This window comes from Nerophis lumbriciformis, linkage group LG15 (assembly GCF_033978685.3).
Source record: "Nerophis lumbriciformis linkage group LG15, RoL_Nlum_v2.1, whole genome shotgun sequence".
NCBI classification, from domain to species: domain Eukaryota; kingdom Metazoa; phylum Chordata; class Actinopteri; order Syngnathiformes; family Syngnathidae; genus Nerophis; species Nerophis lumbriciformis.
This window is the reverse complement of record NC_084562.2, coordinates 28,505,675-28,649,853: the sequence shown is the minus strand read 5'-3', so window position 1 is coordinate 28,649,853 and position 144,179 is coordinate 28,505,675. Positions and strand designations below refer to the sequence as shown.

Sequence of the window (144,179 nt, the reverse complement as noted above, 5' to 3'; positions counted from 1 at the left end):
GTCATTAAGAAGATGTAACCCATACATGGGTCATTATAAACAAGTAACCCATACATGGGTCATTAAAAACCTGTAACCCATACGTGCAGCAATAAAACATGTAACCCATACGTGCAACAATAAAACGTGTAACCCATACACGCATCATCAAAAACAAGTAACCCATACATGGGTCATTAAAAAGTAGTAACCCATACATGGGTTATTAAAAACAAGTAACCCATACATGGGTCATTATAAACAAGTAACCCATACATGGGTCATTATAAACAAGTAACCCATACATGGGTCATTCAAAACAAGTAACCCATACATGGGTCATTAAAAACCTGTAACCCATACGTGCAGCAATAAAACATGTAACCCATACACGCATCATTAAAAACAAGTAACCCATACATGGGTCATTAAAAAGTAGTAACCCATACATGGGTTATTAAAAACAAGTAACCCATACATGAGTCATTATAAACAAGTAACCCATACATGGGTCATTCAAAACAGGTAACCCATACATGGGTCATTCAAAACAAGTAACCCATACATAGGTCATTAAAAACAAGTAACCCATACATGGGTCATTCAAAACAAGTAAACTATACATGGGTCATTCAAAACAAGTAACCCGTACATGGGTCATTAAGAAGATGTAACCCATACATGGGTCATTATAAACAAGTAACCCATACATGGGTCATTCAAAACAAGTAACCCATACATGGGTCATTAAAAACCTGTAACCCATACGTGCAGCAATAAAACATGTAACCCATACGTGCAACAATAAAACATGTAACCCATACACGCATCATTAAAAACAAGTAACCCATACATGGGTCATTAAAAAGTAGTAAGCCATACATGGGTTATTAAAAACAAGTAACCCATACATGGGTCATTATAAACAAGTAACCCATACATGGGTCATTCAAAACAGGCAACCCATACATGGGTCATTCAAAACAAGTAACCCATACATTGGTCATTAAAAACAAGTAACCCATACATGGGTCATTAAAAACAAGTAACCCATACATTGGTCATTAAAAACAAGTAACCCATACATGAGTCATTAAAAACAAGTAACCCATACATGGGCCATTAAAAACAAGTAACCCGTACATGGGTCATTAAAAAGTAGTAACCCATACATGGGTTATTAAAAACAAGTAACCCATACATGGGTCATTAAAAAGTAGTAACCCATACATGGGTTATTAAAAACAAGTAACCCATACATGGGTCATTATAAACAAGTAACCCATACATGGGTCATTCAAAACAAGTAACCCATACATTGGTCATTAAAAACAAGTAACCCATACATGGGTCATTCAAAACAAGTAACCCATACATTGGTCATTAAAAACAAGTAACCCATACATGGGTCATTAAAAACAAGTAACCCATACATGGGCCATTAAAAACAAGTAACCCGTACATGGGTCATTATAAACAAGTAACCCATACATGGGTCATTCAAAACAGGCAACCCATACATGGGTCATTAAAAACCTGTAACCCATACGTGCAGCAATAAAACATGTAACCCATACGTGCAACAATAAAACATGTAACCCATACACGCATCATTAAAAACAAGTAACCCATACATGGGTCATTAAAAAGTAGTAACCCATACATGGGTTATTAAAAACAAGTAACCCATACATGGGTTATTAAAAACAAGTAACCCATACATGGGTCATTATAAACAAGTAACCCATACATGGGTCATTCAAAACAGGTAACCCATACATGGGTCATTCAAAACAAGTAACCCATACATTGGTCATTAAAAACCTGTAACCCATACGTGCAGCAATAAAACATGTAACCCATACGTGCAACAATAAAACATGTAACCCATACACGCATCATTATAAACAAGTAACCCATACATGGGTCATTCAAAACAAGTAACCCATACATTGGTCATTAAAAACAAGCAACCCATACATGGGTTATTAAAAACATGTAACAACAATAAAACATGTAACCCGTACATGGGTCATTAAGAAGATGTAACCCATACATGGGTCATCACAAAGTAAGCATGGTGCGACTCACCAGGAAGTGAAAAGTGTGCTGATATTCTAGGTCAGACCAGCACTTCCTGCTCCTTTCTTGCAAACCAACATTTCCTGTAAACTTTGTTGTGAGTCTGGACTTCACTTCATCTGCTCTCGCTGCTACGTCCTCGCTGGCAGGGCTGCTCAGCTTTTAGGGAGCACAACAAAGCTTCTGCTGAAGCTGCTGCCAAGCCAATGAGAGATGGGAGGGGGGGTGGGTGGAGGGGGGTGGTGGGGTGGGGCCAGTGGGTGTGGCGAACGGGGGCCCAGGGGAGGGGGGTGGGGTTCTTTATTCCTGTTATCTGTGGGCCATATCCACAGTCTGCATCAGTCACCTGCCTAATGTCTGGGGGAGGGGGACTCCACACACACACACACACACACACACACACACACACACACACACACACACACACACACACACACACACACACACACAGCCGGGTCCCCCTGGCTGTAACCCGAGCCTCTCTAGACATTCCCAGCTGAAAGATGGCCCAGGGTCTTCATCACAAACACCTCCAATGCTGACTCATCAACATGGAGCATCATACGTCCCATGCAAGTTCCCTGCACATTTCCAGTGGAACTGCACGTCATTCCAAATCCTCATGCTGCCTTATGCGTTCTAAGTCGTAAAATACAGCAAGTAAGAGGTGGCTAAACCGCCAAAAAGTGCCAACAATACTCCAAAGTGACCTGAATATTAACAAGTATTAGCGGTATTGTTATTATAAGCGCTAACGCAGAGGAAGGCCTAATACCGTAGCATGGTGATGTGTTGGTACGCTAGACCCGAGGGTCCCTGGTTCAATCCCCACCTAGTACCAACCTCGTCATGTCTGTTGTGTCCTGAGCAAGACACTTCACCCTTGCTCCTGATGGGTGCTGGTTAGCGCCTTGCATGGCAGCTCCCTCCATCAGTGTGTGAATGTGTGTGTGAATGGGTAAATGTGGAAGTAGTGTCAAAGCGCTTTGAGTACCTTGAAGGTAGAAAAGCGCTATACAAGTACAACCCATCACTGATGGTGGAAACTTTACACGAGACTTCAGGCAACGTGGATCCTGTGCCTCTCCTGTCTTCCTCCAGACTCTGGGACCTCGATTTCCGAAGGAAATGCAAAATTTGCATGGTTGGGTGATGGTTTGGGGTGCCATGTCATCTGCTGGTGTCGGTCCACTCTGTTTCCTGAGATCCAGGGTCAACGCAGCCGTCTACCAGCAAGTTTTAGAGCACTTCATGCTTCCTGCTGCTGACCTGCTCTATGGAGATGGAGATTTCAAGTTCCAACAGGACTTGGCGCCTGCACACAGCGCAAAATCTACCCGTGCCTGGTTTACGGACCATGGTATTTCTGTTCTAAATTGGCCCGCCAACTCCCCTGACCTTAGCCCCATAGAAAATCTGTGGGGTATTGTGAAAAGGAAGATGCAGAATGCCAGACCCAAAAACGCAGAAGAGTTGAAGGCCACTATCAGAGCAACCTGGGCTCTCATAACACCTGAGCAGTGCCAGAAACTCATCGACTCCATGCCACGCCGCATTAACGCAGTAATTGAGGCAAAAGGAGCTCCAACCAAGTATTGAGTATTGTACATGCTCATATTTTTCATTTTCATACTTTTCAGTTGGCCAACATTTCTTTTTTGTATTAGCCTTAAGTAATATTCTAATTTTGTGACACACGGAATTTTGGATTTTCATTTGTTGCCACTTCAAATCATCAAAATTAAATGAAATAAACATTTGAATGCATCAGTCTGTGTGCAATGAATAAATATAATGTACAAGTTACACCTTTTGAATGCAATTACTGAAATAAATCAAGTTTTTCCAAAATATTCTAATTTACTGGCTTTTACCTGTGTATATATATATATATATATATATATATATATATATATATATATATATATATATATATATATATATATATATATATATGCAATACTTGACTTTCAGTGAATTCTAGCTATATATATATTTATTTATTTTATCATATATATAAATAAAATAAATACTTGAATTTGAGTGTTCATTTATTTACACATATACACACACACATAACACTCATCTACTCATTGTTGTACTTGAAAGTACAATGCAATACAATTCCGGGGCAATGGCACCTATCAAATACACAGTAATGAAAACACAGTTGTTCTACTAACTGTACTGTGTGTTATGAGAGTAGAGTATGTGTGTGTGTGACCCTTTAATAGGTGACAGCATGTGAGGTGAGTGACGTCAGTGAGTGTGTGGGCGAGAGAAGAGAGGGAGCGGGGTAGCGTGAGTGCGGGAGGGACTAGTTGGTTTTGTGTTGGATTGGCTGTGTGCAAGCAATCAATAAAGCAAGATTTGCAACTAATTGCTGGACTCATCATTCACCCTAAAGTCGTCCGCTGTGGAGACCCACTGCCGGGTAAGGTGAAGGGTGTTGCCCCGAGCATACATCGGCCTTGGAGAAGTGTCTCCCCTGCGCTCTTCGACTATGGTCTTGTTCTTCTGCTTCGTCTCCTTGTGTGCGCACACTGGACTCAGGTCCACATGGAGCTGGAGGGGGCATGGCCTCCAGCTCCGGCTGAATTCCGGGAGATTTTCGGGAGAACATTTCTTCCGGGAGGTTTTCGGGAGAGGCGCTGAATTTCGGGAGTCTCCCGGAAAATCCGGGAGGGTTGGCAAGTATGGTTATCAATGAATGTATGGGTCTGACAGACAGAGGACATGGATTTAGTCTATTCAGTTCCATGCAGGATGTGATCAAATTGACTGCAGTTCTTCATCAATATTCATCATGTGTGATGGTGACTTCCACACATGTGATCATAGCTACATGATCATTAGAGCAAGAGTTGAGATAATAACACACACACCATGTTGTGTCTCCACAGGAGGTCAAGGAAATATGGAGCACATCAACACAGAAAAGTCTTGGCTGCAGAAAACAACTTTTGAACTTGCAATGACTTCAAGTGGATGTTTCTTACAGCTGTCAATCTTGGGATTTGATTCATATTCAACTCTCTATTTCAAAATCAATACTTTTTGAATAACATTTGGTGCCGGTTCTGTGAGTAACTACATTCCTGCATCCAGCTCTGATCAATTACTGAAAAGAAAACTAGTTTTGTTGAATAAAATTCTTGGGGACGGCGTGGCGAAGTTGGGAGAGTGGCCGTGCCAGCAACCTGAGGGTTCCTGGTTCAATCCCCACCTTCTACCAACCTCGTCATGTCCGTTGTGTCCTTGAGCAAGACACTTCACCCTTGCTCCTGATGGGTGGTGGTTAGCGCCTTGCATGGCAGCTCCCTCCATCAGTGTGTGAATGTGTGTGTGAATGGGTGAATGTGGAAATAGTGTCAAAGCGCTTTGAGTACCTTGAAGGTAGAAAAGCGCTATACAAGTATAACCCATTTACCAAACATTTAACAAAGTCAAATACAAATAAGGCAACAGGAGAAGTATCCAACACTTCTCTTTTGTAAAGTCAATGTGTACAGTAGATATAGATCATCTACATAATGTAAAGTCAATGTGTACAGTAGATATAGATCATCAACATCAGGGGTGCTCACACTTTTTCTGCAGGCGAGCTACTTTTCAATTGATCAAGTCGTGGGGATCTACCTCATTCATATACCGTATTTTCCGCACTATTAGCCGCACCTAAAAACCACAAATTTACTCAAAAGCTGACAGTGCGGCTTATAACCCGGTGCGCTTTATATATGGATTAATATTAAGATTCATTTTCATAAAGTTTCGGTCTCGCAACTACGGTAAACAGCCGCCATCTTTTTTCCCCGTAGAAGAGGAAGTGCTTCTTCTTCTACGCAAGCAACCGCCAAGGTAAGCACCCGCCCCCGTAGAACAGGAAGCGCTTCTTCTTCTACTGTAAGCAACCACCCGCCCGCGTAGAAGCAGAAGAAGCGCGCGGATATTACGTTTCATTTCCTTTGTGTGTTTACATCTGTAAAGACCACAAAATGGCTCCTACTAAGCGACAGGTTTCCGGTTCATGAAAAGACGCAATCTCTCCATCCGCACACGGACTACTATTTCACAGCAACTGCCTAAAGACTTTCAAGAAAAGCTGGCTACTTTCCGTGCATATTGTAAAAACAAGATAGCTGAAAAAAAGATCCGGCCAGAGAACATTATCAACATGGACGAGGTTCCACTGACTTTTGATATTCCTGTGAACCGCACTGTGGATACAACGGGAGCACGTACGGTGAATATTCGCACCACAGGGAATGAGAAGTCATCCTTCACTGTGGTTCTAGCTTGCCATGCTAATGGCCAGAAACTTCCACCCATGGTGATATTCAAAAGGAAGACCTTGCCAAAAGAGACCTTTCCAGCCGGCGTCATCATAAAAGCTAACTCGAATGGATGGATGGATGAAGAAAAGATGAGCGAGTGGTTAAGGTAAGTTTAAGTTTACGCGAAGAGGCCGGGTGGCTTTTTTCACGCAGCTCCGTCCATGTTGATATACGACTCCATGCGCGCCCACATCACGCTGGTTTTTAATATATTATTAAAGTTTGACTGACCTATCCGACTGTTTTTTTGACATTCCTTTAGCGCAGTTAGATGCGGCTTATAACACGGGGCGGCTTATAGGTGGACAAAGTTTTGAAATATGCCGTTCATTGAAGGCGCGGCTTTTAACCCAGGGCGGCTTATGGTGCGGAAAATACGGTATATAATTTATAGTTACTTATTTATGAAACATATGTTTTTGTTAACAAGTTGAAGGTGTTTAGTGATAATACAAGCATTTTTAACACATATAGTTAATATTGTTAATAAATTAAAGGTGTTTAATGATAATACAAGAATGTTTAACACATAGTTAATATTGTTAACAAGTTAAAGGTGTTTAATGATAATACAAGCATGTTTAACACATATAGTTAATATTGTTAATAAGTTAAAGGTGTTTAAAGATAATGCAAGCATGTTTAACACATATAGTTAATATTGTTAATAAGTTAAAGGTGGTTAAAGATAATACAAGCATGTTTAACACATATAGTTAATATTGTTAACAAGTTAAGGTGTTTAAAGATAATACAAGCATGTTTAACACATATAGTTAATATTGTTAACAAGTTAAGGTGTTTAAAGATAATACAGGCATGTTCAACACATATAGTTAATATTGTTAACAAGTTAAAGGTGTTTAAAGATAATACAAGCATGTTTAACACATATAGATTCCTTTCTTTCATGAAGACAAGAATATAAGTTGGTGTATTACCTGATTCTGATGACTTGCATTGATAGGAATCAGACAGTGGTGCTGATAAGGTCCGTATTTTCGAATGGAGGAGAAAAAAAGTCCTCCTTTCTGTCCAACACCACATGAAAGTGGTTGGTTTTTGGCATCTTATTTGTCCAGCTTCCGTACTCCTTTGTATACACTTTACAAGAAATACATTGTCGGAAAACTTCGTAGCTTGCTAGCTTGTGCACGCCAGCTCTCTGAGACTCTTATTTTGGTAGCGCAGGCAGGATGAAGTAGTGCTTTTATTGTGCAACTGTGCAGTCGGTCTTTGGAGTTTTGACGACAGGTACGGCGCCAGAGTCTGTTGAAATAAAGTGTTTCTCGCCTTCCTGTCGGTAATTTTAATGAGCTGGCAGCAGCCAGCGTCATCTCAGAAGACCCTCGGGTGCCGTGAATGTCAATCAAGTGACGAAAGTGACGTCATTGTGAAGATTTATGATCGCTCATTTTTAGGACTATTTTTTTAATGCCTGGCTGGTGATCGACTGACACATCCTCCGAGATAGACCGGTAGCTCGCGATCGACGTAATCAGCACCCCTGATCTACATCTACATAATGTAAAGTCAATGTGTACAGCAGATATACGTAGATCATCTACTATATGATTTGTCTGATATATTTGTGTAATATAAAAATTAAGAAAAATCGATTTTAGCTTCTTTTTTTTATCAATTAAGAATCGTTTTAAATAAGAATCGCAATTAATCTGAAAAGCGATTTTTTTTGACACAACTAAAGTTCATCCCAGGTTTGAATGGCATTATTCCTGAATGATTTGAAGTACTGTACAAACAACTGTGTTCATATTCTCTACCGTGTTTTTCAGACCATAGGGCACACCGGATTATAAGGCGCATTAAAGGTGTCATATTATTATACATATTCTACATGTAAACACTTCCTTGTGGTCTACATAACATGTCATGCTGCTTCTTTGTCAACATGTTGCATAGATCAGTGTTTTTCAACCACTGTGCCGCGGCACACTAGTGTGCCGTGAGATACAGTCTGGTGTGCCGTGGGAGATTATCCAATTTCACCTATTTGGGTTAAAAATATTTTTTGCAAACCAGTGATTATAAATGATGTGTTGTTGTTGAGTGTCTGTGCTGTCTAGAGGTCGGCAGAGTAACCGTGTAATACTCTTCCATATCAGTAGGTGGCAGCCGGTAGCTAATTGCTTTGTAGATGTCGGAAACAGCGGGAGGCAGTGTGAAGGTAAAAAGGTGTCAAATGCTTAAATCAAACATAAACAAAGGGCGAGTGCCCCTAAGAAAAGGCATTGAAGCTTAGGGAAGGCTACGCAGAACGAGACTAAAACTGAACTGGCTACAAAGTAAACAAAAACAGAATGCTGGACAACAGCAAAGACTTACTGTGGAGCAAAGATGGCGTCCGCAATGTACACCCGAACATGACATGACAATCAACAATGTCCACACTAAGAAGGATAAAAACAACTGAAATATTCTTGATTGCTAAAGCAAAGTAGATGCGGGAAATATCACTCAAAGGAAGACATGAAACTGCTACAGGAAAATACCAAAAAAAAAGAGAAAAAGCCATTAAAATAGGAGTGCAAGACAAAAACTAAACCACTACACACAGGAAAACAACAAAAAAAAGTCCAAATAAGTCAGGGTGTGATGTGACAGGTGGTGACAGTACACCTACTTTGAGACAAGAGCTATAGTGATTAGAGATGCGCGGTTTGCGGGCACAACCGCGGAGTCCGCGGATTATCCGCGGATCGGGCGGATGAAATTAAAAAAAATTAGATTTTATCCGCGGGTCGGGTCGGGTCAGGTGATTGAAATAAAAAAAAATTAGATTTTAAATAGATTCAGGCGGGTGGCAGTTAAACCAATTGGTAAATATATATACATAGTTAAATGTTGTTACCCACATACGAAAAACGAGCAGGCACCTGCAGCATATGCCACAACAGAAGAAGAAAAAAAAAAGAGATGGACACTTTTACGGAGCGGAGAAGGGACGCCTCGCCGGGGTCCGGGACCGAGGCCCCTTCCCCCGAGAGGGCCCCACCGGGAGCCGTAGCTGAGGCGATCCGCGAGAAGGGCCCGACGCACGTCCAGGGTCACCACCGCGCCCACCGCACCGACACCCCGCCTCGTCCGCCTTCGCCGCGGCCGGCGTCACGCGCAGCAGGTAAGCAGCTTACCTGCCCGCCACCCCCGTGGCCGGGGGCTCGTAACAGGGGTCACTCCGCGCGCTCCGCCCGCGCAGCTTACCTGCTCGCCACCCCTGTTGCCGGGGGCGCGTAACAGGGGTCACTCCGCGCGCAGTGCGCTCACGAAAGGGGTGGGGCTCACCCTGGTGGATATAGACAGCAGGACGGTGGCCATGGAAGTCGGAACCCGCTAAGGAGTGTGTAACAACCCACCTGCCGAATCAACTAGCCCTGAAAATGGATGGCGCTGGAGCGTCGGGCCCATATACCCGGCCGTCGCCGGCAGCGAGACGCGCTTGGAGGTGCGCTCAGCGCGGCTCCCATATTATTGCGCACTGGTGTGCGTCTGGGTCGTGACAGCGTGGCACGCGAATGTCTGTGCTGCATTGGATCAGTCTCCTTTCTTTAACAGGCAAAAGCTTTATAACCTCACTAATGCCTTGCATCGTCTATATTAGATATATAACAACGGGCGGGTGCGGGCGGATGCGGTTCTGATCAAATGTTAGATCGGGTGGATTGCAGATGGTTGACGACTTTCTGATGCGGTTGCGGATGAAATAATTGCCTATCCGCGCATCTCTAATAGTGATGCATGCTTGCTTATGCTTTAAAGTCATATCCAACAATTGCGACAACGACTTTTTACTGTCAACTGAGTTTCGTTTTTTAATGATTTCTGCTGGCGGTGTGCTGGCAACACTGGCATAGATGATGTTTTGCACATCATCTTCAAGTAGCTTTTTTTTTGTGGGCGCTCTTATTTACGTGCCATGGTATTATATTGTATGTAGTTGTAAAAAAAAAATCCCATTCTGGATTTAAAAAAATGCTGATACTAATATACGTCAAAATGCCAAATATCAAATATCGGTGGATCCCTGGTTGAGATCAGGGTTCTTTGCAAGTTCTTCACAGCAGACTGTAATGGACCAAAACAAATGAAAACCTTCACTTACTATGTTATACCTTCTACACTATGAACTATGACAACCTTTTGTTGACCATTTCTGCACTCACATATGATATCTCCAGTTGTGTCTGCACAGACAGATTATCTGCCAAGGACGAGCTAACACGAGGACCGGACTAACCCAAACATCTGGCTGGACTTGACATTCTTATTGACCCACAACTTAGGGAGGAAACAACAGTGTTGATGACCTCAAACATGTCTATCCAGAAGTAGTCCTTGTTGACATGTTACACAAAGGTATACACAATACAACAGCGTTGATAACATCAAACATGTCTATGTAGAAGTAGTCCTTGTAGACACTTGACACTTATTAGTCCAGTAAACACATGACTAGCATTTGAAGGAGGAATGCACTGCTCTCTAGTGGTGAGAGGCGGTGATGTCTGAGAAGGTGATGTTGGTGTAGGACAGCGATGCATGAAGCTCGTCTAAAATAACTTCAAAAAAATCCATTTTGCTTCTAAATTGTACAACTTTTAAAAGCATCTTTGCCAAACTACCATGGAGCTTTTGTGCAAAAATGGCACCTGGATAAAAAAAAAAGACCACCAATCAAATATGTTCTGTCCCTGCTTCAAAAAAAAACCTCATTCAGTCAAATCAAATCAAATTAAATCAAATCAAATCAAATCAAATCTCGACAAACAAAATAAATATTGAACATCTAAGCCCTCGCAAAAATGACTAATGATCTACTGCTAACGATGGATTCTGATGCGTCATCTATGTTGCTGCTTCTTGATCTTAGCGCTGCTTTCGATACCGTCGATCATAATATTTTATTAGAGCGTATCAAAACACGTATTGGTATGTCAGACTTAGCTTTGTCGTGGTTTAACTCTTATCTTACTGACAGGATGCAATGCGTCTCCCATAATAATGTGACCTCGGACTATGTTAAGGTAACGTGCGGAGTTCCTCAGGGTTCGGTTCTTGGCCCTGCACTCTTTAGTACCGTATTTTCCGCACTATTAGCCGCACCTAAAAACCACAAATTTTCTCAAAAGCTGACAGTGCGGCTTATAACCCGGTGCGCTTTATATATGGATTAATATTAAGATTCATTTTCATAAAGTTTCGGTCTCGCAACTACGGTAAACAGCCGCCATCTTTTTTCCCCGTAGAAGAGGAAGTGCTTCTTCTTCTACGCAAGCAACCGCCAAGGTAAGCACCCGCCCCCATAGAACAGGAAGCGCTTCTTCTTCTACTGTAAGCAACCACCCGCCCGCGTAGAAGAAGAAGAAGCGCGCGGATATTACGTTTCATTTCCTTTGTGTGTTTACATCTGTAAAGACCACAAAATGGCTCCTACTAAGCGACAGGTTTCCAAGACGCAATCTCTCCATCCGCACACGGACTACTATTTCACAGCAACTGCCTAAAGACTTTCAAGAAAAGCTGGCTACTTTCCGTGCATATTGTAAAAACAAGATAGCTGAAAAAAAGATCCGGCCAGAGAACATTATCAACATGGACGAGGTTCCACTGACTTTTGATATTCCTGTGAACCGCACTGTGGATACAACGGGAGCACGTACAGTGAATATTCGCACCACAGGGAATGAGAAGTCATCCTTCACTGTGGTTCTAGCTTGCCATGCTAATGGCCAGAAACTTCCACCCATGGTGATATTCAAAAGGAAGACCTTGCCAAAAGAGACCTTTCCAGCCGGCGTCATCATAAAAGCTAACTCGAAGGGATGGATGGATGAAGAAAAGATGAGCGAGTGGTTAAGGTAAGTTTACGCGAAGAGGCCGGGTGGCTTTTTTCACGCAGCTCCGTCCATGTTGATATACGACTCCATGCGCGCCCACATCACGCTGGTTTTTAATATATTATTAAAGTTTGACTGACCTATCTGACTGTTTTTTTGACATTCCTTTAGCGCAGTTAGATGCGGCTTACAACACGGGGCGGCTTATAGGTGGACAAAGTTTTGAAATATGCCGTTCATTGAAGGCGCGGCTTATAACCCAGGGCGCCTTATGGTGCGGAAAATATGGTATTAACATGCTGCCGCTAGGCGACATCATACGCAAAAACGGTGTTAGCTTTCATTGTTATGCTGATGACAGCCAACTCTACATGCCCCTAAAGCTGACCAACACGCCGGATTGTAGTCAGCTGGAGGCGTGTCTTAATGAAATTAAACAATGGATGTCCGCTAACTTCTTGCAACTCAACGCCAAGAAAACGGAAATGCTGATTATCGGTCCTGCTAAACACCGACATTTATTTAATAATACCACCTTAACATTTGACAACCAAACAATTACACAAGGCGAATCAGTAAAGAATCTGGGTATTATCTTCCACCCAACTCTCTCCTTTGAATCACACATTAAGAGTGTTACTAAAACGGCCTTCTTTCATCTCCGCAATATCGCTAAAATTCGTTCTATTTTATCCACTAGCGACGCTGAGATCATTATTCATGCGTTCGTTACGTCTCATCTCGACTATTGTAACGTATTATTTTGGGGTCTCCCTATGTCTAGCATTAAAAGATTACAATTGGTACAAAATGCGGCTGCTAGACTTTTGACAAGAACAAGAAAGTTTGATCATATTACGCCTATACTGTATATACACCTTTATATACATATATACATATATATATACCTATACTGGCTCACCTGCACTGGCTTCCAGTGCACTTAAGATGTGACTTTAAGGTTTTACTACTTACGTATAAAATACTACACGGTCTAGCTCCGTCCTATCTTGTCGATTGCATTGTACCATATGTCCCGGCAAGAAATCTGCGTTCAAAGAACTCCGGCTTATTAGTGATTCCCAGAGCCCAAAAAAAGTCTGCGGGCTATAGAGCGTTTTCTATTGGGGCTCCAGTACTATGGAATGTTCTAGCAGTAACAGTTAGAGATGCTACCTCAGTAGAAGCATTTAAGTCCCATCTTAGAACTCATTTGTATACTCTAGCCTTTAAATAGCCCCCCTGTTAGACCAGTTGATCTGCCGTTTCTTTTCTTTTCTCCTCTGCTCCCCTATTCCTTGTGGAGGGGGGGGGGGGGGGGGGGGCACAGGTCCGGTGGCCATGGATGAAGTGCTGGCTGTCCAGAGTCGGGACCCGGGGTGGACCGCTCGCCTGTGCATCGGCTGGGAACATCTCTGCGCTGCTGACCCGTCTCCGCTCGGGATGGTGTCCTGCTGGCCTCTCTATGGACTGGACTCTTACTATTATGTTGGATCCACTATGGACTGGACTCTCACAATATTATGTCAGACCCGCTCGACATCCATTGCTTTCGGTCTCCCCTAGGGGGGGGGGTTACCCACATATGCGGTCCTCTCCAAGGTTTCTCATAGTCATTCACATCGACGTCCCACTGGGGTGAGTTTTTCCTTGCCCTTATGTGGGCTTTGTACCGAGGATGTCGTTGTGGCTTGTGCAGCCCTTTGAGACACTTGTGATTTAGGGCTATATAAATAAAGATTGATTGATGATTGATTGATTGATATCTAAGTTACATTTAAACCAGTGTGGGTGGCACTGGGAGCAGGTGGGTTAAGTATCTTGCCCAAGGACACAACGGCAGTGACTAGGATGGCGGAAGCGGGGATCGAACCTGCAACCCTCAAGTTGCTGGCACAGCCGCTCTACCAACCGAGCTATACCGCCCCACATCTTTGCTTACTTTCCACTGACAGTGGCTACAAGGTATGACGTCACACGGGAACAAAGAAAAAACATGGATTCCTTGGACTATAATTGGCAGCTAAATAACTTTCTTATCCAAAATAAATCAACCAACAAATCAAATGGATTCATTTCTGTAAGCAAAAATGTAACTTAAATAAATATTGAACATCTTTGCCTGTCCCACCTTCCCTTTATTTCGAAAATCCTCGAAAAAATTGTCGCACAGCAGCTAAATGAACACTTAGTGTCTAACAATCTCTGTGAACCTTTTCAATCCGGTTTCAGGGCAAATCACTCTACGGAGACAGCCCTCGCAAAAATGACTAATGATCTACTGCTAACCATGGATTCTGATGCGTCATCTATGTTGCTGCTTCTTGATCTTAGCGCTGCTTTCCATACCGTCGATCATAATATTTTATTAGAGCGTATCAAAACACATATTGGTATGTCAGACTTAGCTATGTCGTGGTTTAACTCTTATCTTACTGACAGGATGCAATGCGTCTCCCATAATAATGTGACCTCGGACTATGTTAAGGTAACGTGCGGAGTTCCTCAGGGTTCGGTTCTTGGCCCTGCACTCTTTAGTATTTACATGCTGCCGCTAGGCGACATCATACGCAAATACGGTGTTAGCTTTCATTGCTATGCTGATGACACCCAACTCTACATGCCCCTAAAGCTGACCAACACGCCGGATTGTAGTCAGCTGGAGGCGTGTCTTAATGAAATTAAACAATGGATGTCCTCTAACTTCTTGCAACTCAACGCCAAGAAAACGGAAATGCTGATTATCGGTCCTGCTAAACACCGACATTTATTTAATAATACCACCTTAACATTTGACAACCAAACAATTACACAAGGCAAATCAGTAAAGAATCTGGGTATTATCTTCCACCCAACTCTCTCCTTTGAGTCACACATTAAGAGTGTTACTAAAACAACTCTCTCCTTTGAGTCACACATTAAGAGTGTTACTAAAACGGCCTTCTTTCATCTCCGTAATATCGCTAAAATTCGTTCTATTTTATCCACTAGCGACGCTGAGATCATTATTCATGCGTTCGTTACGTCTCGTCTCGATTACTGTAACGTATTATTTTGGGGTCTCCCTATGTCTAGCATTAAAAGATTACAGTTTGTACAAAATGCGGCTGCTAGACTTTTGACAAGAACAAGAAAGTTTGATCATATTACGCCTATACTGTATATACACCTTTATATACATATATACATATATATATACCTATACTGGCTCACCTGCACTGGCTTCCTGTGCACTTAAGATGTGACTTTAAGGTTTTACTACTTACGTATAAAATACTACACGGTCTAGCTCCGTCCTATCTTGTTGATTGCATTGTACCATATGTCCCGGCAAGAAATCTGCGTTCAAAGAACTCCGGCTTATTAGTGATTCCCAGAGCCCAAAAAAAGTCTGCGGGCTATAGAGCGTTTTCTATTGGGGCTCCAGTACTATGGAATGCCCTCCCGGTAACAATTAGAGATGCTACCTCAGTAGAAGCATTTAAGTCCCATCTTAAAACTCATTTGTATACTCTAGCCTTTAAATAGCCCCTCTGTTAGACCAGTTGATCTGCCGTTTCTTTTCTTTTCTCCTCTGCTACCCTTTTCCTTGAGGGGGGGGGGGGCACAGGTCTGGTGGCCATGGATGAAGTGCTGGCTGTCCAGAGTCGGGACCCGGGGTGGACCGCTCGCCTGTGCATCGGCTGAGAACATCTCTGCGCTGCTGACCCGTCTCCGCTCGGGATGGTGTCCAGCTGACCCCACTATGGACTGGACTCTTACTATTATGTTGGATCCACTATGGACTGGACTCTTACTATTATGTTGGATCCACTATGGACTAGACTCTTACTATTATGTTGGATCCACTATGGACTGGACTCTTACTATTATGTTGGATCCACTATGGACTGGACTCTTACTATTATGTTGGATCCACTATGGACTGGACTCTTACTATTATGTTGGATCCACTATGGACTGGACTCTTACTATTATGTTGGATCCACTATGGACTGGACTCTTACTATTATGTTGGATCCACTATGGACTGGACTCTCACAATATTATGTCAGACCCACTCAACATCCATTGCTTTCGGTCTCCCCTAGGGGGGGGGGGGGTTACCCACATATGCGGTCCTCTCCAAGGTTTCTCATAGTCATTCACATCGACGTCCCACTGGGGTGAGTTTTTCCTTGCCCTTATGTGGGCTTTGTACCGAGGATGTCGTTGTGGCTTGTGCAGCCCTTTGAGACACTTGTGATTTAGGGCTATATAAATAAACATTGATTGATTGATTGATTGATGGGCTCATATTGCCCATCCTATTTGAAGCTGAAACATTCCCACATTCGGCTTCATATTCGGTGCAAGTAAAGAAAGGTGCACTCACAGAAGTTTCCGGGCGGTTGCAGACTGTGCTTGGTCAGGGCACACCAGCCCACGGGGAAGATGTCTCTGGAGTCGAAGGGGCACCAGTAGTCGAAGGCTCCTCGCCAGCCGTCAAACATGACAAAGATCTCCGGGCCTTTGACCTCGCCCACTGTGGCGGGACAAATCAGGTAGGGGTTCTTCCTGTCCACGGCTTCCAGCTTCATTCCAGCTTGAAAGTAGTTTTCCACGGGGCAAGCCGGTTCCTGCACAAAGCGTGTTTACCACACGTCACATTAAGAGTTGGAAGAAGGAGTACTCAAACCGTCAGTACCTTCTTAAAGGAAGAGGCTGGTGCCATTTCTGCTCCACTCAGCGTCCGCAGGAGGAACATCGGCCAGGATGAAGCGTTCATCCTGAAACCTGAACACAAGTTCACACTGCAGTGGAACCTCCGTTTACCAAACTTGCAAACTTCACCCACTTTTGGATCTCTGTGTGTGCGTCTGTAAGGAACTTTTCCAATAATTAACTGTGAGTGGATTGTACTTTTGAAAATGTTTATAATTGAAGCAACATGGTTGTTAAAGTTTGACATTTTTGTGACTTCTGATCATTTGTGAGAGCGCCAAAGGGCCCAGTTCAGATTGTTGTTGTAGTTGTTTTGTCTTGTTAATAAAGAGTTAGGTCATTAACCAGCTCCTTGATATGTATGTGTGATATACAGTACTGTATAGCAGTGGTCTCCAACCACCGGTCCAGGGACCAGTACCAGTACCAGTACCAGTTCATCACGCATTTGATACCAGGCCGCACAGAAACATGAATTAAATTATAAAACACCGCATTTTCTCCGACTTAACGTTGGTATGTCCCACTAAACTCACCAATAACTTGTTAATAGATGTATAGTACAACTACTTTGTTATAGTATATTAATAAACACACAGATTGTTAATATACATATTACAACTACTTTGTTATAGTACATTAATAAACACACCAATAAGATTGTTAATATATATATTACAACTACTTTGTTATAGTACATTAATAAACACACCAATAAGATTGTTAATATATATCTTACAACTACTTTGTTATAGTACATTAATAAACACATAGATTGTTAATAGTGTATATTACAACTGGGCCCTCCCCCAAAGTGAATTACAAGATGTCTTGGTAAGAGAAAGAAGGTTTTAGGACTAACTGGTGTCTGAACCAACCTCTGACAGAGCAGAGTAGTGTTTTCTTACCTAGTGTTGTCTCATCTAGTGTTGTCGCATATAGTGTTGTCTCTCCTAGTGTTGTCTCACCTAGTGTTGTCTCACCTAGTGTTGTCTCACCTAGTGTTGTCTTACCTAGTGTTGTCTCTCCTAGTGTTGTCTCACCTAGTGTTGTCTCTCCTAGTGTTGTCTCACCTAGTGTTGTCCCACCTAGTGTTGTCTCTCCTAGTGTTGTCTCTCCTAGTGTTGTCTCACCTAGTGTTGTCTCACCTAGTGTTGTCCCTCCTAGTGTTGTCTCACCTAGTGTTGTCTTACCTAGTGTTGTCTCTCCTAGTGTTGTCTCTCCTAGTGTTGTTTTACCTAGTGTTGTCTCACCTAGTGTTGTCTCACCTAGTGTTGTCTCTCCTAGTTTTGTCTCACCTAGTGTTGTCTCTCCTAGTGTTGTCTCATCTAGTGTTGTCTCTCCTAGTGTTGTCTCACCTAGTGTTGTCTCACCTTGTGTTGTCTCACCTAGTGTTGTTTTACCTAGTGTTGTCTCTCCTAGTGTTGTCTCACCTAGTGTTGTCTTACCTAGTGTTGTCTCTCCTAGTGTTGCCTCACCTAGTGTTGTCTCTCCTAATGTTGTCTCGACTAGTGTTGTCTTACCTAGTGTTGTCTCTCCTAGTGTTGTCTCTCCTAGTGTTGTCTCATCTAGTGTTGTCTCTCCTAGTGTTGTCTCACCTAGTGTTGTCTCACCTAGTGTTGTCTCTACTAGTGTTGTCTCACCTAGTGTTGTCTCACTTAGTGTTGTCTCACCTAGTGTTGTCTCACCTAGTGTTGTCTCTACTAGTGTTGTCTCACCTAGTGTTGTCTCACCTAGTGTTGTCTCACCTAGTGTTGTCTCACCTAGTGTTGTCTCTCCTAGTGTTGTCTCACTTAGTGTTGTCTCACCTAGTGTTGTCTTACCTAGTGTTGTCTCACCTAGTGTTGTCTCTCCTAGTGTTGTCTCACCTAGTGTTGTCTCTCCTAGTGTTGTCTCACCTAGTGTTGTCTTACCTAGTGTTGTCTCTCCTAGTGTTGCCTCACCTAGTGTTGTCTTACCTAGTGTTGTCTCTACTAGTGTTGTCTCTCCTAGTGTTGTCTCGACTAGTGTTGTCTTACCTAGTGTTGTCTCTCCTAGTGTTGTCTCTCTTAGTGTTGTCTCAACTAGTGTTGTCTTACCTAGTGTTGTCTTACCTAGCGGGGGCTGCAGCATGTCCCCGGTCCTCTCGCAGGTTCCTATGGGTTGGATGTCAGAGGAGTCCACCAGTCTCCAGAAGTCGTTGGTGTTGTCACTGCCATCCAGGCGCAGGCGCAGGCGAGTACCCACCATGCCCATCACCGTGGCGATGCACACAGAGTTGGCGTTGCGAGGGTCGCGAGCCTCAAGCTTCATGCCCGCCTTGAAGTCATTGGAGGGGGGGATTCTGGACTGCAGGGGACACCAAGAAGGTCATTTGTCAGCAGGGGGACACACCTGTCTATGGAGAACTATCACACCCGTCAATGGAGAACTATCACACCCGTCTATGGAGAACTATCATCACAGACCTGCTTGAAACACGTGGGTGAGGCAGCAACAGTGGAGGTTTCTTTCAGGTAGTCTTCCCAACTGAAGGGCTCTGGCGACACAAGGCAACAAGACAGTGTTCACAACCGTGTTACCAACACACACACAACACAAGGCAACAAGACAGTGTTCACAACCTTGTTACCAACACACACACAACACAAGGCAACAAGACAGTGTTCACAACCTTGTTACCAACACACACACAACACAAGGCAACAAGACAGTGTTCACAACCTTGTTACCAACACACACACAACACAAGGCAACAAGACAGTGTTCACAACCTTGTTACCAACACACACACAACACAAGGCAACAAGACAGTGTTCACAACCTTGTTACCAACACACACACAACACAAGGCAACAAGACAGTGTTCACAACCTTGTTACCAACACACACACAACACAAGGCAACAAGACAGTGTTCACAACCTTGTTACCAACACACACACAACACAAGGCAACAAGACAGTGTTCACAACCTTGTTACCAACACACACACACAACACAAGGCAACAAGACAGTGTTCACAGCCTTGTTACCAATGTCGTAATGTGTACAAAATAATAGTTGTATAAATGACACAATATGTTACTGCATAGACTAATTAGGAGTCTTTGTTTGTTTACTTACTACTAAAAGACAAGTTGTCTAGTATGTTCAACATTTTATTTAAGGAACAAGTACTCACATACATGTACAGGTACATAAACAATATATATACATGTACAAGAAGTACTCACATGCATGTACATAAACAACATACATGTACAAGAAGTACTCACATACATGTACAGGTACATAAACAATATACATACATGTACAAGAAGTACTCACATGCATGTAGATAAACAACATACATACATGTACAAGAAGTACTCACATACATGTACATAAACAACATACATGTACATAAACAACATACATGTAAATAAACAACATACATGTACATAAACAACATACTGTACATGTACATAAACAACATACATGTACATAAACAACATACATGTACAAGAAGTACTCATATACATGTACATAAACAACATACATGTACATAAACAACATACATGTATATAAACAACATACATGTACAAGAAGTACTCACATACATGTACATAAACAACATACATGTACAAGAAGTACTCACATACATGTACATAGACAACATACATGTACAAGAAGTACTCACATACATGTACAGGTACATAAACAATATACATACATGTACAAGAAGTACTCACATGCATGTATATAAACAACATACATACATGTACAAGAAGTACTCACATACATGTACATAAACAACATACATGTACAAGAAGTACTCACATACATGTACATAAACAACATACATGTACATAAACAACATACATGTACATAAACAACATACATGTAAATAAACAACATACATGTACATAAACAACATACTGTACATGTACATAAACAACATACATGTACATAAACAACATACATGTACATAAACAACATACATGTATACAAACAACATACATGTACAAGAAGTACTCACATACATGTACATAAACAACATACATGTATATAAACAACATACATGTACAAGAAGTACTCACATACATGTACATAAACAACATACATGTACAAGAAGTACTCATATACATGTACATAAACAACATACATGTACATAAACAACATACATGTACATAAACAACATACATGTATATAAACAACATATATGTACAAGAAGTACTCACATACATGTACATAAACAACATACATGTACATAAACAACATACATGTACAAGAAGTACTCACATACATGTACATAAACAACATACATGTACATAAACAACATACATGTACAAGAAGTAATCACATACATGTACATGAACAACATACATGTACATAAACAACATACATGTACAATAAGTACTCACATACATGTACATAAACAACATACATGTACATAAACAACATACATGTACAAGAAGTACTCACATACATGTACATAAAGAATATACATGTACATAAACAAACAACATACATACAAGTACAAGAAGTACTCACCATTAGATTTGTCCAGCACAGAAGTGCTGCTGATATTACTGGGCCTCTCCTTCTTTTCTTCTTTCTGGTCTGAAACCAAAAGACATTAGCGCCACGCATTAGCACAAGAAAATGTGCACTTGTAAACCGAGTACCGGTATGTTTTGGTACCGGTTCCTAATTGGATCAGTTCAAGAAAATTCCGGACTAATGAACGTCTATCAGTACTTTTTAATGGAGCTGATTTAGTTGTGACACAGTCCACTTCCCAGTACTAAGTACACGGAGGTAAGCATACTGTAGGACCTTCACACACACTGTAGGACCTTCACACTTACTGTAGGACCTTCACACATACTGTAGGACCTTCACACATACTGTAGGACCTTCACACACACTGTAGGACCTTCACACTTACTGTAGGACCTTCACACACACTGTAGGACCTTCACACACACTGTAGGACCTTCACACATACTGTAGGACCTTCACACATACTGTAGGACCTTCACACATACTGTAGGACCTTCACACTTACTGATGTACCTTCACACATACTGTAGGACCTTCACACTTACTGATGTACCTTCACACATACTGTAGGACCTTCACACACACTGTAGGACCTTCACACATACTGTAGGACCTTCACACATACTGTAGGACCTTCACACACACTGTAGGACCTTCACACTTACTGTAGGACCTTCACACTTACTGTAGGACCTTCACACTTACTGTAGGACCTTCACACATACTGTAGGACCTTCACACATACTGTAGGACCTTCACACATACTGTAGGACCTTCACACACACTGTAAGACCTTCACACATACTGTAGGACCTTCACACTTACTGTAGGACCTTCACACACACTGTAGGACCTTCACACACACTGTAGGACCTTCACACACACTGTAGGACCTTCACACACACTGTAGGACCTTCACACATACTGTAGGACCTTCACACATACTGTAGGACCTTCACACACACTGTAGGACCTTCACACTTACTGTAGGACCTTCACACATACTGTAGGACCTTCACACACACTGTAGGACCTTCACACACACTGTAGGACCTTCACACATACTGTAGGACCTTCACACACACTGTAGGACCTTCACACATACTGTAGGACCTTCACACATACTGTAGGACCTTCACACACACTGTAGGACCTTCACACTTACTGTAGGACCTTCACACACACTGTAGGACCTTCACACATACTGTAGGACCTTCACACACACTGTAGGACCTTCACACATACTGTAGGACCTTCACACATACTGTAGGACCTTCACACACACTGTAGGACCTTCACACATACTGTAGGACCTTCACACACACTGTAGGACCTTCACACATACTGTAGGACCTTCACACATACTGTAGGACCTTCACACACACTGTAGGACCTTCACACATACTGTAGGACCTTCACACATACTGTAGGACCTTCACACATACTGTAGGACCTTCACACATACTGTAGGACCTTCACACATACTGTAGGACCTTCACACATACTGATGTACCTTCACACATACTATAGGACCTTCACACACACTGTAGGACCTTCACACATACTGTAGGACCTTCACACATACTGTAGGACCTTCACACATACTGTAGGACCTTCACACATACTGATGTACCTTCACACATACTGTAGGACCTTCACACACACTGTAGGACCTTCACACGCGATTCCTGCCGGAATTGCAAATTGTAGTTGATTGTACGATTGACATGATTACAAGTACTGTAGATAAATATGACTTGAGGCTGAGTGTTATTGTCCATCCATCCATCTTCTTCCGCTTATCCGAGGTCGGGTCGCGGGGGCAGCAGCCTAAGCAGGGAAGCCCAGACTTCCCTCTCCCCAGCCACTTCGTCTAGCTCTTCCTGTGGGACCCCGAGGCGTTCCCAGGCCAGCCGGGAGACATAGTCTTCCCAACGTGTCCTGGGTCTTCCCCGCGGCCTCCTACCGGTCGGACGTGCCCTAAACACCTCCCTAGGGAGGCGTTCGGTTGGCATCCTGACCAGATGCCCGAACCACCTCATCTGGCTCCTCTCCATGTGGAGGAGCAGCGGCTTTACTTTGAGCTCCCCCCGGATGGCAGAGCTTCTCACCCTATCTCTAAGGGAGAGCCCCGCCACCCGGCGGAGGAAACTCATTTGGGCCGCTTGTACCCGTGATCTTGTCCTTTCGGTCATGACCCAAAGCTCATGACCATAGGTGAGGATGGGAACGTAGATCGACCGGTAAATTGAGAGCTTTGCCTTCCGGCTCAGCTCCTTCTTCACCACAACGGATCGATACAGCGTCCGCATTACTGAAGACGCCGCACCGATCCGCCTGTCGATCTCACCATCCACTCTTCCCTCACTCGTGAACAAGACTCCGAGGTACTTGAACTCCTCCACTTGGGGCAAGATCTCCTCCCCAACCCGGAGATGGCACTCCACCCTTTTCCGGGCGAGAACCATGGACTCGGACTTGGAGGTGCTGATTCTCATCCCAGTCGCTTCACACTCGGCTGCGAACCGATCCAGTGACAGCTGAAGATCCTGGCCAGAGGAAGCCATCAGGACCACATCATCTGCAAAAAGCAGAGACCTAATCCTGCAGCCACCAAACCAGATCCCCTAAACGCCTTGACTGCGCCTAGAAATTCTGTCCATAAAAGTTATGAACAGAATCGGTGACAAAGGGCAGCCTTGGCGGAGTCCAACCCTCACTGGAAACGTGTCCGACTTACTGCCGGCAATGCGGACCAAGCTCTGGCACTGATCATACAGGGAGCGGACTGCCACAATCAGACAGTCCGTTACCCCATACTCTCTGAGCACTCCCCACAGGACTTCCCGAGGGACACGGTCGAATGCCTTCTCCAAGTCCACAAAACACATGTAGACTGGTTGGGCAAACTCCCATGCACCCTCAAGGACCCTGCCGAGAGTATAGAGCTGGTCCACAGTTCCACGACCAGAACGAAAACCACACTGTTCCTCCTGAATCCGAGGTTCGATTATCCGGCGTAGCCTCCTCTCCAGTACACCTGAATAGACCTTACCGGGAAGGCTGAGGAGTGTGATCCCACGATAGTTAGAACACACCCTCCGGTTCCCCTTCTTAAAGAGAGGAACCACCACCCCGGTCTGCCAATCCAGAGGTACCGCCCCCGATGTCCACGCGATGCTGCAGAGTCTTATGTTAGTGTTATTATGTTATGTTGAGTGTTATTGTGACAAATAGAAACCCAGTGATGGACGTGTGTGCTGTTCAAAGATTGAACTGTGAATCTTCACCACAAAATATTTTGTGGTAGAAAAAAATATCGATGTAATCGTTGTAGTATCGACTAAATCCAGCTTGTGTACTCGGTATGGTATCGCTACAGTCAATGTATGTATTTGTTTACATTGAGGAGCGCTTGCTTGCTGTTAGCGGTGAGCTATTGTATCCTCCTACGGTGTGTAGTGAAGCATGTTTAGCTATTCCTCGTCCTGCAGTGATAATGATACTTGGAAGAAACATACTTTATTTGTCGCCATGGAGGCCAGGACGTAGCTAAAACACTGTGGAGGGATGTTAGCTGCTAGTTAGCTATGTTTTATTGCACCGCTTGCACTTCAATGTTCATAGCTTCACCTTTATGGTTAGGGTTAAACCCAAAACACGTCCATTCTTGCTCTTCTGTCTTATGTTGTTTCTGCTTATAAGTACTCTGTGTGTGTGTGTGTGTGTTAGAATAAAAAGTACTGGTATTTTCCAAAAGCAGTATCGTACCTTTTTTGATTGATTGATTAGTATGGCAGTACTAATTAGAGCTGGTACAACCCTAATTGACTAGATTACTGTGGTAAGCAAACACACTTTTGACTGTATAGTTATGAACATTCGTTATGAAGGTGAAGGCTGACCTTTGTGTGGCGTGCGGCCCATAGTGACCAGGATGTAGTCGTGCTGTGGCACAGGTGGTCAGACAGGCTCTTACCTATGAAAAAGAACACAAGTTACATAACAATACTAACATTTATGTTCTTATGTCCAACTAAAGTACCTTGACCATTGCTGAAAGTCACTTTTGAGTACAGAGAGAGTACATTTATTGTTGTACTTCAGTCACAATGTATCTAATATGTACTCAGACAAGTAAGATGCTTCACATTCACAAATTTGTAGATGGAAGCAAAACTATTCAATTCTGTGTTTCAGCTTCACATGCATGATCAGTGTTTCCCACAGGACAGGCATCTATTTGTGGTGGTGTGGTCGGGGGGTGGCGGCGGCAGCGGCGATGACCAAGAAGAACGCGGAGTTGGAATATAATTACAACACTTTATGTACATATTTATATACAGATTTGAACAATTAGTTATTCACTGAAATATATTTATTAATTGTGGTTCTTACAAAAATATATCTTATAAAATATAAAAGCTAAAATGTCTCTTAAAGCTCTGCCCCTTTAATTAGTGCATACATCATCTGTGTGAAGGAGTGAACATCCAACATTATAATGTATTACTAACGAGCAGAAGCGCTCTATGTACAGTGCCGTCTAACCTTAAGCGGCAGCAGCTCAACACATGCAGGGTTCAACGTTAAGGTTTTTTTCTACTTGCCCGACTTCTCAAATCTACTTGCCCCAATATTTTTACTTGTCCTGCCTAGGTTTTTTTCTGGCTGCGTAGTGCTCATGGCTTATATCTTACTAAAATCCTTCCCGTTGACTATTTACAACACTACAAAGTATTTATTATTATTATTATTATCTATAATTACATTTAAATGGCATTGCATACATGTAAAATGAAATGCTATTTCACATTATTTGACCAGTAGCAGTTACACTCATCTGAACAGATCAGCCACCTGTTTAAAGCCCGATCACAGTTGAAATCTTGAAATGAAGGGCCTTTAATGGCCAAAACATTAACCTGGAAAACATTTTAACAGCTGGTTGGCTCAGATTTTATTCTTTTCATTGCATTCACATGCTGCAGTGGACAGTGGACAATTTAGCTTGAGTATTAATGCAGTATCTGAAGCACCGTCTCCACGTGTGTTTATTGACAACAGGGTTATAACCTGGACACGTTAGCTCGTCGGTATGGTAACAGGTAGTGATGGGTTGATGAGGCTTCATGAAGCGTTTTTGACACATTGCAAAACTGTATTGATACTGTGTCGATACTGTGTCACTAAATACTGACATCTGCTGGACATTAAAAATCCCTACAGGCAACCTATGGACCGACTCAACTGACACTGATGTTATGACCTAGTATATACAATAATATAAACCAAGTCATTGTATTTCATTTAGAATTATTTCCTAACTTCATTTAAATAAAAATATATTTTTTTATCTGTTTTAGATACAGTCAATAAATAATGTGAACATGTATCATAACATGGAAATCTAAGAGAACGTGTTGTGAATGAGGATGCTTGTGGAGCTGGGAATTTTTTTTTTTTTTTTTTACACATTTTTATTACAAAAAAACCCCGTTTTTCCAACTTATTAGATTTTAGACGCTTTCTCTTCTTAGTTATTATTTCTCCGGCTGTAGAAAAGAGCCGCTCACAGGGCACAGAGGAGGCGTCAGTGCGACACGGTTCACGTATCGGTCACGTGACCAAAACAGCTCATGATCGGTCACGTGACTTTCTAAAAGCGGTACGCGCACCGACACAGGGTTTTGCTCTATGAGCTCGACGCATGCGCCGATGCATCGGTGTTGCCGGACACATCACTATTAACACGTGACTGTTACTACTTGCGTCTGCCCCGGCCACCACGGCAGGGGCGGTATAGGGGCGGTATAGCTCGGTTGGTAGAGTGTCCGTGCCATCAACCTGAGGGTTGCAGGTTCGATCCCCGCTTCCGCCATCCAAGTCCCTGCCGTTGTGTCCTTGGGCAAGACACTTTACCCACCTGCTCCCAGTGCCACCCACACTGGTTTAAATGTAACTTAGATATTGGGTTTTCACTATGTAAAGCGCTTTGAGTCACTAGAGAAAAGCGCTATATAAATATAATTCACTTCACACTTCACCGTCAGTGAAACGCTCGGTGAAATCGCGGATTAACGTTAAATATATGACGAGCCGCGAGCGATGCAGCTATAACCTATCTACCTATAACCTATATTATCCTCGTATTTTGATCCCGTCCGTCCGTCCCTCTTCTTCTTCTTCTTCTTCTTCTTCTGGCCCACCAGAAGATTTTGGCGGAGTTACAATGCATAGTAGGCTACCGCCACCTACTGCACCGGAGTTGTAACTACAAGGTACAGTCACAGACAGTCCCATTGCTTTTATGAGCGGTCGAGCGAGTCAAAAGCCGAAAAATCCATTTGTGGCGGACGTAATTCTTTCGTGGCGGGCCGCCACAAATAAATGAATGTGTGGGAAACACTGATGATGATGAACGTTCAGTTTAATAAAGGAGCAACTGGCTTCAATAGTTGAACAGTTTTTGCCTTCATGTCTATTTCGGTAAAACACGACAAAATATACAGTGGTGGTCAAAAGTGTACGTACACGTGTAAAGAACATCATGTCATGGCTGTCTTGACTTTACAATCATTTCTTATTTTTGTGTGATGTAGTGATTGGAGCACATACTTGTTGCTCACAAAAACATTCATGAAGTTTGCTTCTTTGATGAATTTATTATGGCTCTACTGAAAATGTGAGGGTGAAAAGTATACATACAGCAATGTTAATATTTGCTTACATGTCCCTTGGCAAGTTGACCTGCAATAAGGCGCTTTTGGTAGCCATCCACAAGCACTAAATTGCTGCAGTTCAGCTAAATGTGTTGCTTTTCTGACATGGACTTGTTTCTTCAGCATTGTCCACACCTTTAAGTCAGGACTTTGGGAAGGCCATTCTAAAACCTTCACTCTAGCCTGATTTAGCCAGTGATAAATAAGAAGAATAAGACGACATAGAGAGTAATAAATAAGACGACATAGAGAGTAATAAATAAGACTACATAGAGAGTAATAAATAAGACGACATAGAGAGTAATAAATAAGAAGAATAAGACGACATAGAGAGTAATAAATAAGACTACATAGAGAGTAATAAATGACGCCACAGAGAGTAATAAATAAGACGACATAGAGAGTAATAAATAAGACGACATAGAGAGTAATAAATAAGACGACATAGAGAGTAATAAATAAGAAGAATAAGACGACATAGAGAGTAATAAATAAGACGACACAGAGAGTAATAAATAAGACGACATAGAGAGTAATAAATAAGAAGGATAAGACGACATAGAGAGTAATAAATAAGAAGAATAAGACAACATAAAGAGTAATAAATAAGACGACATAGAGAGTAATACATAAGAAGAATAAGACGACATAGAGAGTAATAAATAAGACGACATAGAGAGTAATAAATAAGAAGGATAAGACGACATAGAGAGTAATAAATAAGAAGAATAAGACGACATAGAGAGTAATAAATAAGACGACATAGAGAGTAATAAATAAGAAGAATAAGACGACATAGAGAGTAATAAATAAGACTACATAGAGAGTAATAAATAAGACTACATAGAGAGTAATAAATAAGACGACACAGAGAGTAATAAATAAGACGACATAGAGAGTAATAAATAAGACGATATAGAGAGTAATAAATAAGAAGAATAAGACAACATAAAGAGTAATAAATAAGACCACATAGAGAGTAATAAATAAGACGACATAGAGAGTAATAAATAAGACAACATAGAGAGTCATAAATAAGACGACACAGAGAGTAATAAATAAGAAGAATAAGACGACATAGAGAGTAATAAATAAAAAGAATAAGACAACATAAAGAGTAATAAATAAGACAACATAGAGAGTAATAAATAAGACGACATAGAGAGTAATAAATAAGACGACATAGAGAGTAATAAATAAGAAGGATTAGACGACATACAGAGTAATAAATAAGAAGAATAAGACAACATAAAGAGTAATAAATAAGACGACATAGAGAGTAATACATAAGAAGAATAAGACGACATAGAGAGTAATAAATAAGACGACATAGAGAGTAATAAATAAGAAGGATAAGACGACATAGAGAGTAATAAATAAGAAGAATAAGACGACATAGAGAGTAATAAATAAGACGACATAGAGAGTAATAAATAAGAAGAATAAGACGACATAGAGAGTAATAAATAAGACGACATAGAGAGTAATAAATAAGAAGAATAAGACGACATAGAGAGTAATAAATAAGACGACATAGAGAGTAATAAATAAGACATAGAGAGTAATAAATAAGACGACACAGAGAGTAATAAATAAGACGACATAGAGAGTAATAAATAAGACGATATAGAGAGTAATAAATAAGAAGAATAAGACAACATAAAGAGTAATAAATAAGACCACATAGAGAGTAATAAATAAGACGACATAGAGAGTAATAAATAAGACGACACAGAGAGTAATAAATAAGACGACATAGAGAGTAATAAATAAGACCACATAGAGAGTAATAAATAAGACGACACAGAGAGTAATAAATAAGACGACATAGAGTAATAAATAAGACGACATAGAGAGTAATAAATAAGACGACACAGAGAGTGATAAATAAGACGACATAGAGAGTAATAAATAAGACGACATAGAGAGTAATAAATAAGAAGAATAAGACGACATAGAGAGTAATAAATAAGACGACAATAAATAAATAATAATAAGATATATTTACAGACGAGTGAGGAGCTCCTGAACGCAACTCGTGAGGATTAGAGGAGGATAAAGGCAGGTGAAGGACGTGTAGTCAGGGCAGCAGCAGACGACAAAACCTTCACTCTAGCCTGATTTAGCCATTCCTTTACCATTTTTGAGGTGTGTTTGGGGTCATTGTCCTGTTGGAACACCCAACTGCGCCCAAGACCCAACCTCCGGGCTGATGATTTTAGCTTGTCCTGAACAATTTGGAGCTAATCCTCCTTTTTCCTCCTTTTTCATTGTCCCATTTAAAGCAGCAGTTCCATTGGCAGCAAAACAGGCCCAGAGCATAATACTACCACCACCATGCTTGACGGTAGGCATGGTGTTCCTGGGATGAAGGTTTTAGAATGGCCTTCCCAAAGTCCTGACTTAAAGGTGTGGACAATGCTGAAGAAACAAGTCCATGTGAGAAAAGCAACACATTTAGCTGAACTGCAGCAATTTAGTGGTCAAGTGGTCAAGCAGAAGCTTGTGGATGGCTACCAAAAGCGCCTTATTGCAGGTCAACTTGCCAAGGGACATGTAAGCAAATATTAACATTGCTGTGTGTTAGAGATGCGCGGATAGGCAATTATTTCATCCGCAACCGCATCAGAAATTCGTCAACCATCCGCCATCCACCCGATGTAACATTTCAATCAATCAATCTGTATTTATATAGCCCTAAATCACAAGTGTCTCAAAGGGCTGCACAAGCCACAACGACATCCTCGGTACAAAGCCCACATACGGGCAAGGAAAAACTCACCCCAGTGGGACGTCGATGTGAATGACTATGAGAAACCTTGGAGAGGACCGCATATGTGGGTAACCCCCCCCCCCCTCTAGGGGAGACCAAAAGCAATGGATGTCGAGTGGGTCTGACATAATATTGTGAGAGTCCAGTCCATAGTGGATCCAACATAATAGTAAGAGTCCAGTCCATAGTGGGGCCAGCAGGACACCATCCCGAGCGAGCATTTGATCAGAACCGCACCCGCCCGCCGTCCGCCCGCACCCGCCCGTTGTTATATATCTAATATAGACGATGCAAGGCATTAGTGAGGTTATAAAGCTTTTGCCTGTTAAAGAAAGGAGACTGATCCAATGCAGCACAGACATTCGCGTGCCACGCTGTCACGACCCAGACGCACACCAGTGCGCAATCATATGGGAGCCGCGCTGAGCGCACCTCCAAGCGCGTCTCGCTGCCGGCGACGGCCGGGTATGTGCCCGACGCTCCAGCGCCATCCATTTTCAGGGCTAGTTGATTCGGCAGGTGGGTTGTTACACACTCCTTAGCGGGTTCCGACTTCCATGGCCACCGTCCTGCTGTCTATATCAACCAGGGTGAGCCCCACCCCTTTCGTGAGCGCACTGCGCGCGGAGTGACCCCTGTTACGCGCCCCCGGCAACAGGGGTGGCAGGCAGGTAAGCTGCGCGGGCAGAGCGCGCGGAGTGACCCCTGTTACGAGCCCCCGGCCACGGGGGTGGCGGGCAGGTAAGCTGCTTACCTGCTGCGCGTGACGCCGGCCGCGGCGAAGGCGGACGAGGCGCGGTGTCGGTGCGGTGGGCGCGGTGGTGACCCTGGACGTGCGTCGGGCCCTTCTCGCGGATCGCCTCAGCTACGGCTCCCGGTGGGGCCCTCTCGGGGGAAGGGGCCTCGGTCCCGGACTTCGGTGAGGCGTCGGGGGCCTTCTCCGCTCCGTAAAAGTGTCCATCTCTTCTTTCTTTTTTTCTTCTGTTGTGGCATATGCTGCAGGTGCCTGCTCGTTTTTCGTATGTGGGTAACAACATTTAACTATGTATATATATTTACCAATTGGTTTAACTGCCACCCGCCTGAATCTATTTAAAATCTTTTTTTTTTTTTTTTCAACCGCCCGACCCGACCCGACCCGACCCGCGGATAAAATCTAATTTTTTTAAATTTCATCCGCCCGATCCGCGGATAATCCGCGGACTCCGCGGTTGTGCCCGCAAACCGCGCATCTCTACTGTGCGTATACTTTTGACCCTCACATTTTCAGTAGAGCCATAATAAATTCATAAAAGAAGCAAACTTCATGAATGTTTTTTGTGAGCAACAAGTATGTGCTCCAATCACTACATCACAAACAAATAAGAAATGATTGTAAAGTCAAGACAGCCATGACATGATGTTCTTTACACGTGTACTGTGTAATCATGTTTTGTGTTAAGTCATGTTTTTGTTTAGTTATTGGACTCTTTAGTTTCTGTCTTTTCACTCCCTTGTCTTGTTTCCATGATTACCCCATTAGTTTCACCTGTTCCACGTTTGGACTCATTGTGCACTCTTGTTTGTCACCATAGCAACCATTAGTTTTCACCTGTCACGTCACGCACCTGTTTCACGTTTTGAGCCACGCACCTGCTTTCACTAATCATGTCCATAGTATTTAAGTTCATTCATTTTCTGTTGTTCGTCCTGACGACCTCACACCACATTTATGCTCTGTCCATTTTTTCATGTCCATGTTCACGCTGCTCCTTTTTTGTCCATGCCAAGTAAGTTTTCTTTATTCAAGCCAGTTTGCAAGTTTTGTTTAATTGTTCATAGTTTATTCTCCGCCACTGTGCGCGCCTTTTGTTTGATCTTTTTTTTTTTGTATTTATAGTTAATAAATAAATCATGTACCTTAATTCCCGTCTCGCCCGTGCCAACTTTCCGTTGCATCCTGGAAAAGCACACACCCCGGACCAAGTCTTGACATGTACGTACACTTTTGACCAGGACTTTAAGTTAGGTTGAACAAAGACCATCATTTCTTTCACAGTAAGAATTGACTTTGTTACCGCAGTTTTTAAGGGTGTAGCTGTGAGGTGGGCATCCAGAAGAGCTCTGCACACAGTCAATCAATCAATCAATCAATCAATCATAGTCCTCCTTGCAGCAGTCACCAGCAAAAAGTGGGAAGTAAAGACGTGATGGAGAAAAATAGGAAGCATAATCCGAGGAGATGAAGGCAGAATCCAAAAAGGAGATGTGCTAAGAGTGAAGACCTTGTGTGTGTGCAGCAGAGAGCCCTAAAGAGTCCAAGGTGCCATAAAGAGCCATTAAGGATGTGCCAACATGAAAAGATTCCTGCTCTGCTACTGACACACACTTCACTTTCTACATGTTAAAGTGCTGACTGCAACACTTTGCTTTTACTACCTCCTTTGCACTGGCCACTAACAAGTCTTCCCTCCTTCAATACAGCCTTCCTTCCTTCAATACTGTCTTTCCTCCTTCAATACAGTCTTCCTTCCTTCAATACAGTCTTCCTTCCTTCAATACAGTCTTCCCTCCTTCAATACAGTCTTCCCTCCTTCAATACAGTCTTCCTTCCTTCAATACAGTCTTCCTTCCTTCAATACAATCTTCCTTCCTTCAATACAGTCTTCTTTCCTTCAATACAGTCTTCCCTCCTTCAATACAGCCTTCCCTCCTTCAATACTGTCTTCCTTCCTTCAATACAGTCTTCCTTCAATACAGTCTTCCTTCCTTCAATACAGTCTTCCCTCCTTCAATACAGTCTTCCTTCCTTCAATACAGTCTTCCTTCCTTCAATACAATCTTCCTTCCTTCAATACAGTCTTCTTTCCTTCAATACAGTCTTCCCTCCTTCAATACAGCCTTCCCTCCTTCAATACTGTCTTCCTTCCTTCAATACAGTCTTCCTTCAATACAGTCTTCCTTCCTTCAATACAGTCTTCCCTCCTTCAATACAGTCTTCCTTCCTTCAATACAGTCTTCCCTCCTTCAATACAGTCTTCCTTCCTTCAATACAGTCTTCCCTCCTTCAATACAGTCTTCCTTCCTTCAATACAGTCTTCCTTCCTTCAATACAGTCTTCCTTCCTTCAATACAGTCTTCCTTCCTTCCTTCAATACAGTCTTCCATCCTTCAATTCAGTCTTCCTTCCTTCAATACAGTCTTCCCTCCTTCAATACAGTCTTCCCTCCTTCAATACAGTCTTCCCTCCTTCAACACAGTCTTCCTTCCTTTAATACAGTCTTCCTTCCTTCAATACAGTCTTCCTTCCTTCAATACAGTCTTCCCTCCTTCAATACAGTCTTCCTTCCTTCAATACAGTCTTCCCTCCTTCAATACAGTCTTCCCTCCTTCAATACAGTCTTCCCTCCTTCAATACAGTCTTCCTTCCTTCAATACAGTCTTCCCTCCTTCAATACAGTCTTCCCTCCTTCAATACAGTCTTCCCTCCTTCAATACAGTCTTCCTTCCTTCAATACAATCTTCCTTCCTTCAATACAGTCTTCCTTCCTTCAATACAGTCTTCCTTCCTTCAATACAGTCTTCCCTCCTTCAATACAGTCTTCCCTCCTTCAATACTGTCTTCCCTCCTTCAATACAGTCTTCCTTCCTTCAATACAGTCTTCCCTCCTTCAATACAGTCTTCCTTCCTTCAATACAGTCTTCCCTCTTTCAATACAGTCTTCCCTCCTTCAATACAGTCTTCCTTCCTTCAATACAGTCTTCCTTCCTTCAATACAGTCTTCCCTCCTTCAATAGTCTTCTTTCCTTCAATACAGTCTTCTCTCCTTCAATACAGTCTTCCCTCCTTCAATACAATCTTCCCTCCTTCAATACAGTCTTCCCTCCTTCAATACAGTCTTCCTTCCTTCAATACAATCTTCCTTTCTTCAATACAGTCTTCCTTCCTTCAATACAGTCTTCCTTCCTTCAATACAGTCTTCCCTCCTTCAATACAGTCTTCCTTCCTTCAATACAGTCTTCCCTCCTTCAATACAGTCTTCCTTCCTTCAATACAGTCTTCCTTCCTTCAATACAGTCTTCCTTCCTTCAATACTGTCTTCCCTCCTTCAATACAGTCTTCCTTCCTTCAACACAGTCTTCCCTCCTTCAATACAGTCTTCCTTCCTTCCTTCAATACAGTCTTCCTTCCTTCAATACAGTCTTCCCTCCTTCAATACAGTCTTCCCTCCTTCAATACAGTCTTCCTTCCTTCAATACAGTCTTCCCCTTCTTCAATACAGTCTTCCATCCTTCAATACAATCTTCCATCCTTCAATACAGTCTTCCTTCCTTCAATAAAGTCTTCCTTCCTTCAATACAATCTTCCTTCCTTCAATACAGTCTTCCTTCCTTCAATACAGTCTTCCTTCCTTCCTTCAATACAGTCTTCCTTCCTTCAATACAGTCTTCCTTCCTTCAATACAGTCTTCCCTCCTTCAATACAGTCTTCCCTCCTTCAATACAGTCTTCCCTCCTTCAATACAGTCTTCCCTCCTTCAATACAGTCTTCCTTCCTTCAATACAGTCTTCCCTCCTTCAATACAGTCTTCCCCTCCTTCAATACAGTCTTCCTTCCTTCAATACAGTCTTCCTTCCTTCAATACAATCTTCCTTCCTTCAATACAGTCTTCCTTCCTTCCTTCAATACAGTCTTCCTTCCTTCAATACAGTCTTCCCTCCTTCAATACAGTCTTCCTTCCTTCAATACAGTCTTCCTTCCTTCAATACAGTCTTCCCTCCTTCAATACAGTCTTCCCTCCTTCAATACAGTCTTCCTTCCTTCAATACAGTCTTCCTTCCTTTGACGCTGGGGTTACGCTCCAAAAAATACCCGCTTTAAGTGAAATCTGTGTAGTAGAAGTAGATTTTTTTCTTCTTCGTTTTTTATATGTATTTTTGTTCATTATATATTTTTTTGTCATATTTTTTTTTCATTTACAGGATGTTTTTTTAATTTATTATACAGTTGTACTCATAAGTTGACATACCCTGGGAGAATTTATGATTTCTTGGCCATTCTTCAGAGAATATGAATGATAACACAAAATACTTTCTTCCACTCATGCTTAATGGTCGTGTGAAGCTATTTATTGGCAAACAACTGTGTTTACTCTTTTTAAATCAAAATGACAAAAGAAAGTACCCAAATGACCCTGATCAAGAGTTGACATACCCCAGTGACTTTGATCTGATAACATGCACAAAAGTTGACACAAACAGGTTTGAATGGCTAATCAAGGTTCCAATTCTCACCTGTGACCTGTTTGTTTGTAATGAATGTGTGTGTATAAAAGGTCAGTTTCTGGGCTTCTGACAAAACATTGCATCTTTCATCCAGTGCTGCACACATGTTTCTGGATTCTGAGTCACGGGGAAGGCAAAAGAATTGTCAAAGGATCTGCGAGAAAAGGTAATTGAACTGCATAAAACAGGAAAGAGGTATAAAAAGATATCCAAGGAATTGAGAATGCCAATCAGCAGTGTTCAAACGCTGATTAAGAAGTGGAAAATGAGGGATTCAGGTAGACCAGCAAAGATTTCAGCCACAACTGCCAGGAAAATTGTTTGATATGCAAAGAAAAATCCACAAATAACTTCAGCTGAAATACAGGACTCTCTGAACAATTGTGGTGTTACTGTTTCAAGATGCACAATAAGGAGGCACTTGAAAGAAAAATGGGCTGCATGGTCGAGTCGCCAGAAGACACAGCTCGCTCCCCCCCTCACCAGGATCTTCAACCTCTCCCTGGCTCAGGCAGTCATCCCATCCTGCCTGAAGTCATCTACAATAATCCCGGTGCCGAAGAAGTCTCCCATCACCAGCCTGAATGATTACCGACCAGTGGCCCTCACTCCGGTAATCATGAAGTGCTTCGAGCGACTTGTTCTCCAGCACATCAAGGACCATATCCCTCCAGACTTCGACCCCCACCAGTTCGCATACCGGGCGAACAGGTCCACAGAGGACGCCATCGCTGTTGCTCTCCACTCTGCTCTGAACCACCTGGAGCAGCAGCAGAGCTACGTCCGGATGCTCTCTGTGGACTATAGCTCTGCCTTCAATACAATAATCCCGGACAGACTCTGCAATAAACTGGACACTCTTGGCCTCCCCCCTCTCACAAACGCCTGGATAAGGGACTTCCTAACGGACCGACCCCAGAATGTGAGACTTGGCCCGCACCTCTCATCCTTCCGCACGCTGAGCATCGGCTCCCCACAGGGCTGTGTGCTGAGCCCCCTCCTCTACTGCCTTTACACCCATGACTGCAGTCCGGCCCACAGTGACAACCTTACCGTCAAGTTCGCCGACGATACCACAGTGGTCGGGCTCATCTCCAGGGGTGACGAGGCTGCCTACAGAGAGGAGGTCCTGAAGCTGACGGCCTGGTCTTCGCAGAACAACCTCGCTCTCAACACCAGCAAGACCAGAGAGATCATCGTCGACTTCAGGAGGAGCAGCACCGACCCTGCCCCCCTCTACATCAACGGCGAGCGTGTAGAGAGGGTCCACACCTTCAGGTACCTTGGAGTCCACATCTCTAATGACTTCTCCTGGACAGTCAACACCACATCAATCATCAAGAAGGCTCAGCAGCGGCTACACTTCCTTAGAGTCCTCGGGAAGTACAACCTGAAGCCTGACCTGCTGCTGACCTTCTACCGCTCGTCCATCGAGAGCCTGCTGACCTACTGTATTACGGTATGGTACGGCAGCTGCACTGCAGCAGACAGGGAGAGGCTGCAAAGAGTGGTCAAGACGGCTCAGAAGATCATCGGCCGCCCTCTCCCCTCTCTGACGGACATCTACACCTCCCGCTGCCTCAACAGAGCCAGTGCCATCATCAAGGACAGCACCCACCCTGGCTCCGACCTGTTCCACCTGCTGCCCTCTGGGAAGCGCTACAGGTGCATTAAAACCAAAACAAACAGGCTAAAGAACAGCTTCTTCCCCAGGGCCATAACCATCCTGAACGGACTGCCCCATTGTCCCTCATAACTGCCTTCTCTCCGGTGCAATAACCCATTCCACCAACCACCCTGTTTTTGTTTTGTTTTTTTTCATGTATATATTCATTTCACACCATATTCATTGCACTTCTACATTTTTTATATTTTTATATATTTGCACATTGTTTTTCTAGCATGCACACATCGCACTGTATGGAATGGCCTCAATCTCGTTACCTTGCGTAATGACAATAAAGCTGATTCTGATTCTGATTCTGAAGAAAGCCATCACTCCAAATGACTTTGTTTTAGAAGTTTTGAGGCTTGTCTCTGTGCTGTTTGGCGTCATGTAAGCGGGATACTTTGCGCAGAAATGGCTTTCTTCTGGCGACTTGACCATGCAGCCCATTATATCAAAATATCATATCAAAATAGCTCCCACTTGCCTACATTTTGCAGTGGAAAAAGTTTGATCGCCTTTGTTCTAAAACAAAATCAAAAGGATAAAAACTGAAAAAATATTACAAATATAAATATAGTATCTTTTAATGAAATGTAAAACCAGAAATACAAAACAGCAATGTTTGGAAACAGAGCATATAAGTATAATTACAAGTTATAACACTAATAATAATAGGTGTTACTAAGTATATTTATAAGTGTTGGAGTAAAACCCTGACTAAAGTTGATGTAATAGCAACTGATAACATTTCAACACTTGTGTGCATGTAGAATAAACAATAGCCATCAATGAAATGGTTATGTGTATGATGCATTTTCATTTGATTGACATTTTGGTGGGCGGGACTTCCTGCTTATTATTCTTGACATTTTGGTGGGCGGGACTTCCTGCTTATTATGCTTAACATTTTGGTGGGCATGACTTCCTGCTTATTATTCTTAACATTTTGGTGGGCGGGACTTCCTGCTTATTATTCTTGACATTTTGGTGGGCGGGACTTCCTGCTTATTATTCTTGACAGTTTGGTGGGTGGGACTTCCTGCTTATTATTCTTGACATTTTGGTGGGCGGGACTTCCTGCTTATTATTCTTGACATTTTGGTGGGCGGGACTTCCTGCTTATTATTCTTGACAGTTTGGTGGGTGGGACTTCCTGCTTATTATTCTTGACATTTTGATGGGCGGGACTTCCTGCTTATTATTCTTGACATTTTGGTGGGCGGGACTTCCTGCTTATTATTCTTAACATTTTGGTGGGCGAGACTTCCTGCTTATTATTCTTGACATTTTGGTGGGCGGGACTTCCTGCTTATTATTATTGACATTTTGGTGGGCGGGACTTCCTGCTTATTATTATTGACATTTTGGTGGGCGGGACTTCCTGTTTATTATTCTTGACATTTTGGTGGGCGGGACTTCCTGCTTATTATTATTGACATTTTGGTGGGCGGGACTTCCTGCTTATTATTCTTGACATTTTGGTGGGCGGGACTTCCTGCTTATTATTCTTGACATTTTGGTGGGCGGGACTTCCTGCTTATTATTCTTAACATTTTGGTGGGCGGGACTTCCTGCTTATTATTCTTGACATTTTGGTGGGCGGGACTTCCTGCTTATTATGCTTAACATTTTGGTGGGCATGACTTCCTGCTTATTATTCTTAACATTTTGGTGGGCGGGACTTCCTGCTTATTATTCTTAACATTTTGGTGGGCGGGACTTCCTGCTTATTATTCTTGACTTTTTGGTTGGCGGGACTTCCTACTTATTATTCTTGACTTTTTGGTGGGCGGGACTTCCTGCTTATTATTCTTGACTTTTTGGTGGGCGGGACTTCCTGCTTATTATTATTGACATTTTGGTGGGCGGGACTTCCTGCTTATTATTCTTGACATTTTGGTGGGCGGGACTTCCTGCTTATTATTCTTGACATTTTGGTGGGCGGGACTTCCTGCTTATTATTCTTAACATTTTGGTGGGCGGGACTTCCTGCTTATTATTGTTAACATTTTGGTGGGCGGGACTTCCTCCTTATTATTCTTGACATTTTGGTGGACGGGACTTCCTGCTTATTATGCTTAACATTTTGGTGGGCATGACTTCCTGCTTATTATTCTTAACATTTTGGTGGGCGGGACTTCCTGCTTATTATTCTTAACATTTTGGTGGGCGGGACTTCCTGCTTATTATTCTTGACTTTTTGGTTGGCGGGACTTCCTACTTATTATTCTTGACTTTTTGGTGGGCGGGACTTCCTACTTATTATTCTTGACTTTTTGGTTGGCGGGACTTCCTGCTTATTATTCTTGACTTTTTGGTGGGCGGGACTTCCTACTTATTATTATGAGTGTTAATGTTAATGCTAATGTTGCAGTAGTGAGGCCAATGAATGAGTGAAACAATGCTAGTAGTAAGAGTGTAAACAACAATAAGACGACATAGAGGGTAATACATAAGAAGAATAAGACGACATAGAGCAGGGGTAGGGAACCTACGGCTCTAGAGCCAGATGTGGCTCTTATGATGACTGCATCTGGCTCTCAGATAAATCTTAGCTGACATTGCTTAACACGATGAATAATTCAGCTGGTAATCACAGTGTTAAAAATGACGTTAAAAATATAAAACATTCTCATGCATTTTAATTCATCCATCCGTTTTCTACCGCACCTGTTCAATAAGTTGCATTAATGGTAAGAAGTATTTTATTTATTATTGGTTAGCTTCAGAATAACAATGTTAATAAAAAGAATAAGAGACTTATTATACTCAAAAAATGTTGATCTTACTTAAAAATGCACGCATCGAGTTGTATTCAGTGTTCAAAAATATTATATGGCTCTCATGGAAATACATTTTTAAATATTTGGCTTTCGTGGCTCTCTCATCCAAAAAGGTTCCCGACCCCTGACATAGAGAGTAATAAATAAGACGACATAGAGAGTAATAAATAAGAAGAATAAGATGACATAGAGAGTAATAAATAAGACGACATAGAGAGTAATAAATAAGACGACATAGAGAGTAATAAATAAGACGACATAGAGAGTAATAAATAAGACGACATAGAGAGTAATAAATAAGAAGAATAAGATGACATAGAGAGTAATAAATAAGACGACATAGAGAGTAATAAATAAGAAGAATAAGATGACATAGAGAGTAATAAATAAGACGACATAGAGAGTAATAAATAAGACGACATAGAGAGTAATAAATAAGACGACTTAGAGTAATAAATAAGACGACACAGAGAGTAATAAATAAGAAGAATAAGACGACATAGAGAGTAATAAATAAGAAGAATAAGACGACATAGAGAGTAATAAATAAGAAGAATAAGACGACATAGAGAGTAATAAATAAGAATAAGACAACATAAAGAGTAATAAATAAGACGACATAGAGAGTAATAAATAAGACTACATAGAGAGTAATAAATAAGACGACACAGATAGTAATAAATAAGAAGAATAAGACGACATAGAGAGTAATAAATAAGACAAAATGGAGAGTAATAAATAAGACTACATAGAGAGTAATAAATAAGACTACACACAGAGTAATAAATAAGAAGAATAAGACGACATAGAGAGTAATAAATAAGACGACATAGAGAGTAATAAATAAGACGCCACAGAGAGTAATAAATAAGAAGAATAAGACAACATAAAGAGTAATAAATAAGACGACATAGAGAGTAATAAATAAGACGACATAGAGAGTAATAAATAAGACGCCACAGAGAGTAATAAATAAGAAGAATAAGACAACATAAAGAGTAATAAATAAGACTACACAGAGAGTAATAAATAAGACGACATAGAGAGTAATGAATAATAAGAATAAGACAACATGGAGAGTAATAAATCAGACTACATAGAGAGTAATAAATAATAAGAATAAGACAACATGGAGAGTAATAAATCAGACTACATAGAGAGTAATAAATAAGACGACATAGAGAGTAATAAATAAGAAGAATAAGACAACATAAAGAGTAATAAATAAGACGACATAGAGAGTAATAAATAAGACGACATAGAGAGTAATAAATAAGACTACATAGAGAGTAATAAATAAGACGACATAGAGAGTAATAAATAAGACAACATAGAGAGTAATAAATAAGACGACATAGAGAGTAATAAATAAGACGACATAGAGAGTAATAAATAAGACGACATAGAGAGTAATAAATAAGACGACATAGAGAGTAATAAATAAGATGACATAGAGAGTAATAAATAAGACGACATAGAGAGTAATAAATAAGATGACATAGAGAGTAATAAATAAGACGACATAGAGAGTAATAAATAAGAAGAATAAGATGACATAGAGAGTAATAAATAAGACGACATAGAGAGTAATAAATAAGAAGAATAAGATGACATAGAGAGTAATAAATAAGACGACATAGAGAGTAATAAATAAGAAGAATAAGACGACATAGAGAGTAATAAATAAGACGACATAGAGAGTAATAAATAAGACGACACAGAAAGTAATAAATAAGACGACATAGAGAGTAATAAATAAGACTACATAGAGAGTAATAAATAAGACGACATAGAGAGTAATAAATAAGACAACATAGAGAGTAATAAATAAGACGACATAGAGAGTAATAAATAAGACGACATAGAGTGATAAATAAGACAACACAGAGAGTAATAAATAAGACGACATAGAGAGTAATAAATAAGACAACATAAAGAGTAATAAATAAGACGACACAGAGAGTAATAAATAAGACGACATAGAGAGTAATAAATAAGACGACATAGAGAGTGATAAATAAGACGACACAGAGAGTAATAAATAAGACGACATAGAGAGTAATAAATAAGACGACATAGAGAGTGATAAATAAGACGACACAGAGAGTAATAAATAAGAAGAATAAGACAACATAAAGAGTAATAAATAAGATGACATAGAGAGTAATAAATAAGACGACACAGTGAGTAATAAATAAGAAGAATAAGACGACATAGAGAGTAATAAATAAGACAACACAGAGAGTGATAAATAAGACGACATAGAGAGTAATAAATAAGAAGAATAAGACAACATAAAGAGTAATAAATAAGATGACATAGAGAGTAATAAATAAGACTACATAGAGAGTGATAAATAAGACGACACAGAGAGTAATAAATAAGAAGAATAAGACAACATAAAGAGTAATAAATAAGACGACAGAGTGATAAATAAGACAACATAGAGAGTAATAAATAAGACGACATAGAGAGTAATAAATAAGACGACACAGAAAGTAATAAATAAGACGACATAGAGAGTAATAAATAAGACTACATAGAGAGTAATAAATAAGACGACATAGAGAGTAATAAATAAGACAACATAGAGAGTAATAAATAAGACGACATAGAGAGTAATAAATAAGACGACATAGAGAGTAATAAATAAGACGACATAGAGAGTAATAAATAAGACGACATAGAGAGTAATAAATAAGATGACATAGAGAGTAATAAATAAGACGACATAGAGAGTAATAAATAAGATGACATAGAGAGTAATAAATAAGACGACATAGAGAGTAATAAATAAGAAGAATAAGATGACATAGAGAGTAATAAATAAGACGACATAGAGAGTAATAAATAAGAATAAGATGACATAGAGAGTAATAAATAAGACGACATAGAGTAATAAATAAGAAGAATAAGACGACATAGAGAGTAATAAATAAGACGACATAGAGAGTAATAAATAAGACGACACAGAAAGTAATAAATAAGACGACATAGAGAGTAATAAATAAGACTACATAGAGAGTAATAAATAAGACGACATAGAGAGTAATAAATAAGACAACATAGAGAGTAATAAATAAGACGACATAGAGAGTAATAAATAAGACGACATAGAGTGATAAATAAGACAACACAGAGAGTAATAAATAAGACGACATAGAGAGTAATAAATAAGACAACATAAAGAGTAATAAATAAGACGACACAGAGAGTAATAAATAAGACGACATAGAGAGTAATAAATAAGACGACATAGAGAGTGATAAATAAGACGACACAGAGAGTAATAAATAAGACGACATAGAGAGTAATAAATAAGACGACATAGAGAGTGATAAATAAGACGACACAGAGAGTAATAAATAAGAAGAATAAGACAACATAAAGAGTAATAAATAAGATGACATAGAGAGTAATAAATAAGACGACACAGTGAGTAATAAATAAGAAGAATAAGACGACATAGAGAGTAATAAATAAGACAACACAGAGAGTGATAAATAAGACGACATAGAGAGTAATAAATAAGAAGAATAAGACAACATAAAGAGTAATAAATAAGATGACATAGAGAGTAATAAATAAGACTACATAGAGAGTGATAAATAAGACGACACAGAGAGTAATAAATAAGAAGAATAAGACAACATAAAGAGTAATAAATAAGACGACAGAGTGATAAATAAGACAACATAGAGAGTAATAAATAAGACGACATAGAGAGTAATAAATAAGACGACACAGAAAGTAATAAATAAGACGACATAGAGAGTAATAAATAAGACAACATAGAGAGTAATAAATAAGACGACATAGAGAGTAATAAATAAGACAACATAGAGAGTAATAAATAAGACGACATAGAGAGTAATAAATAAGACAACATAGAGAGTAATAAATAAGACGACATAGAGAGTAATAAATAAGACGACATAGAGTGATAAATAAGACAACACAGAGAGTAATAAATAAGACGACATAGAGAGTAATAAATAAGACGACACAGAGAGTAATAAATAAGACAACACAGAGAGTAATAAATAAGACGACATAGAGAGTAATAAATAAGACGACATAGAGAGTGATAAATAAGACGACACAGAGAGTAATAAATAAGAAGAATAAGACAACATAAAGAGTAATAAATAAGATGACATAGAGAGTAATAAATAAGACGACACAGTGAGTAATAAATAAGAAGAATAAGACGACATAGAGAGTAATAAATAAGACAACACAGAGAGTGATAAATAAGACGACATAGAGAGTAATAAATAAGAAGAATAAGACAACATAAAGAGTAATAAATAAGATGACATAGAGAGTAATAAATAAGACTACATAGAGAGTGATAAATAAGACGACACAGAGAGTAATAAATAAGAAGAATAAGACAACATAAAGAGTAATAAATAAGACGACAGAGTGATAAATAAGACAACATAGAGAGTAATAAATAAGACGACATAGAGAGTAATAAATAAGACGACACAGAAAGTAATAAATAAGACGACATAGAGAGTAATAAATAAGACAACATAGAGAGTAATAAATAAGACGACATAGAGAGTAATAAATAAGACAACATAGAGAGTAATAAATAAGACGACATAGAGAGTAATAAATAAGACAACATAGAGAGTAATAAATAAGACGACATAGAGAGTAATAAATAAGACGACATAGAGTGATAAATAAGACAACACAGAGAGTAATAAATAAGACGACATAGAGAGTAATAAATAAGACGACACAGAGAGTAATAAATAAGACAACACAGAGAGTAATAAATAAGACGACATAGAGAGTAATAAATAAGACGACACAGAGAGTAATAAATAAGACGACATAGAGAGTAATAAATAAGACGACACAGAGAGTAATAAATAAGACAACATAGAGAGTAATAAATAAGACGACATAGAGAGTAATAAATAAGACGACATAGAGTGATAAATAAGACAACACAGAGAGTAATAAATAAGACGACATAGAGAGTAATAAATAAGACGACACAGAGAGTAATAAATAAGACAACACAGAGAGTAATAAATAAGACGACATAGAGAGTAATAAATAAGACGACACAGAGAGTAATAAATAAGACGACATAGAGAGTAATAAATAAGACGACACAGAGAGTAATAAATAAGACAACATAGAGAGTAATAAATAAGACGACATAGAGAGTAATAAATAAGACGACATAGAGTGATAAATAAGACAACACAGAGAGTAATAAATAAGACGACATAGAGAGTAATAAATAAGACGACACAGAGAGTAATAAATAAGACAACACAGAGAGTAATAAATAAGACGACACAGAGAGTAATAAATAAGACAACATAGAGAGTAATAAATAAGACGACATAGAGAGTAATAAATAAGACGACATAGAGTGATAAATAAGACAACACAGAGAGTAATAAATAAGACGACATAGAGAGTAATAAATAAGACGACACAGAGAGTAATAAATAAGACAACACAGAGAGTAATAAATAAGACGACATAGAGAGTAATAAATAAGACGACACAGAGAGTAATAAATAAGACGACATAGAGAGTAATAAATAAGACGACACAGAGAGTAATAAATAAGACAACATAGAGAGTAATAAATAAGACGACATAGAGAGTAATAAATAAGACGACATAGAGTGATAAATAAGACAACACAGAGAGTAATAAATAAGACGACATAGAGTGATAAATAAGACAACACAGAGAGTAATAAATAAGACGACATAGAGAGTAATAAATAAGACGACACAGAGAGTAATAAATAAGACGACATAGAGAGTAATAAATAAGACGACATAGAGAGTAATAAATAAGACGACATAGAGAGTAATAAATAAGACGACATAGAGAGTAATAAATAAGACGACATAGAGAGTAATAAATAAGACGACATAGAGTGATAAATAAGACAACACAGAGAGTAATAAATAAGACGACATAGAGTGATAAATAAGACAACACAGAGAGTAATAAATAAGACGACATAGAGAGTAATAAATAAGACGACACAGAGAGTAATAAATAAGACGACATAGAGAGTAATAAATAAGACGACATAGAGAGTAATAAATAAGACGACATAGAGAGTAATAAATAAGACGACATAGAGAGTAATAAATAAGACGACACAGAGAGTAATAAATAAGACAACACAGAGAGTAATAAATAAGACGACACAGAGAGTAATAAATAAGACGACATAGAGAGTAATAAATAAGACGACATAGAGAGTAATAAATAAGACGACACAGAGAGTAATAAATAAGACGACATAGAGAGTAATAAATAAGACGACATAGAGAGTAATAAATAAGAAGAATAAGACGACATAGAGAGTAATAAATAAGACGACATAGAGAGTAATAAATAAGAAGAATAAGACGACATAGAGAGTAATAAATAAGACGACATAGAGAGTAATAAATAAGACATAGAGAGTAATAAATAAGACGACACAGAGAGTAATAAATAAGACGACATAGAGAGTAATAAATAAGACGATATAGAGAGTAATAAATAAGAAGAATAAGACAACATAAAGAGTAATAAATAAGACCACATAGAGAGTAATAAATAAGACGACATAGAGAGTAATAAATAAGACGACACAGAGAGTAATAAATAAGACGACATAGAGAGTAATAAATAAGACCACATAGAGAGTAATAAATAAGACGACACAGAGAGTAATAAATAAGACGACATAGAGTAATAAATAAGACGACATAGAGAGTAATAAATAAGACGACACAGAGAGTGATAAATAAGACGACATAGAGAGTAATAAATAAGACGACATAGAGAGTAATAAATAAGAAGAATAAGACGACATAGAGAGTAATAAATAAGACGACAATAAATAAATAATAATAAGATATATTTACAGACGAGTGAGGAGCTCCTGAACGCAACTCGTGAGGATTAGAGGAGGATAAAGGCAGGTGAAGGACGTGTAGTCAGGGCAGCAGCAGACGACAAGGAGACGGCGGAAGAAGACTTACCGACTTAGAAGAAGTTATAAGAAGTATAATAAGTTATATTTCCATGGAGGAGCTCTCACTCTCACTACTGTGTCAGATGCAGGTCGCCATCTTGGATGCAGCTACGCCCACTGCGCATGCGCCTCGCCACAACACAACACGCTCCGTCCCGGGGCTACGACACACACACACACACACACACACACACACACACACACACACACACACACACACACACACCTATACTCACACAAAAACACACTTACACACACACAAAAACACACAATCACACACACACACACACACACGCACGTGCACACACACACACACACACACACACACACACACACACACACACACACACACACACACACGTGGTACGACGTCTAAGGCTTTCTAAATGATAAATAAATAAATAAATAATATTCATGCAACGATCGAACGAAATCAGGAAGATTATGATTTTTCCATGTTTGTTTTTTTTGGTGGTGGGGCTTACACTTATTTACTTACCTGCAGAGTACACACTTCATGTAGTAAACAATATATATATATATATATATATATGTATGTGTGGGGAAAAAATCACAAGACTATTTCATCTCTACAGGCCTGTAGGGGGGTTCCCTCAATCATCAGGAGATTTTAATGGGAGCATTCACATACCATGGATTATATAGGGCACAGAGTGGGTGGGTACAGGCTGGCGTAGGGGCGTGGTGATTGGCTCATGTGTTGCCTAGGAGGTGTTTCCGTCTGTGGCGGCATGCTGTTACAATTTCGCCGCGCTTGTTGAGGGATGACAGGTCTGGACGGTAAATAATAAACAGTTTTTCTTTCAAGCATAGGTTGCATCTTTTATTACCACTATTGTAAGGTGTGCTGGATGCAAGAATTTGCCATGTTATTGAATATTCAACATTATTGTCTTTGAGGTCCCAAATGTGTTTGCTGAGTTCTGTGGTATTCCGCAGGTTTTTGTTCCTGAAAGAAGCCTTGTGATTGTTCCATCTGGTTTTGAACTCTCCCTCGGTTAATCCTACATATGTGTCGGATGTGTTAATGTCCTTACGTGTTACCTTAGATTGGTAGACAACTGATGTTTGTAAGCACCCCCCGTTGAGAGGGCAATCAGGTTTCTTTCGACAGTTGCAACCTTTGTTGGTTTTGGAGTCGCTCTGTCCGGGGGCCGACGGCTCATTTGCAATTGTTTTGTTGTGGTTTGAGATGATTTGTCGTATATTGTTCATACAGCTGTAGCTCAATTTAATGTTGTTCTTGTTGAATACTTTTCTTAGGGTGTTGTCTTTGGGAAAGTGTTTGTCAATCAGATTGAGGAATTTGTGTCCAATGTTAGTTGAGACGTTTTTGCTGTATGGGGGGTTGTACCAGATGATGTTGTATCGTTTTCTGTTCTTTTTTGGTTGGTTTCCTGGCGTGGGTTCATAGGTGAGGGTGAAATTGTATCCGCTTTCATCAAGGGCTTTTTGGTACGGGGGGGTTGCTTGGTCAAATTCAGCTTTGCTAGATGACAGCATCGATAGCCTTTTATTAATTCCGGTAGGTATTCTTTTCGTGGTGGTGGGTGGGTGGTTGCTGTCAAACCAAAAAAGAACAGAAAACGAAATGACATCATCTGGTACAACCCCCCATACAGCAAAAACGTCTCAACGAACATTGGACACAAATTCCTCAATCTGATTGACAAACACTTTCCCAAAGACAACATCCTAAGAAAAGTATTCAACAAGAACAACATTAAATTGAGCTACAGCTGCATGAACAATATACGACAAATCATCTCAAACCACAACAAAACAATTGCAAATGAGCCGCCGGCCCTCAGACAGAGCGACTCCAAAACCAACAAAGGATGTAATTGTCGAAAGAAACCTGATTGCCCTCTCAACGGGGGGTGCTTACAAACATCAGTTGTCTACCAATCTAAGGTAATACGCAAGGACATTAACACATCCGACACATATGTAGGATTAACCGAGGGAGAATTCAAAACCAGATGGAACAATCACAAGGCTTCTTTCAGGAACAAAAACCTGCGAAATACCACAGAACTCAGCAAACACATTTGGGACCTCAAAGACAATAATGTTGAATATTCAATAACATGGCAAATTCTTGCATCCAGCACACCTTACAATAGTGGTAATAAAAGATGCAACCTATGCTTGAAAGAGAAACTGTTTATTATTTACCGTCCAGACCTGTCATCCCTCAACAAGCGCAGCGAAATTGTAACAGCATGCCGCCATAGACGGAAACACCTCCTAGGTAACACATGAACCAATCACCACGCCCCTAGGCCAGCCTGTACCCACCCACTCTGTGCCCTATATAAACCATGGTATGCGAATGCTCCCATTAAAATCTCCTGATGATTGAGGGTACCCCCCTCATGAAACAGGCCTGTAGAGATGAAATAGTCTTGTGATTTTTTTTCCCACACATACATATATATATATATATATATATATATATATATATATATATATATATATATATATATATATATATATATATATATATATATATATATATATAAACCCTGTTTCCATATGAGTTGGGAAATGGTGTTAGATGTAAATATAAACGGAATACAATGATTTGCAAATCATTTTCAAGCCATATTCAGTTGAATATGCTACAAAGACAACATATTTGATGTTCAAACTCATAAACTTTATTTTTTTTTTGCTAATAATCATTAACTTTAGAATTTGATGGCAGCAACACGTGACAAAGAAGTTGGGAAAGGTGGCAATAAATACTGATAAAGTTGAGGAATGCTCATCAAACACTTATTTGGAACATCCCACAGGTGTGCAGGCTAATTGGGAACAGGTGGGTGCCATGATTGGGTATAAAAACAGCTTCCCAAAAAATGCTCAGTCTTTCACAAGAAAGGATGGGGCGAGGTACACCCCTTTGTCCACAACTGCGTGAGCAAATAGTCAAACAGTTTAAGAACAACGTTTCTCAAAGTGCAATTGCGAGAAATTGAGGGATTTCAACATCTACGCTCCATAATATCATCAAAAGGTTGAGAGAATGTGGAGAAATCACTCCACGTAAGCGGCATGGCCGCAAACCAACATTGAGTGACCGTGACCTTCCATCCCTCAGACGACACTGTATCAAAAACCGACATCAATCTCTAAAGGATATCACCACATGGGCTCAGGAACACTTCAGAAAACCACTGTCACTAAATACAGTTGGTCGCTACATCTGTAAGTGCAAGTTAAAGCTCTACTATGCAAAGCCAAAGCCATTTATCAACAACACCCAGAAACACCGCCGGCTTCCCTGGGCCCGAGATCATCTAAGATGGACTCATGCAAAGTGGAAAAGTGTTCTGTGGTCTGACGAGTCCACATTTCAAATTGTTTTTGGAAATATTCGACATCGTGTCATCCGGACCAAAGGGGAAGCGAACCATCCAGACTGTTATCGACGCAAAGTGTAAAAGGCAGCATGTGTGATGGTATGGGGGTGCATTAGTGGCCAAGGCATGGGTAACTTACACATCTGTGAAGGCACCATTAATGCTGAAAGGTACATACAGGTTTTGGAACAACATATGCTGCCATCTAAGCGCCATCTTTTTCATGGACGCCCCTGCTTATTTCAGCAAGATAATGCCAAGCCACATTCAGCACATGTTACAACAGCGTGGCTTTGTAAAAAAAAGAGTGCGGGTACTTTCCTGGTCCGCCTGCAGTCCAGACCTGTCTCCCATTGAAAATGTGTGGCGCATTATGAAGCGTAAAATACGACAGCGGAGACCCCGGACTGTTGAACGACTGAAGCTCTACATAAAACAAGAATGGGAAAGAATTCCACTTTTAAAGCTTCAACAATTAGTTTCCTCAGTTCCCAATCGTTTACTGAGTGTTGTTAAAAGGAAAGGCCATGTAACACAGTGGTGAACATGCCCTTTCCCAACTACTTTGGCACGTGTTGCAGCCATGAAATTCTAAGTTCATTATTATTTGCAAAAAATAATAAAGTTTATGAGTTTGAACATCAAATATGTTGTCTTTGTAGCATATTCAACTGAATATGGCTTGAAAAGGATTTGCAAATTATTGTATTCCGTTTATATTTACATCTAACACAATTTCCCAACTCATATGGAAACAGGGTTTGTACATGTTATTATGAATGTTACTACATGACATATATATTACATGTTATTATGAATTTTACTAGATACTACATATATATTACATGTTATTATGAATGTTCCTACATGACATATATATTACATGTTATTATGAATGTTACTACATGACATATATATTACATGATATTACGAATGTTACTACATGACATATATATTACATGTTATTATGAATGTTACTACATGACATATATATTACATGTTATTATGAATGTTACTACATGACATATATATTACATGATATTACGAATGTTACTACATGACATATATATTACATGTTATCATGAATGTTACTACATGAAATATATATTACATGTTATTATGAATGTTATTAGATACTACCTATATATTACATGTTATTATGAATGTTACTACATGACATATATATTACATGTTATTATGAATGTTACTACATGACATATATATTTCATGTTATTATATTACATATTATGAATGTTACTACATGACATATATATTACATGTTATTATGAATGTTACTACATGACATATATATTACATGTTATTATGAATGTTACTACATGACATATATATTACATGTTATTATGAATGTTACTAGATACTACATATATATTACATGTTATTATGAATGTTATTACATGACATATATATTACATGTTATTATGAATGTTACTACATGACATATCTGTTACATGTTATTATGAATGTTACTAGATACTACATATATATTACATGTTATTATAAATGTTACTACATGACATATATATTACATGCTATAATGAATGTTACTACATGACAGATGTATATTTCATGTTATTATATTACATATTATGAATGTTACTACATGACATATATATTACATGTTATTATAAATGTTACTACATGACTTATGTATATATTACATGTTATTGTGAATGTTACTACATGACATATATATTACATGTTATTATGAATGTTACTACATGACATATATATTACATGTTATTATGAATGTTACTACATGACATATATATTACATGTTATTATAAATGTTACTACATGACATATATATTACATGTTATTATGAATGTTACTACATGACATATATATTACATGTTATTATGAATGTTACTACATGACATATATATTACATGGTATTATGAATGTTACTACATGACATATATATTACATGTTATTATGAATGTTACTACATGACATATATATTACATGTTATTATGAATGTTACTAGATACTACATATATATTACATGTTATTATGAATACTACTACATGACATACAGTATATATTACATGTTCTTATGAATGTTATTACATGACATATATATTACATGTTATTATGAATGTTAGTAGATATTGCATATTTACTTACAGTCTGTATATAAAAACTTGATGGAGTTTTTTGGATGTTTTTAGAGGCGGACTATTGTTGGCTGACTTTGGTAGCGCACATTCATGATTTAGAAAGCCTAAAAAAAGAAAAAGGTAAGTCTTCTTGTCTTGTAAACGATCGACAAAATTCCGCCCCCAAAAACAGTGCAGTTCCCCTTTAAGACTAACAAGATATTTGTTTGTATTTGATGTCAAAGTTATGTCATCTTCGGACGCTGCGTACAGAAACCGGAAGAAGACTCTCATTGGGTCTCAGCTGCGTCACTCAGAGAGTGACATGCCCCCCCCCCCCCATTTGCAGCTCTAACCTGCTGATGGTGTCCATGCAGGCGATGAACACCAAGAATCCTTGATGCGACAAGACAACATCTTTTTGTCACCAGTGAGTATTCATTCTTACTATTATTACTGTTGTTGTTGTTGTCAAATGTGTTTATTAGTATTATTATTGTTTGGTCACGACGCATGCAGCTCTGATTGGGATGTGCTCCTCTCTCTCTCTCTCTCTCTCTCTCTCTCTCTCTCTCTCTCTCTCTCTCTCTCTCACACACACACACACACACGCACGCACGCACGCACGCGCGCCTATTTATCACCTCGATGCTGCTTGAGTGCCCTCACGTCACGTCACGTCACGTCTGCAAGGTAAAATGTTTTTGCAATGTATCTCAACTAAAGGGACAAGCGGTAGGAAAATGGATGGATGTTGTGTTGTGTTGTGTGTCCGTGCGTGTTGCTGCGCTGCACACGGTGTAAGGCTGACAACAAGCAGTGGTGGAATGGAGGAGTGCGTGAAGACGCAGTTAGGTGCAGCACATCATCCTCTTCATCACCATCATCATCATCATCTTCATCACCAACACCTTCTTCGTCCTCTCACACCTACGGCGGCAACATCAAAGGCATTCCTCCTTTCTGCGCGTGCAAATGTCATATTCATATTATCATCCTCTCCTACTTCACTACGATCATCAACTTTAATCACGTGGTGAGCGAGTGAGCGAGTGAGTGAGTGAGTGAGTGAGTGAGTGAGTGAGTGGAGGATGAACTAGGCGAGTGAAGATGTTCACTGCATAGAAGACGCCCCCACACACACACACACACACACACACACACACACACACACACTGGAGCACACAAGATGATTAAAAAGTCTGCTCTTCCAAGTCTTGTCTTCCAACACTTTTATGCCAACGTGTTGCTTTTTGTCGCATTGGACACTAAAACATCAACATCTAATGTCTGGCATCAAACCTTATCTCTCTGACGACACAAGTCATCATGAATAACGGTTGTCACTGCAGGTGAGGTCGGTGTTGAGCGACGTCATCTTTAGGACTCGTGGTGATCTTGTGTGATGTTCTAGTCCACACGGGTGATGCACTCGGTCATAATTCTGCTCCTTCAACCTCATCCAATCACAGCTAACAATACGGCTAAAAGTAGTTGCTCTATTCCACCTATAAAGCCTCTAAAAACATCCAAAAACACCCATCAAGGTTGTATATACACGCTGTAAGTATATATGTAGTATCTAGTAACATTCATAAAAACATGTAATATAATGTAGTATCTAGTAACATTCATAATAACATGTAATGTATGTAGTATCTAGTAACATCCATAATAACATGTAATATATATATGTAGTATCTAGTAACATTCATAATAACATGTAATATATATTTAGTATCTAGTAACATCCATAATAACATGTAATATATATGTAGTATCTAGTAACATTCATAATAACATATAATATATGTAGTATCTAGTAACATTCGTAATAACGTGTAATATATAGTAGTATCTAGTAAAATTCATAATAACATGTAATATGTATGTAGTATCTAGTAACATTCATAATAACATCTAATATATATGTAATATCTAGTAACATTCATAATAACATCTAATATAATGTAGTATCTAGTAACATTCATAATAACATGTAATATATGTAGCATCTAGTAACATCCATAATAACATGTAATATGTATGTAGTATCTAGTAACATTCATAATAACATGTAATATATATTTAGTATCTAGTAACATTCATAATAACATGTAATATTGACATATTTTGATCATTTTCAGCATACAATGGCGTATTGATTTTACAGACGCATCACAACATGCACTTTTTCTTCAACAACAACAACAACACTTATGTCATTCTTTTTTATGCATTCTAAATAATAAATAAACCCTAGCAAAAGTCAGCTAACAATAGAGGTAAGGGAAGTTGTTCTATTCCACCCTATAAAGCCTCTAAAAACATTCAAAAACCACCATCAAGGTTTTATGTACACACTGTAAGTATATATGTAGTATCTAGTAACATTCATAATAACATCTAATATATATGTAATATCTAGTAACATTCATAATAACATCTAATATAATGTAGTATCTAGTAACATTCATAATAACATGTAATATATGTAGCATCTAGTAACATCCATAATAACATGTAATATATATGTAGTATCTAGTAACATTCATAATAACATGTAATATATATTTAGTATCTAGTAACATCCATAATAACATGTAATATATATGTAGTATCTAGTAACATTCATAATAACATATAATATATGTAGTATCTAGTAACATTTGTAATAACATGTATTATATAGTAGTATCTAGTAAAATTCATAATAACATGTAATATGTATGTAGTATCTAGTAACATTCATAATAACATGTAATATTGACATATTTTGATCATTTTCAGCATACAATGGCGTATTGATTTTACAGACGCATCACAACATGCACTTTTTCTTCAACAACAACAACACTTATGTCATACATTTTTATGCATTCTAAATAATAAATAAACCCTAGCAAAAGTCAGCTAACAATAGAGGTAAGGGAAGTTGTTCTATTCCGCCCTATAAAGCCTCTAAAAACATTCAAAAACCACCATCAAGGTTTTATGTACACACTGTAAGTATATATGTAGTATCTAGTAACATTCATAATAACATCTAATATATATGTAGTATCTAGTAACATTCATAATAACATCTAATATAATGTAGTATCTAGTAACATTCATAATAACATGTAATATATGTAGCATCTAGTAACATCCATAATAACATGTAATATATATGTAGTATCTAGTAACATTCATAATAACATGTAATATATATTTAATATCTAGTAACATCCATAATAACATGTAATATATATGTAGTATCTAGTAACATTCATAATAACATATAATATATGTAGTATCTAGTAACATTTGTAATAACATGTATTATATAGTAGTATCTAGTAAAATTCATAATAACATGTAATATGTATGTAGTATCTAGTAACATTCATAATAACATGTAATATTGACATATTTTGATCATTTTCAGCATACAATGGCGTATTGATTTCACAGACGCATCACAACATGCACTTTTTCTTCAACAACAACAACAACACTTATGTCATTCTTTTTTATGCATTCTAAATAATAAATAAACCCTAGCAAAAGTCAGCTAACAATAGAGGTAAGGGAAGCCGTTCTATTCCGCCCTATAAAGCCTCTAAAAACATTCAAAAACCACCATCAAGGTTTTATGTACACACTGTAAGTATATATGTAGTATCTAGTAACATTCATAATAACATCTAATATATATGTAATATCTAGTAACATTCATAATAACATCTAATATAATGTAGTATCTAGTAACATTCATAATAACATGTAATATATGTAGCATCTAGTAACATCCATAATAACATGTAATATATATGTAGTATCTAGTAACATTCATAATAACATGTAATACATATTTAGTATCTAGTAACATCCATAATAACATGTAATATATATGTAGTATCTAGTAACATTCATAATAACATATAATATATGTAGTATCTAGTAACATTCGTAATAACGTGTAATATATAGTAGTATCTAGTAAAATTCATAATACCATGTAATATGTATGTAGTATCTAGTAACATTCATAATAACATCTAATATATATGTAATATCTAGTAACATTCATAATAACATCTAATATAATGTAGTATCTAGTAACATTCATAATAACATGTAATATATGTAGTATCTAGTAACATCCATAATAACATGTAATATATATGTAGTATCTAGTAACATTCATAATAACATGTAATATATATTTAGTATCTAGTAACATCCATAATAACATGTAATATATATGTAGTATCTAGTAACATTCATAATAACATATAATATATGTAGCATCTAGTAACATTCGTAATAACATGTATTATATAGTAGTATCTAGTAAAATTCATAATAACATGTAATATGTATGTCATGTAGTAACATTCATAATAACATATAATATATATGTCATGTAGTAACATTCATATTAACATGTAATATATATGTCATGTAGTAACATTCATAATAACATGTAATATATATGTCATGTAGTAACATTCATAATAACATGTAATATATATGTCATGTAGTAACATTCATAATAACATGCAATATATATGTAGTATCTAGTAACATTCCTAATAACATGTAATATATATGTCATGTAGTAACATTCATAACAACATGCAATATATATGTCATGTAGTAACATTCATAATAACATATAATATAAATGTCATGTAGTAACATTCATAATAACATGTAATATATATGTCATGTAGTAACATTCATAATAACATGTAATATATATGTCATGTAGTAACATTCATAATAACATGTAATATATATGTCATGTAGTAACATTCATAATAACATGTAATATATATGTCATGTAGTAACATTCATAATAACATGTAATATATATGTCATGTAGTAACATTCATAATAACATGTAATATATATGTCATGTAGTAACATTCATAACAACATGTAATATATATGTCATGTAGTAACATTCACAATAACATGTAATATATATGTCATGTAGTAACATTCATAATAACATGTAATATATATGTAGTATCTAGTAACATTCATAATAACATGTAATATATATGTCATGTAGTAACATTCATAACAACATGCAATATATATGTCATGTAGTAACATTCATAATAACATGTAATATATATGTCATGTAGTAACATTCATAATAACATGTAATATTGACATATTATATTTTTGAGCCTGAATATAAGGAGGATTTAGAAGCTGTGCGCTAAACAGATGCAGCTTTAGTCAAACACTAAGCATCATGTAGCAGTATTGCTAAGTGCTAAACAAGATATACAAACATAATAAAACAATCACTTACTGTACAATGTCTGCTCTCACTGGGATAAAGACTGATGGGATGTTTGTATCTTCCCCTTTACATCAACAATTCATCATCATCCTCACAAAGGGTTAACAAAAATAGTTTGTTTGTGTCTTTCTGGCCATCTCCGGGTCTAAGTTGGATGTGAAAGTTGACCAACTTGTGGGTTTATGTCCACAACCTTCTACTATCCAGGTGAGAGACATCATTTATCATCTACAATTGCTGAGGTTGCTGAGGTAGTTAAAAAGCTCCTCGGTGGCAAGGCCCCGGGGGTGGATGAGATCCGCCCGGAGTTCCTTAAGGCTCTGGATGCTGTGGGGCTGTCTTGGTTGACAAGACTCTGCAGCATCGCGTGGACATCGGGGGCGGTGCCTCTGGATTGGCAGACCGGGGTGGTGGTTCCTCTCTTTAAGAAGGGGAACCGGAGGGTGTGTTCTAACTATGGTGGGATCACACTCCTCAGCCTTCCCGGTAAGGTCTATTCAGGTGTACTGGAGAGGAGGCTACGCCGGATAGTCCAACCTCGGATTCAGGAGGAACAGTGTGGTTTTCGTCCTGGTCGTGGAACTGTGGACCAGCTCTATACTCTGGGCAGGGTCCTTGAGGGTGCATGGGAGTTTGCCCAACCAGTCTACATGTGCTTTGTGGACTTGGAGAAGGCATTGGACCGTGTCCCCTGGGAAGTCCTGTGGGGAGTGCTCAGAGAGTATGGGGTATCGGACTGTCTGATTGTGGTGGTCCGCTCCCTGTATGATCAGTGTCAGAGCTTGGTCCGCATTGCCGGCAGTAAGTCGGACACGTTTCCAGTGAGGGTTGGACTCCGCCAAGGCTGCCCTTTGTCACCCATTCTGTTCTGAACTGAATTTCTAGGCGCAGTCAAGGCGTTGAGGGGATCCGGTTTGGTGGCTGCAGGATTAGGTCTCTGCTTTTTAAACATGATATGGTCCTGATGGCTTCAACTGACCAGGATCTTCAGCTCTCACTGGATCGGTTCGCAGCCTAGTGTGAAGCGACTGGGATGAGAATCAGCACCTCCAAGTCCGAGTCCATGGTTCTCGCCCGGAAAAGGGTGGAGTGCCATCTCCGAGTTGGGGAGGAGATCTTGCCCCAAGTGGAGGAGTTCAAGTACCTCGGAGTCTTGTTCACGAGTGAGGGAAGAGTGGATCGTGAGATGGACAGGCGGATCGGTGTGGCGTCTTCAGTAATGCGGACGCTGTATCGATCCGTTGTGGTGAAGAAGGAGCTGAGCCGGAAGTCAAAGCTCTCAATTTACCGGTCGATCTACGTTCCCATCCTCACCTATGGTCATGAGCTTTGGGTTATGACCGAAAGGACAAGATCACGGGTACAAGCGGCCGAAATGAGTTTCCTCCGCCGGGTGGCGGGGCTCTCCCTTAGAGATAGGGTGAGAAGCTCTGTCATCCGGGAGGAGCTCAAAGTAAAGCCGCTGCTCCTCCACATGGAGAGGAGCCAGATGAGGTGGTTCGGGCATCTGGTCAGGATGCCACCCGATCGCCTCCCTAGGGAGGTGTTTAGGGCACGTCCGACCGGTAGGAGGCCGCGGGGAAGACCCAGGACACGTTGGGAAGACTATGTCTCCCGGCTGGCCTGGGAACGCCTCGGGGTCCCACAGGAAGAGCTGGACGAAGTGGCTGGGGAGAGGGAAGTCTGGGCTTCCCTGCTTAGGCTGCTGCCCCCGCGACCCGACCTCGGATGAAGATGGATGGATGGATGAGGGGGAAAATATATTTTTGTTTTTAAAACAGTTTGTGTCGGAGGACAAAGACGACACAAATGTTTATGAATACCATGCACTGTTTATACTGCGATGAGGTGGTGACTTGTCCAGGGTGTACTCCGCCTACCGCCCGAATGCTGAGATAGTCTCCAGCCCCCCCCGCGACCCCAAAAGGGACAAGCGGTAGAAAATGGATGGATGGATAGACCACTGTTTATATTCAACATGCTTCACTAATGACAGTATTTGGTCAGTGCCGTTTTGTCCTACTCATTTCAGCGGTCCTTGAACTTACCGTAGTTTGTTTACATGAACAACTTTCTCCGACGCTGCCACAGAAAGACCCGTTTTATGCCACTCCTTCTTTGTCTCATTGTGTCCCCCAAATCTTTTATGCTGTGCGTGAATGCACAAAGGTGAGCTTTGTTGTTATTGACTTGTTGGAGTGCTAATCAGGCATATTGAGTCAGTGCTAATCAATGCTATTTAGGCTAGCTGTATGTAAATATTGCATCATTACGCCTCGTTTGTAGCTATATTTTTAATTTCCTTAACTTATGTCCTCTGTGCAGTTAATTTATATATGCATGTCTCATGACACATTATCTGCATGTAATATTGGCTGCATTTCTGATAGTTGTTTGGGTACCATGTTGTTCCAGACCACAGCAAACCTTGCCATATTGTTCCAGACCACAGCAAAATGTTACCATGTTGTTCCAAACCACAGAAAACATTAGCCAGCTTCCAAAGATTGTAATAAATCCATTATCTGTATGTAATATTGGCTGCATTTCTGATAGTTGTTGGTGTGCAATTTTGTTCCAGACCACAGCAAACGTAACCATGTTGTTCCAAACCACAGCAAACGTTAGCCAGCTTGCAAAGATTGTAATAAATCCATTATTTGTATGTTATATTGGCTGCATTTCTGATAGTTGTTTGGGTGCCACGTTGTTCCAGACCACAGCAAACGTTAGCACGTTGTTCCAGACCACAGCAAACGTTAGCCAGCTTGCAAAGATTGTAATAAATCCATTATCTGTATGTAATATTGGCTGCATTTCTGATAGTTGTTGGTGTGCCATGTTGTTCCAGACCACAGCAAACGTAACCATGTTGTTACAGACCACAGCAAACGTAACCATGTTGTTCCAAACCACAGTAAACATTAGCCAGCTTGCAAAGATTGTAATAAATCCATTATTTGTATGTTATATTGGCTGCATTTCTGATAGTTGTTTGGGTGCCACGTTGTTCCAGACCACAGCAAATGTTACCATGTTGTTCCAGACCACAGCAAACGTTAGCCAGCTTGCAAAGATGGTAATAAATCCAATATCTGTATGTAATATTGGCTGCATTTCTGATAGTTGTTGGTGTGCCATGTTGTTCCAGACCACAGCAAACGTTAACACGTTGTTCCAGACCACAGCAAACGTTAGCCAGCTTGCAAAGATTGCAATAAATCCATTATCTGTATGTAATATTGGCAACATTTCTGTTGGTGTGCCATGTTGTTACAGACCACAGCAAATGTTACCATGTTGTTCTAGACCACAGCAAACGTAACCATATTGTTCCAGACCACAGCAAACGTAACCATGTTGTTCCAAACCACAGCAAACGTTAGCCAGCTTGCAAAGATTGTAATGAATCCATTATTTGTATGTTGTATTGGCTGCATTTCTGATAGTTGTTTGGGTGCCACGTTGTTCCAGACCACAGCAAACGTTAGCCAGCTTGCAAAGATTGTAATAAATCCATTATCTGTATGTAATATTGGCCGCATTTCTGATAGTTGTTGATGTGCCATGTTGTTCCAGACCACAGCAAACGTAACCATGTTGTTACAGACCACAGCAAACGTAGCCATGTTGTTCCAAACCACAGCAAACATTAGCCAGCTTGCAAAGATTGTAATAAATCCATTATTTGTATGTTATATTGGCTGCATTTCTGATAGTTGTTGGGGTGCCACGTTGTTCCAGACCACAGCAAACGTAACCATGTTGTTACAGACCACAGCAAACGTTAGCCAGCTTGCAAAGATTGTAATAAATCCATTATCTGTATGTAATATTGGCCGCATTTCTGATAGTTGTTGGTGTGCAATGTTGTTCCAGACCACAGCAAACGTAACCATGTTGTTACAGACCACAGCAAACGTAACCATGTTGTTCCAAACCACAGCAAACGTTAGCCAGCTTGCAAAGATTGTAATAAATCCATTATTTTGTATGTTATATTGGCTGCATTTCTGATAGTTGTTTGGGTTCCACGTTGTTCCAGACCACAGCAAACGTTAGCATGTTGTTCCAGACCACAGCAAACGTTAGCCAGCTTGCAAATATTGTAATAAATCTAATATCTGTATGTAATATTGGCTGCATTTCTGATAGTTGTTTGGGTGCCATGTTGTTCCAGACCACAGCAAACCTAACCATGTTGTTACAGACCACAGCAAACGTAACCATGTTGTTCCAAACCACAGCAAACGTTAGCCAGCTTGAAAAGATTGTAATAAATCCATTATTTGTATGTTATATTGGCTGCATTTCTGATAGTTGTTTGGGTCCCACGTTGTTCCAGACCACAGCAAACGTTAGCACGTTGTTCCAGACCACAGCAAACATTAGCCAGATTGCAAAGATTGTAATAAATCCATTATCTGTATGTAATATTGGCTGCATTTCTGATAGTTGTTGGTGTGCCATGTTGTTCCAGACCACAGCAAACATAACCATGTTGTTCCAAACCACAGCAAACGTTAGCCAGCTTGCAAATATTGTAATAAATCCATTATTTGTATGTTGTATTGGCTGCATTTCTGATAGTTGTTTGGGTGCCACGTTGTTCCAGACCACAGCAAACGTTAGCATGTTGTTCCAGACCACAGCAAACGTTAGCCAGCTTGCAAAGATTGTAATAAATCCATTATCTGTATGTAATATTGGCCGCATTTCTGATAGTTGTTGGTGTGCCATGTTGTTACAGACCACAGCAAATGTTACCATGTTGTTCCAGACCACAGCAAACATTACCATGTTGTTCCAGACCACAGCAAACGTTACCATGTTGTTCCAGACCACAGCAAACGTTAGCCAGCTTGCAAAGATTGTAATAAATCCATTATTTGTATGTTATATTGGCTGCATTTCTGATAGTTGTTGGTGTGCAATGTTGTTCCAGACCACAGCAAACGTAACCATGTTGTTACAGACCACAGTAAACGTAACCATGTTGTTCCAAACCACAGCAAACGTTAGCCAGCTTGCAAAGATTGCAATAAATCCATTATCTGTATGTAATATTGGCAGCATTTCTGTTGGTGTGCCATGTTGTTACAGACCACAGCAAATGTTACCATGTTGTTCCAGACCACAGCAAACATTACCATGTTGTTCCAGACCACAGCAAATGTTACTCAGAGTGTAATAAATCCATTAGAAGAAGATGTTTCCTTTAACTCGGACATGTTGTGCTTGTTCCTCCTTGCAGCAGCTCTGAGAGCGTGAGAGGAAGACAAGAAGATGAGTGTCGGAGCATGAGGGCGAGGACGAGGGGGTGTGGTCAGAGCCTCGCCACATTTCTCCCGGACTGGCCCCGCCCCCGTGGCCCAGGCGCAGTGTCAGCGTGTGTGTGAGCGCCCACACGGTGATGTGATGAACAAGTTTGAGGTGCTCGGCATTGTGGGTGAAGGTGAGTTTCACTCCCTTCTCCTCTGCTCATTGTGCAGCGCGGCTCTTGTGGCCTGAGGTTCACACCACGTGCTATCGCACACGTCAGTCTCACTCTCGTCCGGGTTACGTCGCCATGGTAACCGTGGTCATCCCCCACAATTCCACCGCTTCATCCGACAAGTTGATCAATTATTAGAATTCATCAAATATTGACGATGTCAGAGCGTTATGTTTCCATCAGAAGTAGAGGACAAACAGTAAAAAATGTATGTCATACCTTCTGGTGAGCGGACATGATCAATCACACTTCCTGCCTTCATCTCAGCTGTGCTACTGTCACGTGTCACACTACTTTATTTTGAAAGGGTCTCTCATTACATACAAAGACCATGACACTATTATGTTTTTGTGTGTGTGTGTGTGTGTGTGTGTGTGTGTGTGTGTGTGTGTGTGTGTGTGTGTGTGTGTGTGTGTGTGTGTGTGTGTGTGTGTGTGTGTGTGTGTGTGTGTGTGTGTAGGGGCCTATGGAGTGGTACTGAAGTGCAGACATAAGGTAAGAAGATGTCACAGTTTGTGTTTGCTCTGCTTGAAAATAGCAATCATCAAGTCACAATTTATTACACTTCCTCATCTCTACTGTACATGAAAAAATACAATTCCTCATGTCTACTGTACATGAAATATTACAAATCCTCATGTATACTGTACATGAAATGAGAAATGAGTACATGTCATCAACATACACCAGATTGTAGTCACTCCTCAACACTTTTACACTGCACTGTATATACTGTACTTACTGTACATATTGTAACTACCGTAACTACTCTACGTACTGTACATAATGTACATACTACAACTACTGTACATACTGCAACTACTGTACAAATTGTAACTACTGTACATACGGCAACTACTGTACATACTGTAACTACTGTACAAACTGTAACTACTGTACATACTGTACATACTGTAACCACTCTACATGCTGCGACTACTGTACATACTGTACAAATTGTAACTGCTGTACATACTGCAACTACTGTATATAATGTAACTACTGTACAAACTGTAACTACTGCACATACTGTAACTACTCTACATACCGCACCCACTGTACATACTGTAACTACTGTACAAACTGTAACTACTGTACATACTGTACATACTGTAACCACTCTACATACTGTAACTACTGTACAAACTGTAACTACTGTACATACTGTAACCACTCTACATACTGCAACTACTGTACATACTGTACAAATTGTAACTGCTGTACATACTGCAACTACTGTATATAATGTAACTACTGTACAAACTGAAACTACTGTACATACTGCAAGTACTCTACATACTGCACCTACTGTACATACTGTAACTACTGTACATACTGTAACTACTCTACATACTGCGCCTACTGTACATACTGTAACTACTGTACAAACTGAAACTACTGTACACACTGTAACTACTGTACATACTGTAACTACTCTACATACTGCACCTACTGTACATACTGTAACTACTGTACAAACTGTAACTGCTGTACATACTGTAGCTACTCTACATACTGCAACTACTGTACATACTGTAACTACTGTACATACTGTAGCTACTCTACATACTGCAACTACTGTACATACTGTAACTACTGTACATACTGTAACTACTCTACATACTGCACCTACTGTACATACTGTAGCTACTGTACAAACTGAAACTACTGTACATACTGTAACTACTCTACATACTGCACCTACTGTACATACTGTAACTACTGTACAAACTGAAACTACTGTACATACTGTAACTACTCTACATACTGCACCTACTGTACATACTGTAACTACTGTACAAACTGTAACGACTGTACATAATGTAGCTACTCTACATACTGCAACTACTGTACATACTGTAACCACTGTACAACGTGTAACTACTGTACGTACTGTAACTACTCTACATACTGTAGCTACTCTACATACTGTGCATACTGTACATACTGTGCAAACTGTACATACTGTGACTACTGTACATACTGTAACTACTGTACATACTGTACATATGGTAACTAACACATACTGCAAATACAGGACATACTTTAACTACTGTACTACTCTACATACTGTACATACTGCAACTACTGTACATACTGTAACTACTTACATACTGTAACAACTGTACATACTGTAACTTCTATACATGTTGTGCATACTGTACCTACTGCAACTACTGTACATACTGTAACTACTCAACATACTTACATACTTCAACTACTGTGCATACTGTAACTACTGTACATCTAACCCTAACCCTAACCTAACCCTCACCTTAACCTCTAACCCTCACCCTAACCCTATAATAACAATGATAATAATATTGATAGTAATATTAATAATAACAACAAAATATTATAATAGTAATAGTACTGATATTAATGATAACAATAATAATAATAATAATGTAAAAGATTATAATAACAATATTATTCATAATGTGGTTGGTAAATAGGTCACCTGGTATGTGGTTGGTAAATAGGTCACCTGGTATGTGGTTGGTAAACAGGTCACCTGGTATGTGGTTGGTAAACAGGTCACCTGGTATGTGGTTGGTAAATAGGTCACCTGGTATGTGGTTGGTCACCTGGTATGTGGTTGGTAAATAGGTCACCTGGTATGTGGTTGGTAAATAGGTCACCTGGTATGTGGTTGGTCACCTGGTATGTGGTTGGTAAATAGGTCACCTGGTATGTGGTTGGTAAATAGGTCACCTGGTATGTGGTTGGTCACCTGGTATGTGGTCGGTAAATAGGTCACCTGGTATGTGGTTGGTAAATAGGTCACCTGGTATGTGGTTGGTAAATAGGTCACCTGGTAGCACTCTCAGGCAGGCCGGTGATTGGCTGCAGGGACTTAGAACGTGTACCTATGAATAATGTACATCAATCATCTATGTAAATCATGTATATGAATTATGTATATGAATAGTGTATATAAATCATGTACAGTATATAAATGAAAGATATAAATTATATACTGTAAATAAATAATGTATATAAATCATGTACGCAACGTGCTTTACACCACTGCATCCCACACTTTGCATTGGACTTGGTCATGTATGGCTTAGATGCAGCTGCTCGGCCATGGAAAGCCATTCCATGAAGCTCTCTGCGTACTGTACGTGGGCTAATTGGAAGGTGACATGAAATTTGGAGCTGTGTAGCAAGTGACTGTGCAGAAAGTCTTTGCACTATGCTGACCTCTCTGTCACTTTACCACTTGGTAGCTGAGTTGCTGTTGTTCCCAAACTCTTCACTTTACTTAGAATAAAGTTGACTTTGGAATATTTAGGAGCGAGGAAATGTCAGGACAGGATTTGTTGCACAGGTGGCATCCTGTGACAGTTCCACGCTGGAAATCACTGAGAGCGGCCCATTCTTTCACAAATGTTTGTAGAAACAGTCTCCATGCCTAAGTGCTTGATTTGATACACCTGTGATTAGTGATTAGTGATTCTCATCATTTGGATGGCTGGACAAATACTTTTGGCAATATAGTGTATGTATAGACATGATGCATACATACATATATGAGGCAGCACGGTGGAGTAGGGGTTAGGGCGTGTGCCTCACAATATGAGGGTCCTGGGTTCGATCCTGCATACCTGATACATATTAGAGATGCGCGGATAGGCAATTATTTCATCCGCAACCGCATCAGAAAGTCGTCAACCATCCGCCATCCACCCGATGTAACATTTGATCAGAACCGCACCCGCCCGTTGTTATATATCTAATATAGACGATGCAAGGCATTAGTGAGGTTATAAAGCTTTTGCCTGTTAAAGAAAGGAGACTGATCCAATGCAGTACAGACATTCGCGTCCCACGCTGTCACGACCCAGACGCACACCAGTGCGCAATCATATGGGAGCCGCGCTGAGCGCACCTCCAAGCGCGTCTCGCTGCCGGTGACGGCCGGGTATGGGCCCGACGCTCCAGCGCCATCCATTTTCAGGGCTAGTTGATTCGGCAGGTGGGTTGTTACACACTCCTTAGCGGGTTCCGACGTCCATGGCCACCGTCCTGCTGTCTATATCAACCAGGGTGAGCCCCACCCCTTTCGTGAGCGCACTGCGCGCGGAGTGACCCCTGTTACGCGCCCCCGGCAACAGGGGTGGCGGGCAGGTAAGCTGCGCGGGCGGAGCGCGCGGAGTGACCCCTGTTACGAGCCCCCGGCCACGGGGGTGGCGGGCAGGTAAGCTGCTTACCTGCTGCGCGTGACGCCGGCCGCGGCGAAGGCGGACGAGGCGGGGTGTCGGTGCGGTGGGCGCGGTGGTGACCCTGGACGTGCGTCGGGCCCTTCTCGCGGATCGCCTCAGCTACGGCTCCCGATGGGGCCCTCTCGGGGGAAGGGGCCTCGGTCCCGGACCCCGGCGAGGCGTCCCTTCTCCGCTCCGTAAAAGAGTCCATCTCTTTTTCTTTTTTTTTCTTCTGTTGTGGCATATGCTGCAAGTGCCTGCTCGTTTTTCGTATGTGGGTAACAACATTTAACTATGTATATATATTTACCAATTGGTTTAACTGCCACCCGCCTGAATCTATTTAAAAATCTAATTTTTTTTTATTTCAACCACCCGACCCGACCCGACCCGCGGATAAAATCTAATTTTCTTTAATTTCATCCGCCCGATCCGCGGATAATCCGCGGACTCCGCGGTTGTGCCCGCAAACCGCGCATCTCTAATACATACATATATGAGGCAGCACGGTGGAGTAGGGGTTAGGGCGTGTGCCTCACAATATGAAGGTCCTGGGTTCGATCCTGCATACATGATTCATATATTTGTCTTGCTTGCCGGCAGGAGACCAACGAGCTGGTGGCCATCAAGAAGTTCAAAGATAGTGAAGGTGAGCACCAAGTCCTCAGCAGAAGAAGAAGAGTGTGTTGATGTTGGTGTGTGGACTTGATGTGTGGTATGGTCCTGACAGAGAACGAGGAGGTGAAGGAGACCACACTGCGGGAGCTGAAGATGCTGCGCACACTGAAGCAGGACAACATCGTGGAGCTGAAGGAAGCATTCCGTCGCAGAGGAAAACTCTACCTGGTCTTTGAGTACGTGGAGCGGGTGAGAAACTTCCTTCTTCTTCTTCTTCACATCTTCTGAGGAGGGAATATTCTCACCCTCAGTGTTCAGACTGTTGCCATGGCAACATATGAACTTTTGAATAATGGTATTCCCACTGTGAGCTGCTTTTTTTTATGACCACTTCCATCTTCTCATATTCACCTCCTTTTTCACAACACACTCAAAAAGTAGGACATCAACTGTTGCACCACCTCGGGCACAATGTGGAGGGACTCATGCATTATTTACAGACAAGTCTTTATTGGTGCCAACCTTCTGGTGCAGGCATAGTTGGACTGTGACAACAAGTCCTTTGTCAAGGTCACTGTGCATATATGTAGGACTGTGACAACGAGTCCATTGTCAAGGTCGCTGTCACGGCGCCGGCTTGAACCCAGGACACGCCCCTGCTCGCGCTTTGCTGGGCAAAGCCGCAGGCAATCATCAATCAACGCACCTGGGACTAATCACGACAAGCAGCATAAAGACCAGCGGACCCATGGAGCCTACACCGGAACGTAGTTAACTCTTCGCAGTCTCTGGCTTCCCTCCCGCGTACTTGCTCTCTCCTTGTCTTCCTTGTTTCCCGCGTCTCATGTCCTTTGTGCTTCCAGCAATGTCCTTCCTGTTCCCCGTGATCGAGTTGTGTATCTCGACTTCCCTATGGATTTTGGACTGCCTCCCTCGATCCTCGACCCCTGCTTGGACACGGACCTCGTTGCTTTTCTCCAGCCCCCGACCACTTGCCTGCCCACGGACTACCTCTTTGCCTCGCCCCTCTGGACTGACGAAGGATTCATCCAACACACACTTACAACAAACCCTGGTAACATTTACATTATTAATTCTACACATCGTCTTGCACCAAACACTAAGAGTAGCACACACCTCCCACACGTTCATCAAAGGTTTCAATAAACCTGTTAACCTGATCCTACTTGTCTCCTTCCCTCCGGCTTTTTCTAACAGTTTAGACATAAATGGTAATTTTGAGATGGGTCTGTAGTTGCTGGAGCGAGTGGGATCTAGGTTGGCTTTCTTAAGAAGGGGTTGGACCACTGCTTCTTTTAGGCATGATGGGACTATACCTGTGGCCAGGGAGCAGTTGATGATGGACAGGATGTGTGGACCTACTGCATCAACAACCTCCTTAAGGAGGGAGGCAAGGACGGGGTCCTGAGGGGATGTGGCTGGTCTCAAGGTGGCGGCCATGAGAGGGAGATGTAGCTCAACATGGAGAAAGTGGATGAGCATCTCAGAGTAACAGCTAAGTCCCGGGTGGAAGGTGGGATGTTACTTCTGATGTTGTTTACTTTATCTGAGAAAAACAACAGAAACTCGTCACACTTTGTAGGGGATGCATCCTAGAAAACAGTGGTGGGAGGGCAAACAACAGAATTGATGGTTCTGAATAGATTTCTGGAGTTTGTAGCATTGGCAATGAGACTGGCAAAGAACTTGTCTCTTTCAGCTTTAACCACCCTGTAGTAGCTGTTTTGTCTGTCCCTCAGTATCTCAAGAGAGACCTGCAGGCCATCTTTCTTCCACCTCCGCTACGCCTGTCTCCATGCTTTCCTTTCTGCTCTGGTGGTCTCGTTGAGCCAAGCCGTAGTCTTGGGTTTGGGCTTTTTCAGCTTGAGAGGGGAAATAGAGTCCAGAACAGAAAGGCAGGTGGAGTTGAACACGAACGTAAGCTCCTCTAGGTCTGATGACAGCATCTCACCTGCCCTGGTGTTTTGGGCGGCAGCAAAAGCAGAGGAAAACTTAGCAGGTGTCTGGGGGTTGATAAACCATGAGAGGCGTGCAGGACATCGGGTGTTAGTGGAGGGGGGAGACAGAGAGGTTTGAAACACCACAGCATTATGGTCACAGTCAGTGTGGGCTGGCATGGTTTCCATATTTCTGACAGGGAGATTGACAGAGAGGAAAAGATCTAGGCTGTGACCATTTTTATGGGTTGGGACGGAAACATGTTGGGTGAGACCAAAAGAGTCTATCAGGTCCATAAATTCACATTCAAAGACCCGTGTGGGATTATCAGCGTGCATGTTGAAATCTCCCAAGGTCAGCACTCTGTCATGGCTGGGGAGGATTTTACTGAGGAGGTCTGAGAATTGAGTTGTAAAATTCTTGCTCTCCTTGAAAAGCTTGCTGTCCGTTGGGCGGTAGATGGTCAGAACCAGGAGGGGGTCAGACAAGCCCACTTTCACCAGTAGAGCTTCAAAACTGGAGTGTGTGAGGCAGTTCAACACAGAACAGCTGTAGTTGTCCTTGTACTTGAAGGCCACGCCCCCTCCAGTCTTTCCGTGTCTCGAGTTCCCATGGTAACTCCAGCCAGGTGGGCACAGTTCATTGAGAGAGAAATAATCCCGGGGGATTTTCCATGATTCTGTGATCGCAAAGAATTCCAGTTGTTGTTTGGAAATAAACTCACACAGGATGGATGTTTTCTCCTTCACTGATCTGGCATTGAGCAGACCGACTTTCATGGTGACTTCACTCGCCGACGAGGTAGGTGTTCTTGCCGGTAAACGCTGAGCTCGTGGCTGGGTGGGAGACGAGAAATAGGTCGTCATTTGAGAAAGTTTGTTTTTCACCGCTCTGCCCGGGCGATGTCCTTGGCGTCTACCTCCGCCTCTCCGGTGACTCCGTCGGTTTGTAAAATTGACGTTACTCCAGGGTCCAAAGGGAATAACAAAGTCGTTTGGCGATTGTTTTTTTTGGCTGTTTGTTGCTCCTCGCACCAAACAAACCTTTCCTCCATTGAGTCACGTATGTCAAAAAGCGCTCTCCGATCATATCTGTAAATTATCCTGTTTGATTGCAAGATACTTTGGTCCAACAAAACAAATAGATAAACAAGAAACACCATGAATTGGGGTGAGTGGCCGGCTGCAATCGGGCATAGCACTGCCACCTTGTCATCTTGATTTGGCTCTTCTGTATGACCATAGACTGCGGGAACAAGCGACTGAGAGAGCTCTTGGGGCCGTCAAGAGGTCCTCGGCAACTCAACTCCGACTTACCTTCCAGACATACGGGGTACAACCTTCACCGTCGCCGGAACTGATGACAGCGCCCGAGCCCATGCAAGTGTGGAGAACCCATCTGGCGACGGAGGAGAGGGAGAGAAGGTATAGACAGCGTCTCTGCCTCTACTGCGGTCTGGCTGGACACATTATCCGCAACTGTCCGGCTAAGCCAAAAGACCAGGCTCACCAGCAAAGGTGATCCTGGTGAGCCACATGTCGCTTCCCCAAGAGCAGAGGAACCCAGGCATTCTATTTCTCGCCACGTTGGCATGGAACTCCAGAACGGTTAGAGTGGAGGCTTACCTGGACTCCGGAGCAGAGGAGAGCCTGATGGACTATGGGTTAGCCCAACAGAACAGAATCCCTTTGGTGTCCTTGCACAAAGACCTTCTAGCATAAGCCATGGATGGGCATCCGTTGGGACCCATCAGACATTGCACGGAGCCCCTGTCACTCACACTGTCGGGGAACCATGTGGAGACCATTTGATTCTGGGTGCTAGAAGCTCCCGTCGCTCCTGTGGTACTGGGAAGATCGTGGCTGAAGCAACAAAACTCACACGTCTCCTGGGTCTCAGGCAAGATCATGGCATGGAGCACCCCCTGCCACGCAACTTGTCTCAAATCAGCCTCATCTCCTATCAGCCGTCCCAGAGCCAGTATCCAGCAGGCCGATCTGGCCTTGATCTCGGAGTGCTACCACGACCTCGCCGAGGTTTTCAGCAAAAAACGCACTCAGTCCCTGCCCCCTCACAGACCGTATGACTGCGCTATCGAGCTGCTCCCCAACGCCACCCTGCCTTCCAGCCGCCTGTACAACCTGTCACTTCCCGAGAAGGAAGCCATGAGGGACTACATTACGAAGTCATCGGCTTCTGGAATCATCACCCCGTCTAAATCTCCTGTGGCGGATGGATTATTTTTTGTGGCCAAGAAAGATGGATTGTTGGCGCCTTGTATCGACTATCGTCATCTCAATAACATTACGGTCAAGAACAAATACCCTCTGCCTCTGCTTAACACCTCTTTCGAGCCTCTGGCCCCCGCCACCATATTCACCAAGTTGGATCTCCGTAACGCTTACCACCTGGTCCGGATCAAGAGGGGCGATGAATGGAAAATGGCGTTCAACACTCATCTGGGACAATATGAGTATAGGGTCATACCATATGGCCTTACCAACGCTCCTGCCGTTTTCCAAACTCTTGTGAATTACATCCTCCGTGACATGCTGGACCAGTTCGTCGTTGTCTATTTGGACGACATCCTGATCTTTTCAAGGAACCCGCAGGAACACCAGCAGCACGTCCGTCTCGTCCTCCATCGGCTTCTGGAAAATTGTCTCTTCGTCAAAGCAGAGAAGTGTTCCTTTAACGCCTCCTCAGTGGAGTTTTTGGGATTCGTCGTCGAGAAGGGTCATGTCAGGGCCGACCCCGAGAAGATCAAAGCCGTATTGGAATGGCCTCAACTTTCAACCAGGACGGAACTAAGGAGGTTCCTGGGATTCGCCGGCTTCTACCGTTGCCGCACCACTCAACGCCCTTACGTCTACCAATACGCCGTTCTTTTGGACTTCGGAGGCCAGCAGAGCATTCAAGGGACTCAATGAGAGTTTATAAATGGTTGATTTATATAGGTTAGTAAGGTAAAGTTTTGTACCTGACAAGTTTGAGCTACCTTGCTTCTGCAGCCTTCATCAGAGGTGTCAGATGAAGGCTGCAGAAGCAAGGTAGCCCAAATTTGTCAGGTACAAAACTTTACCTTGCTAGCCTGTATAAATTAAGCATTTATAAATACACATCAGTAGGCTAATTGAACCTCTTCAACGGACTCAAGGAGCATTTCATCTCTGCTCCAGTCCTCATCCACCTCGACTGGGACTGCCTCTTCTTGGTGAAGGTGGGAGCATCTGATTCGGGGATAGGAGCCATCCTCTCACAACGCTCTAAGATTGACGGTCCAATTCACTCATGTGCCTTTTTCTCCAGGCATCTCTCTCCGGCTGAGCGGAACTACGATGCTGGGAACAGAGAGCTGTTGGCAGTTCACGAGGCACTTGCCGAGTGGAGGCATTGGTTAGAAGGAGCTAAACACCAGTTCCAGATCCTGACGGATCACAGCAACCTTCTCGCCATCCGCTCAGCCCGGAGATTGAACAACCGTTAGGCAAGATGGCAGCAGTTTTTTTCGCGCTTCGACTATATGCTGTCTTACAGACCTTGGTCGAAGAACCTGAAGGCGTATGCTCTTTCCAGAGTGCACATGGAGGAGACCACCAACCAGTCTGTGCCTGAACCCATCCTTCCTCCTGCTTGGATTATCGGGATGGTATCATGGAAAGTGGAGGACCTGGACACACGTGAGTTCATTGCCCCCTGTACCACTTGTGTCCGCAGCAAACCCTCACACCGACCTCCTGCTGGTCTCCTACGCCCTCTGCTGATTCCTGCTCGTCCTTGGTCTCACATTGCTGTGGACTTTGTTACGGGATTCCCAGAATCCCGAGGTAACATTACCGTACTAACCATCGTTGATCGCTTTTCCAAGGCAGCTCACTTCATTCCACTTTGTAAACTGCCTTCCTCCTCTGACACGGCTGATCTCCTCACCCTGCACGTCATCAAGCAGCATGGGATCCCGATGGATATCATTTCGGACCGGGGCCCTCAGTTTACCTCCAAGGTATGGAAGGCGTTCTGCAAGGGGGTCGAGGCCTCGGTCAGCCTCACTTCCGGATACCACCCGCAGAGCAACGGGCGGGCCGAACATAGCAACCAGAGTTTGGAGACCTTGCTCCGCTGTGTGGCACACCGCCAACCCACATCCTGGAGCAAGTTTATTCCTTGAGTGGAGTACTCTTACAATGCCATGAAGAGCACCGCCACTGGTATGTCCCCATTTGAGTGTTCTTTGGGATATCAACTCCCTATGTTTCCGCAGCAGGAACAGGAGATCGCGGTCCCCTCCACAAGGGCCCACATTAAGGAGTGTCAGAGGGTGTGGAGAGCAGCCTGGGCGGGACTGGAAAAAGCATCAGAGAGGATGTGCCGCAGCGCCAACAGACCCCGCATCCTGGCTCCTTTGTATCAGCCGGGACAACTGGTGATGTTGCTCGCCAAGAAGTTAGCCCCATGTTTTGTTGGTCCCTAGTGTTTTAGCAATAAATATATATTTATTAGGTCTGTCAAAAACAACAAGTTAATATTATAATATTTCTGTATAACATCATGCCAATAAAACTATTTGTGTCCTAATATTGGGGTCTTTTTAAAGTTTTCATTCATGGATTCATGCATTCATGGCTTAATTCATTCATTCATTCATTCATTCATGCATGCATGCATTCATTCACACAGTATCTTGTGACTTTCTGTTTTGCAGAACATGTTGGAGCTGCTGGAAGAACTTCCCAACGGTGCTGCAGGAGACAAAGTCAGAAGTTACATCTACCAGCTCATCAAGGCCATCAACTGGTGTCACAGGAATGACATCGTGCATAGAGGTTTGTTTGTTTACTTTGTTTGTTTGTTGTTCTTTCATCATCAACTGGTGTCACAGGAACGACATTGTGCATAGAGGTTTGTTTGTTTACTTTGTTTGTTTGTTTGTTGTTCTTTCATCATCAACTGGTGTCACAGGAATGACATCGTGCATAAAGGTTTGTTTGTTTATATGTTTGTTGTTCTTTTATCATCAACTGGTGTCACAGGAATGACATCGTGCATAGAGGTTTGTTTGTTTACTTTGTTTGTTTGTTGTTCTTTCATCATCAACTGGTGTCACAGGAATGACATCGTGCATAGAGGTTTGTTTGTTTACTTTGTTTGTTTGTTGTTCTTTTATCATCAACTGGTGTCACAGGAACGACATTGTGCATAGAGGTTTGTTTGTTTACTTTGTTTGTTTGTTTGTTGTTCTTTCATCATCAACTGGTGTCACAGGAATGACATCGTGCATAAAGGTTTGTTTGTTTATATGTTTGTTGTTCTTTTATCATCAACTGGTGTCACAGGAATGACATCGTGCATAGAGGTTTGTTTGTTTACTTTGTTTGTTTGTTGTTCTTTCATCATCAACTGGTGTCACAGGAACGACATCGTGCATAGAGGTTTGTTTGTTTACTTTGTTTGTTTGTTGTTCTTTCATCATCAACTGGTGTCACAGGAACGACATTGTGCATAGAGGTTTGTTTGTTTACTTTGTTTGTTTGTTTGTTGTTCTTTCATCATCAACTGGTGTCACAGGAACGACATCGTGCATAGAGGTTTGTTTGTTTACTTTGTTTGTTTGTTGTTCTTTCATCATCAACTGGTGTCACAGGAACGACATTGTGCATAGAGGTTTGTTTGTTTACTTTGTTTGTTTGTTTGTTGTTCTTTCATCATCAACTGGTGTCACAGGAATGACATCGTGCATAAAGGTTTGTTTGTTTATATGTTTGTTGTTCTTTTATCATCAACTGGTGTCACAGGAATGACATCGTGCATAGAGGTTTGTTTGTTTACTTTGTTTGTTTGTTGTTCTTTCATCATCAACTGGTGTCACAGGAACGACATCGTGCATAGAGGTTTGTTTGTTTACTTTGTTTGTTTGTTGTTCTTTCATCATCAACTGGTGTCACAGGAACGACATCGTGCATAGAGGTTTGTTTGTTTACTTTGTTTGTTTGTTGTTCTTTCATCATCAACTGGTGTCACAGGAATGACATTGTGCATAGAGGTTTGTTTGTTTACTTTGTTTGTTTGTTGTTCTTTCATCATCAACTGGTGTCACAGGAATGACATCGTGCATAGAGGTTTGTTTGTTTACTTTGTTTGTTTGTTGTTCTTTCATCATCAACTGGTGTCACAGGAATGACATCGTGCATAGAGGTTTGTTTGTTTGTTTACTTTGTTTGTTTGTTGTTCTTTCATCATCAACTGGTGTCACAGGAACGACATCGTGTATAGAGGTTTGTTTGTTTACTTTGTTTGTTTGTTGTTCTTTCATCATCAACTGGTGTCACAGGAACGACATCGTGCATAGAGGTTTGTTTGTTTACTTTGTTTGTTTGTTGTTCTTTCATCATCAACTGGTGTCACAGGAACGACATCGTGCATAGAGGTTTGTTTGTTTACTTTGTTTGTTTGTTGTTCTTTCATCATCAACTGGTGTCACAGGAACGACATCGTGCATAGAGGTTTGTTTGTTTACTTTGTTTGTTTGTTGTTCTTTCATCATCAACTGGTGTCACAGGAATGACATCGTGCATAGAGGTTTGTTTGTTTACTTTGTTTGTTTGTTGTTCTTTTATCATCAACTGGTGTCACAGGAACGACATCGTGCATAGAGGTTTGTTTGTTTACTTTGTTTGTTTGTTGTTCTTTCATCATCAACTGGTGTCACAGGAATGACATCGTGCGTAGAGGTTTGTTTGTTTACTTTGTTTGTTTGTTGTTCTTTCATCATCAACTGGTGTCACAGGAATGACATCGTGCATAGAGGTTTGTTTGTTTACTTTGTTTGTTTGTTGTTCTTTCATCATCAACTGGTGTCACAGGAATGACATCGTGCGTAGAGGTTTGTTTGTTTACTTTGTTTGTTTGTTGTTCTTTCATCATCAACTGGTGTCACAGGAACGACATCGTGCATAGAGGTTTGTTTGTTTACTTTGTTTGTTTGTTGTTCTTTCATCATCAACTGGTGTCACAGGAACGACATCGTGCATAGAGGCTTGTTTGTTTACTTTGTTTGTTTGTTTGTTCTTTCATCATCAACTGGTGTCACAGGAACGACATCGTGCATAGAGGTTTGTTTGTTTACTTTGTTTGTTTGTTGTTCTTTCATCATCAACTGGTGTCACAGGAACGACATCGTGCATAAAGGTTTGTTTGTTTATATGTTTGTTGTTCTTTTATCATCAACTGGTGTCACAGGAACGACATTGTGCATAGAGGTTTGTTTGTTTACTTTGTTTGTTTGTTGTTCTTTCATCATCAACTGGTGTCACAGGAACTACATCGTGCATAGAGGTTTGTTTGTTTACTTTGTTTGTTTGTTTGTTGTTCTTTCATCATCAACTGGTGTCACAGGAATGACATCGTGCATAAAGGTTTGTTTGTTTATATGTTTGTTGTTCTTTCATCATCAACTGGTGTCACAGGAATGACATCGTGCATAGAGGTTTGTTTGTTTACTTTGTTTGTTGTTCTTTCATCATCAACTGGTGTCACAGGAACGTCATCATGCATAGAGGTTTGTTTGTTTACTTTGTTTGTTTGTTGTTCTTTCATCATCAACTGGTGTCACAGGAATGACATCGTGCATAGAGGTTTGTTTGTTTACTTTGTTTGTTTGTTGTTCTTTCATCATCAACTGGTGTCACAGGAATGACATCATGCATAGAGGTTTGTTTGTTTACTTTGTTTGTTTGTTTGTTGTTCTTCCATCATCAACTGGTGTCACAGGAATGACATCGTGCATAGAGGTTTGTTTGTTTACTTTGTTTGTTTGTTGTTCTTTCATCATCAACTGGTGTCACAGGAATGACATCGTGCATAGAGGTTTGTTTGTTTACTTTGTTTGTTTGTTTGTTGTTCTTTCATCATCAACTGGTGTCACAGGAATGACATCGTGCATAGAGGTTTGTTTGTTTACTTTGTTTGTTTGTCGTTATTTCATCATCAACTGGTGTCACAGGAACGACATCGTGCATAGAGGTTTGTTTGTTTACTTTGTTTGTTTGTCGTTCTTTCATCATCAACTGGTGTCACAGGAACGACATCGTGCATAGAGGTTTGTTTGTTTACTTTGTTTGTCTGTTGTTCTTTCATCATCAACTGGTGTCACAGGAATGACATCGTGCATAGAGGTTTGTTTGTTTACTTTGTTTGTTTGTTGTTCTTTTATCATCAACTGGTGTCACAGGAACGACATCGTGCATAGAGGTTTGTTTGTTTACTTTGTTTGTTGTTCTTTCATCATCAACTGGTGTCACAGGAACGACATCGTGCATAGAGGTTTGTTTGTTTACTTTGTTTGTTTGTTGTTCTTTCATCATCAACTGGTGTCACAGGAATGACATCGTGCATAGAGGTTTGTTTGTTTACTTTGTTTGTTTGTTGTTCTTTCATCATCAACTGGTGTCACAGGAATGACATCGTGCATAGAGGTTTGTTTGTTTACTTTGTTTGTTTGTTTGTTGTTCTTTCATCATCAACTGGTGTCACAGGAATGACATCGTGCATAGAGGTTTGTTTGTTTACTTTGTTTGTTTGTTGTTCTTTCATCATCAACTGCTGTCACAGGAATGACCTCGTGCATAGAGGTTTGTTTGTTTACTTTGTTTGTTTGTTGTTCTTTCATCATCAACTGGTGTCACAGGAACGACATCGTGCATAGAGGTTTGTTTGTTTACTTTGTTTGTTTGTTGTTCTTTCATCATCAACTGGTGTCACAGGAACGACATCGTGCATAGAGGTTTGTTTGTTTACTTTGTTTGTTTGTTGTTCTTTCATCATCAACTGGTGTCACAGGAACGACATCGTGCATAGAGGTTTGTTTGTTTACTTTGTTTGTTTGTTGTTCTTTCATCATCAACTGGTGTCACAGGAACGACATCGTGCATAGAGGTTTGTTTGTTTACTTTGTTTGTTTGTTGTTCTTTCATCATCAACTGGTGTCACAGGAATGACATCGTGCATAGAGGTTTGTTTGTTTACTTTGTTTGTTTGTTGTTCTTTCATCATCAACTGGTGTCACAGGAACGACATCGTGCATAGAGGTTTGTTTGTTTACTTTGTTTGTTTGTTGTTCTTTCATCATCAACTGGTGTCACAGGAACGACATCGTGCATAGAGGTTTGTTTGTTTACTTTGTTTGTTTGTTGTTCTTTCATCATCAACTGGTGTCACAGGAACGACATCGTGCATAGAGGTTTGTTTGTTTACTTTGTTTGTTTGTTGTTCTTTCATCATCAACTGGTGTCACAGGAATGACATCGTGCGTAGAGGTTTGTTTGTTTACTTTGTTTGTTTGTTGTTCTTTCATCATCAACTGGTGTCACAGGAATGACATCGTGCATAGAGGTTTGTTTGTTTACTTTGTTTGTTTGTTTGTTCTTTCATCATCAACTGGTGTCACAGGAATGACATCGTGCATAGAGGTTTGTTTGTTTACTTTGTTTGTTTGTTGTTCTTTTATCATCAACTGGTGTCACAGGAACGACATCGTGCATAGAGGTTTGTTTGTTTACTTTGTTTGTTTGTTGTTCTTTCATCATCAACTGGTGTCACAGGAATGACATCGTGCATAGAGGTTTGTTTGTTTACTTTGTTTGTTTGTTGTTCTTTCATCATCAACTGGTGTCACAGGAACGACATCGTGCATAGAGGTTTGTTTGTTTACTTTGTTTGTTTGTTGTTCTTTCATCATCAACTGGTGTCACAGGAATGACATCGTGCATAGAGGTTTGTTTGTTTACTTTGTTTGTTTGTTGTTCTTTCATCATCAACTGGTGTCACAGGAATGACATCGTGCATAGAGGTTTGTTTGTTTACTTTGTTTGTTTGTTGTTCTTTCATCATCAACTGGTGTCACAGGAATGACATCGTGCATAGAGGTTTGTTTGTTTACTTTGTTTGTTTGTTGTTCTTTCATCATCAACTGGTGTCACAGGAATGACATCGTGCATAGAGGTTTGTTTGTTTACTTTGTTTGTTTGTTTGTTGTTCTTTCATCATCAACTGGTGTCACAGGAATGACCTCGTGCATAGAGGTTTGTTTGTTTACTTTGTTTGTTTGTTGTTCTTTCATCATCAACTGGTGTCACAGGAATGACCTCGTGCATAGAGGTTTGTTTGTTTACTTTGTTTGTTTGTTGTTCTTTCATCATCAACTGGTGTCACAGGAACGAAATCGTGCATAGAGGTTTGTTTGTTTACTTTGTTTGTTTGTTGTTCTTTCATCATCAACTGGTGTCACAGGAACGACATCGTGCATAGAGGTTTGTTTGTTTACTTTGTTTGTTTCTTGTTCTTTCATCATCAACTGGTGTCACAGGAATGACATCGTGCATAGAGGTTTGTTTGTTTACTTTGTTTGTTTGTTGTTCTTTCATCATCAACTGGTGTCACAGGAACGACATCGTGCATAGAGGTTTGTTTGTTTACTTTGTTTGTTTGTTGTTCTTTCATCATCAACTGGTGTCACAGGAACGACATCGTGCATAGAGGTTTGTTTGTTTACTTTGTTTGTTTGTTGTTCTTTCATCATCAACTGGTGTCACAGGAACGACATCGTGCATAGAGGTTTGTTTGTTTACTTTGTTTGTTTGTTGTTCTTTCATCATCAACTGGTGTCACAGGAATGACATCGTGCATAGAGGTTTGTTTGTTTATATGTTTGTTTGTTGTTCTTTCATCATCAACTGGTGTCACAGGAACGACATCGTGCATAAATGTTTGTTTGTTTATATGTTTGTTGTTCTTTTATCATCAACTGGTGAGCAGTGCAGTAGTCACTGGGGTAGGCTCCAGCAGCGTGTGTGAAGTACAGACATTGATCCTCCAGGACTACTCTGACTGAGTTGAGATCCTCTCACACTGTTGGCAAACTCAAGGCCTGTAGGCCACATCTGGCCCGCCAACTCATTAGAGCTGGCCCAAAACATCGTTTCAAGTGGCCCGCCACAATATTTTATGTGGCCCGCCACATCATTTATGGTAGCCTGACACACCATTTTAGACGGTTTGCCACATCATTAAGTGTGGCCTGACAGATAATTTTATATGGCCTGCCACAATATTTTATGTGGCCTGACACACCATTTTAGGTGGCTCACTACATCATTAAGGGTGGCCTGGCACATCATTTTATGTGGCTCGTCACAATATTTTATGTGCCCCAACACATTATTTTAAGTGGCCTGACGCATTATTTTATTTCACCTGCCAAATTATTTTATGTGGCCCGTATGAATATAAATTAATGTTTGGTATATACATATATATATATATATATATATATATATATATATATATATATATATATATATATATATACATATATATATATACATATATATATATATATATATATATATATATATATATATATATATATATATATATATATATATATATATACACAGGTAAAAGCCAGTAAATTAGAATATTTTGAAAAACTTGATTTATTTCAGTAATTGCATTCAAAAGGTGTAACTTGTACATTATATTTATTCATTGCACACAGACTGATGCATTCAAATGTTTATTTCATTGAATTTTGATGATTTGAAGTGGCAACAAATGAAAATCCAAAATTCCGTGTGTCACAAAATTAGAATATTACTTAAGGCTAATACAAAAAAGGGATTTTTAGAAATGTTGGCCAACTGAAAAGTATGAAAATGAAAAATATGAGCATGTACAATACTCAATACTTGGTTGGAGCTCCTTTTGCCTCAATTACTGCGTTAATGCGGCGTGGCATGGAGTCCATGAGTTTCTGGCACTGCTCAGGTGTTATGAGAGCCCAGGTTGCTCTGATAGTGGCCTTCAACTCTTCTGCGTTTTTGGGTCTGGCATTCTGCATCTTCCTTTTCACAATACCCCACAGATTTTCTATGGGGCTAAGGTCAGGGGAGTTGGCGGGCCAATTTAGAACAGAAATACCATGGTCCGTAAACCAGGCATGGGTAGATTTTGCGCTGTGTGCAGGCGCCAAGTCCTGTTGGAACTTGAAATCTCCATCTCCATAGAGCAGGTCAGCAGTAGGAAGCATGAAGTGCTCTAAAACCTGCTGGTAGACGGCTGCGTTGACCCTGGATCTCAGGAAACAGAGTGGACCGACACCGGCAGATGACATGGCACCCCAAACCATCACTGATGGTGGAAACTTTACACTAGACTTCAGGCAACGTGGATCCTGTGCCTCTCCTGTCTTCCTCCAGACTCTGGGACCTCGATTTCCAAAGGAAATGCAACATTTGCATGGTTGGGTGATGGTTTGGGGTGCCATGTCATCTGCTGGTGTCGGTCCACTCTGTTTCCTGAGATCCAGGGTCAACGCAGCCGTCTACCAGCAAGTTTTAGAGCACTTCATGCTTCCTGCTGCTGACCTGCTCTATGGAGATGGAGATTTCAAGTTCCAACAGGACTTGGCGCCTGCACACAGCGCAAAATCTACCCGTGCCTGGTTTACGGACCATGGTATTTCTGTTCTAAATTGGCCCGCCAACTCCCCTGACCTTAGCCCCATAGAAAATCTGTGGGGTATTGTGAAAAGGAAGATGCAGAATGCCAGACCCAAAAACGCAGAAGAGTTGAAGGCCACTATCAGAGCAACCTGGGCTCTCATAACACCTGAGCAGTGCCAGAAACTCATCGACTCCATGCCACGCCGCATTAACGCAGTAATTGAGGCAAAAGGAGCTCCAACCAAGTATTGAGTATTGTACATGCTCATATTTTCCATTTTCATACTTTTCAGTTGGCCAACATTTCTAAGAATCCCTTTTTTGTATTAGCCTTAAGTAATATTCTAATTTTGTGACACACGGAATTTTGGGTTTTCATTTGTTGCCACTTCAAATCATCAAAATTAAATGAAATAAACATTTGAATGCATCAGTCTGTGTGCAATGAATAAATATAATGTACAAGTTACACCTTTTGAATGCAATTACTGAAATAAATCAAGTTTTTCAAAATATTCTAATTTACTGGCTTTTACCTGTATATATATATATATATATATATATATATATATATATATATATATATATATATATGGTATTCTCTCCATGAGCTTCAAGAGGTAGTCACCTGCAATGGTTTTCACTTCAGAGGTGTGCTTGAAGCTCATGGAGAGAATGCCAAGAGTGAGCAAAGGGTGGCTATTTTGAAGAAACTAGAATATAAAAGATGTTTTCAGTTATTTACATAAGTCCACATGTGTTCACTCATAGTTGTGACGTGATGTTTGTGTTGCAGACATCAAACCAGAGAACCTGCTCATCAGTTCTGAGGATGTTCTCAAGCTTTGTGACTTTGGTAAGTCTTTCCTCTTGAACTTCTTTTTTACACACAATAAAAAGTACCATATATTAAAAACTCTTCTTTGTCGGTAATACAGTAAACATTAAAAACTGTTTTCTGTGTCTTTAGACTTTTGCCACCTGATAATAAGTAGTGTACATTAAAAGCATTCTTTGTTGGTCACATGGTCATACAGTATACAATATACACTTTCACCAAATAGTAATAATAGAAATTCAGTAGAATATGAAATTGCAGCTGAGATAGGCTCCAGCACCCCCCGCGACCCCGAAGGGGACAAGCGGTAGAAAATGACAAGTTATATGACTCTGAAGTCTACAGTAGCAAAATTGGCTAATAAAGTTAGCATAAACCAAAAACTGGCAGCTAAGTTGCCAGAATAAAAAAATAACTTGTACAGTTTTACCATGAACAATATAATGTAAAAATAAAATAAAACAAACACTATATTTTACAGTAAAACAATCAATTCAATCAATCAATCAATTCCTTTATTGTCACTGTCATAATAACACTTAAGTCATACATGTCAACGTTGTAAATGTCAAGTTTTTACTGTAAAATGGACAGTCTACTTAAAACAATGTATATCATTAATAATGAAATCAAATTCCTCCATTATTGGCTGTGATGTGATGTGATGTGGTGTGGTGTGGTGTGGTGTGGTGTGGTGTGGTGTGGTGTGGTGTGGTGTGATGTGGTGTGGTGTGGTGTGGTGTGGTGTGATGTGATGTGATGTGATGTGATGTGATGTGATGTGATGTGATGTGATGTGATGTGATGTGATGTGATGTGATGTGATGTGATGTGGCCCTCAATGAAAACCAGGTCGACATCCATGCTCGAAGGTGCAGCGTTGTCGCCCTCTACTGGTCACATGTAGTACTACGTGCATTCAACGAGCCTCGCTCAGACAAATAACAACAACTCCACCACGAACACGCAATCCATCACGAAGTCGGCAATTTCAATTGAAAACAAACTCAATATATTTATGCACAAAATCTACTCTAAAGTTTTGTGATGAAGCTTCCACGTGTGGATTTCTACCTGTTGTTGTTGTTGTTGTTGTTGTTATTATGTATACAGGGGGAGTAGTGACGGCACAGTTCCACAAGGGGGTGATGTTGCTCTGTGTTTTATTATATATATATATATATATACACAATATATATAATAATACACAATACTAAATATATATAAACTAGGCTACAGAATGGAGTGTGACCAAAATCCAAAACAATGTATATAATTAATAATGAAATCAAATTCCTCCATTATTGGCTGTGATGTGATGTGGCCCTCAATGAAAACCAGGTCGACATCCATGCTGGAAGGTGCAGCGTTGTCGCCCTCTACTGGTCACATGTAGTACTACGTGCATTCAACGAGCCTCGCTCAGACAAATAACAACAACTCCACCACGAACACGCAATCCATCACGAAGTCGGCAATTTCAATTGAAAACAAACTCAATATATTTATGCACAAAATCTACTCTAAAGTTTTGTGATGAAGCTTCCACGTGTGGATTTCTACCTGTTGTTGTTGTTGTTATTATGTATACAGGGGGAGTAGTGACGGCACAGTTCCACAAGGGGGTGATGTTGCTCTGTGTTTTATTATATATATATATATATATATATATATATACAATATATATAATAATACACAATACTAAATATATATAAACTAGGCTACAGAATGGAGTGTGACCAAAATCCAAAACAATGTATATAATTAATAATGAAATCAAATTCCTCCATTATTGGCTGTGATGTGATGTGGCCCTCAATGAAAACCAGGTCGACATCCATGCTCTAAGGTGCAGCGTTGTCGCCCTCTACTGGTCACATGTAGTACTACGTGCATTCAACGAGCCTCGCTCAGACAAATAACAACAACTCCACCACGAACACGCAATCCATCACGAAGTCGGCAATTTCAATTGAAAACAAACTGAATATATTTATGCACAAAATCTACTCTAAAGTTTTGTGATGAAGCTTCCACGTGTGGATTTCTACCTCTTGTTGTTGTTGTTGTTGTTATTATGTATACAGGGGGAGTAGTGACGGCACAGTTCCACAAGGGGGTGATGTTGCTCTGTGTTTTATAATATATATATATATATATATATATATATATATATATATATATATATATATATATATATATATATATATATATATATATATATATATATATATATATATACACAATATATATAATAATACACAATACTAAATATATATAAACTAGGCTACAGAATGGAGTGTGACCAAAATCCAAAACAATGTATATAATTAATAATGAAATCAAATTCCTCCATTATTGGCTGTGATGTGATGTGGCCCTCAATGAAAACCAGGTCGACATCCATGCTCGAAGGTGCAGCGTTGTCGCCCTCTACTGGTCACATGTAGTACTACGTGCATTCAACGAGCCTCGCTCAGACAAATAACAACAACTCCACCACGAACACGCAATCCATCACGAAGTCGGCAATTTCAATTGAAAACAAACTCAATATATTTACGCACAAAATCTACTCTAAAGTTTTGTGATGAAGCTTCCACGTGTGGATTTCTACCTGTTGTTGTTGTTGTTGTTGTTATTATGTATACAGGGGGAGTAGTGACGGCACAGTTCCACAAGGGGGTGATGTTGTTCTGTGTTTTATTATATATATATATATATATATATACACAATATATATAATAATACACAATACTAAATATATATAAACTAGGCTACAGAATGGAGTGTGACCAAAATCCAAAACAATGTATATAATTAATAATGAAATCAAATTCCTCCATTATTGGCTGTGATGTGATGTGGCCTTCAATGAAAAGCAGGTCGACATCCATGCTCGAAGGTGCAGCGTTGTCGCCCTCTACTGGTCACATGTAGTACTACGTGCATTCAACGAGCCTCGCTCAGACAAATAACAACAACTCCACCACGAACACGCAATCCATCACGAAGTCGGCAATTTCAATTGAAAACAAACTCAATATATTTACGCACAAAATCTACTCTAAAGTTTTGTGATGAAGCTTCCACGTGTGGATTTCTACCTGTTGTTGTTGTTGTTGTTGTTATTATGTATACAGGGGGAGTAGTGACGGCACAGTTCCACAAGGGGGTGATGTTGCTCTGTGTTTTATTATTATATATATATGTATATATATATACACAATATATATAATAATACACAATACTAAATATATATAAACTAGGCTACAGAATGGAGTGTGACCAAAATTCAAAACAATGTATATAATTAATAATGAAATCAAATTCCTCCATTATTGGCTGTGATGTGATGTGGCCCTCAATGAAAACCAGGTCGACATCCATGCTCGAAGGTGCAGCGTTGTCGCCCTCTACTGGTCACATGTAGTACTACGTGCATTCAACGAGCCTCGCTCAGACAAATAACAACAACTCCACCACGAACACGCAATCCATCACGAAGTCGGCAATTTCAATTGAAAACAAACTCAATATATTTATGCACAAAATCTACTCTAAAGTTTTGTGATGACGCTTCCACGTGTGGATTTCTACCTCTTGTTGTTGTTGTTGTTGTTGTTATGTATACAGGGGGAGTAGTGACGGCACAGTTCCACAAGGGGGTGATGTTGCTCTGTGTTTTATTATATATATATATATACACAATATATATAATAATACACAATACTAAATATATATAAACTAGGCTACAGAATGGAGTGTGACCAAAATCCAAAACAATGTATATAATTAATAATGAAATCAAATTCCTCCATTATTGGCTGTGATGTGATGTGGCCCTCAATGAAAACCAGGTCGACATCCATGCTCGAAGGTGCAGCGTTGTCGCCCTCTACTGGTCACATGTAGTACTACGTGCATTCAACGAGCCTCGCTCAGACAAATAACAACAACTCCACCACGAACACGCAATCCATCACGAAGTCGGCAATTTCAATTGAAAACAAACTCAATATCTTTATGCACAAAATCTACTCTAAAGTTTTGTGATGAAGCTTCCACGTGTGGATTTCTACCTGTTGTTGTTGTTGTTGTTGTTATTATGTATACAGGGGGAGTAGTGACGGCACAGTTCCACAAGGGGGTGATGTTGCTCTGTGTTTTATTATATATATATATACACAATATATATACACAATATATATAATAATACACAATACTAAATATATATAAACTAGGCTACAGAATGGAGTGTGACCAAAATCCAAAACAATGTATATAATTAATAATGAAATCAAATTCCTCCATTATTGGCTGTGATGTGATGTGGCCCTCAATGAAAACCAGGTCGACATCCATGCTCGAAGGTGCAGCGTTGTCGCCCTCTACTGGTCACATGTAGTACTACGTGCATTCAATGAGCCTCGCTCAGACAAATAACAACAACTCCACCACGAACACGCAATCCATCACGAAGTCGGCAATTTCAATTGAAAACAAACTCAATATATTTATGCACAAAATCTACTCTAAAGTTTTGTGATGAAGCTTCCACGTGTGGATTTCTACCTGTTGTTGTTGTTGTTGTTGTTGTTGTTATTATGTATACAGGGGGAGTAGTGACGGCACAGTTCCACAAGGGGGTGATGTTGCTCTGTGTTTTATTATATATATATATACACACAATATATATAATAATACACAATACTAAATATATATAAACTAGGCTACAGAATGGAGTGTGACCAAAATCCAAAACAATGTATATAATTAATAATGAAATCAAATTCCTCCATTATTGGCTGTGATGTGATGTGGCCCTCAATGAAAAGCAGGTCGACATCCGTGCTCGAAGGTGCAGCGTTGTCGCCCTCTACTGGTCACATGTAGTACTACGTACATTCAACGAGCCTCGCTCAGACAAATAACAACAACTCGACCACGAACACGCAATCCATCACGAAGTCGGCAATTTCAATTGAAAACAAACTCAATATATTTATGCACAAAATCTACTCTAAAGTTTTGTGATGAAGATTCCACGTGTGGATTTCTACCTCTTGTTGTTGTTGTTGTTGTTGTTATTATGTATACAGGGGGAGTAGTGACGGCACAGTTCCACAAGGGGGTGATGTTGCTCTGTGTTTTATTATATATATATATATATATATATATATATATATACACAATATATATAATAATACACAATACTAAATATATATAAACTAGGCTACAGAATGGAGTGTGACCAAAATCCAAAACAATGTATATCATTAATAATGAAATCAAATTCCTCCATTATTGGCTGTGATGTGATGTGGCCCTCAATGAAAACCAGGTCGACATCCATGCTCGAAGGTGCAGCGTTGTCGCCCTCTGATTGATTGATTGATTGAAACTTTTATTAGTAGATTGCACAGTACAGTACATATTCCGTACAATTGACCACTAACTGGTAACACCACAATAAGTTTTTACACTTGTTTAGGTCGGGGTCCACGTAAATCAATTCATGGAAGCTTCCACGTGTGGATTTCTACCTGATGTTGTTGTTGATATTATGTATACAGGGGGAGTAGTGACGGCATAGTTCCACAAGGGGGGATGTTGCTTTATGTTTTATTATATATATATATATATATATATATATATATATATTAGAGATGCGCGGATAGGCAATTATTTCATCCGCAACCGCATCAGAAAGTCGTCAACCATCTGCCATCCACCCGTTTCTAACATTTGATCAGAACCGCACCCGCCCGTTGTTATATATCTAATATAGACGATGCAAGGCATTAGTGAGGTTATAAAGCTTTTGCCTGTTAAAGAAAGAAGACTGATCCAATGCAGCACAGACATTCGCGTGCCACGCTGTCACCGCCCAGACGCACACCAGTGCGCAATCATATGGGAGCCGCGCTGAGCGCACCTCCAAGCGCGTCTCGCTGCCGGCGACGGCCGGGTATGGGCCCGACGCTCCAGCGCCATCCATTTTCAGGGCTAGTTGATTCGGCAGGTGGGTTGTTACACACTCCTTAGCGGGTTCCGACTTCCATGGCCACCGTCCTGCTGTCTATATCAACCAGGGTGAGCCCCACCCCTTTCGTGAGCGCACTGCGCGCGGAGTGACCCCTGTTACGAGCCCCCGGCCACGGGGGTGGCGGGCAGGCAAGCTGCCTACCTGCTGCGCGTGACGCCGGCCGCGGCGAAGGCGGACGAGGCGGGGTGTCGGTGCGGTGGGCGCGGTGGTGACCCTGGACGTGCGTCGGGCCCTTCTCGCGGATCGCCTCAGCTACGGCTCCCGGTGGGGCCCTCTCGGGGGAAGGGGCCTCGGTCCCGGACCCCGGCGAGGCGTCCCTTCTCCGCTCCGTAAAAGTGTCCATCTCTTTTCTTTTCTATTTCTTCTGTTGTGGCATATGCTGCAGGTGCCTGCTCGTTTTTCATATGTGGGTAACAACATTTAACTATGTATATATATTTACCAATTGGTTTAACTGCCACCCGCCTGAATCTATTTAAAATCTAATTTTTTTTTATTTCAACCGCCCGACCCGACCCGACCCTACCCGCGGATAAAATCTTTTTTTTTTTTTTTTTCATCCGCCCGATCCGCGGATAATCCGCGGACTCCGCGGTTGTGCCCGCAAACCGCGCATCTCTAATATATATATATATACACAATATATATAATAATACAGAATACTAAATATATATATAAACTAGGCTCGAGTATGGAGTGTGACCAAAATCCAAGAGTGTGTGGTGTTAGACTCGGTGTGGGTAATTACTTGAGTGTTGACTCAAGAGGAGGAACAAGGCATGAAGGCAGTCGTGGGGCAGGCAGATGGTCAGGGCGAATGGCGAGGCGTAGGAGGTCCGTGTCCAGGCGGGGGTCGAGGATCGAAGAGGCAGTCCGGCAAGCAGAGAAATCTATGGCTGACGAGACGCACAGCTCGTTGACGCGGGGACGGAGGCAGACTGCTGGGGAGGACGACAAGGAAGAACAATGAAACACGGAGGGGAAACACAGAGAGAGAGAGAGAGAGAGAGAGAGAGAGAGCATAAAGCTGGCTTACTGTACACGACAGAAGATGAAGTTACGGCCAGGATCCTTGGGTCCACTGGTCTTTATTCAGCTTGCCCTCATCAGTCCCAGGTGTGCTGATTGCTGATCGCCTACAGGCTTGCCGGCATGTGGGCGTGATGCGGCCATCGTGAGCAGGGGGCGTGTCTCGAGAGGTGCCGGCAGACCCAGCTGCCGGAGAAAAGCGGGTTGGAGCCCACGCCGTGACATTTGTTGTTGGTGTGCAACAATGTCCGCTGCTTAAACTGTCCAAAACAAAACACATTGACTCCAGCAGCTGAACGTTCATATTTTGTTGCCCAGTCAATTTTAAAAGTCCGATTTTCGCAACTTCTTTAGATCATGTGACCCTGCCCTGACCGGGGCTGGACTTCCGATACCAAACCAATATGACAGCCGATATCGATTGGATTCAACATCAGCACACATAATACACACTTTTTCCTTATCTAGTGGTGTGGAATGTTGTGAAAGTATTGATGAGTGATATCTTTTGAGGCGTTGGGGCTCATCGTCCTGCGTATCATTTGCAAGTTAGCATCCATTCAGGTGTGTGGTTGTAGTCAGGAAGTAGTCTTTGCCGTTGTGTTGAGTCCTACAAAGTGTTGTACTTATCACACAACACACCAGCTGTTTTATTGTAACACGCAAATTAGGAGGTGTTGAAATGGCCATGTAAAATCGCTAATGCTAATCATATCCTTTGAGCTCGTGCATTTGTTTTAAGGCATTTCTTTGATGCTGGAATGTGACAGAGAAGTCATCAAGTCATCAAGACACCTCCGCTCCGGACAGGCTGACCTCCGAGGACTAAGCTACGAACAATGGGAGACCAAGCTTTCTGCTCCGCCGCTCCCAGTCTGTGGAACGCTCTCCCTGACCACCTGAGGGCACCACAGACTGTGGATGCTTTAAAAAAGGCTTAAAAACCCTTCTTTTTAATAAAGCCTTTTTTTTTAGATATATGCATACTAGTTTTAGCTATTTGGCTGTTCTAGTTTTCATTTTTATTTATTTTTTATTTTATTATTATTATTATTATTTTAATACACTGTAGCACTTTGAGGTTGTTTACTCAATGTAAAGTGCTTTTTACAAATTCAATCTATAATTATTATTATTATTATTTCATGACATTTCTGGGGCTGAGGTTGCTGAGGTAGTTAAAAAGCTCCTCGGTGGCAAGGCTCCGGGGGTGGATGAGATCCGCCCGGAGTTCCTTAAGGCTCTGGATGCTGTGGGGCTGTCTTGGTTGACAAGACTCTGCAGCATCGCGTGGACATCGGGGGCGGTACCTCTGGATTGGCAGACCGGGGTGGTGGTTCCTCTCCTTAAGAAGGGGAACCGGAGGGTGTGTTCTAACTATCGTGGGATCACACTCCTCAGCCTTCCCGGTAAGGTCTATTCAGGTGTACTGGAGAGGAGGCTATGCCGGATAGTCGAACCTCGGATTCAGGAGGAACAGTGTGGTTTTCGTCCTGGTCGTGGAACTGTGGACCAGCTCTATACTCTCGGCAGGGTCCTTGAGGGTGCATGGGAGTTTGCCCAACCAGTCTACATGTGTTTTGTGGACTTGGAGAAGGCATTCGACCGTGTCCCTCGGGAAGTCCTGTGGGGAGTGCTCAGAGAGTACGGGGTATCGGACTGTCTGATTGTGGCAGTCCGCTCCCTGTATGATCAGTGCCAGAGCTTGGTCCGCATTGCCGGTAGTAAGTCGGACACGTTTCCAGTGAGGGTTGGACTCCGCCAAGGCTGCCCTTTGTCACCGATTCTGTTCATAACTTTTATGGACAGAATTTCTAGGCGCAGTCAAGGCGTTGAGGGGATCTGGTTTGGTGGCTGCAGGATTAGGTCTCTGCTTTTTGCAGATGATGTGGTCCTGATGGCTTCATCTGGCCAGGATCTTCAGCTCTCACTGGATCGGTTCGCAGCTGAGTGTGAAGCAACTGGGATGAGAATCAGCACCTCCAAGTCCGAGTCCATGGTTCTCGCCCGGAAAAGGGTGGAGTGCCATCTCCGGGTTGGGGAGGAGATCTTGCCCCAAGTGGAGGAGTTCAAGTACCTCGGAGTCTTGTTCACGAGTGGGGGAAGAGTGGATCGTGAGATCGACAGGCGGATCGGTGCGGCGTCTTCAGTAATGCGGACGCTGTATTGATCCGTTGTGGTGAAGAAGGAGCTGAGCCGGAAGGCAAAGCTCTCAATTTACCGGTCGATCTACGTTCCCATCCTCACCTATGGTCATGAGCTTTGGGTTATGACCGAAAGGACAAGATCACGGGTACAAGCGGCCGAAATGAGTTTCCTCCGCCGGGTGGCGGGGCTCTCCCTTAGAGATAGGGTGAGAAGCTCTGCCATCCGGGAGGAGCTCAAAGTAAAGCCGCTGCTCCTCCACATGGAGAGGAGCCAGATGAGGTGGTTCGGGCATCTGGTCAGGATGCCACCCAAACGCCTCCCTAGGGAGGTGTTTAGGGCACGTCCGACCGGTAGGAGGCCACGGGGAAGACCCAGGACACGTTGGGAAGACTATGTCTCCCGGCTGGCCTGGGAACGCCTCGGGGTCCCACAGGAAGAGCTGGACGAAGTGGCTGGGGAGAGGGAAGTCTGGGCTTCCCTGCTTAGGCTGCTGCCCCCGCGACCCGACCTCCGATAAGCGGAAGAAGATGGATGGATGGATGGATTTCATGACATACTTTATTTCTGTGTTTACTTTTACAGAGTTTGAAGTAAAAACTGTAAAATGTTATCTGCCTGCTAAGCCAGCGAGAGAACAGACTTGTATCAAAGTTCTTATATGGGACGTTTTGGGTGCAGGCAGATACAAAGTTGATGAGGTGTGATGGATATTTCAGGTTATTATCAGATTTGTAACATCTTTTTTTTTGCCTTTTTTTTAGGTTTTGCCCGGAACTTGTCGGAAGGAACCGATGCCAACTACACGGAGTACGTGGCCACCAGGTGGTACCGCTCACCTGAGCTGCTCCTGGGGTAAGTAAGGACTATTACTTCATCCTAGTTAGTATGTGGGCTGCAAGTACACACTATTGTGTTGTTTTTTTACCTATTGTCTTTAAATACATGAGGGGGGGACATGTTTAGCTATGATGTTGTAAATATACACGCTCAATAATCTACTAAGATCCCAAGTTAGAAGTACTAAATAAATACTGAGTACTAACTAGGCTTGTCCCCTTACCTACCGTATTTTCCGCACCATAAGGCGCCCTGGGTTATAAGCCGCGCCTTCAATGAACGGCATATTTCAAAACTTTGTCCACCTATAAGCCGCCCCGTGTTGTAAGCCGCATCTAACTGCGCTAAAGGAATGTCAAAAAAACAGTCAGATAGGTCAGTCAAACTTTAATAATATATTAAAAACCAGCGTGATGTGGGCGCGCATGGAGTCGTATATCAACATGGACGGAGCTGCGTGAAAAAAGCCACCCGGCCTCTTCGCGTAAACTTAAACTTACCTTAACCACTCGCTCATCTTTTCTTCATCCATCCCTTCGAGTTAGCTTTTATGATGACGCCGGCTGGAAAGGTCTCTTTTGGCAAGGTCTTCCTTTTGAATATCACCATGGGTGGAAGTTTCTGGCCATTAGCATGGCAAGCTAGAACCACAGTGAAGGATGACTTCTCATTCCCTGTGGTGCGAATATTCACCGTACGTGCTCCCGTTGTATCCACAGTGCGGTTCACAGGAATATCAGTTGCTGTGAAATAGTAATCCGTGTGCGGATGGAGAGATTGCGTCTTTTCATGAACCGGATCCCTGTCGTTTAGTAGGAGCCATTTTGTGGTCTTTACAGATGTAAACACACAAAGGAAATGAAACGTACGGTATATCCACGCGCTTTTTCTTCTTCTACGCGGGCGGGTGGTTGCTTACAGTAGAAGAAGAAGCGCTTCCTGTTCTATGGGGGCGGGTGCTTACCTTGGCGGTTGCTTGCGTAGAAGAAGAAGCGCTTCCTGTTCTACCGGGAAAAAAGATGGCGGCTGTTTACCGTAGTTACGAGACCGAAACTTTATGAAAATGAATCTTAATATTTATCCATATATAAAGCGCACCGGGTTATAAGGCGCACTGTCAGCTTTTGAGAAAATTTGTGGTTTTTAGGTGCGCCTTATAGTGCGGAAAATACGGTATATTTTGGTACCGGTACCAAAATGTATTTCCATACTTTTCTAAATAAAGGGGACCACAAAAAATGTAATTATTGTCTTTATTGTAACAACAAATGTTAGTGTACATGAAACATATGTTTATTATTGTCATTTAGTCCTTAAATAAAATAGACAACTTGTCTTTTAGTAGTAAGTAAACAAACAAAGACTCCTAATTAGTCTGCAGTAACATATTGTGTCATTTATACACCTATTATTTTATAAAGGACAAACTATAAAAATGGATTATTAATCTACTTCTTCATTTACTGTTAATATCTGCTTATTTTTCGTTTGAACATGTTCTATCTACACTTCTGTTCAAATGTAATAATCACTTATTCTTCTCTTCTTTGATACTTGACATTAGTTTTGGATGATACCACACATTTAGGTATGGATGTGATACCAAGTATATACCAAGTGGTCATATTCAAAGTCCTCATGTGTCCAGGGACGTATTTACTGACTTTATAAACATAATATACTTTTTTTTTTTTTAAAGGAAAAAATATTTTGTGATGCTAAAAAATATGGATGTAATCATAGTAGTATCGACTAGATACGCTATTGTACTTGGTATCATTACAGCAGAGGTGGGTAGAGTAGCCAGAAATTGTACTCAAGTAAGAGTACTGTTACTTTAGAGATTTATTACTCAAGTAAAAGTAAGGAGTAGTCACCCAAATATTTACTTGAGTAAAAGTAAAAAGTATGTTGTGAAAAAACTACTCAAGTACTGAGTAACTGATGAGTAACATACACACTCATATCATATATATATATATATATACATATATATATATATATATATATATATATATATATATGTCTTAATAAGGTTATCCAAAAAATAGTGCTCGATACCGTAGTAGAGCGCAATATATGTATGTGTGGGAAAAAAATCACAAGACTATTTCATCTCTACAGGCCTGTTTCATGAGGGGGGGTTCCCTCAATCATCAGGAAATCTCCTGATGATTGAGGGAACCCCCCCTCATGAAACAGGCCTGTAGAGATGAAATAGTCTTGTGATTTTTTTCCCACACATACATATATATATATATATATATATATATATATATATATATATATATATATATATATATATATATATACATACATATACATACATATACATTGATATATACAGTATATAATTTATATGTGTTTATTTTTGCTGTTTTTGTTTACATGTTAAAGGTGTTTTAATGAATATACATGCATGTTTAACACATATAGATTCCTTTCTTTCATGTTGACAAGAATATAAGTTGGTGTATTACCTGATTCTGATGACTTGCATTGATTGTAATCAGACAGTAGTGATGATAACGTCCACGTTTTCAAATGGAGGAGAAGAAAAGTTCCTTCTTTCTGTCTAATACCACATGAAAGTGGTTGGTTTTTGGCATCTTATTTGTCCAGCTTCCATATTCGTTTTTATACACTTTACAAGAAATATATTGGCGTCAAACTCCTTAGCTTGCTAGCTTGTTTGGCTTTCGGAGACTCTTGTTTTGAAAGCGCAGGCGCGATGGAGCGGCACCTTTATTGTGAAGACAGGAACGTCCTCATGTGCGGTCAGTCTTTAGGCTTTTGACGGGATGTACGGTTGAAATAAAAAAGTATCTTTTTTCCTTCACACTTTTGATTGATTGATTGGAACTTTTATTAGTAGATTGCACAGTACAGTACATATTCCGTACAATTGACCACTAAATGGTAACACCCCAATAAGTTTTTCAACTTGTTTAAGTCAGGTCATGTGACCGCCTGGCTCTGTTTGATTGGTCCAACGTCACCAGTGACTGCATCTGATTGGTGGAACGAAGTGAAACGTCACCAGTAAGGCAGGCACTTTGAAGGTCTGTCTGACAGACCAAAACAAACAAAGCGTGCATTAACAGATCGATAAAAATTAGTAGCGAGTAGCGAGCTGAATGTAGATAAAAGTAGCGGAGTAAAAGTAGCGTTCCTTCTCTATAAATATACTTAAGTAAAAGTAAAAGCATGTTGCATTAAAACTACTCTTAGAAGTACAATTCATCCCAAAAGTTACTCAAGTAGATGTAACGGAGTAAATGTAGCGCGTTACTACCCACCTCTGCATTACAGTGGATGTCAGGTGTCGATCCACCCATGGCATTTGTTTACATTGTGACGCCGGTGAGCTATTGTAACCTCCTATGGTGTGTAGTGAAGCATGTTTAGCTATTCCTCGTCCTCCAGTGATAATGCTACTTGTAAGAAACTTACTTTATTTGTCGCCATGGAGGCCCGGATTGGTGATTTAGGGTGTTTCAGTGTTATATATTTCAGTGTTATGTCTTCAACCTCTCCCTGGCTCAGGCAGTCATCCCATCCTGCCTGAAGTCATCTACAATAATCCCGGTGCCGAAGAAGTCTCCCATCACCAGCCTGAATGATTACCGACCAGTGGCCCTCACTCCGGTAATCATGAAGTGCTTCGAGCGACTTGTTCTCCAGCACATCAAGGACCATATCCCTCCAGACTTCGACCCCCACCAGTTCGCATACCGGGCGAACAGGTCCACAGAGGATGCCATCGCTGTTGCTCTCCACTCTGCTCTGAACCACCTGGAGCAGCAGCAGAGCTACGTCCGGATGCTCTCTGTGGACTATAGCTCTGCCTTCAATACAATAATCCCGGACAGACTCTGCAATAAACTGGACACTCTTGGCCTCCCCCCTCTCACAAACGCCTGGATAAGGGACTTCCTAACGGACCGACCCCAGAATGTGAGACTTGGCCCGCACCTCTCATCCTCCCGCACGCTGAGCATCGGCTCCCCACAGGGCTGTGTGCTGAGCCCCCTCCTCTACTGCCTTTACACCCATGACTGCAGTCCGGCCCACAGTGACAACCTTACCGTCAAGTTCGCCGACGATACCACAGTGGTCGGGCTCATCTCCAGGGGTGACGAGGCTGCCTACAGAGAGGAGGTCCTGAAGCTGACGGCCTGGTCTTCGGAGAACAACCTCGCTCTCAACACCAGCAAGACCAGAGAGATCATCGTGGACTTCAGGAGGAGCAGCACCGACCCTGCCCCCCTCTACATCAACGGCGAGCGTGTAGAGAGGGTCCACACCTTCAGGTACCTTGGAGTCCACATCTCTAATGACTTCTCCTGGACAGTCAACACCACATCAATCATCAAGAAGGCTCAGCAGCGGCTACACTTCCTTAGAGTCCTCGGGAAGTACAACCTGAAGCCTGACCTGCTGCTGACCTTCTACCGCTCGTCCATCGAGAGCCTGCTGACCTACTGTATTACGGTATGGTACGGCAGCTGCACTGCAGCAGACAGGGAGAGGCTGCAAAGAGTGGTCAAGACGGCTCAGAAGATCATCGGCCGCCCTCTCCCCTCTCTGACGGACATCTACACCTCCCGCTGCCTCAACAGAGCCAGTGCCATCATCAAGGACAGCACCCACCCTGGCTCTGACCTGTTCCACCTGCTGCCCTCTGGGAAGCGCTACAGGTGCATTAAAACCAAAACAAACAGGCTAAAGAACAGCTTCTTCCCCAGGGCCATAACCATCCCGAACGGACTGCCCCATTGTCCCTCATAACTGCCTTCTCTTCGGTGCAATAACCCATTCCACCAACCACCCTTTTTTTTGTTTTTTTTTCATGTATATATTCATTTCACACCATATTCATTGCACTTCTACATTTTTTATATTTTTATATATTTGCACATTGTTTTTCTAGCATGCACACATCGCACTGTATGGAATGGCCTCAATCTCGTTACCTTGCGTAATGACAATAAAGCTGATTCTGATTCTGATTCTGATTCTGATAACTTCACCTTTATCTTTACACCAAAATGCGTCCATTCTCCCTTTTCTGTCTCCACACTGTGTCTGCTTGTAAGTACTCTGTGTGTGTGCGCTGCCCAACATGCTCCTCTGCTCGTAAAACCAGCAATGTCACCACGTGACGACGACACGCCCGTTAAGAAAAATACAAAATAAATATGGGGGAACTGGTACTTTTCAAACAGAGTATAGTACCGTTTTTGATTCATTAGAATTGCCACACCATACTAGTACCGGTATACCGTACAACCCTGGTACAAAGTCTAATATTGATTGGTGGGTGATCTACTAAGACATGTTTACATTGAAGTGAGTGTGCTAATGTTAGCATACCCCAGCTAAAAGACAGCAACAAGTTAACAACAACGTGACCTTCTCTCCTCCTGCCAGAGCGCCCTACGGCAAGGCGGTGGACATGTGGTCAGTGGGGTGCATTCTGGGAGAGCTGAGTGACGGACAGCCCTTGTTTCCTGGGGAGAGTGAGATTGACCAGGTGGGCGTCGCCATCATCTCCTCGGCTGACCTCGTCACACACAACATGTTGGTCATAATCAGTGACTTTATTTCCTGTGGTGTGCAGCTGTTCACCATCCAGAAGGTTCTAGGAGCACTTCCTGCTGAGCAGATGAAACTTTTCTACAACAATCCTCGCTTTCATGGAATCAGGGTACAAAATATTCCTTGTTGACCTTTTGTCTTCTCCATCACCACCACTTTCTCTCTCGCTCGCCCCACATTGCAGTGACTCCTCAGTTACATCTTTGGTGCTCAGTGTGTGTGTGTGTGTGTGTGTGTGTGTGTGTGTGTGTGTGTGTGTGTGTGTGTGTGTGTGTGTGTGTCAGTTCCCCTCAGTGACGCACCCTCAGACCCTGGAGAGAAGGTACCAGGGCATTTTGAGTGGCCTGATGGTGGATCTTATGAAGGTAAGATCATCATCACAACTGTATAATCAATAACACGACTGTATAATGAATAACAACAACTGTATAATCAATAACACAACTGTATAATCAACAACAACAACTGTATAATCAATAACACGACTGTATAATCAATAACAACAACTGTATAATCAATAACACAACTGTATAATCAATAACAGACTGTATAATGAATAACAACAACTGTATAATCAATAACACAACCGTATAATCAATAACAACAACGGTATAATCAATAACACAACTGTATAATCAATAACACAACTGTATAATCAATAACACAACTGTATAATCAACAACAACAACTGTATAATCAATAACACGACTGTATAATCAATAACAATAACTGTTTGATCAATAACACAACTGTATAATCAATAACAATAACTGTTTGATCAATAACACAACTGTATAATCAATAACACAACTGTATAATCAATAACAATAACTGTTTGATCAATAACACGACTGTATAATCAATAACACAACTGTATAATCAATAACACAACCGTATAATCAATAACAACAACTGTATAATCAATAACACGACTGTATAATCAATAACAACAACTGTATAATCAATAACAACAACTGTATAATCAATAACAATAACCGTATAATTAATAACAACAACTGTATAATCAATAACAATAACTGTATAATCAATAACATGACTATAATCAATAACACGACTGTATAATCAATAACACAACTGTATAATCAATAACAACAACTGTATAATCAATAACACAACTGTATAATCAACAACAACAACTGTATAATCAATAACACGACTGTATAATCAATAACAATAACTGTATAATCAATAACACGACTGTATAATCAATAACAACAACTGTATAATCAATAACACAACCGTATAATCAATAACAACAACGGTATAATCAATAACAACAACTGTATAATCAATAACAAGAACTGTATAATCAATAACAACAACTGTATAATCAATAACAATAACCGTATAATCAATAACAACAACTGTATAATCAATAACACGACTGTATAATCAATAAAACAACTGTATAATCAATAACAACAACTGTATAATCAATAACAACACGTTTATTGTTGGGATGTAGTTGATCAGCTGAATTGTAATAATAATAATAATAATAATAATAATAATAATAATAATAATAATAATAATAAATCCATCCATCCATCCATTTTCTACTACCGCTTATTCCCTTTGGGGTCGCGGGGGGTGCTGGAGCCTATCTCAGCTACAATCGGGCGGAAGGCGGGGTACACCCTGGACAAGTCGCCACCTCATCGCAGGGCCAACACAGATAGACAGACAACATTCACACACTAGGGACCATTTAGTGTTGCCAATCAACCTATCCCCAGGTGCATGTCTTTGGAGGTGGGAGGGACCTATCCCCAGGTGCATGTCTTTGGAGGTGGGAGGGGCCTATCCCCAGGTGCATGTCTTTGGAGGTGGGAGGGGCCTATCCCCAGGTGCATGTCTTTGGAGGTGGGAGGGGCCTATCCCCAGGTGCATGTCTTTGGAGGTGGGAGGGGCCTATCCCCAGGTAAATATATTTCTAATTGACTTGATTGAGCTCCATCTCAATAACATGCAGATTATTGATGAATATTGATCATTTATGGAGATTTTATTTGATCAAATGTTTATTGTTTACCAAATCTCTCCAAGAACTCATACTTGATGTTTCCTCCATCAGAACCTGCTGCTCCTCAACCCCACCGAGCGCTTCCTGACGGAGCAGAGCTTGAACCATCCTGCCTTCCAGCCTCTCAGGCAGCAGGAGCGAGAGAGGAGCTCCGTGTCCTCACCCAACCCCTCTCGCTCCTCCAAGAGGAAGACTCACCACCACGGGGAGAACACCGTCCCCACCAGGTCTCTCTTGTTCCGCACAGATATTCTCCTGACTTCTTCTGCTGTGTGTTTGCACTTGGAGGGCTTGGAGTTCTGGGGACAGGAATGGTTACAAGCATGGCCGCCAGAGACGACACATTGGCCAAACCTGCACGGCACTTCCTGCAGCTGAAGTGGCCAAAGATGAGGAAGTGTGTCGAGCTATTCTGATGCTTGAAGCCCCGCTAGCTTTGACTCAGTCGGTTGGTCAGTCGGTCAGTCAGCCAGTTAGTCAGCAGTTTGTCAATTGGTCAATCAGTCAGTCGGTCACTCAGCAGTAAGTCAGTCAGCAATCAGTTAGTCGGCAGTCGGTCAGTCCGTCGGTGGCTAACTCAGCAGTCAGTCAGTCAAACACTTAGTCAGCCGTTTGTCAGTTGGTCAGTTAGTCGGTCAATTGGTCGGTTGGTCAGTCAGTCAGTCAGCAGTCGGTTGGTTGGTCAGTCAGTTAGCCAGTTAGTCAGCAGTTTGTCAATTGGTCAATCAGTCAGTCGGTCATTCGGTCACTCAGCAGTAAGTCGGTCAGTAATCAGTTAGGTAGCAGTCGGTCAGTCTGTCGGTGGCTAACTCAGCAGTCAGTCAGTCAAACACTTAGTCAGCAGTTTGTCGGTTGGTCAGTTAGTCGGTCAATCGGTCAGTCAGTCGGTTGGTCAGTCAGCAGTCAGTCAGTCAGCAGTCGGTTGCTTGGTCAGTCAGTCAGCCAGTTAGTCAGCAGTTTGTCGGTTGGTCAGCCAGTCAGCAGTCAGTTGGTTGGTCAGTCAGTCAGTTAGTCAGCAGTTTGTCTGTTGGTCAGTCAGTCAGTGGGTCCGTCGGTCACTCAGCAGTAAGTCAGCAGTTGGTCAGTCAGTCATTCAGCAGTCAGTCAGTCAGCAGTTGGCCAGTCAGTCGGTTGGTCACTCAGCAGTCAGTCAATTGTTGGTCGGTCAGTCGGCCAGTTAGTCAGCAGTTTGTTGGTTGATCAGTCTGTCAGTTGGTTGGTTGGTCAGAAATCAGTCCATGGGCAGGTCTCACCGGCCCCAGGCTGGTGAGGGTGGGCTTCTGCCAGGACTTGGGCCTGGAGGATCTGAGATCATAAAGCAGTTTAATTTAATCCCCACCAGTGAAAGAGTTGTAGACTGAAAGTCAGGATGAGTCACGGTTGCTAAAAACTTTACAAAAGTGACTTTAGTGACTGAGCAGATGTCAAATATGAACATTTTATTTCTGCTCTCACATTTTAGACGACGGTCTGACGAGTTGTTGTAGTTCAAACACCACCTGTGCTGCTGATGTATTATTGGGGGCCTGGTAGCCTAATTTCTTGTTTCTGGGGTCTCTTGGCTACTTCCTGTCCCTTCCAGGACTTCAAAGTGTTGCTCTCGTGGTGCTAAAGCCTGCACCTCTAAATACAAATAATGACGTGCATTCAATTAAAACGTTTACTAAATGTTTCTTTTTGACATTCTGGTTATAAAATGGCATTTGTCTTGCCTTTTTTCAAGTTAGTTGAAATGATTCAAACTGTGTGTGTCACCAGGAGTCACAACAAGACGTCCAGCCAGCGTCGCTCCAGCAGCAAAGAATGTTCCAGCCTCCCTCGGCACGGAGACCTCCATCACCTTGGCAACGAGAGTTTTGTCAACGGCAACAAAGCCCCGTCCAGTCTGAGTCCGACCCTCTACCCCAAGACCCAGTACCTGTCCCAGACCCTCAACCGCTCCAGCAAAGACCTGACCAACAACAACCTGCTCAGCCCCAAAGAAGTCGCCAACCAGACGACGTTCGACTTCAGTCCGGGACCGTCGGCCAAGTTGTCGGAACAAGGCCAAGGAGCAAAGTACAAGACCCCCGCCTCTTCTCGCGCTCAACTACAACAACAACAACAACAACAACAACAACAACAACAACAAGGTGGGCGGCACACCTCCAACACCCTGCAGTCAGCTGGAGAGAAACAACATGGCCGACACTCCCACAACATGGCCGACTCCGCCCATGGATCCATGTCGTCCTCGTCCAAAAGCTCCGCCTCCTACCTGAGCTTGTCCAAGAGCCACGGCGCTCTGAGCGACGCCAAGTCTGTGGGCAACCTCAGTGATGGCCGCCCGCACCACGACGACGCCAACGCCAACGCCAACGCCGCGGTCGCACCGAGCGCTCGCTTCTTCCCCGCCAGCTGCCTTGACCTCAACGCCCCCTCGGGAGCGCCGGGGCCTCCTGGCAGCCCCTCGCCACGCCACACCGAGCGCTCGGGACATAGCCCCGCCTCCCGCGGCGCCGGAAACGTCCGCCTGGAGAGCAGCACGCTGGACTCCTCCTCCAGACACAAATCCAGACATAAATCTGTGGCTCCAGGTGAGGAACTTTCCCTTTTAATCACTTAGGACTGTAAACCTAAGAGAGGCCATTGTGTAACGACCTCATTCTAAAAATACTTTTACTAAAAAAACTTAAGTTCATTGTAAATATATATATATATATATATATATATATGTATATATATATATATATATATTTTTTTTTTTTTTTTTTTTTTAAATATACTGTATATGTACTTTTAATGAAAAAAACAAAACTTAAATTCAATCTAAAAATACTTTTACTAAAAATACTTAAGTTAATACTAAAAATACTTTTAATTTAAAAAAAACTTAAGTTCATTCTAAAAATAATTTTATTAAAAATATTTAAGTTCATTCTAAAAATACTTTTGATTAAAAAAAGTTAAGTTCATTCTTAAAATAATTTAACTAAAAAAAAACAAGTTCGTTTCAAAAATACTATTACTAAAAAACCATAAGTTAATTCTAAAAATAGTTTCACTAAAAATACATAAGAAGTTAATTTAAAAAATACTATGACTAAGAATACTTAAGAAGCTCATTTAAAAATATTATTACTAAAAAAAACATAAGTTTATTCTAAAAATACTTTTACTAAAAAAAAGTTCATTCTTAAAATACTTTCACTAAAAAACATAAGAAGTTAATTAAAACAATACTATTACTAAGAAAACTTGAGAAGTTCATTTTAAAAATATTATTACTAAAAAATGTAATTCTAAAAATAATTTTACTTAAAAAAAAATGTCATTCTAAAAATACATTTACTAAAAAAAAACATAATTTCATTCTAAGAATACTATTACTAAAAAAACATAAGTTTATTCTAAAAATACTTCTACTAAAAAAACTTAAGTTAATTCTAAAAATACTTTTACTTAAAAAAATCCTGAGTTCATTCTAACAATACTATTACTAAGAAAACATAACTTTATTCTAAAAATACTATTACTAAAAAAACTTAAGTTCATTCTAAAAATACTTTTACCAAAAAAAATTAAGTTCATTCTAAAAATGCTATTACAAAAAAATACTGTAACTAACAAACTTAAGTTCATTCTAAAAATAAACTTAAATTAATTCTAAAGAAAAACTTAAGTTCACTCCAAAAATATGTTTACTAAAAACTTAAGTTCATTCTAAAAAATACTATTACTAAAAAACATAAGTTCATTTTAAAAATACTGTTACTTAAAAACTAAAAATAAGAAGATCATTCTAAAAACACTTAAGAAGTGGAATAAAAGCGGAAACAGGTCAAATCTAATAAGAAAATAAGATAACAAACACAAATATTCCACTTTGAAATATCTTTGGGGGCATTGTTTTCTTATATTGTATATATATATATATATATATATATATATATATATATATATATATATATATATATATATATATATATATATATATATATATGTTATCTCACTTGGAGCTACAAGTATGTTGGCATTTAGCTCAGTAGTTGACAAGTCCCTGAGAGATGCTGGTTCTGACCCACAGACGAGTCCAAGGCTGCAGAGCTGCTGGACCCAGGACCAGGACCAGGACCAGGAGGTGGTGTGGGGGTGTCGTGCACTCGCACCCTTCCTTCCCCACACGAGTCCTACCATTACGGGCTGGGCTACACCTCGCCCTTCTCCTCCCAGCAGCGCCCGCAGCGCCACTCCATGTACGTGAGGAGAGAGCGCCACCGGCCTCACGGCGTACAATCCAATATGGCGGGCTTGCCCCCCCCGGGGCAGGCGGTCCCGACACGAGCCAGTAGTCTGCAGCTTCTGTCCCCACAGCTGCAGCACCGCACCACCCACTCGGGAAGCTCCTCCCGTGAGGACTGCAGCGACACCAGGGTGAGTGACACCAGGGTGAGTCACCCCCATCTTGGCCCGGTGATGCTCTCACCGCCGCCATCTTGTGTCCGTCTCCTCCGCAGGGCGAGCCGTCCCCTAAAGACCTGAACCACCCGTGTGCCGCCATCTTGGACTCCACCGCTGCCTTCCACGCTCAGAGGTCCAAACACGAGGTTTGACTTCCAAATGTCTCTTTTTGCAACATCTTTTACACACTACACTCTTTTTTATTCATTCATACTAATAAGTATTATTAATAATTATAGACAGTACACACTAGAAACTACTCTCTTTTTATTCATTAATACTCATTATTATTATTAATAGTTATAGACAGTAGACACTAGATGGCAGTAAAAACACACTACACTCTTTTTATTCGTTAATACTAATAATTATTATTAATAGTTATAGAAAATACACACTAAATGGCAGTAAAAACACACTACATGTGACGACTGGGTCGCATCGTGGTGCGGGGTTGTTCTCCCAGGAATGCAGACGGGCTTCGGACACAGCGTGCAGGTAGGAAATGATTTATTTAAGACATAAATCATACGGGAACAAACAAAAACATGCTCATAGCACTTAAGGTAAAAACAAAGGGACTAGCGTGGGAGCTAGCAAGCAAAGAGCCTAGCGTGTAAACTAGCAGGAATACAAAATAGTAGTCATCTGTTGCATAAAGCAAATTAGGAAGCCAGCCCGAGTGAGGCCAGGGCAAAGACTAAATAGCCCTCTGATTAGTGCCCGGACAACAGGTGAGCGTCTCGAACACTAACCAGAGGCAGCTGAGTACAATCTGCCGTCATGGCAACTGAAACAAACAAAATCAAGAGGTGCTGAAAACACAAGTGACTAAACAACGCAAACAAACTATGATCCGGACAGCGGATCATAACAGTACCCCCCCTTAAAGGACAGATTCCAGATGTCCCTTGAAAAAACTAGAACCCAAAAAACTAAGAAATAGTTCAAGAGTCAAGGGAGGGCGGAGGGAGGACTTGGTGGTGGGTCGCCAGGCCAAGTGTCCCCGAATCCACCGGGGAAGAGTCAGGTGGCGGCGGCGAATGGAACGCCGCTGCTGCAGGCGAGGCGGGCGACCACGGAAAGGCCACATTCGTGGCCGCCGAGAAGGTGGCCGTGAGTGGCGCCAGAAGTTCAGCAGCCGGAGAGTTCTACGCTTACGTCCTAGGCGTCGCTGCTTTTTGCGCCACTGGCGTCCATTGACTGACCTCTGAGAGAGCCGCATGCAGGCCCCTGATTTCCGCTTGCGCAGCCGGAGAGTTCTACGCCTACGTCCTAGGCATCGCTGCTTTTTGCGCCACTGGCGTCCATTGACTGACCTCTGAGAGAGCCGCATGCAGGCCCCTGATTTACGCTTGCGCAGCCGGACAGCTCGAGGTCGCAGAGACGACGACGCCGTAGAGGAGGAAGGTGGCGGCGCCGGGGTAAGGCCCGCCGGAGACGAGGCAGGAGACGTCGTCGCTGTGGAAGCAGGAGCACGAGACGTCATCGTCGCCGTGGAAGCAGGAAGAGACGTCGTCGCCGTGGAAGCAGGAAGAGACGTCGTCGTCGCCGTGGAAGTAGGAAGAGACGTCGTCGTCGCCGTGGAAGCAGGAAGAGACGTCGTCGTCGCCGTGGAAGCAGGAAGAGACGTCGTCGTCGCCGTGGAAGCAGGAAGAGACGTCGTCGTCGTCGTGGAAGCAGAAAGAGACGTCGTCGTCACCGTGGAAACAGGAAGAGACTCAGAGCAGGGACAGGAGCAGGTCGTGAAGCCTGTGCTGGTGTGGAAACCGGTCTTGAAGCCGGCGCTGGTGTGGAAACCGGTCTTGGAGTCGGCGCTGGTGTGGAAACCGGTCTTGGAGTCGGCGTTGGTGTGGAAACCGGTCTTGGAGTCGGCGCTGGTGTGGAAACAGGTCTTGGAGTTGACGCTGGTGTGGAAACAAGTCTTGGAGTCGGCACTGGTGTGGAAACCGGTCTTGGAGTCGGCGCCGGTGTGGAAACCGGTCTTGGAGTCGGCGCTGGTGTGGAAACCGGTCTTGGTGCCGGCGCCGGTGTGGAAACCGGTCTTGGAGCCGGCGCCGGTGTGGAAACCGGTCTTGGAGCCGGCGCTGGTGTGGAAACCGGTCTTAGAGCCGGCGCTGGTGTGGAAACCGGTCTTGGAGCCGGCGCTGGTGTGGAAACCGGTCTTGGAGCCGGTGCTGGTGTGGAAACCAGTCTTGGAGCCGGCGCTGGTGTGGAAACCAGTCTTGGAGTCGGCGCTGGTGTGGAAACCAGTCTTGGAGTCGGTGCTGGTGTGGAAACTAGTCTTGGAGTCGGTGCTGGTGTGGAATCCAGTCTTGGAGTCGGTGCTGGTGTGGAAACCAGTCTTGGAGTCGGTGCTGGTGTGAAAACCAGTCTTGGAGTCGGTGTCAGTGCTGGTGTGGAAACCAGTCTTGGAGTCGGTGCTGGTGTGGAAACCAGTCTTGGAGTAGGTGCTGGTGCTGGTCGTGACTTTGGCGGAGGAGGCCTGGCTGGGGGTTGCGGCTTAGCAGGCCGAAAGATCGGTGGTGGCGGCTTAGCAGGCCGAAAAACCGGTGGTGGCGGCCGGGCCGTGGGTTGCGGCTTAGCACGCCGAAGGACTGGTGGCGGTGGCCGGGCCGGGGGTTGCAGCTTAGCACGCCGAAGGACTGGTGGCGGTGGCCGGGACGGGGGTTGCAGTTTAGCACGCCAAAAGACTGGTGGCGGCTTGGCTGGGCACTAGCACTAGCCCCCCCCTCAAGACGTGGATACCAGACGCACTTCTTGCGGTTTGGAACCGTCTTCAGGGGTGGGTGGAGGGAGGTCAGGAGGAGGGCAGAATCCTCTCCTCTAAATTGTCCAAAATGTCTATTCACACCCCCCACTTGAGACTGGGTGGGGGCACAGGGGGAAAAAAAATATGTGCAGTGGGCGAAGCAATAGTCACTGGGGGCGGAACCAAAGTCACTGGAGGTGGAGATTGAGTTCTGGAGGACAATGACAAACCTGCTGAGCGGGTCCGTAAAAAAATGTCTTGATAATGTTTTATTTTGGAATTAAAGTCCTTAGAAGGCGGCTGACAAAAAGAAGCAGAAGATAGAAAAAAAAAATCTTGATCTATGACATCAGAAGTGGGCGGAGTTACGTCATCAGGGGGTGCCAATGGAATGAAGTCATTGTTGCCGCTGTGCAGGTGACTGACAGCCCAGTCGGAAAAATGTTTGGCGAAGAGGTCGATTGGGTTGCCAAACATCTGAGGAGGGGAAGCTTGGGCTGCTGGTAGCCTGCTTCGGTCCGGGGGAGGAGCTTGCGGGAGCGACGCATCCTGACGGCGAGGGAAAGCCCTTCTGGACGGCTTCCGTCTTTGCCGGCGCGTTCGGTACCTCTGTGTAGCGGCGATGTCCTCGGACCAGAGGGTATCGATGGGGATAAGAAAGCCTCCAGATCCCCACATAAAATTCGACCTCTCCTCCGTTGAATAACGAAGCGTCTCGACTTCCATCGCTTGCAACACCATGCGCGTACCTTCGTCCTCAATGTCCCCGTTGCGGGAGAATTGTTATCTACTGGCTTCCTACTGTGACGACTGGGTCGCATCGTGGTGCGGGGTTGTTCTCCCAGGAATGCAGACGGGCTTCGGACACAGCGTGCAGGTAGGAAATGATTTATTTAAGACATAAATCATACGGGAACAACCAAAAACATACTCATAGCACTTAAGGTAAAAACAAAGGGACTAGTGTGGGAGCTAGCAAGCAAAGAGCCTAGCGTGTAAGCTAGCAGGAATACAAAATAGTCGTCAACTGTTGCATAAAGCAAATTAGGAAGCCAGCCCGAGTGAGGCCAGGGCAAAGACTAAATAGCCCTCTGATTAGTGCCCGGACAACAGGTGAGCGTCTCGAACACTAACCAGAGGCAGCTGAGTACAATCTGCCGTCATGGCAACTGAAACAAACAAAATCAAGAGGTGCTGAAAACACAAGTGACTAAACAACGTAAACAAACTATGATCCGGGCAGCGGATCATAACAGTACCCCCCCTTAAAGGACAGATTCCAGATGTCCCTTGAAAAAACTAGAACCCAAAAAACTAAGAAATAGTTTAAGAGTCAAGGGAGGGCGGAGGGAGGACTTGGTGGTGGGTCGCCAGGCCAAGTGTCCCCGAATCCACCGGGGAAGAGTCAGGTGGCGGCGGCGAATGGAACGCCGCTACCGCAGGCGAGGCGGGCGACCACGGAAAGGCACCGAGAAGGTGGGCGTGAGTGGCGCCAGAAGTTCAGCAGCCGGAGAGTTCTACGCTTACGTCCTAGGCGTCGCTGATTTTTGCACCACTGGCGTCCATTGACTGACCTCTGAGAGAGCCGCATGCAGGCCCCTGAATTCCGCTTGCGCAGCCGGAGAGTTCTACGCCTACGTCCTAGGCGTCGCTGACAGTAGATGGCAGTAAAAGCACATGATCATTTACTGTAGTGTTTGAAGTCATTGTAATAATAAGTGGAGATGTGTTACTGATGAAAATGCAGCCGTCTAGAAGCCTGAGGGTTCCAGGTTTGCTTCTAGCTTCTGCCATCCAAGTCAGTGCCGCTGTGTCCTTGGGCAAGACACTTGGCCCACCTGCCCCCTGTGGCTCCCACACTGGGGTTTAGGGCTGTGCTCTGGTGGCAACCCCTCATCTTCCTGTTCTGACGAGCTCTGTTTGGATCGCTTATAACGGAACTTCAATTGTACTGGAACTTCAATTGTACTGGAACTTCAATTGTACTGGAACTTCAAATGTACTGGAACTTCAATTGTACTGGAACTTCAAATGTACTGGAACTTCAATTGTACTGGAACTTCAAATGTACTGGAACTTCAATTGTACTGGAACTTCAAATGTACTGGAACTTCAAATGTACTGGAACTTCAAATGTACTGGAACTTCAAATGTACTGGAACTTCAATTGTACTGGAACTTCAATTGTACTGGAACTTCAAATGTACTGGAACTTCAATTGTACTGAAACTTCAAATGTACTGGAACTTCAAATGTACTGGAACTTCAATTGTACTGGAACTTCAATTGTACTGGAACTTCAAATGTACTGGAACTTCAATTGTACTGGAACTTCAAATGTACTGGAACTTCAAATGTACTGGAACTTCAATTGTACTGGAACTTCAATTGTACTGGAACTTCAAATGTACTGGAACATCAAATGTACTGGAACTTCAATTGTACTGGAACTTCAATTGTACTGGAACTTCAAATGTACTGGAACTTCAATTGTACTGGAACTTCAAATGTACTTTGACTTCAAATGTACTGGAACTTCAATTGTACTGGAACTTCAATTGTACTGGAACTTCAAATGACCACAAGTTGCAGACATTCTCTGTGGGTGTTTTACACTCACAAGTCTTCAACATTAAACATTCATGTTCCAACACCCGCCTGCACGTCAACATTTGTCAAGTGTTTTGTTGCTGATGAAGACACACTTCAACATCTCTAACATGTGAATGCTGCCTCTTTGCTAGGTCTCTTTTGCCCTGGATAAATAAATGTTCAATCATCGTATGGTTGGCAATGGATTGTTATTTTTAATCAGATTGTTCACATTTTTTTATTTTAATTAATCATGATTAATCACCTGTGATTATCCATCCATCCATCCATATTCTTCCGCTTATCCGAGGTCGGGTCGCGGGGGAAGCAGCCTAAGCAGGGAAGCCCAGACTTCCCTCTCCCCAGCCACTTCGTCCAGCTCTTCCTGTGGGACCCCGAGGCGTTCCCAGGCCAGCCGGGAGACATAGTCTTCCCAACGTGTCCTGGGTCTTCCCCGCGGCCTCCTACCAGTCGGACGTGCCCTAAACACCTCCCTAGGGAGGCGTTCGGGTGGCATCCTGACCAGATGCCCGAACCACCTCATCTGGCTCCTCTCCATGTGGAGGAGCAGCGGCTTTACTTTGAGCTCCTCCCGGATGGCAGAGCTTCTCACCCTATCTCTAAGGGAGAGCCCCGCCACCCGGCGGAGGAAACTCATTTCGGCCGCTTGTCACCATAATCTTGTCCTTTCGGTCATAACCCAAAGCTCATGACCATAGGTGAGGATGGGAACGTAGATCGACCGGTAAATTGAGAGCTTTGCCTTCCGGCTCAGCTCCTTCTTCACCACAACGGATCGATACAGCGTCCGCATTACTGAAGACGCCGCACCGATCCGCCTGTCGATCTCACGATCCACTCTTCCCTCACTCGTGAACAAGACTCCGAGGTACTTGAACTCCTCCACTTGGGGCAAGATCTCCTCCCCAACCCGGAGATGGCACTCCACCCTTTTCCGGGCGAGAACCATGGACTCGGACTTGGAGGTGCTGATTCTCATCCCAGTCGCTTCACACTCAGCTGCGAACCGATCCAGTGAGAGCTGAAGATCCTGGCCAGATGAAGCCATCAGGACCACATCATCTGCAAAAAGCAGAGACCTAATCCTGCAGCCACCAAACCAGATCCCCTCATCGCCTTGACTGCGCCTAGAAATTCTGTCCATAAAAGTTATGAACAGAATCGGTGACAAAGGGCAGCCTTGGCAATGCGGACCAAGCTCTGACACTGATCATACAGGGAGCGAACCGCCACAATAAGACAGTCTGTTACCCCATACTCTCTGAGCACTCCCCACAGGACTTCCCGGGGCACACGGTCGAATGCCTTCTCCAAGTCTACAAAACACATGTAGACTGGTTGGGCAAACTCCCATGCACCCTCAAGGACCCTGCCGAGAGTATAGAGCTGGTCCACAGTTCCACGACCAGGACGAAAACCACACTGTTCCTCCTGAATCCGAGGTTCGACTATCCGGCGTAGCCTCCTCTCCAGTACACCTGAATAGACCTTACCGGGAAGGCTGAGGAGTGTGATCCCACCATAGTTAGAACACACCCTCCGGTTCCCCTTCTTAAAGAGAGCAACCACCACCCCGGTCTGCCAATCCAGTGGTACCGCCCCCGATGTCCACGCGATGCTGCAGAGTCTTGTCAACCAAGACACCTGTGATTAATCATGATTAATCACAGGTGATTACTTGTATAATTGCAGTTTGCTTAAGAAAAGAGTCTAATATTTGTACACAAATATAATGCTATTGTCAGAATGTCACCTGACGTTGTGTTGTTGTGTGTCTTTGTGAACGTGTCAGGTGGCGATGTATCACGACCCTCATGGCGAGGAGGGCGTGTCCTCCAAGGAGAACCGGATGATCTTCACCGAGTCCATGCCAAGGAGAGTTGGCAGCTTCTACAGAGGTCACTTTATTATTCTTATTATTGTTAACAATATTCACCGTGAAAGCAAATGTTAGCGTCACAAATCTTAAGCAGCAACGCCAACACCATACTTGGTGGCGATCCACCCATACGGTTTAACAGATACTGGTTATTAGTAGTCCGGGAGTCCACAACAAACGTCACTCACACCTGACCAAATGGGTCTGAACACTGTGTGACGTCACTTCCTGTGTGGGTGTGGTCTTTCTGGTGTCGCTTCCTGTGTGGGCGTGGTCTTTCTGCCGTCACTTCCTCTCAGAACTCACTTTGTAAACCATCACAAACTGATATCTGTTGTAATTAATGGTGATTGTTTATGGCAGCACGGTGGAAGAGGGGTTAGTGCGTCTGCCTCACAATACGAAGGTCCTGAGTAGTCTTGGGTTCAATCCCGGGCTCGGGATCTTTCTGTGTGGAGTTTGCATGTTCTCCCCGTGACTGCGTGGGTTCTACTCCGGCTCGGCTTCCTCCCACCTCCAAAGACATGCACCTGGGGATAGACCCCTCCCACCTCCAAAGACATGCACCTGGGGATAGGCCCCTCCCACCTCCAAAGACATGCACCTGGCGGTAGGCACCCTCCCACCTCCAAAGACATGCACCTGGAGATAGGCCCCTCCCACCTCCAAAGACATGCACCTGGGGATAGGCCCCTCCCACCTCCAAAGACATGCATCTGGGGATAGGCCCCTCCCACCTCCAAAGACATACACCTGGGGATAGGCCCCTCCCACCTCCAAAGACATGCACCTGGGGATAGGCCCCTCCCACCTCCAAAGACATGCACCTGGGGATAGGCCCCTCCCACCTCCAAAGACATGCACCTGGGGATAGGCCCCTCCCACCTCCAAAGACATGCACCTGGGGATAGGCCCCTCCCACCTCCAAAGACATGCACCTGGGGATAGGCCCCTCCCACCTCCAAAGACATGCACCTGGGGATAGGCCCCTCCCACCTCCAAAGACATACACCTGGGGATAGGCTCCTCCCACCTCCAAAGACATGCGCCTGGGGATAGGTCCCTCCCACCTCCAAAGACATGCACCTGGGGATAGGCCCCTCCCACCTCCAAAGACATGCACCTGGGGATAGGCTCCTCCCACCTCCAAAGACATGCACCTGGGGATAGGCCCCTCCCACCTCCAAAGACATGCACCTGGGGATAGGCCCCTCCCACCTCCAAAGACATGCACCTGGGGATAGGCCCCTCCCACCTCCAAAGACATGCACCTGGGGATAGGCCCCTCCCACCTCCAAAGACATGCACCTGGGGATAGGCCCCTCCCACCTCCAAAGACATGCACCTGGGGATAGGCCCCTCCCACCTCCAAAGACATGCACCTGGGGATAGGCCCCTCCCACCTCCAAAGACATGCACCTGGGGATAGGCCCCTCCCACCTCCAAAGACATACACCTGGGGATAGGCCCCTCCCACCTCCAAAGACATGCACCTGGGGATAGGCCCCTCCCACCTCCAAAGACATGCACCTGGGGATAGGCCCCTCCCACCTCCAAAGACATGCACCTGGGGATAGGTTGATTGGCAACACTAAATGGTCCCTAGTGTGTGAATGTGAGTGTGAATGTTGTCTGTCTATCTGTGTTGGCCCTGGGATGAGGTGGCGACTTGTCCAGGGTGTACCCCGCCTTCCGCCTGATTGTAGCTGAGGTAGGTTCCAGCGCCCCCCCGCGACCCCAAAGGGAATAAGCGGTAGAAAATGGATGGATGGGATGGATGGATATTTATGAGTTGACATTATTACTTGGTATGTGAAACATGCTAACTGTTAGCATGTTTAATGTTAGCATGCTAACATTAAACATGCTAGCTGTTAGCATGTTTAATGTTAGCATGCTAACATTAAACGGTAAGCTTTTTGGGTTATTTTTTGCAACCGGTTACCCTACAACCATATAACTTGGTATGTGACGCATGCTAACTGATAGCATGCTAACGTTAACTAACATCAGCCTGATAGGTTTTTGAGCTAAATTTGCTACCATTTACTCCTAGTTAACTGTTAGCATGTTTAATGTTAGCATGCTAACATTAAACGGTAAGCTTTTTGGGTTATTTTTGCAACCGGTTACCCTACAACCATATAACTTGGTATGTGACGCATGCTAACTGATAGCATGCTAACGTTAACCAACATCAGCCTGATAGGTTTTTGAGCTAAATTTGCTACCATTTACTCCTAGTTAACTGTTAGCATGTTTAATGTTAGCATGCTAACATTAAACGGTAAGCTTTTTGGGTTATTTTTGCAACCGGTTACCCTACAACCATATAACTTGGTATGTGACGCATGCTAACTGATAGCATGCTAACTGATAGCATGCTAACGTTAACCAACATCAGCCTGATAGGTTTTTGAGCTAAATTTGCTACCATTTACTCCTAGTTAACTGTTAGCATGTTTAATGTTAGCATGCTAACATTAAACGGTAAGCTTTTTGGGTTATTTTTTGCAACCGGTTACCCTACAACCATAAAACTTGGTATGTGACGCATGCTAACTGATAGCATGCTAACGTTAACTAACATCAGCCTGATAGGTTTTTGAGCTAAATTTGCTACCATTTACTTCTAGTTAACTGTTAGCATGCTAGCAGGCTAATAATAGCATGCTAACTATTTTTTTTTGCTTATTTTTCACTTTTTTCTCTCTACTTCCGCAGCCATTCACTTGATATATGAGACATGCTAACTGTTAGCATGCCATCGTTAGCACACATGCTAAATGTTAGCATTTTGAATGTAAGCATGCTAACATTTTAGGCTAGCTCATGTTGTACAGTTACAGCTAAAAACTCTGGGATTCAGACCATCTTTAAAGCACGGCGGCTTCCAAAGGCCCATCAAAATTTCCGCGGGAATTTTCTCGAATTAAATACAGTTTGCATCATTCCTGTAAGAATCCTGCGTGTGACAGAAGCATTGAAGAGTCAGTGTGCTCAAAGAACCAGCAGGTAGCATCTGTGAGCAGATAATACTGCATCATCTCTTTCTCTTTGGGAATGACGAGACAAAGACTAACCAAGGCCTCCATCGCGGATCTACTTGGCGTGTCCCTGCAGTTCTAGCTCATGACTTCCTGTCCCTCCCTGTCTGTCTCCAGTCCCGTCCCCCAGACCGGACAACTCCTCGTCTTTCCATGAGGGTGTCGGCCAGGTCCGAGGACCGGGGGCACCCGTTGTCCCCGGCAACCCCGTCTCCATGGCCAACCACGCCAAACGCCAAACTGCCTTTGATTGGTAAAACTTTTTGAAATCTGGAGGTCTTTGAAGGCAACTTGAGATTGAAAGCAGTGAAGTTGTGTAAATGCAAATAACAACAAATCCTTTTCAACTTATATTCAATTAAAAGACAAGATATTTCATGTTCACACTGAGAAACTTTCTTCTTTTTTTGCAAATATTCATGAACTTAGAATTTGATGGCTGCAACATTTTGCAAAAAAAGGCATTTTTTACCAGTGTGTTACATGGCCTTTCCTTTTAACTACACTCAGTAAAGGTTTGGGAACTGAGGAGACACATTTTTGAAGTGGAATTCTTTCCCTTTCTTGGCATTGTCTTGCTGAAATAAGCAGGGGCGTCCATGATAACAACATATGTTGCTCCAAAAGCTGTATGTACCTTTCAGCATTAATGGTGCCTTCACAGATGTGTAAGTTACCCATGTCTTGGCCACTAATACACCCCCATACCATCACACATGCTGCCTTTTACACTTTCACCCTAGAACAGTCCCCATGCTTCTTTTCCTCTTTGCTCCACAGTTTCCAAAAAACAATTTGAAATGTGGACTCGTCAGACCACAGAAGACTTTTCCCACTTTGCATCAGTCCATCTTAGACGAGCTCAGGCCCAGCCAAAGCGTTTCTGGGTGTTGTTGATAAATGGCTTTGGCTTTGCATAGTAAAGTTTTAATTTGTACTTACAGATGTAGCGACCAACTGTAGTTACTGACAGTGGTTTTCTGAAGTGTTCCTCAGCCCATGTGGTGATATCCTTTACACACTGATGTGGCTTTTTTTGATGCAGTACCGCCTGAGGGATCCAAGGTCTGTGAATGAGTGAGCATTTCATGGAAGCTGCTTTTATACCCAATCATGGCACCCACCTGTTCCCAAATAGCCCGTTCACCCGTGGGATGTTCCAAATAAGTCTTTGATGAGCATTCCTCAACTTTCTCACTCTTTTTTTGCCACTTGTGCCAGCTTTTTTGAAACATGTTGCAGGCATCAAATTCCAAATGAGCTAATATTTGCAAAGAATAACAACATTTTTCAGTACCAATGTTAAATATCTTGTCTTATATATATATATATATATATATATATATATATACATATAAATACGTATATATGTATATATGTACATGTATGGATATATGTATATACATGCACATACTGTGTATACACTATATGGTTATATATATATATATATATATATATATATATATATATATATATATATATATATATATATATATATATATAAGAATGTATATATATATATATATTATTTTTTAGAATATTATTTGCAAAGACCAAAGAATATATATATATATATATATATATATATATATATATATAAGAATGTATATATATATATATATTCTTTTTTAGAATATTATTTGCAAAGACCAAAGAATGAATATATATATATATATATATATATATATATATATATATATATATATATATATATAAGAATGTATATATATATATTCTTTTTTAGAATATTATTTGCAAAGACCAAAGAATATATATATATATATATATATATATATATATATATATATATATATATATATATATATATATATATATATATATATATATATATATATATATATATATATATATATTATATATATAAGAATGTATATATATATATATATGTTCTTTTTTAGAATATTATTTGCAAAGACCAAAGAATATTTATATATATATATATATATATATATATATATATATATATATATATATATATATATATATATATATATATATATATATATATATATATATATATATATATATATATATATATATATATATATATAAGAATGTATATATATATATATTCTTTTTTAGAATATTATTTGCAAAGACCAAAGAATATATATATATATATATATATATACGGTATATAAGAATGTATATATATATATATATTCTTTTTTAGAATATTATTTGCAAAGACCAAAGAATATATATATATATATATATATATATATATGTATATATATATATATATATATATATATATATATATATATATATATATTCTTTGGTCTTTGCAAATAATATTCTAAAAAAGAATATATATATATATATATACATTCTTATATATATAATATATATATATATATATATATATATATATATATATATATATATATATATATATATATATATATATATATATATATATATGTATATATATATATATATATATATATATATATATATATATATATATATATATATATATATATATATATATTCTTTTTTAGAATGTTATTTCCAAAGACCAGTGTGTGAGAATCAGTGCAGTGAGATGAAGAGTCCTAATTAGCGATGGTGTCATGTGAGGATGAGTAGATGATGAGAAGATGATGAGTAGAAAGTGTGTTTGCAGGACGTGTGCAGAAGCCATGGTGATGAATCCTCCTGAGGCCGTGAAGGAGAAAGGAAGAGCAAGTTTCTTCAGGGCCATCAAGAAGAAAAAGAAGAAGACACAAATAGTAAGAAGACACAAATAGTAAGAAGACACAAATAGTAAGAAGACACAAATAGTAAGAAGACACAAATAGTAAGAAGACACAAATAGTAAGAAGGTTTATTTGACTTTCACACCTTCAACTTGTTGCCACGGCAACTGGCAAAACACAAAAAAATGTTTGTTGACCCACAATGGATTGTTTTACTTCAATGTATTTAAAATGATGCTTTTAAATGTCCTACATTTGACCTCAATGTATTTGAAATTGTATTCATCATAGTTCATTCATGCTGCATCACTACTAGGTTGCCAGGTGACTAATGCTGCATCACTACTAGGTTGCCAGTTGATTAATGCTGCATCACTACTAGGTTGCCAGGTGATTAATGCTGCATCACTGCTAGGTTGCCAGTTGATTAATGCTGCATCACTACTAGGTTGCCAGGTGATTAATGATGCATCACTACTAGGTTGCCAGTTGATTAATGCTGCATCACTTCTAGGTTGCCAGTTGATTAATGCTGCATCACTACTAGGTTGCCAGGTGACTAATGCTGCATCACTACTATGTTGCCAGTTGATTAATGCTGCATCACTGCTAGGTTGCCAGTTGATTAATGCTGCATCACTACTAGGTTGCCAGGTGATTAATGCTGCATCACTACTAGGTTGCCAGTTGATTAATGCTGCATCACTACTAGGTTGCCAGTTGATTAATGCTGCATCACTACTAGGTTGCCAGGTGATTAATGCTGCATCACTACTAGGTTGCCAGGTGATTAATGCTGCATCACTACTAGGTTGCCAGGTGATTAATGCTGCATCACTACTAGGTTGCCAGGTGATTAATGCTGCATCACTACTAGGTTGCCAGTTGATTAATGCTGCATCACTACTAGGTTGCCAGGTGATTAATGCTGCATCACTACTAGGTTGCCAGGTGATTAATGCTGCATCACTACTAGGTTGCCAGGTGATTAATGCTGCATCACTACTAGGTTGCCAGTTCATTAATGCTGCATCACTACTAGGTTGCCAGGTGACTAATGCTGCATCACTACTAGGTTGCCAGGTGACTAATGCTGCATTACTACTAGGTTGCCAGTTGATTAATGCTGCATCACTACTAGGTTGCCAGGTGACTAATGCTGCATCACTACTAGGTTGCCAGGTGACTAATGCTGCATCACTACTAGGTTGCCAGTTGATTAATGCTGCATCACTACTAGGTTGCCAGGTGACTAATGCTGCATCACTACTAGGTTGCCAGTTGACTAATGCTGCATCACTACTAGGTTGCCAGTTGATTAATGCTGCATCACTACTAGGTTGCCAGGTGACTAATGCTGCATCACTACTAGGTTGCCAGGTGACTAATGCTGCATCATTACTATGTTGCCAGGTGACTAATGCTGCATCACTACTAGGTTGCCAGTTGATTAATGCTGCATCACTACTAGGTTGCCAGTTGATTAATGCTGCATCACTACTAGGTTGCCAGTTGATTAATGCTGCATCACTACTAGGTTGCCAGTTGATTAATGCTGCATCACTACTAGGTTGCCAGTTGATTAATGCTGCATCACTACTAGGTTGCCAGTTGATTAATGCTGCATCACTACTCGGTTGCCAGTTGATTAATGCTGCATCACTACTATGTTGCCAGTTGATTAATGCTGCATCACTACTAGGTTGCCAGGTGATTAATGCTGCATTACTACTAGGTTGCCAGTTGATTAATGCTGCATCACTACTAGGTTGCCAGTTGATTAATGCTGCATCACTACTAGGTTGCCAGTTGATTAATGTTGCATCACTACTAGGTTGCCAGTTGATTAATGCTGCATCACTACTAGGTTGCCAGTTGATTAATGCTGCATCACTACTAGGTTGCCAGTTGATTAATGCTGCATCACTACTAGGTTGCCAGTTGATTAATACTGCATCACTACTAGGTTGCCAGTTGATTAATACTGCATCACTACTAGGTTGCCAGTTGATTAATGCTGCATCACTACTAGGTTGCCAGTTGATTAATGCTGCATCAGTACTCGGTTGCCAGTTGGTTAAGGCTGCACTAGTACTAGGTTGCCAGTTGATTAATGCTGCATCAGTACTAGGTTGCCAGTTGATTAATGCTGCATCAGTACTCGGTTGCCAGTCGAATAAGACTGCATCAGTACTAGGTTGCCAGTTAAATAAGGCTGCACTAGTACTCGGTTGCCAGTTGATTAATGCTGCACTAGTACTACATCAGTACTACAACTACTGTAGCTGTTAGTTGTTGGTTCTTTCCCAAAGGATCTTCAGTTTGAATGGTGTAATTTGCGGCCCACAGACCGACATGGCGGACGGCAGGAATCCAAGCATCAAGAAGAGTCTTTTCCCTCTCTTCAGTTCCAAGAACAGCCTGAAGCACACCTCAGCTGGGAAGGTCTTACCTGTGGTGGCCTCACAGCCTCCTCCACCTTACCCTTCAGCAGTAATACTTTACACACACTCTGTACACACAACTGTCATAATCTTGCATGTCCACATTTCATTCCAGCAACATCGTCATGACAACCTCTCATCTGTTACCTCATCATCCTTTAAAGTCACATTTGACCACCTGTAACGTATCACAGACTACGCTCACACCGCAGGGTACGACGTCTTCAATCTCATCTTTTTATCTTAAAGTCCCATTTTTTTAATGTAGAAATCAAATGTTTCTATGTTAAAATCACATCTTTATGTTAAAATGATATCTTTTTATGTTAAAAATCCCATCTTTTTATGTTAAAATCCAATCTTTTTAGGTAAAAATCCCATTTTTATGTTAAAAATCCAATTTTTATGTTAAAATCCCATTTTTTGTTTAAAACCCATCTTTTTATGTTAAAATTCCGTCTTTTATGTTAAAATCCCATTCTTTTTAGGTTAAAATCCCATTTTTATGTTAAAAAAAAACATTTTTATGGTAAAATCCCATCTTTTTATGTAAAAAATCCCATTTGTATCTTAAAAATCAATTTTTTATGTTTAAAATCATATCTTTTTACATTAAAATCACATCTTTTTATGTTAAAATTACATCTTTTTGTGTTAAAAATCCCTTTTTTATGTTAAAATCACATCTTTTTAAGTTAAAAAAATCCAATTCTTATGTTAAAATCCCATCTTTTATGTTAAAATCCCAACTTTTATTGTTAAACTCCAATGCTTGTATTAAAATCCCATTTTTTTTATCTTAAAATCCCATCTTTTTATCTTAAAATCCCATTTTTATGTCAAAAATCCCATTTTTATGTTAAAATCCCATCTTTTTATCTGAAAATCCCATTTTTATATTAAAATACCATCTTTGTATGTTAAAATCCCATTTTTTGTTAAAAAAACCCATCTTTTTATGTTAAAATTCCGTCTTTTATGTTAAAATCCCATTCTTTTTAGGTTAAAATCCCAATTTTTATGTTAAAAAAACGTTTTTATGGTAAAATCCCATCTTTTTATGTAAAAAATCCCATTTGTATCTTAAAAATCCATTTTTTATGTTTAAAATCACATATTTTTATGTTAAAATCACATCTTTTATGTTAAAATCACATCTTTTTGTGTTAAAAATCCTTTTTTTATGTTAAAATCACATCTTTTTAAGTTAAAAAAAATCCAATTCTTATGTTAAAATCCCATTTTTATATTAAAATACCATCTTTTTATGTTAAAATCCCATTTTTATGTCAAAAATCCCATCTTTTTATGTTAAAATCCCAACTTTTATTGTTAAACTCCAATGTTTATATTAAAATCCCATTTTTTATCTTAAAATCCCATTTTTATGTTAAAATCCCATCTTTTTATCTTAAAATCCCATCTTTTTATCTTAAAATCCCATTTTTATGTCAAAAATCCCATTTTTATGTTAAAATCCCATCTTTTTATCTGAAAATCCCATTTTTTTGATGTAGAAATCAAAATTTTCTATGTTAAAATCACATCTTTATGTTAAAATGGCATCTTTTTATGTTAAAAATCCCATCTTTTTATGTTAAAATCCAATCTTTTTAGGTAAAAATCCCCATTTTTTGTTTAAAACCCATCTTTTTATGTTAAAATTCCGTCTTTTATGTTAAAATCCCATTCTTTTTAGGTTAAAATCCCATTTTTATGTTAAAAAAAAACATTTTTATGGTAAAATCCCATCTTTTTATGTAAGAAATCCAATTTGTATCTTAAAAATCAATTTTTTATGTTTAAAATCACATCTTTTTATGTTAAAATCACATCTTTTTATGTTAAAATTACATCTTTTTGTGTTAAAAATCATTTTTTTATGTTAAAATCACATCTTTTTAAGTTAAAAAGAATCCAATTCTTATGTTAAAATCCCATCTTTTATTGTTAAACTCCAATGTTTATATTAAAATCTAATTTTTTATCTTAAAATCCCATTTTTGTGTTAAAATACCATCTTTTTATCTTAAAATCCCATCTTTTTATCTTAAAATCCCATTTTTATGTCAAAAATCCCATTTTTATGTTAAAATCCCATCTTTTTTATCTGAAAATCCCATTTTTTGATGTAGAAATCAAATGTTTCTATGTTAAAATCACATCTTTATGTTAAAATGGCATCTTTTTATGTTAAAAATCCCATCTTTTTATGTTAAAATCCAATCTTTTTAGGTTAAAATCCCATTTTTATGTTGAAAATCCAATTTTTATGTTGAAATCCCATTTTTTGTTTAAAACCCATCTTTTTATGTTAAAATTCCGTCTTATATGTTAAAATCCCATTCTTTTTAGGTTAAAATCCCATTTTTATGTTAAAAAAACTTTTTTATGGTAAAATCCCATCTTTTTATGTAAAAAATCCCATTTGTATCTAAAAAATCAATTTTTTATGTTTAAAATCATATCTTTTTATGTTAAAATCACATCTTTTTGTGTTAAAAATCCTTTTTTTATGTTAAAATCACATCTTTTTAAGTTAAAAAAAAATCCAATTCTTATGTTAAAATCCCATCTTTTTGTGTTAAAATCCCAACTTTTATTGTTAAACTCCAATGTTTATATTAAAATCCCATTTTTTATCTTAAAATCCCATTTTTATGTTAAAATCCCATCTTTTTATCTTAAAATCCCATCTTTTTTATCTTAAAATCCCATTTTTATGTCAAAAATCCCATTTTTATGTTAAAATCCCATCTTTTTATCTGAAAATCCCATTTTTTGATGTAGAAATCAAATGTTTCTATGTTAAAATCACATCTGTATGTTAAAATGGCATCTTTTTATGTTAAAAATCCCATCTTTTTATGTTAAAATCCAATCTTTTTAGGTAAAAATCCCATTTTTATGCTAAAAATCCAATTTTTATGTTAAAATCCCATTTTTTGTTTAAAACCCATCTTTTTATGTTAAAATTCCGTCTTTTATGTTAAAATCCCATTCTTTTTAGGTTAAAATCCCATTTTTATGTTAAAAAAACATTTTTATGGTAAAATCCCATCTTTTTATGTAAAAAATCCCATTTGTATCTTAAAAATCAATTTTTTATGTTTAAAATCACATCTTTTTATGTTAAAATCACATCTTTTTATGTTAAAATCACATCTTTTTGTGTTAAAAATCCTTTTTTTATGTTAAAATCACATCTTTTTAAGTTAAAAAAAAATCCAATTCTTATGTTAAAATCCCATCTTTTTGTGTTAAAATCCCAACTTTTATTGTTAAACTCCAATGTTTGTATTAAAATCCCATTTTTTTATCTTAAAATCCCATTTTTATGTTAAAATCCCATCTTTTTATCTTAAAATCCCATCTTTTTATCTTAAAATCCCATTTTTTTTTCAAAAATCCCATTTTTATGTTAAAATCCCATCTTTTTATCTGAAAATCCCATTTTTTGATGTAGAAATCAAATGTTTCTATGTTAAAATCACATCTTTATGTTAAAATGGCATCTTTTTATGTTAAAAATCCCATCTTTTTATGTTAAAATCCAATCTTTTTAGGTAAAAATCCCATTTTTATGTTAAAAATCCATTTTTTATGTTAAAATCCCATTTTTTGTTTACAACCCATCTTTTTATGTTAAAATTCCGTCTTTTATGTTAAAATCCCATTCTTTTTAGGTTAAAATCCTATTTTTATGTTAAAAAAAACATTTTTATCGTAAAATCCCATCTTTTTATGTAAAAAATCCCATTTGTATCTTAAAAATCCATTTTTTATGTTTAAAATCACATCTTTTTATGTTAAAATCACATCTTTTTAAGTTAAAATCACATCTTTTTGTGTTAAAAATCCCTTTTTTATGTTAAAACATAAAAATGGGATTTTTGACATAAAAATGGGAAGATGTGATTTTAACATAAAAAGATACGATTTTAAACATAAAAAATTGATTTTTAAGATACAAATGGGATTTTTTACATAAAAAGATGGGATTTTACCATAAAAATGTTTTTTTAACATAAAAATGGGATTTTAACCTAAAAAGAATGGGATTTTAACATAAAAGACGGAATTTTAACATAAAAAGATGGGTTTTAAACAAAAAATGGGATTTTAACATAAAAATTGGATTCCTGAAAATCCTATTTTTATATTAAAACACCATCTTTTTATGTTAAAATCCCATTTTTATGTCAAAAATCCCATCTTTTTATGTTAAAATCCCAACTTTTATTGTTAAACTCCAATGCTTGTATTAAAATCCCTTTTTTTTTATCTTAAAATCCCATTTTTATGTTAAAATCCCATCTTTTTATCTTAAAATCCCATTTTTATGTCAAAAATCCCATTTTTATGTTAAAATCCCATCTTTTTATCTTAAAATCCCATTTTTATGTCAAAAATCCCATTTTTATGTTAAAATCCCATCTTTTTATGTTAAAATCCCAACTTTTATTGTTAAACTCCAATGTTTATATTAAAATCCCACTTTTTATCTTAAAATCCCATTTTTATCTTAAAATCCCATCTTTTTATCTGAAAATCCCATTTTTATATAAAAATCCCATCTTTTTATGTTAAAAATCCTATTTTGATGTGAAATCCCATGGTCCTGTGTTGTTGTTGACATTATGCAGCTCAAAGTAGTTCCTCTGAGTTAGTACTTGTAACACTAATAATATGCAGGTCACCACATGTAAATGGACTATTGTTGGTGTTTTTGAGAGGTTTGTAGCTGTGTTGTTAGCCACCTCAATGCTAACTTGAATTAGATCTTTTGTTGTGGTTGCTGACGTCAGCAAATAAATACTCAGGTAAACAAAGGAAGTGCAGACAAGACATGAGATGACGTACAGTATGAAGTACAGTATGTTTATCAAGTACAGTATGTTTATCAAGTACAGTATGTTTATCAAGTGTTTATGAGATGACGTACAGTATGTTTATCAAGTAAATATATTTGTGTCGGCGTCAGACACGTAATATTGATCACAATTTCAGGGAGTTTGTGCAAATGTATCATCTCAATATCACCACCTATGTATGGAAGGTGGTGTGTGTATTTACATACTTATATATACTTACTTCTATATACTTACTTATATGTATGTATACTTATATATACTTACTTCTATGTATGTGGTGGTGTGTGTATACATACTTATATATACTTACACCTATGTATGTGGTGGTGTGTGTGTATACATACTTATATATACTTACTTATATGTATGTATACTTATATATACTTACTTATATGTATGTGGTGGTGTGTGTGTATACATACTTATATATACTTACTTATATGTATGTATACTTATATATACTTACTTATATGTATGTGGCATGTACGTATATGAAGAGGTAACTGTGTTGCTCCAAGGTTCCTGCACAAGATCATGTGTCCCTGCAGAGGAGCTCCAAGGCGTCGTCGTCTCACCACGGAAGTCGAGGGAAGAACCGAGAGAGATCTCGGGACAGAGAGAGAGAACGAGAGCAGAGTCGAGAGCGGGAGAGAGAGAGAGACAGAGAGAGAGAAAGGGAGAGAGAGAGAGAAAGAGAGAGAGGGAGAGAGAGAGTGAAGGAGTGGCCAGCAGACAAAGTAGTGGACTCTCACTCTCACTCTCACTCTCACTCTCACTCTCACTCTCACTCTCAGGTAAACTTCATTTATTGACATACTTTTTACTCTCTTTTTATCTTGCTTACTATTCATTTTCTGCAGTGGAGCATGTCTCCTTCTCCTTCTTCTCCTTCTCCTTCTCCTTCTCCTTATCCTTCTTCTCCTTCTCCTTCTTCTCCTTCTCCTCCTTCTCCTTCTCCTTCTCCTTCTCCTTCTCCTTCTCCTTCTCCTTCTCCTTCTCCTTCTCCTTCTCCTTCTTCTCCTTATCCTTATCCTCCTTCTCCTTCTCCTCCTTCTCCTTCTTCTCCTTGTCCTTCTTCTCCTTCTCCTTCTCCTTCTCCTTCTCCTTCTCCTTCTCCTTCTCCTTCTCCTTCTCCTTCTCCTTATCCTTATCCTCCTTCTCCTTCTCCTCCTTCTCCTTCTTCTCCTTCTCCTTCTTCTCCTTCTCCTTCTTCTCCTTCTCCTTCTCCTTCTCCTTCTCCTTCTCCTTATCCTTATCGTCCTTCTCCTTCTCCTCCTTCTCCTTCTTCTCCTTCTCCTTCTTCTCCTTCTCCTTTTTCTCCTTCTCCTTCTATTTATTCTCCTCCTTCTCCTCCTTCTCCTCCTCCTTCTTCTTCTCCTTCTCTTTCTTCTTCTCCTTCTCCTTCTTCTTCTCCTTCTTCTCCTCCTTCTCTTTGTTCTTAACATTAAAGGTGCATTACTGCCACCTACTGTATTGGAGTGTCAACCAGACTTTCATGTGGTTTTGATGGTTTTGAAGTGGTTTTGATGGTTTGAATGTTTTTGAAGTGGTTTTGATGGTTTTGAAGTGGTTTTGATGGTTTGGTGGTTTTGATGGTTTTGAAGTGGCTTTGATGGTTTGGTGGTTTTGATGGTTTTGAAGTGGTTTTGATGGTTTTGAAGTGGCTTTGATGGTTTGGTGGTTTTGATGGTTTTTAAGTGGTTTTGATGGTTTGAATGTTTTTAAAGTGGTTTTGATGGTTTTGAAGTGGTTTTGATGGTTTTGAAGTGGTTTTGATGGTTTGATGTTTTTTAAGTGGTTTTGATGGTTCTGAAGTGGTTTTGATGGTTTGATGGTTTTGAAGTGGTTTTGATGGTTTCATGGTTTTTAAGTGGTTTTGATGGTTTTGAAGTGGTTTTGATGGTTTTGAAGTGGTTTTGACGGTTTTGAAGTGGTTTTGATGGTTTGAATGTTTTTAAAGTGGTTTTGATGGTTTTGAAGTGGTTTTGATGGTTTGGTGGTTTTGACGGTTTTGAAGTGGTTTTGATGGTTTGAATGTTTTTAAAGTGGTTTTGATGGTTTTGAAGTGGTTTTGATGGTTTGGTGGTTTTGATGGTTTTGATGGTTTTGAAGTGGTTTTGATGGTTTTGAAGTGGCTTTGATGGCTTGGTGGTTTTGATGGTTTGAATGTTTTTAAAGTGGTTTTGATGGTTTTGAAGTGGTTTTGATGGTTTGATGTTTTTTAAGTGGTTTTGATGGTTTTGAAGTGGTTTTGATGGTTTGATGGTTTTGAAGTGGTTTTGATGGTTTGGTGGTTTTGATGGTTTTGATGGTTTTGAAGTGGTTTTGATGGTTTTGAAGTGGCTTTGATGGCTTGGTGGTTTTGATGGTTTTTAAGTGGTTTTGATGGTTTGAATGTTTTTAAAGTGGTTTTGATGGTTTTGAAGTGGTTTTGATGGTTTGATGTTTTTTAAGTGGTTTTGATGGTTTTGAAGTGGTTTTGATGGTTTGATGGTTTTGAAGTGGTTTTGATGGTTTGGTGGTTTTGATGGTTTTGAAGTGGTTTTGAAGTGGTTTTGATGGTTTTGAAGTGGTTTTGATGGTTTGGTGGTTTTGATGGTTTTGAAGTGGTTTTGATGGTTTGGTGGTTTTGATGGTTTTGAAGTGGTTTTGATGGTTTGATGATTTTGATGGTTTTGAAGTGGTTTTGATGGTTTTGAAGTGGCTTTGATGGTTTGATGGTTTTGAAGTGGTTTTGATGGTTTGATGATTTTGATGGTTTTGAAGTGGCTTTGATGGTTTGTTGGTTTTGATGGTTTGGTGGTTTTGATGGTTTTGAAGTGGCTTTGACGGTTTGGTGGTTTTGATGGTTTGGTGGTTTTGATGGTTTTGAAGTGGTTTTGATGGTTTGGTGGTTTTGATGGTTTTGAAGTGGTTTTGATGGTTTGAATGGTTTTGATGGCGACTTGCTGGCGGTGGGCCATTGTTGTGTGCTGTTGCTACGGCGACGCAGCCGGCTGACTTGAGTGGTTTCCTCCCAGCAGAGCCAACCCCTGAAGTCCTTGCGTAGGCTCCTACATCTGTCGCCTTCCTCGCCAAACCAAGGAGCGGGTCCTCCTCCACCTCCTCCTCCGGACCTGCGCTTCCCGCCGCCTGCCCCCGGCGCCCCCCAGTCCTCCTCCAAGGCCCCGTACCCCGAGGTCAGAGGGCACGCGGTGAGCACTTCCTCTCAGGCCAAAGGTCGCCAGGCCCAGCTGGAGTCGGCCTGGCACGCGTCGGCGCTGCAGCGGGCGGACGGCGTTCAGCTGACGGCCGAGCAGCTGGGCATGAACGGACCCGCCTTCACTCGTGCCTCACGCGGCAGGATGCCCAACCTCAATGACCTGAAGGAGACCGCCCTCTAAACCTTCACAATAAAAGCATTTGCCTGATCCCACTTTAGTTCCACATCTTGTAGAAGAACTTTCAGGTGATGCTGCCATCTTCTGGTCACGCCACACAACTGCAGCACATCCAAATCCTTTCTTTCATATGAAAATGATTTCCTCCAAGGATATAAGCTATAAATATGATTATTATTATTATTATTATTATTATTACCAGAGCTTTACTTTGACACACACACAGTAGATATTTAAGACTATTTATCACTTATGTATTTCTTTTGTCTTTCATCAAATCATTGTAATAACATTCAAAAATCATTATAATATTATTTTAAAAATATCATCATAACATTCAAAAATCATTCAAATAACGTTCAAAAATCATTCTATTATTCAAAAATCATCATCATAACATTGAAGAGCAGGAAGATGATTACTGTAAGACTAATGTTCATTGCTGCTTTGTTGATGTTTACCAACAACAATATTTTGCTTTGTTTACATTTGCCAACAAGAGTAATTGACTTTGTTTACATTTACCAACAACAATATTTTGTTGTGTTTATATTTACCAACAACAATAATTTGCTTTGTTTATGTTTACCAACAACAATAATTTGCTTTGTTTATATTTACCAACAACAATAGTTTGCTTTGTTTATGTTTACCAACAACAATATTTTGCCTTGTGTATGTTTACCAACAACAATATGTTGCTTTGTTTATGTTTACCAACAACAATATTTTGCCTTGTTTATGTTTGCCAACAACAATATTTTGCTTTGTTTATGTTTACCAACAACAATAATTTGCTTTGTTTATGTTTACCAACAACAATAATTTGCTTTGTTTATGTTTACCAACAACAATAGTTTGCTTTGTTTATGTTTACCAACAACAATAATTTGCTTTGTTTATGTTTACCAACAACAATAATTTGCTTTGTTTATGTTTACCAACCACAATATTTTGCCTTGTTTATGTTTACCAACAACAATATTTTGCTTTGTTTATGTTTACCAACAACAATATTTTGCTTTGTTTATGTTTACCAACAACAATATTTTGCTTTGTTTATGTTTACCAACAACAATAATTTGCTTTGTTTATGTTTACCAACAACAATAGTTTGTTTTGTTTATGTTTACCAACAACAATAATTTGCTTTGTTTATGTTTACCAACAACAATAATTTGCTTTGTTTATGTTTACCAACAACAATAGTTTGCTTTGTTTATGTTTACCAACAACAATATTTTTGCTTTGTTTATGTTTACCAACAACAATATTTTGCTTTGTTTATGTTTACCAACAACAATGATTTGCTTTGTTTATGTTTACCAACAACAATATTTTGCTTTGTTTATGTTTACCAACAACAATAGTTTGCTTTGTTTATGTTTACCAACAACAATATTTTTGCCTTGTTTATGTTTACCAACAACAATATTTTGCTTAGTTTATGTTTACCAACAACAATATTTTGCCTTGTTTATGTTTACCAACAACAATATTTTGCTTTGTTTATGTTTACCAACAACAATATTTTGCTTTGTTTATGTTTACCAACAACAATAATTTGCTTTGTTTATGTTTACCAACAACAATAATTTGCTTTGTTTATGTTTACCAACCACAATATTTTGCCTTGTTTATGTTTACCAACAACAATATTTTGCTTTGTTTATGTTTACCAACAACAATAATTTGCTTTGTTTATGTTTACCAACAACAATAGTTTGCTTTGTTTATGTTTACCAACAACAATAATTTGCTTTGTTTATGTTTACCAACAACAATAATTTGCTTTGTTTATGTTTACCAACAACAATAATTTGCTTTGTTTAGGTTTACCAACAACAATAGTTTGCTTTGTTTATGTTTACCAACAACAATATGTTGCTTTGTTTATGTTTACCAACAACAATAGTTTGCTTTTTTTATGTTTACCAACAACAATATTTTTGCCTTGTTTATGTTTACCAACAACAATATTTTGCTTTGTTTACATTTGCCAACAAGAGTAATTGGCTTTGTTTACATTTACCAACAACAATATTTTGTTGTGTTTATATTTACCAACAACAATAATTTGCTTTGTTTATGTTTACCAACAACAATAATTTGCTTTGTTTATGTTTACCAACAACAATAATTTGCTTTGTTTAGGTTTACCAACAACAATAGTTTGCTTTGTTTATGTTTACCAACAACAATAGTTTGCCTTGTCTCAAGTCTGACGTGAAAATGTAAACAAAAAGAATGTCTTTTATGCAACATCACACACAAAAATGTAAGATTTGTGAACAAAAATAATTGATTTTAAACCAAAAGTCTTTTTTTTGCAAATGTTTATTTTATTTTGCTTCCAACTAAATTCGAATCTTGTGGGCGGGGCCTCCTCTGGACCGCAAGTCAGAAGCCTTGTCATTGGCCAATAGTCTGACATCTTCCTGTTGTTGCCGGAAGTAGTCCGGGGTCACGTGACCATGTGACACGGACCAATAAAAAGGCTTGTTCAAAGAAAGCCCCGCCCATAAGACTCCGATTGCGTCATAACAGGAAAAGGATTTGATTTTTCAAATTATGAATCAATTTTTTTTGGTTTGCAAATCTTTTTTATTAAGATGTATAAAATTCATAAGTGCACCCCCCCCCCCCCACCCCCCCCCCCCCCCCCCCACCCCCACCACCACCCCCCCCACCCACACACACATTGTGATCACGAATGTTTCTTCAAACTGCACTTTGTTGTTTCCTTTATTTGATGGCCACCCTGACAGGATGTGTGTAGAAATTATATCTGTACTTCTATGCTAAATCACACCCTTTCACAATAAAAGTCCACCTTTTTTCAGTCTTGTTCATCCATCCATCCATCTTCTTCCGCTTATCCGAGGTCGGGTCGCGGGGGCAGCAGCTTAAGCAGGGAAGCCCAGACTTCCCTCTCCCCAGCCACTTCGTCCAGCTCCTCCCGGGGGATCCCGAGGCGTTCCCAGGCCAGCCGGGAGACATAGTCTTCCCAACGTGTCCTGGGTCTTCCTCGTGGCCTCCTACCGGTCGGACGTGCCCGAAACACCTTCCTAGGGAGGTGTTCGGGTGGCATCCTGACCAGATGCCCGAACCACCTCATCTGGCTCCTCTCGATGTGGAGGAGCAGCGGCTTTACTTTGAGCTCCCCCCGGATGACAGAGCTTCTCACCCTATCTCTAAGGGAGAGACCCACCACTCGGCGGAGGAAACTCATTTCGGCCGCTTGTACCCGTGATCTTGTCCTTTCGGTCATGACCGAAAGCTCATGACCATAGGTGAGGATGGGAACGTAGATCGACCGGTAAATCGAGAGCTTTGCCTTCCGGCTCAGCTCCTTCTTCACCACAACGGATCGATACAGCGTCCGCATTACTGAAGACGCCGCACCGATCCGCCTGTCGATCTCACCATCCACTCTTCCCTCACTCGTGAACAAGACTCCGAGGTACTTGAACTCCTCCACTTGGGGCAAGATCTCCTCCCCAACCCGGAGATGGCACTTCACCCTTTTCCGGGAGAGAACCATGGACTCGGACTTGGAGGTGCTGATTCCCATCCCAGTCGCTTCACACTCGGCTGCGAACCGATCCAGCGAGAGCTGAAGATCTTGGCCAGAGGAAGCCATCAGGACCACATCATCTGCAAATAGCAGAGACCTAATCCTGCAGCCACCAAACCAGATCCCCTCAACGCCCTGACTGCGCCTAGAAATTCTGTCCATAAAGATTATGAACAGAATCGGTCTTGTTCATGCTTGTGGCAAAGAACGACATTGTCCTGATTGTTTGTGTTCATCAATTTTCAATTTAAAATGAGATGAGTGGGACCTGGTCCCCGGCGCTCGCGAGCAACCTGGTCCATGTTGCTTGGGATGGCTTCAAAACAGCCTTCCTAAAGATACTAAATGACATGGCTCCCGTGAAAACAGTCAGGATCAAAGCCCGCTCGGAACCATGGATGAATCCGGACCTACTAGCTGCCAGAGACAGAAAATACTCTGAATACCAAAAGTGTAAAACAGAAGTAGATAAACAACCCAATAATAACAACCTCAAATCACTCCTTTCAACTCTCAAAAAGCAATGCAATAAATTAAGAAACAAGTCAACCAACCTGACTAAATCCTTAAAAAAAAATGACATTAACTACAAAATAGAGGAAAACACAAAAAAGCCACGTGAGCTCTGGAAATTTCTCAATAACCAGCTTCCTGGTTGCAGCCAGAAACTTCAAACCAGACTCACCAACATCAACATCAAGGAGGGTGACTCCCTCATTACAGACACAATGGAGGTAGTAAGCAGACTTAACACCTTTTTCACCAGCATAGCCACAACTCTTATCAACAAGCTGTCCCACCACTCTAGAACACATTAAAGCCTTCTACAGAAAGCTAGGAGTATCCAACAATGATTTCAAATTAGAAATGGTCACAGCTGACGAGGTGATTAAAAAATTGAGCGCGCTCCACCCAAACAAGGCCACCGGCCTTGACGATATCCCCTCCAGATTCCTCAGGGACTCTGCCTCCATCATTTGGGGCGGCATGGCGTAGTGGGTAGAGCAACCGTGCCAGAAACCTGAGGGTTGCTGGTTCGCTCCCCGCCTCTTACCATCCAAAAATCGCTGCCGTTGTGTCCATGGGCGGGACACTTCACCCTTTGCCCCCGGTGCCACTCACACCGGTGAACTGAATGACGAATGATAGGTGGTGGTCGGAGGGGCCGTTGGCGCCAATTGCAGCCACGCTTCTGTCAGTCTACTCCAGGGCAGCTGTGGCTATGAAAGTAGCTTACCACCACCAGGCGTGAATGAATGATGGGTTCCATATGTAAAGCGACTTTGGGTACTTAGAAAAGTGCTATATAAATCCCAGTTATTATTATTATTATTATCATTGCCCCGATCATCACGCACATAATAAACCTCTCAATTTCACAAGGCCAAGTACCAAAAGATTTTAAGATAGCAAGAGTAACTCCCCTCTTTAAAAAAGGAAGCAAATTGGAACCTGGCAACTACCGACCTGTTTCTATTCTCAGTTATATTTCCAAAGTACCGTATTTTCCGCACTATTAGCCGCACCTAAAAACCACAAATTTACTCAAAAGCTGACAGTGCGGCTTTTAACCCGGTGCGCTTTATATATGGATTAATATTAAGATTCATTTTCATAAAGTTTCGGTCTCGCAACTACGGTAAACAGCCGCCATCTTTTTTCCCCGTAGAAGAGGAAGCGCTTCTTCTTCTACGCAAGCAACCGCCAAGGTAAGCACCCGCCCCCATAGAACAGGAAGCGCTTCTTCTTCTACTGTAAGCAACCACCCGCCCGCGTAGAAGAAGAAAAAGCGCGCGGATATTACGTTTCATTTCCTTTGTGTGTGTACATCTGTAAAGACCACAAAATGGCTCCTACTAAGCGACAGGGATCCGGTTCATGAAAAGACGCAATCTCTCCATCCGCACACGGACTACTATTTCACAGCAACTGCCTAAAGACTTTCAAGAAAAGCTGGCTACTTTCCATGCATATTGTAAAAACAAGATAGCTGAAAAAAAGATCCGGCCAGAGAACATTATCAACATGGACAGACGAGGTTCCACTGACTTTTGATATTCCTGTGAACCGCACTGTGGATACAACGGGAGCACGTACGGTGAATATTCGCACCACAGGGAATGAGAAGTCATCCTTCACTGTGGTTCTAGCTTGCCATGCTAATGGCCAGAAACTTCCACCCATGGTGATATTCAAAAGGAAGACCTTGCCAAAAGAGACCTTTCCAGCCGGCGTCATCATAAAAGCTAACTCGAAGGGATGGATGGATGAAGAAAAGATGAGCGAGTGGTTAAGGTAAGTTTACGCGAAGAGGCCGGGTGGCTTTTTTCACGCAGCTCCGTCCATGTTGATATACGACTCCATGCGCGCCCACATCACGCTGGTTTTTAATATATTATTAAAGTTTGACTGACCTATCTGACTGTTTTTTTGACATTCCTTTAGCGCAGTTAGATGCGGCTTACAACACGGGGCGTCTTATAGGTGGACAAAGTTTTGAAATATGCCGTTCATTGAAGGCGCGGCTTATAACCCAGGGCGCCTTATGGTGCGGAAAATACGGTAGTGGAAAAAATAGTTTATGAACAGGTCGATACACTCTTAGAAATAAGGGTTCTAAAAGGGTTCTTCTACAAGGGCTGAGGTTCTAACTGGAACCATTTGCTTCTGAAAACCCCTTTCCCGAAGAAAGGGTTTTTCAAGGGTTTCTTGGTAACGCTAATGGTTCCAGTAAGAACCATTTTGATCCAGAGAACCCTTTAAAACCCCTTTTCTGAATAATTGGTTTTAAAAGGGTTCTCACTAACACTAAGGGTTCCAGTAAGAACTATTTTGATCCAGAGAACCGTTTTTGCTGCTGATTATTAGCTTCTTCCATAGCAACGCTGCTGATTATTAGCTTCTTCCATAGCAATGCTGCTGATTATTAGCTTCTTCCATAGCAACGCTGCTGATTATTAGGTTCTTCCATAGCAACGCTGCTGATTATTAGCTTCTTCCATTGCAACGCTGCTGATTATTAGCTTCTTCCATAGCAACGCTGCTGATTATTAGCTTCTTCCATAGCAACGCTGCTGATTATTAGGTTCTTCCATAGCAACGCTGCTGATTATTAGCTTCTTCCATTGCAACGCTGCTGATTATTAGCTTCTTCCATAGCAACGCTGCTGATTATTAGCTTCTTCCATAGCAACGCTGCTGATTATTAGCTTCTTCCATAGCAACGCTGCTGATTATTAGCTTCTTCCATAGCAACGCTGCTGATTATTAGGTTCTTCCATAGCAACGCTGCTGATTATTAGCTTCTTCCATTGCAACGCTGCTGATTATTAGCTTCTTCCATAGCAACGCTGCTGATTATTAGCTTCTTCCATAGCAACGCTGCTGATTATTAGCTTCTTCCATAGCAATGCTGCTGATTATTAGCTTCTTCCATAGCAACGCTGCTGATTATTAGCTTCTTCCATAGCAACGCTGCTGATTATTAGGTTCTTCCATAGCAACGCTGCTGATTATTAGCTTCTTCCATAGCAACGCTGCTGATTATTAGCTTCTTCCATAGCAACACTGCTAACTATTAGTTCTTCCATAGCAACGCTGCTGATTATTAGCTTCTTCCATAGCAACGCTGCTGATTATTAGCTTCTTCCATAGCAACGCTGCTGATTATTAGCTTCTTCCATAGCAACGCTGCTGATTATTAGCTTCTTCCATAGCAACACTGCTAACTATTAGTTCTTCCATAGCAACGCTGCTGATTATTAGCTTCTTCCATAGCAACGCTGCTGATTATTAGGTTCTTCCATAGCAACGCTGCTGATTATTAGCTTCTTCCATAGCAACGCTGCTGATTATTAGTTTCTTCCAAAGCAACACTGCTGATTATTAGCTTCTTCCATAGCAACACTGCTGATTATTAGCTTCTTCCATAGCAACGCTGCTGATTATTAGCTTCTTCCATAGCAACGCTGCTGATTATTAGCTTCTTCCATAGCAACGCTGCTAACTATTAGCTTCTTCCATAGCAACGCTGCTAACTATTAGCTTCTTCCATAGCAACGCTGCTAACTATTAGCTTCTTCCATAGCAACACTGCTAACTATTAGCTTCTTCCATAGCAATGTTGCTATTTATTAGCTTCTTCCATAGCAACGCTGCTAACTATTAGCTTCTTCCATAGCAACGCTGCCAATTATTTGCTTCTGAAAAACTCTTTCCCGAAGAAAGGGTTTTTCAAGGGTTCTTGGTAACGCTAATGGTTCCAGTAAGAACCATTTTGATCCAGAGAACCCTTTAAAACCCCTTTTCTGAATAATTGGTTTTAAAAGGGTTCTCACTAACACTAAGGGTTCCAGTAAGAACTATTTTGATCCAGAGAACCGTTTTTGGAAGAAAGAGTTCTTCAGGGATTGTTGAAAGCATGGGTAAGATCCTGTGTCACCAGGGACATACTTCCTGATAACATTTGCCAATAATGGTGCCTATCTTTAAATAAATGTTTTTCTCATTCAAATGTTTTGAATGTTTGTTCAATGTCAACATGATAAATGACCACAATATAATATGAACTAAACTGATCTGTAGAATACAATATGGTTCTTTATAGAACCCTCAGAAGACAAGACGGTTATCGGTGAAAACCTTTGAAAAGGGATGTTTTTAGAACCCCCTGTGTCAGATCTAGATGAAACCCTTGAAACATGAAAGAGTTCTTTGCGGAACTCCCTGTGTGGGTTCTAGATGAAACCCTTGAAACATGAAAGGGTTCTTAGTGGAACTCCCTGCATGGGTTCTAGATGAAACCCTTGACAAACGAAAGGGTTCTTAGTGGAACTCCCTGTGTGGGTTCTAGATGAAACCCTTGAAACATGAAAGAGTTCTTAGTGGAACTCCCTGTGTGGGTTCTAGATGAAACCCTTGAAACATGATAGGGTTCTTAGTGGAACTCCCTGCATGGGTTCTAGATGAAACCCTTGACAAACGAAAGGGTTCTTAGTGGAACTCCCTGTGTGGGTTCTAGATGAAACCCTTGAAATACGAAAGGGTTCTTAGTGGAACTCCCTGCGTGGGTTCTAGATGAAAGTCTTGAAATACAAAAGGGTTCTTAGTGGAACTCCCTGTGTGGGTTCTAGATGAAACCCTTGAAATACGAAAGGGTTCTTAGTGGAACTCCCTGCGTGGCTTCTAGATGAAAGTCTTGAAATACAAAAGGGTTCTTAGTGGAACTCCCTGTGTGGGTTCTAGATGAAACCCTTGAAATACGAAAGGGTTCTTAGTGGAACTCCCTGCGTGGGTTCTTTGTAGAACCTCTCATGGGGGGTTCTGGGTGGAACCTTACACACACAGTTCTAGGTAGAACCCTCCAAAAGGGTTCCAGGTGGAACCTTTATAAAAAGGTTCTACCTGGAGCCAAAAAGGGTTCTCCTATGAGGACGAGCCGAAGAACCATATATGGTTCTACTTAGCACTTTTATTTCTAAGAGTGTAGTTACCTTGCCACTAATAAACTCATGTACAAAGTCCAATCTGACTTCAGAACTAACCACTCCACTGACACATGCCTTCTCTATCTGACTTCAGAACTAACCACTCCACTGACACATGCCTTCTCTATCTGACTTCAGAACTAACCACTCCACTGACACATGCCTTCTCTATCTGACTTCAGAACTAACCACTCCACTGACACATGCCTTCTCTATCTGACTTCAGAACTAACCACTCCACTGACACATGCCTTCTCTATCTGAGCGACCACATCAAACATGAGGTGGACGTGGGCATGGTCACGCTGGACCTTCAGAAGGCCTTTGACACCGTTGACCACGCTATACTGTTGGATAAGCTCAGAGCAATCGGATTTAACAAAACCTCATGGAGCTGGATGCAATCTTACTTGGAGGGGAGGGAACAGGTGGTAGAGGTGAACGGCACCGTGTCCCCCCCCCCCTCTCAGTGAGCTGTGGAGTCCCCCAAGGCAGTATATTAGAGCCTTTACTGTTCCTAGTATACATAAAGGACTTGTCATCAGCATGCGACTGTGAGTTGTTCTTGTTTGCGGATGACTCGGCCCTGCTGGTATCAGACAAGGACAAGTCACAGGTGGAGAAAATCCTCAGTGCTGAACTCTGTAGAACTTGCACCTGCAAACTATCCATACACTTGGGTAAAACTGAATCCATCCTGTTTGGGTCCCACATCAACCTTAAGAAAGTCAATGACTTCACTATAAAAGTGGGTGACATTGTTGTCACCAGGAAGGATGAGGTCACCTACCTAGGTTCCATTCTAGAGGCTAATCTTTCCTGTGATAAAATGGCAACCAAGGTCATCAAAAAGGTCAACCAACGAACAAGATTTCTCTATAGAATCTCCCCTCTGGTCAACAAAAGCACCATGAAGATTCTGGCGGGAACTCTCGTTCAACCCTTTTTCCATTACGCGTGCACCTCCTGGTACCCTAGCACCTCCAAAACCCTCAAATCTAGACTCCAAACCTCCCAGAACAAGCTAGTCACATTACTTCTAGACCTCCACCCCAGATCACACCTCACTCCTACCCACTTCTCCAAAGTGGGCTGGTTCAGGGTGAAGGACAGAGTCAAACAACTTGCACTGAGCCTGGTCTATAAAATCCGCTACACCTCCCTGATACCAAAGTACATGTCAAACTACTTCCTTAACGTACATGACAACAACACCAGGGGGAGCTCCACTAACCACGTTAAACCCAGATTCCAATCTAACAAAGGTTTTAACTCATTCTCTTTCTATGCCACATCAATGTGGAATGCACTCCCAACAGGTGTAAAAGAAAGGGCATCTCTATCCTCCTTCAAAACCGCAATAAAAGTACACCTCCAGGCAGCTACAACCCTAAACTAACACCCCCCCCCCCCCGGATTGTTAATAATCAAATGTAAACAATCAAATGCAGATATTTCTCTTATGCCTTCTGATCTCTCTCTCTCTCTCTCTCTCTCTCTCTCTCTCTCTCTCTCTCTCTCTCTCTCTCTCTCTCTCTCTGCCCACTACTTGCTGTACCGTATTTTCCGCACTATAAGGCGCACCTAAAAACCACAAATTTTCTCAAAAGCTGACAGTGCGCCTTATAACCCGGTGCGCTTTATATATGGATTAATATTAAGATTAATTTCCATAAAGTTTCGGTCTCGCAACTACGGTAAACAGCCGCCATCTTTTTTCCCCGTAGAAGAGGAAGTGCTTCTTCTTCTACGCAAGCAACCGCCAAGGTAAGCACCCGCCCCCATAGAACAGGAAGCGCTTCTTCTTCTACTGTAAGCAACCACCCGCCCGCGTAGAAGAAGAAAAAGGGCGCGGATATTACCGTACGTTTCATTTCCTTTGTGTGTTTACATCTGTAAAGACCACAAAATGGCTCCTACTAAGCGACAGGTTTCCGGTTCATGAAAAGACGCAATCTCTCCATCCGCACACGGACTACTATTTCACAGCAACTGCCTAAAGACTTTCAAGAAAAGCTGGCTACTTTCCGTGCATATTGTAAAAACAAGATAGCTGAAAAAAAGATCCGGCCAGAGAACATTATCAACATGGACGAGGTTCCACTGACTTTTGATATTCCTGTGAACCGCACTGTGGATACAACGGGAGCACGTACGGTGAATATTCGCACCACAGGGAATGAGAAGTCATCCTTCACTGTGGTTCTAGCTTGCCATGCTAATGGCCAGAAACTTCCACCCATGGTGATATTCAAAAGGAAGACCTTGCCAAAAGAGACCTTTCCAGCCGGCGTCATCATAAAAGCTAACTCGAAGGGATGGATGAAGAAAAGATGAGCGAGTGGTTAAGGTAAGTTTACGCGAAGAGGCCGGGTGGCTTTTTTCACGCAGCTCCGTCCATGTTGATATACGACTCCATGCGCGCCCACATCACGCTGGTTTTAATATATTATTAAAGTTTGACTGACCTATCTGACTGTTTTTTTGACATTCCTTTAGCGCAGTTATATGCGGCTTACAACACGGGGCGGCTTATAGGTGGACAAAGTTTTGAAATATGCCGTTCATTGAAGGCGCGGCTTATAACCCAGGGCGCCTTATGGTGCGGAAAATACGGTACATATCCTACCAAGTCAGACCTACACTGTTCCAATATCCATTTCTCTGTTCTCAATTGTTGATGACTGATGATAACAACCAAACCTATATCTGATAGTATATTTCTGTATCATCAATCAATTGAAGTGGACCCCGACTTAAACAAGTGTGAAAACTTATTGGGGTGTTACCATTTAGTGGTCAATTGTACAGAATATGTACTGTACTGTGCAACCTACTAATACAAGTCTCAATCAATCAATCTTTATTCCAGGAAAACAACAACAAAACATGTTTTCTTGTAGGAAAACAACGCAGCATTGAATTACACTTTTTATTACAGGACAAGATTTGGCGCCAAACTTTGGAAAACACCTGACTGAAACACATCAAAGTACATCAAAGTACATCAAAGTACATTAAAGTACATCAAAGTACATCAAAGTACATTCAAGTACATCAAAGTACATTAAAGTACATCAAAGTACATCAAAGTACATTCAAGTACATCAAAGTACATCAAAGAAGAAGAAATATGAAGGAGCCATTTTGTTTGTGATATTAAAAACGTGTTTTTATAGAGGAACCTTTGAAAGACGTTCTTCCATAGCAACGCTGCTAACTATTAGCTTCTTCCATAGCAACGCTGCTAACTATTAGTTCTTCCATAGCAACGCTGCTAACTATTAGCTTCTTCCATAGCAACGCTGCTAACTATTAGCTTCTTCCATAGCAACACTGCTGATTATTAGCTTCGTCCATAGCAACACTGCTAACTATTAGTTCTTCCATAGCAACGCTGCTAACTATTAGCTTCTTCAATAGCAACACTGCTAACTATTAGTTCTTCCATAGCAACACTGCTAACTATTAGCTTCTTCCATAGCAATGTTGCTATTTATTAGCTTCTTCCATAGCAACGCTGCTAACTATTAGCTTCTTCCATAGCAACACTGCTGATTATTAGCTTCTTTCATAGCAACACTGCTGATTATTAGCTTCTTCCATAGCAACACTGATGATTATTAGCTTCTTCCATAGCAACACTGCTGACTATTAGCTTCTTCCATAGCAACGCTGCCGATTATTAGCTTCGTCCATAGCAACGCTGCTAACTATTAGTTCTTCCATAGCAACGCTGCTAACTATTAGCTTCTTCCATAGCAACGCTGCTAACTATTAGCTTCTTCCATAGCAATGTTGCTATTTATTAGCTTCTTCCATAGCAACACTGCTAGCTTCTTCCATAGCAACGCTGCTAGCTATTAGCTTCTTCCATAGCAACACTGCTAACTATTAGTTCTTCCATAGCAACACTGCTAACTATTAGTTCTTCCATAGCAACACTGCTAACTATTAGTTCTTCCATAGCAACGCTGCTAGCTATTAGCTTCTTCCATAGCAACACTGCTAACTATTAGTTCTTCCATAGCAACGCTGCTAACTATTAGCTTCTTCCATAGCAACGCTGCTAGCTTCTTCCATAGCAACGCTGCTAACTATTAGTTCTTCCATAGCAACACTGCTAACTATTAGTTCTTCCATAGCAACGCTGCTAACTATTAGCTTCTTCCATATCAATGTTGCTATTTATTAGCTTCTTCCATAGCAACGCTGCTAACTATTAGCTTCTTCCATAGCAACGCTGCTAACTATTAGTTCTTCCATAGCAACACTGCTGATTATTAGCTTCTCCCATAGCAACGCTGCAAACTATTAGCTTCTTCCATAGCAACACTGCCGATTATTAGCTTCTTCCATAGCAACACTGCTGATTATTAGCTTCTTCCATAGCAACGCTGCTGATTATTAGCTTCTTCCATAGCAACGCTGCTGATTATTAGCTTCTTCCATAGCAACACTGCTAACTATTTGTTCTTCCATAGCAACGCTGCTAACTATTAGCTTCTTCCATAGCAACGCTGCTAACTATTAGCTTCTTCCATAGCAACGCTGCTGATTATTAGCTTCTTCCATAGCAACGCTGCTGATTATTAGCTTCTTCCATAGCAACACTGCTAACTATTAGTTCTTCCATAGCAACGCTGCTAACTATTAGCTTCTTCCATAGCAATGTTGCTATTTATTAGCTTCTTCCATAGCAACGCTGCTAACTATTAGCTTCTTCCATAGCAACACTGCTGATTATTAGCTTCTTCCATAGCAACGCTGCTAACTATTAGCTTCTTCCATAGCAACACTGCCGATTATTAGCTTCTTCCATAGCAACACTGCTGATTATTAGCTTCTTCCATAGCAACGCTGCTGATTATTAGCTTCTTCCATAGCAACGCTGCTAACTATTAGCTTCTTCCATAGCAATGTTGCTATTTATTAGCTTCTTCCATAGCAACGCTGCTAACTATTAGCTTCTTCCATAGCAACGCTGCTAACTATTAGCTTCTTCCATAGCAACACTGCCGATTATTAGCTTCTTCCATAGCAACACTGCTGATTATTAGCTTCTTCTTCCATAGCAACGCTGCTGATTATTAGCTTCTTCCATAGCAACAC

The 144,179-nt window shown here is 40.9% G+C and overlaps 2 protein-coding genes across 12 annotated transcripts in view; one reads left to right on the top strand and one right to left on the bottom strand.

Moving 5' to 3' along the window:
• scml2 (Scm polycomb group protein like 2) overlaps nt 1-47,821 on the bottom strand; it is a 72,350-nt gene extending 24,529 nt beyond the window's left edge. The window contains exons 1-8 of one of the 4 annotated variants that reach the window (XM_061975319.1): nt 47,727-47,802; nt 33,036-33,081; nt 25,389-25,462; nt 21,472-21,540; nt 19,405-19,475; nt 19,051-19,285; nt 16,941-17,029; nt 16,629-16,872 (exon numbers count right to left, since the gene is read on the bottom strand). In XM_061975319.1, coding sequence (XP_061831303.1) covers nt 16,629-16,872; nt 16,941-17,029; nt 19,051-19,285; nt 19,405-19,475; nt 21,472-21,540; nt 25,389-25,410 — 730 coding nt within the window. In that variant the 5' untranslated portion in view covers nt 25,411-25,462; nt 33,036-33,081; nt 47,727-47,802. Of the gene's footprint in view, nt 1-16,628; nt 16,873-16,940; nt 17,030-19,050; nt 19,286-19,404; nt 19,476-21,471; nt 21,541-25,388; nt 25,463-30,213; nt 30,308-33,035; nt 33,346-47,726 lie in introns of those variants that run through there. The other 3 variants (XM_061975318.1, XM_072914824.1, XM_061975320.1) reach the window with 3 other exon arrangements.
• A 5,764-nt stretch (nt 47,822-53,585) lies between these two features.
• Nucleotides 53,586-130,652, top strand: cdkl5 (cyclin dependent kinase like 5). 8 transcript variants are annotated; one of them, XM_061974633.1, is made up of 21 exons: nt 53,586-53,655; nt 63,785-63,985; nt 64,485-64,519; nt 68,836-68,881; nt 68,963-69,099; nt 75,512-75,632; nt 84,103-84,162; nt 94,132-94,222; nt 99,641-99,743; nt 99,831-99,917; nt 100,093-100,173; nt 101,904-102,079; nt 103,611-104,428; nt 105,919-106,265; nt 106,349-106,438; nt 113,450-113,555; nt 116,701-116,836; nt 119,234-119,339; nt 121,656-121,799; nt 127,143-127,418; nt 129,648-130,652. In XM_061974633.1, the coding sequence occupies exons 2-21, from the start codon at nt 63,949-63,951 to the stop codon at nt 130,005-130,007; spliced, it is 3,357 nt and encodes a 1,118-aa protein (XP_061830617.1). In that variant the 5' UTR covers nt 53,586-53,655; nt 63,785-63,948; the 3' UTR covers nt 130,008-130,652. The 8 variants fall into 8 exon arrangements, with proteins under 8 accessions (XP_061830617.1, XP_061830620.1, XP_061830619.1 ...); XM_061974636.1 differs by having other exon boundaries at nt 105,919-106,280; nt 121,656-121,751; XM_061974635.1 differs by having other exon boundaries at nt 105,919-106,280; nt 127,173-127,418.
• The last annotated feature ends 13,527 nt before the right edge of the window (nt 130,653-144,179 follow it).

Coding starts and splice junctions, on each gene's coding strand:
- cdkl5 (XM_061974629.1), top strand. CDS start 63,949: ATGAACAAGTTTGAGGTGCTCGGCATTGTGGGTGAAG. Junction 106,439..113,449: donor CTCAGAGGTCCAAACACGAG/GTTTGACTTCCA, acceptor TGAACGTGTCAG/GTGGCGATGTATCACGACCC. Junction 119,340..121,655: donor AAAAGAAGAAGACACAAATA/GTAAGAAGACAC, acceptor TGCGGCCCACAG/ACCGACATGGCGGACGGCAG.